Here is a 128,653-nt window from a genome sequence, read left to right as displayed (position 1 = left end):
AAAACCTTATGCAATCTATTATGCTAGTAGAACCTTAAATAGTGCCCAAATAAATTATTCAACTACTGAAAAAGAATTACTTTCAGTAGTATTTGCATTAGATAAGTTTCGATCTAATTTAATTGGTTCTACTACTATTGTTTACACCGATCATTCTGCCATAAAATATTTATCAAATAAACAAGATGTTAAGCCAATATTAATACGGTGGATTTTATTGTTACAAGAATTTGATATTATAATTAAAGATAAAAAAGGAAAAGAAAATGTTGTAGCCGATCATTTATCTAGAATAATGACTGAATCATCTCATAATGAAATACCAATAAATGAAAATTTTCCAGATGATCAGTTATTTTATGCTACTATTATGCACTGGTTTGCTAACATTGTAAATTTTCTTGTGACAAATAAAATGCCTTCTCATTGGAATTCACAGGATAAGAATAAATTCTTGATAGAAGTTAAAAAATTTTATTGGGATGATCCTTACTTATTTAAGTATTGTCCTGACCAAATTTTTCGACGATGCATACCCGACAATGAAGTAAGTAATGTTATTAAATTTTGTCATTCTGAAGCATGTGGAGGTCATTTTTCATCCAATAAAACAGCTACAAAAAGCTTACAATGTGGATTTTATTGGCCGTCTTTATTCAAAGATACGCATTTATTTTGCAAATCTTGTGAAAACTGTCAGAAGATGAGATCAATTTCAAAACGAAACATGATGCCTTTAAATCCAATCATAATTATTGAAATATTTGATAGTTGGGGGGATAGATTTTATGGGTCCATTTCCATTATCTTTTGGATATACGTACATTTTAGTCGCTGTTGATTATGTTTCAAAATGGATTGAAGCAATTGCATGTAGAACTAATGATCATAAAGTTGTTATAAAATTTTTAAAAGAAAATATTTTTAGCCGATTTGGAATACATAGAGCAATAATTAGTGATGGGGGAAGTCATTTTATAAATAAATCATTTTCTTCTTTGTTAAGAAAATATGGCATTACACATAAAGTTTCTACCCCATATCATCCTCAAAGTAATGGTCAAGTTGAACTTGCAAATAGAGAAATAAAACAAATTTTAGAAAAAACAGTTAATCCAAATCGAAAAGATTGGTCTTTAAGATTAACTGATGCATTATGGGCATATAGAACTGCATTTAAAACATCATTAGGGATGTCACCATACATGTTAGTTTTTGGTAAGCATTGTCATTTACCGGTTGAACTTGAACATAAAGCTTATTGGGCAATTAAAGCATTTAATATTAATTTAGATGATGCATCTAAATTAAGAAAATTGCAAATAAATGAACTTGAAGAATTAAGAAATGATGCATATGAAAATTCAAAGATTTATATAGATAAAACTAAAGCCTTTCATGATAAAAATATTATGAGAAAGTCATTTGAAATTGGACAAAAAGTTTTGCTTTATAATTCTCGTTTGCATTTATTTTCAGGTAAACTAAGATCGAGGTGGTCAGGACCATTTATAGTCAAATTTGTTTATCCTCATGGTGCTGTTGATATTGAAAATCCAAAAAATAATGACGTGTTTAAAGTTAATGGGCAAAGACTTAAGCCTTTTATAGAAAATGAAATTCTTTATAATGAATTTATGCCTTTATATGATCCAAAATAGTTGTTTGATATTTTCATTTTGTTTTGCAGATTCTAGTTCATTTCCCGGTTAAGTGGCGGATAACGGTACTCCGTGGCTGTTTAAGTCGGTTTCTTCAGTTTTCTCAAAATAATTGAAATATATATAATAATAATAATATGGATGCGTGTATTATGAGTCTTCGTAAATATTTTGCTTGTTTACCTGATAATGCGTTGAAAAAAGGTTATAAAGCTAGATGTGAGCGGCTAAGGTTGATGATGTCATATGACATATCGAATGATGTCCGTTTGATAATTGAAGCAAAAGTCCGATTGGTTGGGGAAGCAAGTGAATTAATAATAAGACATATGCCAGGATTTGGTAAAAGCACATATGCCAAAAAGCGAAGAGCTAAACGTATAGGTGGATGTCATAAATGTGCAAGGTGGACTTGTAAGGGAAAATGCAAAAATGTTGGAATGACATCAATGAATAGAGAAGATAAAATTTTATTCATTAAAAATGGTCTGAGTAAAGAACCTTTGGATAATTTTCTAGAGGTTTTTTATACGCATTCTAGTGGGTACGTGCAAAATGAACTTCTTAAACTATGGTGGCAATTTCAACAGGAGGAATATCAATATGGACGGTGGAATCAGCCTTACAAAGATCCTACTGTAGTAACGCATATCTATTTAGATAAGTAAATATATATACACAATTTCGTCTTGGGAATCTAACGTTAAAAGACCATGTTTGCCAATTTATAAGAAAATTGGATGGGAAGCATATCCTCGACTCATAGAAGGCGTTGAAGCCGTTACTGAACGTAAAATCAGAGAAAGATGTGAGCCACAATCACAACTACGCTGTATATATTTGTTTTAATTTTGTCATTTTTATTTTCTTTTAATAATAATAATTTCCTGTTCAAATATTGACTTTTGTCATGTTACGCTTATCAATTCATATGCTGTGATCTAAAAAATTACAAAAAACATATTTCTCAACATGTCAACGTCCACGGTAAGTAAAATCAAAAATATTTGTGTATTTTGTGGATCTAGTGCAGGAAAAGATTCAATTTATGAAGAAGTAGCAGAAAATCTTGGAATAACACTTGCTAAAAAAAGATTCATTTGGTATATGGTGGTGGTGAAGTTGGCCTCATGGGAAAAGTTGCAAAAGCTGCGCATGCAGGTGGAAGTGAAGTTTTAGACATTATTCTGATTACCTTATCCAATCTTACAGGACCAACAATAGGAGAAGAAATGAAAGTGGACAACATGTATGAACGAATTACTCAAATGATTGAACATTCAGATGCTTTCATTGCTTTGCCAGGAGGTTTCGGTACTTTGGAAGAAATATTTCATACTGTTTATTGGGCACAATTAAATATCCACAATAAGCCAATTGGTTTGTTAAATGTTAACAATTATTATGATAAACTGTTATCGATTCTTGATGATGTTGTGGAACATGGATTTATTTCATTAGCTTCGCGAAGGATGTTAGTTTCTGCTACAAGTGAAGGTGAACTTATTGATTTACTGCAAGGATTTAGTCATGAACCAGATCCATCCTTATCTCAACTTAATTGGCCAACATCCAAAAGTAAGAAAAGAAAATTCATGTGATGCTAAACTTGTGATTCAACGGTATGTTTTAATGTTTTTCTTTAAGGTATGAATAATTTCTTCTTCTTCTCCTCTTAGTTTTTTTATGTAAAAATTAAAATATATACTTATATATAGTAATAATAATAATTATTTTTAGTTCAATGTCGAGTAAGGTGTCAGTAAAATGCACCTGAGACGCATTAGTTAATAATTATTGGAAAATCACAATACACTAGATTTTAATATTCATTATATTCAAAATACAGACTAAAAGAAAAATTAGTTTTTCATATGTACCAATTTATATATATATTTTGATCAATTAATATAAAATATATAATAGATGTGTTCATATATATATATATATATATATATATATATATATATATAATTGTATGTGTTTTCAAATAAAATAATTTCTAAAATTTTTATGAGAATATAGTTAAAAGATATGGTTTGTATGGTTGTTAACATGTATAATTGAAAGAATTCTTTTGTAAAAATATAATATATAATCACACATCTTTTGTGAGTGAGTGGTGAGAAATGAGAAAACAATTAATAAACTTTTATTGATTATTAAAAAATGGTTAATTACAAGAATATAACTTCCCTAAAAAAAAGTATTTATTGAAAAAAGAAAAAAAAGAAGTAAATATATAACGGACTGCAAAATACTTTATTCATTGTAATTTTTTTAGATTTGATTGATGTACTATCAATGTGTTCTAAAAACATCAATATTGTGTTAAAAAAAAGATTTGTTTGTGCTAGATAAGTTTCAAAGGTAGTCGGATGTATCCGTTATATAAATGTTTATATATATACATATATATATATATATTTATGGTAGAGTGTTTGGATAAAAAAATTTATGTTATTGTAAAATTTTGCAGTCACGTTATTTAAAAAAAAACCAATAAAAAAAAAAGAAAAAAATGGAGATTTTATTCTTTGTAAATTTTTCTATTTTGTTTTCAATATTAGTTTAATTAATTGTCTACTTTAATACTTAGCCTTTTTCAATTAGAGTTAATATTCATTCCAACTCCATGAGTGAAAACTAGCTATTCTTTAAACATTTTGACCTGAAAGAATATATGGAGTTGAGACTTTTACAATAATATTCTTGATATTATACATGTTATGGTGGGTGATGTGAATTATCTTTTTGAATATATTATTATAAAAAATTTAGAAATTTTAAAAAAATTATATATATATATTGTTACTTTATATATTATGTGAAAATAAGAATAATAATAAAAACACATCTAATTATATATTATTATATTAAACGAAAAAAAAATATATATATATAAATCGGTATATGATTTTGTTTTTAATGAATATGTTCGTATTTGAATATATAAAAGGAATAAAGAATCTAGGTTGTGATTTTCCGATAAATTTTATTACTAAGGGACTAGTAATAAGATAGTGTGGGGTGTGATGAAACTTAAAATTAATAATTTATTATATGTTAAAACATGTATTTTAAAATTTAAGTTTCATTAAAATTATAAAATTATGTTATTTTAGTATTGTTTGTTTATATTTAATTGTCTTACTAAATATGTTTTATTTTCAGATTTTCTACGTGTTGGTAAAATAATGATAACTCAAGCTAGAAAATTTAAATGGAGGTGACTCAAACATGTTTGGAATCCTTGAGAAATTATCTACAACTTTGCAGAAGATATGATTGCCTAAAAAGTTCATTAAGATGATCAAATTGTGCAAATATCAAAAGGAGGACAAATTTACTTTTACTATGACCAGCATATAGTAAAAAAATCATAACTATTTCAATATTTAACCAAATGAGGTGAATCAAGTGGCCAAATTCATCTACAGACAATTCCCCACATGTTTGCCGTTTTGAGCAGAGTCAAATTCGGTGATTAAAGTTATGGAACAAAGCATTGAAAGAAGGGACATGGAATTGAACTTGGAGGAGACAAAGAATACTATTGCAACTACATGACATTAATAAAAATTTTGACCCTTTCTCTCATTTGGCCTATAAATAGAGGCATTGTGATAGCTTGAGAATCATTCTATCTCATTGTAAAATATAGTGTGAGTGTGTATCAAAGTTCTAAGTTCCAATATATTTTCTTTCATGTTCTCAACTATGAGTGATATTTTAGTGTTAATCAAAAGTAAGCTTATGGCAAGCTAAATCTATTATGTCAAGTTGAAAAGGATGCATTCTTGGTGAAGTAAGATTGTTTATATTTTGTATATTATTTCTTTATTTCTTTTCATTTAGATAACTTATTTTTATTGTAGGTATAAAAATGAATTATTTGTTGTTATCAATTTACATCAAAAGCTTGATACCATTAAAGTGGTTATCTTGATTTGTTGTTTAATTTTGATACAATAAATATTTCATCACTTATTATTATTATTATTATTATTATTATATATATATTTATATAATAATATCATAATATTTCATTTAGACGATAGCGTGACTCTGCCGGTTGTTCTAAATGAAATATTATGATTTAATACTAACATCTAACAATCTAACATTTACTTTATCGCAACTAACTTTTACTTTATTGCAACTAACTTATTAAATCAATATATTTCATTTAAGCAATAACGTGGCTCTGCCGGTTGTTCTAAATGAAATATAATGATTTAATTTAACATTTACTTTATGCAATTATTTATTTATATAGTTATAATTATAATCATAAGTACCATATATAAAATATCGGTTAATTCGGTATTTTCTATAGTGGGAACTATATTATATTATGTGTGTGTTTAATTTTCTTGGAACCATTATTTATGATGGTTTCTTTTGTTTTACTTTTAGTTAAACAATATTACATAAACCAAGAATAAATCCTCAAGCCTTGACAAAATTTATAATTTGTAAACTTCATTCTTGCATTTGGTAATCTATAAATTAATAAATTTAAACTCAAAATAACATCTCTGAGGATCGATCTCGTACTTACGAAATATATTACTTGCAGACAACATACACTTGGGTGAATTATTATTTAAGTAGTAGCCGGGATCTTGCGCAAACTCAAGGATTCGAGGTAGGGGAGATCTCCGAAAAGCTCGGTGATGTGGCCGGTGATGTCGGAGGAGTACGAGAGGTCGATACCATCGATCCGGTCGGTCCTTTCACCGCACGAGACGCTGTTCCAGCCGCAGCAACCGGTGCTGGGATCCCACGAGATCATGTCGTAAGCGTTGTTGTAGTATTTCTTGATTTCAAGGAGAACTTTCTTGTCTTCGGGGTGGCATTTTGCCGAGTGAGAGAGATGGAATTCGGACAAGAAAATGAGAAGGGGAAGAATGTAAAGAACTTGGATGTTCATGTTTGGTTGTATATATTATTTTTCCCGATTGTGTTACCTCATTTTATATGAAAGTTGATACCGTAAAGTGAATAGAATATCATTATGATATTTTTGAAAAAATGGAAAATTACATGATCAATTATTTTTTTCCGGTCGGTGGTAATTTTAGCACATTTTTCATCGAATTATTGATTTTGGTAATATAACTATTTGTTTAATAATTTGATTTTACAGTATAATCTTTAAATTAATTTTGTAATAAAATTATGATGTTTATAACAATATAATTTGTCGTGGACATAAGAATAGATTCACAGTTGTCAAAAAAATAATATTATTTTTAAAATTATAAAATTTTTATACATGACACCATGCTTTGTTGATCATTATTAATTTGTTCTTTATTTTGATGTTTTGCATTAAAATATAATTAAGGGTCGATAAATTTAATTTTCGAATATCGTAGCAATGGTTTCTTTTATTAATTTGTTTATCGAGCAATTTCTGCATTGGCAACAGGAAATTCAGAAAACGAATGGACGAAGGGTCCCCTTTCCTAAAAAAATTTAATTTGCATGAGTTTTTCAACTGACAAACGGATCGTATTTTATGAGACAGATCTCTTTGTTTGGGTCATCCATGAAAATGTATTACTTTTTATGCTAAGAGTATTACTTTTTATTGTGAATATCGGTAGAATTGACCCGTCTCACAGATAAGTATTCGTGAGATCGGCTCACAAAAGACCTATTCTTTTCAACTGATGAACAAATCATCTTTTGCCACCACCTCACCCACTGATTTAATTGAAAATATTGGTTCCATCATCGAATGTCACCCCACTAAGGTTGGCCACTAAGGTTGATCTTGTCACGCCCCGAAATCGAGACGTGTCATCGGCGTTGTTTAACAATTTAAAATCGTATAACAACAAGCCATGTAGTACATCAAATAACCAAAAGACAGTCTATTACATAACTCAATAATTTTCTTTACAATGTGATTGAATCGAAATGCGGAAGCGTAAAATACAATAATCTAACTAAAAGATAGAATAATGAGACTGGTCTTGAATCGAATCACCATCCCCAAAAGTGTTCTTGTTCTTTATCTTCGATTTGTTCCTCGTTCTTATCTGGGGTGTGAATGTAAGGGGTGAGTATTTGGGAAATATTCGGTAAATGGGGGCCGATCGGACATAACAAATATCAAGGTGATAATTATACAAATATATTATCATAATTTCAATGGAATCATAATTTCAATAATAAGTATGTTGAGTCGAATATAAACAAAGTACAAACGTAGCACTGAGAATCATCTCATTTTCATGGTTTATTGATCAGTTTCCTATATGTTACTCCTCTAAGGGGCGAGGCCAAAAGAACGGTTATTATATCCCACCGCATCAGGGCCTTAAACAAAACATATCAAATATCAAAATTTTCTTGCAATTTCTAATTCGAATCATTACGGTGCATTTCAAATATTTCAAACATGCTTTCAAATATTATAACTAATATCCAATAACAAATTGTTCAAGAATGTTCATAACGAATAGGAACGAATATATCATGTCGATCGAATTTCAAGAAATATACATAACGTATTTTTAAGCAAATGTGGACATATTTACAAAAAACAAGCACGTCGATATATATATCAAGTAGTACACTTATGAAATGCAAGTTTACATAAGAGTATAGCAAAAACCCACTTACTTGATTATTATCTTCGAAATAAAACGTGAAGAACTTGTGGGAGGAATTCCACTCGAACTCTTCCGAAAAGTGGCAGCACTTGAGCAACAACCTTAGCTCAAAACTTGGGACAAAATGTGGGTAGGACGGAGGTAAACCAAGGCTTGAGAATAACCGCTATGGAGCTCGAAAATATGGACATCTTAAAAATGAACCACATAAAAACTAGATGCATAAAATAAAAACGTATTGCTTAAAACCAAAGAAACCACTCTTCGATCAACACTCTGCGTCAGTGTTGTTCTTGAGTGTTGGCAACACCAATCAGCAACACGGTATATGTGAATCAATCACGCAAAATCTTCAACACGAAAATCTTCAGTATCTGAACTCTGTGTGTGTTCAGAAATATCCAGCAGCTTTCCTACGCTGTAAAGTAATCACCCGATCACACAAAAACGTCTCATCAAAATATAGGTTCGGCTTTTGTATTTTTCGTTTATGTATGCGCTCTTCTGCCGATCCTCTCAAGAGCTCACACCAAAAGACTCATACGAAAAGCTCCTGCAAAAGTGATCACCGATCACAGAGAAACTACAGAGCAAATATATGTTGGACTTCTTGTAATTTTATTCTCAATAAAAAACTCTCTTATCCAACTCTCTCTCTAAAAGCCCTCTCCCATCAACTCTATGAAAAGTATCTGAAAGCACGAAAATATTCTCTCTCTCTACACCACACTTGTACGCTTGTGAAGCTCACTTATTTATATTTCATGCTTGACCTAGAAAAAGAGTCCTAGAAAATATGAAAACAATATTTTCATTAGTTATAAAACACTTTCAAACAAGGATAAAATATCTTGGAGATAAAAATCATATTAAAAACAAATCCTATAATATCTAGATATAAATCAATCAAGATCTTATAATCTAGAAATAAATCAACCAAGATTTCATAATCTAGAAAGGTAAAATCATAAATTGATAAATAATAAAAAAATAAAATATTCATTTCAAAACTTATGTTCCAAATGACATTACTCATGATTCCCAAATGTGTGTGAAGTCAATAAAATATCCATCTATCTTTTTATTATACAACAAAACTAAAGAGATGTGGTATTATAATTATAATAAAAAAACTTATTTTTAATTTATAATTACTTCAATTTATTTTATTTTAGATAATTGATTTTAATTAGTTGGATGATTTGAAGAGTCGATTTTTTTTTTCCATTTTTTTAATCGTTTATCGATGTTTCGGTATAAGTCGATCAATCAAATCTCCTGAAAAAACTATAAATTCTAGAATATATTTGGTGCAGGAGAAATCAAATTTGAATTCAAATGTCATTATCGGCACGGACAATATAATCCACGAGTCATGTTCTACGCTTCTGATATGACACAAAAAAATGTGTTTTATCGTATTGTTTTGTGTTACAATTTTGTGAATCAGATTTTTCATTCGATTGGATCCATAAAAAATATTAATTTTTATGTAACAAGTTTTATTTTTTTATAAGTAAAGATCAACTATGTTTGAAATTATATATTTTTCGATCCGATCTCTCCATAAAATGTACGGTTTTTAGAAAAGGAAAAAAAATTAACATATATAAGCTCACTTACCGTAATCAGGTAAAAAACCATGCAAAAGTGTTGCTTGCGAGTACCGAACCAGAATTGCTTCTAGTGATCCGAACGCAGCTTGATCGAGACTAGACCTTCTTGGACCAACTTGGACAATGTTTTGCTCGAGGTTATGTATAAAATTGGTAGAATAACCACTTAAAATTGGTCTTGTTGCTGCTAAAAAATGGGCTTGGTATGCACGAGTTTTGGCACCCCGAACAACTTTACTTTTAGGAGAGGCTTTTGAAAGATTTTGAGTATCATTTTTGTTCCATATTTGAGAATATTTATAGCCACAAATGGAATATCAAAGGTCAGCCTTACACGATTCCTCGAAGTCCAACTCTTATTTTTTATTTTTAGGACAATAATTCAGTGAGTTTCTTTAGCTGAAATCTTGAGTTCATGAGCATCAAGGTTTCATGTTCATGAGTCGCCATCATACGAGTCACGTTCGTGAAAATTCGGGCTTAGAGTTGAGCTTATCGTTTGATGTTCCATAAGAAATAAGGTTTGAGTTTTATTTTTTTACACGATCAGTGCTTTAAAAATTGGGATCATCACAAAAAGATTGTTCTTGAAAAAGAAATCAAATAGTGATATATATAGGAAAATACTTTTGCTGGGAAGATTGAATTTGATTTAGTTATTTTTTAGTTGAGTGAGTGAAATGTTAAAATTTGGGTTTCAGACCAGAGAAGTAATTAATCCCAAGCTCGAGATATGAAATGGCATATGAAGTACAAGTCCTCGTGAATTGAACATTATTTAGTATTATTGTACAAGTGTGATCCAAAAAAAGAAACCATTAGCACATTAAACTCGTGCTCCAAATGCCATCCATCCCAAAATTTTGCTTATTTAAACTAAAAGTTGAATTAAACCATGAGAAAAATTTGTGTGAGATGGTCTTACGGGTCGTTTTCTGTGAGACAGATATCTTATTTGAGTCCTCCATAAAAAAATATTACTTTTTATGGTAAGAGTATTACTTTTTATTGTGAATATCGGAAGGTTTGACCCTTCTCATAGATAAAGATTCGTGAGATCATTTCACAAGAGACCTACTTTTAAACCATGTTCCACGTTGGACACAAAGGACAAAGCAAATGTCGTACTCATGTTTGTTTTATTGTTTCACATTAACTATTCTTCACGTATATGTGTGTTCATAAATTTATGAAAATATAATTTTTTTTGTTATATAATATTAATTATTAGAATTTATTTAGTATTAAATTGAAAAAACATATCATGGCGATATTAAATTTAATTAGTATAAGTTGTGTACAATTGTTTTTTAATAGATAGTAATATTTAAAATATATATTTTATTTTCACTTAAATCATAACAACACAACTTTTTATTCATCACATAAGTTCCAAAGGCGAATAATATTTCAAGAAAATGCAGTTATTGTTTTTCTTGAACCATCAAGAAAATACAATTTTGAAACCATAATTTCCGACTACTAATGCTTGCAGTCGGGCAACGGATCACCACACAAGCATTTGTTATGGAAAAATGCCGAGTACCCCATTTCTTGGAGCCTCCCGCCCACCGGAATCTTGCCACAAAGCCTGTTGTATCTCACATTCAGATAAGCATTATCCAGTTTCACCAAACTCTGAGGCAGACTCCCGTAAATCTTGTTATGGTTGAAATCCAAGTTAAACAAGCTCTCGGGGAAATCGGCATTCGACATATCGAACTCCAACTGGTTCCTCGAAAAATCGACACGCTGTTTATCTTTGTTCTTCTTGAATAAGAATTTCACATCTCCTTCGAGTTTGTTTCGTTGGAGCTCCACAATCAAGAAAGGCAGGTCGCCCCATCCTTTCGGAAGGGTCCCGGAGAGCTGGTTGTGTGAGAGATACAAATACTGCAGACTCGGGGTTAAATTCCCGAAGGATTCAGGTATGCTTTGGCTTAGTTTGTTCCTGTCTAATCGAAGCCCGCCAAGGTTTCTGAGCTCGGCCAGCGACGGAGGGATCGAACCACTGAAATTGTTGAACGACAGGTCAAGAAACGTCAGGCTCTTGAGTTCTCCGAGGAATGACGGGATTGGGCCTGAGAGGTTCGTCCAACTGATTCTGAGGCTCTTGAGCTTAGTCAGCTTGGTGATGGAATGTGGGATTGTTCCAATTAGACCCGGGATCTTGCGCAAACTCAAGGATTCGAGGTAGGGGAGATCTCCGAAAAGCTCGGTGATGTGGCCGGTGATGTCGGAGGAGTACGAGAGGTCGATACCATCGATCCGGTCGGTCCTTTCACCGCACGAGACGCTGTTCCAGCCGCAGCAACCGGTGCTGGGATCCCACGAGATCATGTCGTAAGCGTTGTTGTAGTATTTCTTGATTTCAAGGAGAACTTTCTTGTCTTCGGGGTGGCATTTTGCCGAGTGAGAGAGATGGAATTCGGACAAGAAAATGAGAAGGGGAAGAATGTAAAGAACTTGGATGTTCATGTTTGGTTGTATATATTATTTTTCCCGATTGTGTTACCTCATTTTATATGAAAGTTGATACCGTAAAGTGAATAGAATATCATTATGATATTTTTGAAAAAATGGAAAATTACATGATCAATTATTTTTTTCCGGTCGGTGGTAATTTTAGCACATTTTTCATCGAATTATTGATTTTGGTAATATATATCTATTTGTTTAATAATTTGATTTTACAGTATAATCTTTAAATTAATTTTGTAATAAACCATCTTTTGCCCCCAACTCGCCCACTGATTTAATTGAAAATATTGGTTCCATCATCGAATGTCACCCCACTAAGGTTGGTCTCGTCTGGGATATATACGCGTTAGTTATCTCGTATTGATTGGATAAAATTCTTGAGAGTTGTATATATAGACTAAAACAATCATCTCTAATTGACTTAGCTTTTGGGATTGGACTAAACCACAGTCTCAATATTAACAATATATATATTTTGCTGACTATATATGTTCATGTAGAAAAATGGTTAAAATTATATATATATAAAAAGATATAAGTAGACTACAACAGAATTTTGACAACATAAAAGACTAAAATCATAACGATCATCGTAGAAAATATGATTTGCGAAGCTATCATTTTGTTCATTCTTTTACATATTATATTTGAATTGTAGGAGCTATCAAACGTATTGTGTAGGATACTAAAATTTTTGAACTCGTCTCTTTTTAATGATATATAGTAATAGATATGATGTATGTGACGTAGGATTGAACATTGATATTTGTAATCGAAGTTATATGTAATGTGATTCAAGAATGACAAATGGCGAGAGTACACACTAGTTCGAATAACAACGGTGAATTGAAGAAAACAAAATTTTATAATTATTTACCGTGTGTTTGGCAACCAAGATTTGAGATGATATCATGGGATTTGGATTTCAAAATCCTATTTTTACTGTTTGGCAAGGTGATTCAAAAAAAAATTTCGGATTTGTTTAGAATTTTATGGGATTTAATGGGATTTCAATGAGTATATTCAGATCCCATCAAATTTGATAAGATTTGGTGGGGTTTGGATTTTAAAAACATACAATTAATTATTTTATCCAACACATCATTCTTATCAACAAATCATTCTCATCAATCAACTTTCTCCACCAAAAATTTCTAAATGGTTAGACTTTCTACATAGTTTTTGCAGTAAGTGATTATCTTATGCAAAATCCAACTGCAACTGATTTTTTCTTGGGGATTCCACGTCATGTTCGTCTTCGCTGGTTGAATTTGATTATGCATTAGTAAAATTTTAAAATTACAAATTCCCTTTTTTGTCCAAACAAGAAATGGATTTGTAAATATCATTTTTAAATTTTAAACCAAACATCAAATAAAATTTCAAATACTTGAATTTTCAAATCCAATTCCAAATCCAAATTCAAATCCAAATCCATATTTTGATTGATTCAAACACAATGTTACTCTCAAAATAAAACTTTATAATTATTTGGTGGACTGAACACTTAGGCCATTGGTAGTGTCAAGTTGACTTCTCAATCCAAAAACGCGTTCCCAAATATGCCAACCGTGTCAATTTTTGTGTCTATTAATAAAGTGAAATGATACATAGACGAGTGTCACATAATTGATAGACATATATTAGGGAGATTTTGTTAACATGTGTTTAAATTAAAATATATTTTTTTTTGAATTTTATATAATTTTCTTTAAAAAAAATTAAAAAAAATTCAAAATCGGGTTGATTGGGTTGATTTAGGTTCGGGTTTAGAATTTTCAAATTGGCTTAGGTTTGGATTGAACAATTTTTGAATAGTACTATTGTTCAACCCGACCCAACCCACCCAATCAACCCACCCAAATTGACACCCAACACATTTTTTTTATTAAAAAAAGTAATTTATAAATACCAGCAAATAAATTAAGAGATAAATAGTTCGCAATTATGATTTATTAATGACATCAACATATTTAGAGTTAAAAACAAAACAAACTTCCATGAATCTTATTTATTTCCATGAGTTCCGTCACGCATTTGAGCAGTCGACAACATTCCACCCTCATTTGCAATCCGGCAGCGGTGCGCCGCACAAACATCTGTTGTGAAAATAAGAAGTGTAATCCAATTCCTGCAGCTGCCCGCCAACCGGAATCTTGCCGCAAAGCCGGTTGTAGCTGACGTTCAGAAACAGCCGATCCAGGTTCACCAAATCCTCCGGAAGACTCCCGTAAATCTTGTTGTGGTTCAAATCCAGCGTACCCAAGTCGTCGGGGAACTGCAAGTTAGAGAAATCAAACTGCAGCAGATTCCTCGAGAAATCAGCGACTTGTATAGACTTGTTCTTCCCGAACAAGAACGAAATATCACCTTCAAGCCTATTTCGTTGCAGATCGATAGATACGAAAGGCAACTCGCCCCAACCTCTGGGAATTGTCCCCGAGAGCTGATTGTGCGAGAGCAACAGATAAGTCAGACTCGGTGTCAAGTTCCCGAACGAGTCTGGTATGCTGCCGCTGAGCTTGTTCCTGTCTAACCGAAGCCCGCCAAGGTTTCTGAGCTCGGCCAGCGACGGAGGGATCGAACCACTGAAATTGTTGAACGACAGGTCAAGAAACGTCAGGTTCTTGAGTTCACCGAGGAATGGCGGGATTGGGCCCGACACGTTCGTCCAACTGATTGTTAGGCTCGTGAGCTTAGTCAGCTTGGTGATGGAACGTGGTATTGTGCCGGTGAGATTCGCAATCTTGTGAAAGGTCACGGATTCGAGGTACGGTAGATCACCGATGATATCGGGGATTTTGCCGGAGATGTCGGCGGTGAAGAGGTTGAACTGGGAGATCCGATTGGTCTTCCGGTCGCATTTGACAATGTACCAGTAACAGCAGTCAGTGTCGGGATCCCACGAGGCGAAGTGGTAGGCGTTGCCGAAGGATTCTTTGATCTGGAGGAGCACTTTCTTGTCTTGGGGATTGCATCTTATCGAGTGGCACACATGAGATTCGGACAAGAAAATTAGGAGACAAATTATGTAAAAATATGTTATCTTCTTCATGCTCGGAGATTTGCACCCTTTTTGGGGAATTGCAAGAAAGCTGATTGTTATATACATACATACATGTGTATATATATATATAGCGAAGGTCTAACGTGAGACCGTCTCACGGATACTGGTCAATCCTACCCATATTCACAATAAAAAGTAATAATCTTAGCATAAAAAATAATACTTTTTTCATGGATAACCCAAATAGGAGATTCATTTCACAAATACGACCCGTGAGATCGTTTCACACAAGTTTTTGCTATATATATATATATATATATGTATAGTCAAAAGTAAGGTGCGCCAAAATTGGGTTTTTCTATCTCCATCAACCCCCACGATATTTGATCTATTTTACAAAAATGGTGCTATGAAGTAAGATATTTCTGGTTATCTCAAAAATCATATGAGAATATATATAAATTTAAATGATTACATTTCGACGACATGTTAAGTTCATATTTATGATAAAAAATAATATTTTTTTATGAATAGCTCAAATAGAATATTCGTTTAATACAACTGACCCGTGAGACTGTGTGATATTATTTTTGTGAATTTAAGCATGTTTTAACAAGATGTACTCGAAGAGAAATTGGTTAGCATGCCGGTTACATAAGATCACATGTATTTCTTTTTTCTTTTTTTCCCTCTCTAAAAAAAAATATTTCTTTTTTTAATTAAAAGTTATAATAAATAACAAAAATACGATGTCATTTTGACGATCATTTGATACTCTACACGAAGGAGATAATTCATCCATGGGAGGAAGTTAATTGTTCTTGTCAAATGAGAAATTTTAAATATTTATTAGTTTTTTTTATACATCAATCAAATCCTAAATCAAAATATTATAATAGACAAAAACTTATGTGAGAAGATCTCACGAGTCGTATTTTATGAGACATATATCTTATCTGGGTCATTTACTTTTTATGCTGAGAATATTACTTTTTATTGTGAATATCGGTATGATTGACATGTCTCACAGATAAATATTCGTGAGATCGTCTCCACTCATTATAATATAATTATATATTGAACTAAGGAAGAAGGTGGGATGTGTGTGACTAGGAATATAGACAACTGGATTTCTGAATTCAAATGCGTGGCTCTAAATTATCGGCTGTCTTTTTTGAAAAGCAAAATCGTTTGACATGTGAATTTCGATAATTACATCCAATTATTGCTTCTAGAATAAAAGTTTTTGGTTGCTTCTATATCACAAAATTAAAGCCGTAAATATTAAATTTATAATATTTTTTCTTTATGCTCTACTCACCTAAATCATTCCGTTGTACAGAAATGAAAAATAAATAAGTATGCATAATGTATATATGTGTTGATTGTATATAGGAAATAATGCGCATTTGTAAATTATTGTGCTAATTTTGTATGGAAATAAATATTCTATTTTTACATACAGATTATGTTAAGTTAGTGCAATACACATTGTAGCAATTATTCTTTTTTACATTTATAATTTTAATATTATGCTTGCATTTATTATCAAGCTTTTTAAAAGCAAATGGCGTTGAAAAATATTTGGCATCTCAGTATTCACATTATAGTGTTAGTCTATACTATATTGTGAGTGTTTATCTCCCTATTCAAACACAATTATATAATATAAAAACTTGTGTGAGATGATCTTACAGGTCGTATTTGTGAAATGAATATCTTATTTGGGTCATCCATGAAAAAATATTACTTTTTATGCTAAGAGTATTACTTTTATTGTGAATATCGGTAGGGTTGACCCGTCTCACAGATTAGGATCAGTGAGACGGTCTCACATGAGACTCACTCGTTAGATGATGTGTATCTCACTTTTTTTTATGGAAGTTGGCATAGAGGAAGACATAGAGTGTATTTCTGTCATGATTTGGTGATAACTATTTTCTAATATAATTTAGACGTACCCATATATCATATATATGTAAAATTGTATAATAACGTAAAATTTTACAAATAGATCCACCCTCTATACTTCAATTTTAAATAATGGCTTTCATTTTAAAAAATGTTTTTTATATTAGAATAAATTTTTGGCTTGATTATCAAAATGAATGGTATTACTTGCACTTTTTTTTTATAAAAAAAATGAAATTCATTATATGAATAATGTTGTTATTTTCGAGGAATGTGAATATGATAAAATGGAATATAAATGTTATCACTAGGTGTAACAAAAAAAGATAGGCGGCTTTACAAGTAAAAATATCCATATTTGAGTATCATATTTCTGTATGTCTTAAGAAATCGTTTTGACGTACTCAAGTTTGGTTTTGAAAAGAAAAAAATGTTATTTTTAACTTTAAGTATTGTCTGGCTCGTGAAATAAGATGATGAAAAATATATAATATACAGATGAAAAAATCAATATATATGTAGAACTTAGGACAAATGTTAGATTATACCTCTAAATTTTTCGTAGAAATCGAGACAAACGTTGCATGAAATAAATCAGTATAATCAACTAACGTCTCGTAATTCACAACAACAATACCTTACAGATGATTTTTGGAGCACTTGATGAATTCGTATTTAATTATCTCAGTGTTATCATTATTATGTAGTGTTGCATGACATTACTTTTTACCCCGGCTTCCTAATATTTTTTAAAAAATTTACAATGTGGCTTCGCCCTTGCATGCAACACTACTTATAATTTTGAATAAATTTGATATTAATCCGAGTAGATCAATTTAAAATATTAAAAGATTTTAGAGTTTAAAATTCTAACCCGGATAGAATCAGATTCCTGGCTCCGCCACTGGACTTGCATGCTAATATATTAATATGTTACAGTAATTATCATATTTAAATAAATAAATTTTATAAACTCTGTAATAATTAAATAGCTCATCCATACTTTTTTTTAATGTTTAAGAAATATTTTAAAAGGTTGCTTAATTTTAGTAACACATGTTTAAACCACTATTCAATATATTAAAAAAAAGAAGATACATCATTAAATTAACATTCAACTTCAATATATATCATTTGTCTATCAATAGTTGCGACACAACTTCCCGACCGTGCGCGAGCCATCGGTGAGATATCATTTTGGAAGAACTAGAATTCTAACCTTGTGTCAAAGGGAGCAACAGGTCAAGAGACAGTCTCAGGTAGACAGTTCTGTTTCTAAATCTTATTTAGATTGGATATTGCCACTTCGTTTCTTTTTGTCCAAGTCCCTTTTTTTTTGTCCAAATAAGATTACAAAATCAATTTTTTTGAAGCTAAATTAATAAAATAGAATGCCGGTAATCAAAGTTAATCTTACTCCTTCAGGCATCTAGCAAGCCATCATCTTTTATTTCCGGTTCCACAAACCACTTGTTAACTCGTGTTTTAGCTATCGCTACCTACGAAAAAAGACGAGCAATTAACATGGAGGTCATAATCGTTAACAAGTTGAGCCTCTGATTGTTTTCCAGAGCTTTGTAAAACAACTCAACTCATCATACACTCTGTATGAATCCGACATAAAAAAAAGAACAGAAATCGCGTGATAAGTGACCGGTACCTGTTTATCCCAATCTGTTTTACAAGTTATTATGACGAGTATAATAGTTTGGACGAGTGTGCCAGTTAGCATTCCAATCCAAACTCCCTGTAAACAAATTAGAGATTGTCGTGAATCTTGCATGAAATTTTTATGGTTTACCGAAAAAAATTCGATGAAAGAAGTGAATGCGAACCTGGACTTGTAATTTGATCACATAACCAAGAATGGCTCCGAAAGGAATTCCAATGAGGTAATAGGATCCTAAGTTAACATATACTACAGTGCTCTGCCATCCAGCACCAATGGCAACACCTGTGATGGCAGGAAAAACATGTAATTATTCGCATTTATTTACTTAGTTTGATCTGAGGATGTTTCTGGCCTTCAGTTCCTAAAATATCGGAGCGTAAAACCTGGCGAGGCGTTTTTTTTATTGTAGAACATGAAATTCAAACCGAGATAGAAATTGTTACCTGAAAGTAGACATGCTTAACGGGTCGGTAGATCCGGAACCGACACGGCAAACCCGGAACCGGTTCGTCCATACCGGTCCAAAACCATATTTAAATGGAGTGGACCGATTCTATATAAAAAAACCGTCCAAAAACGGTTCCGGATCCTCAACCGAATTTTTTTTAATTTTAAAAAATAATAATAAATAATTAAAAAACGAAAAAAAAAGGACATCCGTTGGACAATCATTGCCCAACGGATATTTTTGAAATAATTGCAATTTGGCCCTAATTTGGGGCTAAATATTTTTCCCCCTTATAAATATGTGCTTGTTTTCATAACGTTCACCCAACAATCTCATTCTATATTTCTTTACACTCAATCTCGAATTGTTAATATTTTCTACACAATTTTTATCGTTAAATTTGTTACGAAATGTTGTCAACTTTTTATAATAGCTGAACAAGAAGGTTTTGTTGAATTTTCTACTATTATTCAACCTGGTTTTTACAATATTTATAGACACACACTTAAGAAATATTTTTTTGATATGTGCAAGGAATACAAAGAAACACTCTAATTTGAAAATATATTTACTAAATATGTATAATTAATAATAACAAATAACAATTGTGTTGAAAATTTTGACAATTTGAGATTGAGTGCAGAGAAATATAGAATGAGATTGTTGAGTGAATATTATAAAAAACAAGCACATATTTATAGGGGTGGAAAAAAATATTTACAATTTTACCCCAAAAATATTTGCAATTTGGCCCTTTATTTAAAAAATATTGCCCAACGGATATGTCCATTTTTTTTCATGTTTTAATTATTTTATTATTATTTTTTAAAATTCAAAAAAAAATTGGTTCCGGATCCGATTCTGTAACCTTTTTTGGACAGTTTTGTTTATATAGAACCGGTCCACACCGTTTAAATATGGTTTTGGACCGGTTCCGGAACTGGTATGGACGAACCGGTTCCGGGTTTTCCGTGTCGGTTCCGGATCTAACCGACCCATTACGCATGTATAGCAGGAGCGCTCGACGAATTTCGAAGCTCAAGCTCCGACGAAGATCCAGTATATTGTGATAATTTTTAGATGTTCAATTGTAAAAATAAATGTAAGTTATTTTGTTATTGTTCTTTTTTTCATGAATAATCACAATTATTTCCAATAAAAATACTAAATAAAAAATGGTCAATTTATGTTATTAGTTTTAATGATATTATAATAAATTAAGGTTGGGAATGGGTCCGACCCGAACCGAAATCGATTTATTAAAGACCGAACCGGTCTTGGGTTTGGATTGGTTCCAAGGATTTCAAATTGGAACCGGAACCGGAACCGGTTCCGAACTCAGCAGACCCAGAACCAGTAGCAACCGGTTTGGTGGAACCAATAAGCATGCCTTACCTGAAAGAACGGGTTGAACGCTGTTCATAAGAATGGAAAATGCAAGAAGAGGAGACAAGTTGGCCACTTTCACCGCAACTTCAGGACTATTTGTGAATATATAAGCCAGACGCTCCCGCAAGAAGAGGAAAACTATGAAAAGAACGAGTCCAATGGAGAATGACGTTATGACTATCACCGCAATCGAGAACCTTGCAGCTTTAGGATCTCCTTTTCCGAGCTCATTCGAGATACGAACACTAGGATTGAGGAACACAAGACGTGTGTTGTAATAAATTGTTACTGAGTTCTTGTAGAGTTTATAAAATGAATTTTGCGTCATTAAGAAAAACAATAGTACCTTGCTGCAGCCAAGAAACCCAGAGATATCATCATTTCCCACCCATTGATGTTGAGGCTGCAAGAAAGAACACAGTTGTAGTTTTTCCCACCAAACGGACGAAATCGAGAAGAATAGAGGAAAAGAGCTACCATATGGAGAGTGCATCAATTTCAACCTCAGCATTCTTCAAGTTCCCTGTCAAGAGAATCAATATGGAATTGTACCAGACTTCAAGGCTGACATGAATAAAATCAAACAAATAGTTAAACTCCGTGTATTAAGGGCATATAGAAAGTTGAATATATAAAATTGTATAGATGACAAGATGAAGATGCCACAACTGAGTTGGCTTCTGAAAGCGTTTACAATACAAACGAACAAAGAATAAGGAGTATATTCATGAACATTGAAAGAAAAAGCCTAACCAGAGCATGGCACCAGCCGACAAAGAAAGCTTGCATACAGGCCAAAGATCTTTGAAAGCTAACATCGAGAAACCTTTCCACGTTTCTTTACACCCTCCGGAGATTATAAATATAAGTTGACCTATATTGGGGATCCAGTACGCCAAGATAGTGGATATGGCCGCACCAGCAATTCCAAACTTGTATTTGACTGTCAAAAGCCACGAGAGAAAAATGTGGATGCTTAGTGATAATGCTGCCAAATAAGAGATGATCCTGTTCTTGCTCTGTGCTTGTAGGAACATTTGACAGCTGAAGGAAGTGATAAAGGAATATATCACGGGAATGAACCAAAGAGAAATAGTTCCCGCCATGTCCGCAATACTTTCATCCTGTCCTAAAGCTTTGAAAATGGGGCCAGCAAAAACAAAGAAAGGCAACAATAAAGTCGATGTTAAAACCAAAACCACCCATGATCTTTGAAGATATATCCCAAGCATGTGATATTGTCTTGCACCATATGCTTGACCACATAGAGTTTCCAGTCCACTAGCAACACCCAGCTGTAAATTACGAATTTTTATAAATAAGACAAAGCAGAAAGATAATCATCAAAGAAGTTGAGGTATATATGGATTTCTCAGCCCTCATAGACGGCCTGATAGCCCGATTTCTAACACTTTTTATCACGAGTCTCGAGCATTGAATTTGAAATGCAAGCATTTTCAATTCCCAAGGTCTCATCATGTTTTTCATCTTATGAACAATATCACAATTTATCAATAGCTCACTAGGTGCATATCTAGTCATACTGGAACAAGCATTTTTGACAGGTCCAAACGCTTGACGGATTGTGATCGTGAATGCAACTTGTTTGTACACAATGAATATTTATGTATTGAGGTTTATTAGTTTAAAAATTACACAGGGAAGGCGGTGTGCATTTTAAAGTGAAGCGCACATTTGATTGGTGTGATCCGGATCACATATAAAGATGCTCAATCACATAAATTGGCCATATTTTTCTTAAGTTTAGAGCTGTTTGCTATCTCATATGGAAACTCATAGAGGATTATTTACCAACAATCCATTAGCAAATTTGATAAGGACAGTAATAATCAGAGCAAAGGCAGCAAGCTCAGTGGCACCGATGTGTCCAACAAACGCCTGGCTGATGACATTCACCCCAAATGTCGAGAACCGAGTGAATATGGCAGGGCCAGCCACAACCCACATTTTTTTGCTTTCATTCCAGATCTTATGTTTAAGATTCTCATCCTCATTCCCATGATTTTCACCTTCTACCTTCTTTAACAACAGTTCGCTACTACTGCTTTCCATCAACTGTCCTTCGTGCTTCTCTTCTGCAACAAATGGCAGAAATGGAAATATCATCATATTACACGATCACTCAATTCTTATACAAATGGCAAAATTCACATAAGATGCAATCCAAGTTCTTGGCACAACAGATTTTCATAATGAAAAAACCCAGAATATAAAATATATCCGATTTTCATCTTTATCGAGTAATGTTATTTGCTCCTTGAGGATTATGGTTTCCATTCAAGATCATATTAGAATATATAAAATTGCGGTTTTCTAGAGGATAATGGTTTTCAATGACAAGCAGTTTATTGGCATCGAGAATAATCGTTTTCTGGTAAGAAGCAGATCAAATTAGACTTTATAAAATCACAATCTTCTTGACTACTATTATTGTTTTCCATGAATAGTAGCTTCTTTGGCGTTGACGGTGTTTATCCGACAGACATGACGCCGGTCCCTAGAGTACTATAGTTTTCCGGTTAGAATTCATAAAATTGTTAAGCAGTCACACTATGAATGTTCATAGTTTGTTTAGATTCTGCACATGCCTGGATATAAATATCTCAGGATCTTGGGGTAACACATCTTACATCATCTTAGGAACCTAGTGTCTCGTACTGCTGTATCATGTATTACGCTCATATTGGTTAATATATAATTGTGTAGCGGTTTGTTATATCTCAACTGAATAATTACTATAAATATTCGATGTTCCAAGAACCTACAGATGAACTTCAAACAAAGACGAAAGTGTATACATTACCGTGTTTTCAAATCTTGAGCTCGTATATATATACTATGTTCAAGATTTGAAATCGTGAAAAGTTAACAGATACTTATTTTCATGGAAGATTTTCACCAATCTCATAATTTCAGGTAGGTGACACGTGCAATTAACCCTCAAACAAACAAAACTAGCAATCGTTATTCAAAAATCTAGAATACAATAATAGTTTTAATAAAGTAGAAAAGTATCGATGACATGAAACTTGACTCTACAAACAACATCACCACATGTACATAAAAGAATTACGGAACAGTTCCAAAATCCTAGCCAGAAGAAACCAAGAAATAGAAAAAGACGACAAAAACAGGAAAAAAAACAATAAAATAAAAAGACTTACAAACCCATGATTTACTCAAAAGAAAAAACTTCTCTTTAACAAGAAACATACATACACAAGCACAAGAACACAGAAATGGAAACAGAGTACAAAGATGTAAGCAAGCGCACACTTATAATTGAAGAAACCAATGGCTAACAAAACTCAAAATATAAACCAAGAAAACACAAAACTTACCTGTCTAATGCACGAAAGGTCGATTTTTAAATGGATTTGAGGGATGATTAGATGGATTTCTGGGCTCTACGAGGGAGCAGAAAATAGCAGTACAAGAATAAAACCAGAGAAATAATGAAAGCGGGCTGCAACATAAAAAAACAACCGAGAACAATATTTACGTGGGGACAAAAACTTATGTGAGACGGTCTCACGGGTCGTATTTGTGAAACGTATCTTTTATTTGAGTCATCCATGAAAAATTATTATTTTTTATGCTAAAAGTATTACTTTTTATACTGAATATGGGTAGGGTTGACCCGTCTCATAGATTAAGATCCGTGTGACGGTCTCACTGGTCTTATTTTGTGAAACGAATCTCTTATTTGAATCATCCATGAAAAAATATTACTTTTTATGCTAAGAACGTTAATTTTTTATTATGAATATCAGTAGAGTTGACCCATTTCACAGCTAAAGATTCGTGAGACCGTCCACAAGAGACCTACTCAATAATATTTCGGACAATTAATTTTATTTAAGTGAGGAATTGTGGTAGGGTACTAGGAATTATAATTATATTTTTAAAAAATCGGTAAACAATTTTTTTTTTAAATTTGCACATTAAAAAAAAATACGATCTTCTTGACATGATCAACCACATGAATCATTAAATCTCGAATATTTGGGTGACGATGACGAATATTTAGGACTTAAAATATATTGTTTATATTATATAATAAATATATGTATAAAGTAAACATATTTTAAAAATAATTTTTTGATATAAAAAATAGTAATAAATACATTTTCACTTGCAAAATATAAACATCCAAAATTACAAAATAAATATACTGATCACTTTAATAAAATAAATATATTTTTTAAGTTTTTAAGATCAAATGAATAATACTTAAATTAATTTTATTTTTAAATATTATAACATTAATATCTTACTTTTATATTTATTTAAATCGAAATTTACAATGTTGAAAATATTTTATTAATTTATATATATATATATATATATATATATATATATATTCTGTTTTATTAGGGTGATGACATGATAGTAACCATATAGGGGACACCAACTTTTTCTTCCAAACTTTACCCTTACATGATACTAAGATTACGCTTTTATTTTTTGTTTTTAATTTCAACACACATTTTTATTTTTATTATTTCAACAATTAAAATATCAATTTAATCTCTTCATAATTTGTCAAATTTCACTTTAGTCCATCAATAATGATAAAAAATACTGTACATACACATTGCGTGTGCAGAATAACTAATTAAAATATTTACATATATACATATATATATATATATATGTGTTCTAGTCATTTGAGGAATGAAACTAAATGAATTATAAGCGCAGGACAGAGAGGCAGTTGTGTGGCATTCAATGAGGAAGGAGACATCTGAGTTTGGTTTAAAATAAACAAAAACGATATTATATTCTATTTCCCTTCGGCAAGTTGCAAAAAAATATTATATTTTAATATTCTATCTTATTTCTAATATATATTTTTCCGTAAATCAATTTTCATCCGGATATTTCTATAACCCACAAAAATATTTAATAAATATACTTTTTTTATCATTTTAGTGTAACTAATTAAAATATTTTTGCATGTTAAGTCATGTTTATTATATAGCTTCGCAAGGAAATAATGAGTATTACATATGGTGAGAAAAAGTCATCAAATTCTTTTAATTTTATAACATTTTATTATAATAAATCCACGGCTTAAATTTTTAATTTTAATTGAGAAACTTTATCAGTATAATATAAATAGTAGTTTTTTTGTTCGTGAGACGAGTCAACTATATTTATATTTACAATAAAAAATAATTTTTTGATATAAAAAGTAATACTTTTATGAGTGACTCAAATAGAATATTTATCTCACAAAATTGACTCGTGAAACCGTCTCACAAAAATTTTCGTCTAATATAATTTTTTTTTAAATACTTATAGGAATGATGATTGCTAATGAGAAACTGCAGTATGTTATAGTAAATTAAAGGAAAATTTAGCAATATAAATATCAGAGTTCAGTTCAACATATCTTGAGGTAGGGACTGTAATGAATCAAACTGTTTGCGAGTAATTCGGAACTCGACTCGATAAAAAACTAGACTTTGCGAGCTATTCGGAACACGACTCGATATAAAGCTCGTTTGAGTTCGTTTGTTAATCATATCAAGCCAAGCTCAATCTCGATTTTGAGCTCGAAAATTTAACCAAACCAAGCTCAAGCCTAAAAATATTAGGCTCGTGAGCTCGCAAACATGTTTGATAATAGACTCGCGAGCTTGAGCTCGGCTTTGTTTAGGTTGCTCGTAAGCTCGAGCTCGACTCGTTTAGATGGCTCGTAAGCTCGAATTTTGGGATGATCAATAATATATTGAATTTAAGTTTTTTTTATTATTTTTGTCGTTTTGGTTATTTATAAATAAATTTACATTTTTATTTCTAATTTAAAAATAGTTCATAGATATATTTAATTTTTAACAAGCTCAAACTCGAGCTCAATTATGTGCTTTACGAACTCGAAAACAAGGCGAGCTCAAGTCAAGCTTGTTAAACATGATAAATGAGCTAAGCTCGAGCCCGGCTTGATTAACATGATAAACGATCTTTTAACGAGCTGAGCTAGAACTTTTCCGGAACTTAGTAATTCCAAGACAAACCGAGCACGAGTCTGATAATAGAAGCTAGAATCGAGCTCGAGCCTCAAACAATCCTAAACGAACCAAGCTCATACCTGATACTGTTTGGTTTGGTTTGAATCGTTTACATCCCCATCTTGAGGACACCGATAAAATATGTCAAATATTGAACCTACATATTTTAATCAACTATAGTCGATTGACATGTATTGATGACAGTATCAATTATATCACACAATCGCGAATAGACAAAACAAAAATTTCAACTTTCTCGTATTATAACTCAAATCTATTTTCACGGTCTTCTAAATTTTGAAAAACATGTGGGAAATAGTTTTTGGAAAAGGAAGGAGTAGCCAAACAAGTTTTGAATATTAATTATTGACTAAAAGTAGGAAAATATGACTTGAGCCAATCAACCAAACGATGAGATGGTTCAATAAATAATAAATTTCTATATATTATTTTCATTTAATATCATTTGGATAAAAACAAACAATCAAGGCATAAACAAACAAAAAATTTGAGGGTAAGAACAAAGAAAATGATGATAATTTGGGCATTATCAGATAAATATCAACGGAATAAAATTTAAGCAAAAACCTGTGTAAGACGATCTCACGAATCGTATTTTGTAAGATGAATATCTTATTTTGATCATCCATGAAAAAATATTACTTTTTATTGTGAATATCGATAGGATTGACACGTCTCAAAGATAAAGCTTTGTGAAACCGTCTCACAAGAGATCTACTCTAAAATTTATATGATCATAGAAAAAAATAAAGAAATTATAAATGGAATTCCGAATATACATTAATGTCATTTTGATTTACTTCAAATAAAATTTATATAATCCGAAATAATTAATTCACATAATGATCCAATTATTCAATATACATACTACATCTTAACATATCAACCAATCAAAAAAATCACTTTCTCCATTTATTCAAATTAAAGCTAAACATTTTTCCATCGTGTATGTTATCTATTTATAATATCCTTTAATTTTAGAAATAAAAGGTGAACAAATCTCTTTACTCGCACATGTAAAATGCAGGCTGTTTTTTTTTTTTAATTTTTTCCATTTAATAACCACAAAAATACAACTTGAAGTGCTGGAAATATAATAACATGGAACCAACATGAACATGGCACCAACCTTCATATATGGACGACACTTCTTGCATCATCACGTGGTTGTTGTCGTCATCATGCTCAGGGATGACTGAAAATATAAGATTGCTCGGATATTGAATGTGGACTGAAAATTAGTCGAGCTGCTTTGTCCAGTCAAAAGGTTTCCAGTCACTGGCAAAACTAGCAACAGCTTGTTTTTGCCTGTCCAAAGACTCGTGCCTCCAGCGTCGATGCATGTCTTCTGCTGGCAATTGTAACATACCTCTTATAATGTCGAGGCCGAAGCTACTTTTGAAACCCTTTTCATCATCGATAACATGAACAAATCCCTTGTCGAGGCCGAATTCGACATGAAAATAAGGGAAATTCTTGGGAATTGAATTTCGTAGACCTTTGACGCTCGTGTCGATGAGCTTTTTGGCGTTGTGTTGGCTCCATTCATCTTCAGCTTCATCAATTGCCTGCAAAAAACAAGAATCTACAAGATTATACTCTCTGATAGGCGTATAAATCTCAAGAATTATACAGTGCGAAAAACGGGAAAACAAAAATCTTAAGAAATGATCCTTTTATTCCTTTCAAGATTAACTTTCAGATTATTATTGCAAGGAAAATCAGCGTTCACGAAAGTTCATGCCAGACGAGCTGACCTTCTTGAAGTAAACAGGTGCCTGCTTTACGATTTCCCGAGGCAAAGGAACACACTCTACCAAACAGTGGCGCCTTTGACGCGCCAAACCCAATACTGTCTCAAGAAAAACAACATCCCTTTCCTGCTTTGAGAACATCATTATTAAGCATTTCTTGAAGTTTCGAATTTCATCCCACACATTATCGTCAACAGTTCTTGTGGAAGATTCATGCTGCACAGGTGAAAAGGCCGGAAAACAACAATTTAAGTCGTCTCCATTTATCACATTTTATCACAAAACAATAGAACATGTAACCATCTCCTTTCTCAGGTAAAAGAGCGGTTAACTACTTACAATAGCGGAAATTTATAGAATTATGCAAAAGGGAAAGCAACTGGACACTTGATATTGTATTCTCATTAACACGACACTAAACACATTCTTCAACATTAGTTGAAAGTGTATTTGGAGTCCTCTGACTATATGAATGCAGAAACAATAGTTAAGAATGAAGCCAACAGATCCAGAACACGAAAGAAAAAGAAGAGACGCGGCTTAACACACAGAAAAATTGCACTAAAACGACAATATCTCAGGATAGATCAGAACCCAATTAGTACAAGTATAATAAGTTGAACACTTCTGATTGGAAAGAGTAAAAAAAAACACATATTTTCTACACAAACATACGAGTATACCTGCAAGGTCACGATGTAACAATGACCTGCGACAATAGGTTGCATTTGAGGCAGTGACAAGTAGGTAAAGTTTGCAATGGCAATGGCCAGATGCTTGGGTCTTGTTGGATTGTCAAAACAGAACTGGCAGCGGTCCTGTTGAGTCATGAAGCGCTTTGCAGAATTAGTTATCTCCGAGGATTTACCGTTATCACCCCCTCCTTTCTTCCGAGTCTTTGTCCTAGGACCATCATCATAATCATATTCGTCATCTGCCTGACTGGATATGCTGAACCGGTGATTATACATTATTTTTTTAGCTAGATTCAAATCGGCATCCTCCTCTTTTTTCTTTTGACTTGAAGAGACATCGTGCAGGATGCACCTAAACATAATACCCAGGTGGAGAGAGGAATATAAGATTTTGAATTACAAGATATAAAACCGCAATATTAGACATTATTTTTAGGGTACATTACCGGCTTGTGGTTCCATCAATTGGCATTTTATAAGACGAATTTTCAGTATCGTGCTTCACTTTCATCTTCTCAGCTTCTTTCTGATTAAGAATGAAATAGAAACAAATCAGATTGCTTAACACACGGGTTCTAGAAATCACATTCAAGTTTCTTAAAAAAGGGAGGATGCAAACACTAAAAAGCTGCATTACTTACTCACCGACATTTTTGTATTACTACTGCAAGGGCGTATGCAAGATAAGCACCCTTCAAATCATTCCCAAAAAAATGAAAACGGAGAATTGATATATCTCACAATATGGGGAAGATAAGCTAAGGCAACATATCTTACTGCCCACAATGGAGTATGTAAACCAACTTAATAAGAGTAACATCAATGACACACGGACACGGTGACATAACAAGACACAGATGCAGATAAGGCCAAACCAACAAATTTTCACGATTAGGGAAACATATGGCAATGACATGCTGAATATTTTATTTTATTTATATATTATTAATAACAAAATTGAATCAACATTTTAATATTATTAGCTAAGAACGAAAATAATTAAAAAATACAGGCATCACTAAATAAAAGCCTACATATTGAAATAGACCACTAATACTAATTTTAGAATTGCTTATTGGTCCATTAACCTACAAATACCACCTATAATTACTCAGACCCCTAGTGTTTTCTCATTCATCAGTGTAACACTTCTTCCTTCCTCCTCCACCACAAAAGCTGGACCTATGTAAACTATAGTCACCGACCAAAAGACGGATCTTTGAGAAAATCCATTCTCTATTTTGCTTCTATTATGATGGCAAACATTCGAGAAATCTTTTATATGGAAACATAGTTATCACAAGTTAAAATTGATGCACTGATAAGTGAATTAGTTTCCTTCTTCACTCCAGTTCAGTTTTCTTTCTTCGAAATTTACTTGAAAATGTCTCAAACGAGGGTACAGCCCTGTCCTACCTCTCAACTTTGAATACTCATTTCTTCTTATAAAACAGTTGCAACCATGTTGGACACATGCTGATGTTGTATCCGACTTGTGTCAAACAACGCACAGAACAGAAAACAGCTGCCTGATGATTCTAGAGCAACATCCAGCTTTAATGCAGAATATAGATACTAGACTACTAGAGTCCATAAGAATAAGAAATACTGTACAATTATCTAACAACTCTTTCTAAATCAATCAAACGGATATAAAATATACTTCCAATCACAACTGCAATATATCTTTCTCCTTGTTCATCCTAACCAATAGCACATGTAAATAAGAGGGGGGTCCTTCATGATTAGCATTTTAACTTATTCCCACAGTTTGAGTTTGTTCATTTCAAAAGAATGAAATATGTAAATCTTCCAAAGACGCCAGTGTTCTTCTCATACTCCTAATCAAACAATGCATGTAGATCTGCACAACACACCACCTTTAGAAATGTCGGAAGATCTATATTCATGACCATGAGAATTCAATGAGCACCGGAATCATAGATAATAAAACCAACTATATAAGGAAGCAAGTTGAAAAAATTTCTTAATGTGAGCCATATCTGAGTCAAACATTGACTGCAGCAGAGGAAAACATCAACAACACTTGAAGACACATGTTTGTCTCCATGTACAAATTTGAGAAATATCATATGTGAATAACCTTCAGGAAATTTTTCAGGGGAATGCCAGGGAATTTGTAAAGCATTCAATGTAGACAAGAAAATACAATAGTAAAAGCATCAATTTATACCAGCAGCTCTTCTGCTTCCTCATGTTTTCCTTTCATTCGAAGCTGCAAGGCTTTGGCAGCCAACTGATTAGCACTAATTGATGGCTTCACTGATACATCTTCTGTTGTTATCTCGTCTTCAAATTTAACAGATTTATGTTCTACTCTGTGTTCAAAAGTTTGAGATGAAGAATTACCACGACCACCAGAATTAGCATCTTTCTGGGGCACAAATTTATCCATGAAACTTCCATCATTGGAGAATTTATTTAATTCCGACATAGCAGCAGAGACAAGAGCAGTATCCTCAGTTGATAGATTTTTATGTCCCCGCTTCCCCCAAGATAAAGAATCGTGAACTTTGGGAACTCTCATTTTATGTCGAGGGAGAATATCTTCCCCATTTCTCCTATCAGAATCCTGATAGCAATGCAAAGACAGAGTCAGTGTTAAGAAATCATCTTTCTTCAGGACCTTGGCTAATGATGAAAACAATATTTGAATGTAGTTTCAACTTTCAAAAGGCGAAAAGACTATTTTTATTTGACTTATAGTGGTAAGAGAATGTAACAAGTTATTTTGCCGATTCATGCAACATAGTTGAGAGTGAACAGCCATTTTAGATTGGACAAAAAGAAGGAAACAAAATCATAATAACTTGGTTCCAAATACCATAACTTTGCTATGATGAAAATATTAAATGTGATTTGAATGATTATACAACATCTACAAACTAGCTTTAATAATATCTTGAGATCTGGTGGATCATTACCTTCTGGGTGGATCTACCAATTTCTTCAGCTATATTACCTCGTTCCTCCTTTACCAACCCTTTCCTTTTCTTTATGGCATGCAGATGAGCAAGAGTCGGTGCAACATTACGAGAAGCCACTGATGCGGCCAATTGACCCATAGAACCCCAACGATCTTCAACAACCTGTTGACGAACTAATAGATTAAGAAGAAACGATAATAGTCAATAAATTGTTATGTAATCAGGTCATACTACAATACCTCCTGGAGTTTCTTTCCTTCACGAGCTGCTTGCTCTTGGGCTCTTTTCAAAGCTTTAAGCCTCCAGCTGGCACCTCCATCGCCAACAATTGAAGAAGATAAAAGTTGTTTGCCTTCAGTCTTTATCCTTTCCATTTCTTCTGGATAACCACTCTCATTATCTTTCAGATAAGGATTTAGTTCCCTGGGATTGTCCTTCTTTATCTTAAGAGAGTGAAAACTTTAGTTAGAAGCCAAAAAATTAAAAAGGTGAACACTATCATCAAGACATAAACTAGAAAATTTCTCTACAAAAATACAAAAATCTTGGCATCCTTCACACAAAAAACTACAATGTTGATGATACAAGTGACAAAATTGCACCCGCGAAAGAAACACAAATGAGCAGTTATTTATATGGACAAAGTAAAAGGTCAAGGCATTAGTTTAAAAAATATTAAAAATGTCAAAAACTATTCTATTCTTTCCAGCACATAAAACATGGTACGTAAAAAGGAAATAAACAAACAAATCCTTAGAAGAGGTAGGGCCAAAAGCAAACATAACAGAACTAGGACCGACCACTGCGAAATTTTATGGAAATAGAAGAGGAAGCTTCTTGTTTTGGTAAATTTACATAATTATAACCCAGAACAATATTTTTCAACCGTGAACACCTCCAATTCAATCAAACAATTATAACCCGGAGATCCACATGAGATGTAAGCATTTTATATTTTGATTCCTTTGTTGTAGGGGTGGGGGTTTTTTGGGGGGGTTAGATTACATATTTTAGAAAACAAACATGTAACATGATAGGGATTGGACTAGGCATGTTGCCATAAAGAGAAGGCGAGTGCTTACAAGTTAGGCTATTTCTGGGTTTTACAAACAACAATATATACAAAGGTTTCCAACGCAATGTAACACCTTATTTTGTGGTGGAGTCACAACAGAGACCTGCAAAATTTTATAAGCTCACCACTTTAGCCGGAGCTTCCTCTGCCTCAATTCGAGTTGCTTTATTACAAGTCTTCTCTATACCGTCTTTTGGCTGGAGTAGCATCCATTCCAATCCCATTTCTTTTCTCACATTATCATTGCCTAATTGAGAACTTCTGTTGCCATCTGATTTAACATATCAAAGCAGACTCATGTTTAAAATCATAAATATTAGACATTATGACAGTATTAAATAATGGAGTAAAACTTACCATTCAAGTCATGGTCCACGGGATTATCATCACTTCCGCAATTCTCAACCTCCTGCAGCCTACTGTTACTCCACTTTTTATGTTTCTCTTTGTTACTTAACTTACCCAAAGATTCATCATCAGATGAATATTCTTTCCTTACAATTATTGACTTTTTCCTCAACCGACATTTGTGCTCACTCTCTGATCTGTCATTGTGCCTCTTCTTTTCTCTTTTCCTAATCCTATATTTCTTCTGATCACATTCTGATTCACTCTGACTACCACTGTACTCGGACTTAGAAGACAAGTCCTCATCTGAATCATACCATTTCTTTTTCTTTCTAGATCCACTTTTTATTATTTCTAGGTCTTCGTCAGAACTACTGCAGGAGTATTGCTTATTTTTCCTCTTTTTTTCATGCCTATGGGTAGATTTTCCTCTCTTCTTCATAGAATCAACCAAGGCTCCATCTTTTGACTAAATGTCAACACAGTTGTTAACAATTAAAGTTCTGGTAAACTCGGTGAATGACATAAGTAGTAGGAAACATCATGACACACTCTCGAAACCACATTAACACAACAGAAAATTAGCAGCATTTCCACTATGTTAAGCTTGCAACAAACATCATGACACACTCTCGAAACCACATTAACACAACAAAAAATTAGCAGTATTTCCACTATGTTAAGCTTGCAACAAGGATTACAGTAAATACGACTCGATTTAGATACTAGGCATATGCGTAAACTGTCACCACAAATATACAATCAATCAAAACAATTACTTTAACTTGACACAACAAATGAAAAGTTTAACTTACTTCGTCGATCTGATCCCGAGGTATGAACTTAAGTCCAGAAAACATTTCCGCCCAAAATTGAAATCTCAAAAAGGCTTCCCAATATTAAGGATCCCGTAAAAACTTCTTTCGAGGAATGTGTGGAGTAAATTTCCTAATTCAAAAAGCCCAGAAAGCGTAATTTAAGTCAGGTCAATATAGTTATGAAAAAGAGATGGGGGAAGTTAGTAGTAGCCACCGTGTGGGCAGAGATAGCTTGCTTCTTCACAAGATTATCAACGGTAACAACCTCACAATCCTATGATCGAATATGCCATTCCAAATACATATACAAGATAAACACAAACATCCAAGTCATATAATGCGACAAAATTAAACTCAAAATAGTTCATGTATAATCACACACTGATTAAGCGCCAATATAAACTTAAAGATAACGATAGCAAGCAATTACATTACACCGGCACCATACATGACCTAAACAGAAAAAGTAGCAGAAATCATATTGTACTTAGCAATTAATAACAAAAGAAGTTTGATCTGGCAGATCAATAGCGATTTTGAAATCCAAAATCTAAACTTTATCAACAAAAACACAAGCGGAATCAAACAATTGTTCATGACCTACAAAATTTACAATCGATTAAGAAAGAAAACAGAACGGCAACTACAAAATGAGGAATCAGAAACTACATACAATCGATTTCGAAGGAGAAATCGCGTTTCCGTTCAATGAAATTTGATATTTTTTTTAGCCTAGGATTTTTCCCCCTTTTTCTTGGTTTTATTTATTTATTTATTTATAGTTCAATTTTAATTCGGTCGGATTGATATAATCCAACCGGTTCACGATTGGTCACGATTGGTTCGAACTAGGCCGTATCCAAGTTGCCCTAATTCATTTTTATTATAGTTTTATTTTTAAAATAACAATGAAATTTTAATAAATTAATAAAAATGTGGTAAAAATTGAGAATTATATATGACTAAGTATTTTTTTCATTTTCCAGTACAGAAATTTATCGGAAAATAGGTTGGGAATATAACAAATAATATTTTTAATATGATATCGAAGAAAAATATTTTTGAAGTTTCGGACTAACATTCGAAAATTATAATTATTTTTTTAGTGGAGACAAAATAATGACTAAAAATTGAAGAATTTTAAATAATAATAAAAAAAAAGAATGGCTTTTGAAGATTGCATGAAATATACGGATAATCACAACTATTCAAATTTTATTTCTTCCTACTCGTTCAACGTAAATTCTAAAACTCATGAGAGTAGGTCTTTTGTGAGACGGTCTCACAAATCTTTATCTGTGAGACGGGTCAATCCTACCGATATTCAAAATAAAAGTAATACTTTTAGCATAAAAAGTAATACTCTTAGAATAAAAAGTAATATTTTTCATCGCTAACCCAAATAAGAGATTTGTCTCACAAAATATGACTCGTGAGACCGTCTCACACAAGTTTTTGCCAACTCATAATATTTTATTGAATCCGAATCTGAATCGGATCACGAAATTCTCAAACTCAAATTTGACCCATCAACATCATTCAAATGTTTTTGGCTTGTTATCTAAACCAATGATATCACAATATCTTTCCTGAGACTGTCTCACAGGTCAACTTTATGAAATAGATTTCTAACATGAAAATTATTTTTTATGTTTAAACTATAATTTTTCGCTACAAAAGTATTTTTTTACTAGTTATATTATTAAAGAATGATGTATAATAAATGATGTTTTGAGTTAAAAGTCTATCAAAAGTGTATTGTGTTATATAAGCTTATTTGAATTACAATTTTATTTTTATGTCAAAAAATTATTTCCATTGCATGTATGGAACGGCGCAAATTCAATCTTCAAGACCGGCTCTATTCGTACAGAGAAGAAGAATAAGTGAAGAATCTAGAGTTGAAGAAAGTTTGTCTTTTGGTTGATCGATAGTAGATCCCCAGGCTTATCGTCTGGATGATCGATAGTCAGTTCGGGCTTGTCGTGCTGACTTACTAAGCATGCTATGAGTTTTAACCTGATGTTGTGGCTTAGTTGAAGTGAGTTTGTACAACATAGTCTTTAAAACCAAAGTCTTATAGTGTAGTCTTCTCTCACTTTCTTAATATATTTTTATGCATTGTTATCAATTTGAACAAAATATTTATTGTATCAGCTCGAGTTATTTTCACATTTTATACAAAATTAATTGACTGGTCAATTTATTAACTCAACCTTGAAACGATGGTCTACACACCCAACATAGAATAAATATTCAAATTTTGTTTATCCAACATTATTCCTAGTCAGAATTTATTATTAGCTTGGACTTTGCCTCCAATCAATTAATGTCTCATTAATTTGTTTCCCTCTTCAAATATTAAATGTAATGTCAAAAGCAAAACATTGGCAATTAGTTTAACTAATATATCAATTATATTTAATGACATTTATTTACAATAAAGTTTTCAAACCTCAGTACATATTATTTAATATCATTTATCTTTAAGATTAACTCGATTTTCAAAATTTATTCTTTAGAAATAATCAAATTGACTTAATGATTGTAATGTTTTGATATTTGAAAATAAATTTTTAAAAGTTTAATGTCAACTAGTATATTTTGAATTATTCCAAAATTTATTATTTTGACTAGAGTCAGAGTAGCGATTTCAAAATATGTAATATATTTCAAAGGTAAATTTTAAAACATTTTAAAAATTATATACATAATTCAAAGATTTTATCTAGACGATCAATCAACTATTATATGCCCTTGGTTTTTCGACACTAGTATTAGGTCATGCATTGGAACGTCAGCCTAATTTTTGGAAATAATTGCAAATGGATTCAATTATTATTATTATTATTATTATTATTATTATATTTATATTTTGAGGTGCAATAATGGTCTTATTACGAAATAGATCGATATGTGATGCAAATGGATTCGATTATTATATGTTCGGTTAAACGTGCATGAGTGAGAATAGTACCTGAGATGAATGATCTCCTGGAAGTTCTCATGCGTCAAGCTGCTGACGTTGCGCCACTTGATTTGGTTGACTAAGTGGGCCGTAAAATAGTGAAACAAGATCTTAGCAACAGGGCCCACGGTAAGGAAAGGGTAAGACTACTCTCTAAGTGATATGTGACAAAATCAACAGATAGACACGCACCTTCTCAGACTCACATGCCTAACAGCCTGACCCATTAGCAGCCACAAGTTTAAAGAAACACAGTTTCGCCTTGACTAACAGCCATAGTTTTTGACCTAATAATAAACGCTTCTATATATTATGTGTTGACACTTACAAAAAAAAGGGGGCTAGCAACGGTTTAAACCGTCGATAAAACCGTCGCTAAAACGGTGAGACGACGGTTGTAGCGACAGTTTGGTGGTCCGTAACCGGAGGTCGCGTCGTCTTCATATAGCGACGGTTTCTCAATAACCGTTACAAATAGCGACTGTGTTGAGCGACGGTTTAGATAAACAGGCCGTCGCTATTTAGCGACGGTTTAGATACGCCGTCGCTTCTATTCGCGACGGTTACATAGAGACCGTTGCTCATTTAAGCGACGTTTATACAATAACCGTAGCTAAATTATAGCGATGGTTAACGTTAACCGTCGCTATATTTAGCGACATTTATTTACAAAACCGTCGCTTTATTAACCGACGGTCTTTCAGAAAACCGTTACTTAATGGAAGCGACGGTTTAGATAAACCTAGTAAAAAACAATGATTTACAAAATTAATAATCTACTACGCTAAATTTCATAAATGCTAAATTTCATAAATAAAATAATACGCTAAAATTCATAAATAAACTACTATACAAAAATTAAATATTAAATTTTCTTTAAAGAAAACACTTTAAAAAACTTACGTGCACGAATACATGTAGATCCACGTAACACTGAAAGATCGCACCGACGAGCAAATCTACGAAATTATTACGAAAAAATGTTAGTACAAAATAAAAAAACCGAAACTGTGAAAAAATTGATAGATTTTCGTTACTACCAGAGAAGAAAGGCGAAAATCGCGTAAAGAAAATGTTCGCGAAACTCGGTATATATAGAATCATAGCGACGCTTTTTGCTAAAACCATCGCTAATAGCGACGGTTCTGAGTTAAACCGTCGTCAATAGCGACCATTTTTTGATAACCCGTCGCAGATCTAGATCGGCGACGGGTTTTACAGAACCATCGCTTTGGGCGACAGTAATAAAAAGGTTTAATTAAACCGTCGCTACTAGCAACGATTTTTAAAACTGTCGCTCAATTTAATAGGCGACGGATAAAACCGTCGCTAATATAGCAATAAGATAATCATCTTTCTTGAAAAGACATCCACATTTGTAACACTTGAATCACGTATATTTCGATTTTTTTAATAAATTCTATAAAAAAATAATAGGATGGTTATATGGATAAGAGCAAAATTGCATTCAAAGTTCAAACAGAAGCATCTCTTGAATATCAACCAAAACCAGTTTTTTGGTTTCAAAGAAATAACTATAATCGAAATCATAACCAAAGACTTTATGAGTAGGTTGTTAGAGTACGTGTCTTGCAAGCCAACTTGTGGCTCGGGTTTTATTGACTCTAATGTAAAACAATCTTTATTTTAATAATATTTTACGATTTCGTTCGATTATGGCATTATACTTTATCTGTATACTCATGCAAGCTGCATAAATAAAGTTCTTGAATATACAATAGGTAGCATGAGGTCTGCGTCGCAACGTAAGATCATGGAACTCATTAGGAAGTGTACCGTATATTCTAAACAGGTTCTGAGTCGATTCAGCAGCCTAAAACAAGGATAAAGGTAGCTCGAGCTTGAAAGAAGCATCTGTGATGTAAACGTCATGTTTCATTGGCAATGGCATGGAGATGTCCATTCACACAGATGAGTGATCATATGATTATGCACTGAACAACCCTGGCTCGGACTATCCATGTGGTTTCCACTTATCGAGTGGAATAGTCTGCAATTATAGTTGTACATCATTAAGTCATTTGACCCGAGACAATGTAAGGGCTATGCGTACTAGCATGCACTTTGATCCGTTTACCGACTCCATCGAGAGTCACCAGGTGGCGAGGTTGAGTGTAGTTTCGAAATACTGGGAGAATGAAGATATCATATGTGATCTGATGAGTTAACAGTGCAAGGAGTCTCTGGCCAGAGCAAGAAATGTGCTTTAGAGAAAGGTGTTTTCCTAGTTGCACATATCATGACACTATTAGTACTCAAAGATAAATCGCATTGTTGTCTAATTCATATGCAACTCTCGATATGCCAATGGTTGCATATTTGACCGGTATATATGTCATGAAGGGACTGTACTGTACGCTAACCATGATTAAAGGTTCTTGCATGCACTATCAGTGATACCTAGGTTATCATGGGGTGATGCTACTAGACGCTCTTACTATGATATGATATGTACAATCATAAATGAGTTCTGACATTCTTGATCAAGGAGTTGATGAAAAAAATGAGGTTAACTATGGTAAACCCGAATAAGAATAAATGTTATTCTGAATCACATGGATATGTGAACCCACGGCTAGCTGTATTCTTGAACCATTAAGAGTCACACAAGTATCGAATTCTGTGTTCTCGTTGAGATAGTCAAATTTCAAGGAGTTTGAATTTGGCGACTATAGTTTGATGGAGATCAAACATGAAGATTATAAAGGAGTTTATGAGCTGATTTCATAGGCTAGAAGAAATGGAAGTTAACATGATTGCTAAATAAAGAAGGAGAGTGAAACTCTCTGTTTTGTGAAGTTTTATGAAGGAGTTTACTAAAACTGGCAGCTTCCCAATATGTTGAATGAAAATTATGATCTTCGAAATTTTGGATTTTCATTATATGAACAAGATATGTATCCTTGGTACATCGGCGTTATCGGATCGTCGATCGGGGTTATAATGAGTTCGGAATCATTTTTTTGTGAATTTGAAATTTACTAATTAAATGATTGTGCTAGAAGTTGTGACTACTAACATACAAAATTCTCGTATATGTTCTAGAAGAGTCTAAAATTAAATTAACCAAAGAGTTAATTTATAAATTAAATAATGGTTATTTAATTTAATATACATATACATGTATATATTTTATATGTTGATATAAAATATGATTATATGATATTATTATATCATGTATTATTAAAGGTTAATAAATATATTATATATTAATTATATGAGATTTTAAATATAATGTAATTATTAGAGTCTTTGTGGGAGAGGAACTCCTAATTAGATTAGGAGTCTTACTCTATATGTACACCACTAGAACTCATAATTAAAAAAATTAATTTTTTCACATAAAAGTCAAAAATTCCTTTCCTTTCCCCCTTAAAAGTCACGGCCATCACCTTAAGGAAAGAATGGAAGAAAATTTTGGAAAAATAGCAAATTAGATTTACTTAATTATGAATTAAGAATCCATAATATTGATTAAGAATCAATAAGCACGAAATTAAAAAAATCTTCCCATTTTAAAAGACAAAGTCACGGCCACCTTGTAGGATTTTGTGTGAAAATTTCGGCCACTTTTTATCTTCCACCGCTGCGTCGCTTCGTCTCCGGATTTTGGAAATTCGGAGGCTACAGTCTCAACGCATAAATCATTTGTATTTTCTAGTTTAAACCAAAAGAGGAAAACAGTTTTCGATTGTAGACCTAATTAGACAATCAAAGTTGAAGATCCGTTCGTAGGAAATTACAAGAAAAGTTATATCCGCCTAAACACCGGAATAGCTTGGAGTCCAGCGTTGAGAACACAATATAATTCTAAACGCCCTATGAATGAATTTTCTAAACATACAACGCCCAAGAACAATATTTTTAAACTTCTGCTGCGTCTTGGGTGAGAATACGATGTCCCGACATAGGTCTCTTGTGAGACGATCTCACGAATCTTTATTTGTGAGACGAGTCAACCCTACCGATATTCACAATAAAAAGTAATATTTTTTCATGCATGACCCAAATAAGAAATATGTCTCACAAAATACGACCTGTGAGACCGTCTCACACAAGTTTTTGCCAATTATTATTAAGTTTTAAAAACTTCGTTACACATAGATAACTTAATTCATATAGTTTAAACTACTTGGTTTGTACGAATTAAAAATTTCCCCTATTTTTATTTTTTATATAAAAAAATTTCATAATATTTTATATTTAGTTTTCAGACAATTAAAATTAATTAGTTGGACATATCATTAATTTTTTTCATCATACTGTAACAGAATCGGAATCATCATCGATCAAAATGATTTGATCTTAGTTCGGTTTTTTTTTTTTTTTATTGAAATCAAAAATTTCAATTCCAAAATCGAAGGCTAATTACCTATCTTCCTATTAAATAGGATGTCCACTTCTTAATTTGATCGACGAGTAGGTCTCTTGTGAGACAGGTCTCACGAATCTTTATTTGTAAGACGGGTCAACCATACTGATATTCACAATGAAAAGTAATGCTCTTAGCATAAAGAGTAATACTTTTTCATGGATGACCCAAATAAGATATCCGTCTTACAAAATACGATCTATATGACTATTTCACACAAGTTTTTGCCTTAGATCGACAATATGGGATGTATGGATTCAAATTTGTACGTAATAGAGGTCTAAGGTCAGAATACCAATTACTAATTAATAATGAATAAAACAAATAGGTCAAGTCAAATCCTCATAATATAAATTTACTATTCATATAAATTAAAAAAAAACAATATATAAAATAAAACTTACGTATACTATAGAAAATAATTTTATAAATACATATATATAAATTTATCCCCATGCCTATAAATAACATGCACCCACTCATTCTCTTTTCATTGGCATCCTCCTCCACTTCCAACTTAGGGTTTTCATGTAACCCCAAGAAAGATGATTTTGTCTGAGAAGACCAAATCTTCATTTTTCATTTTTTATCTTTGTTTCTTTATGATGATCACTACTTTGCACCAAGCAAATGGTACGAAGCCTTTGGGGGGCATGCATCAATGGCTATCTCTTTTCTTTTCTCTCGACTTTCTTCTTTTAGTCAGCCTAAATCCTAGCTTAGCTTCAGAGCTTACTTTCTTTAATGCATAATGTGAATAAAAGCTTTCAAGATTAGCACCTAGTATTTAGCTTTGCGGGAGAACTCAAAATTCCGGCCTGCAGGAGAAAGAAGCTCGACTGGAGGGTCTCTTCCGCGAGGTCCCGTGCCACCATCCGGAGCTTCTCCATGCACATATATAGGTGGCAGTGGCTTCGGTAAGTGCACGTAGAAACACTTTTCCGGTGGTGGTGGTGCCCGTCTGCAGTCGTCGTATCCTACATGTATCATGGAGTTTGTGGTGGCTTCTTCATCGTCCTCATGACTTTATATTAAAATCATATCAATTGTAATAGTAGGTAAAAGAAATTATTGGGCAATATTTATGAAAAGCACTTTGAGTTGGTGTTCATATAGTTGTTTATTTGGTATTTCAAATTATTGAACTCAAATCATGCTTATATTTACCGGATTTGGCGAAATTTAATATATTTATTAATGTTTTCTGACTAGTTTCAAAACTAGCTCGAAGAGCTCAAGAGGTTGATTCCTTGGTTCCGGTTGAATTGTGATTCGAGTTGAATTCGAGTCTAAAATAATTAGTTTTTTTTTTCGAAACTCGAGTTTTGAATATTTAAATATGAAATAAAATTATCTTTTTAACTTGAAACAATAAAATTCTGACATAAAGACTAAATATTTTCGAAAGAAAATTGAAAAATTATATGTAGCATCAAAAAAGTCGATGGAGTCGGACTCTACTTGAGCATGTACATATGATTTATTGCGTACAAGGATTCGAAGAAGCAAACTGTGCAAGCTAGAAATGTACAGTTTACTCCATTTTGTATTGCTTTCTGCATGTACTATCAGTTGGAAGTAACACAAAATATTATAAAAGAAGCTCAAATATTCCGATACAGCTAAAATTGCAAGTTAATATGTCAAGATCGAAGGCCACTAAGCCCAACATTTTAGAAAACTAAAAAAATGGAACAAAGAAAGCAGAATCATTCTTTACAAAGTGTTTTATCTCTCACCAAAAGTAAGTAGCAACCCTCGACCCAAATCTAAGACCGACTCGCTTTGTAAATAACTTCAAAGTCCATTTGATGGCCGGAATACTGTGTACCCGTTGACACCAACATTGTGGTTAGGATAATCGAGTATATGATAAGGATAGCTACTGTTATCTGCATTCCTGATGCTCGAATAGGGGGGATCAGAACCAGCCATCGGCCACTGGTTAGGTGTCAAACCATCAATCTGACCATTTATGTATGGCTGTGGACCTGCCTGGGGAATCATATCCCTAACTGAATCATACTGGTTTCCAGAAAATGAACAGTATCCCCGTTGAAATCCAGTGTCAAGATAATTATGGGTTCTTTCAGACTGACTCGAGCCGGATGTTTGGCTCAGGCCACCGGACATGCTGGGGTAACCCGGGAAGCTGAATTGTCTGTTTAGATTGTGGGGACCGTTGTTGAAAGCTGAATGGCCAGAGTTCGATTGGGTTGCCATCCCGATTCCCTGTTCATCTTCAAGCAAGTCATTGATAATGTCTATGTGCGGAAATTCATCCACCAATCCACGGCTTTGACGGCCAGATGTGCTGGCTGGAAGTTCGGATGAGGGATGATCTTGTGATCTGCTGAGCATCGGGTTGTACAAATCATACCTTTGCATGTCATTAAGTAGCAAAGGACGATCAGTACTTAGGTTCCTGTTATCCCTTTGAGAAGTTTCCATCCACACGGGTCTATTTGGGATCATATCAAGATGATTCGGTATTCCATATGGAAAGCTTGGCCTGATTGAATTTGAATCGATCCTCTCAGAGTTGTGTGGTAAAAAGAATGGTGCTGACACCAGGGCCGGTGCCTGTGAGTATGAATGTGATGCATTTACCAGTGAACTTGCTGAATGACTTTGACTATAAGCAGTTGAATTTGCAGGAACATGGCTCCCCATAATTGCATTTCGATAGGACTGAGGAACATAACTCTGGCTTGAAGATGCAGTAGCTTCCGGACCAAGCCGACCAGTTGCGCTAACTGAACGTGCCAATACAGGAGCCGTCTGGACGACAGAAACCTTGGAAACGGCAGGCCTAGGGGCAGGAAATATGGGAGTGCTCAAAGGCCTTGATACGACAGGCATTTGAGGTATAGAGGGCCTTTCAGCTGTGACTCGTATGGGTTGTTGTGTAGGAGGTTTTTCACTCAAAACGGGTACTTGATGTGCAGATGGATTTTCTACATGCTTTGAAGTTGCAACTTTCTGAGATTCACGTTTTGAAGTGGCAGCAATTTCAGCGGAATTTGCCATGCCAGTTGATCTGTCAGATTGTTTACGACTGTCCAAAGACAGTTTCTTGACAACAATTGGATCACTCGCGGCTTTGATCTTAGACTCCAACTTCAAAGGAGCAATAGATCGAGTGCTTCTAGACGGGCTCCGGGGTGGTGACATCACAGAAGCTGTCTGATCCCCAGACACTTCCATATCAACCACGTTTTTGACTCTGAGGTTTCCATGCACTTCCTGCTATAATAAACACCAAGATTAGTGAGGACGGAAGAGTCGAAAATGGAGAAGCCATAGAAAAACTTTAGGTTGGGTGCTCATAAACCAGTAAAAATCTGGAAAAAATACTTTTTTTTATTTTTTCTGAAATAAAATAACATGGATGAAGCATTGAAGAAAAACCTTCCCAATATGTCGCTCGGTCAAGCTAGCACTGTCCTGCAAAGCATTTACAGCAGCTCTAGGAGTAGATTCAATGGTCTTGGAATTTCGTGAAGCACTGTTCACATCTCGTACTGTTTCAGTTAGTTTTCCTAGTTCTACATTAACACACACACTCGACTCAGAAGTCACTTTGCGTTGTTGGTTCCTGCCACTGCAAAGTTGAAGCAACAAACCATGATATTAACCATAATACCAGGTGAAAAATCCTGTCAATAGTAACATAGAAATGCTTACCTGCTTGAAAATTTTTTGGTTTTGTGGTTGCTAGAATTGCCATTGCGAGGAAAACTTGTCATAACAGAAGGAACCGAGTCAGTGGAACACGTTGATGAGCTATCATCCACCATAGATAGACTTGTCGCTTCAGTTCCATTCTGTCCACTTGAAAGCCCGGAAATGCTAATGCTTGTTACTGTGGGAGGATGCACTTCAGAAATGTCAGCACCGCAATTAACAAGACTCGAATCTCGGTCTTCTGAATATGGTGTAAGTAATTCAGGAACACAATCGGCAGAGTCAGACACGTCAGACACATCTTCCACTGCATCAACTTTTTCAAGTGCCGCTTCTGATTCAATATTTAATAATCCTTTTCTTGAAATGTTAGTAATATCTTGCTCAGTCTTGTCTAGCACGTTCACATCAGGCTTTTCATCCTTTCCCTTGTCTTTTACTCTGCGATTATTCCTTTTCTGCTTGGCCTGAATATAAAATTTCTCAAGATTTCCTTCTGTTTCACCAAAAACTTAATAACACTTTCCCCCTTTCTCGAGGTAATCAAGACACAAAACAAAACGGGAGGACCTTTACTTTTCTTTCCCCAATTCACCAAAAGTAACAAATTGTAAGAAACCAGTAAATATGGGGGTATTATGACAAAATTTCAATCTAAAATTCTGCACAAGGGGCACAACATCTTGGCGGTGAAAAAAGAATATTCAATCTCATTTAAGTATCATAAACTTGACTTTCAAAAAAAGAATTGGTTGTGGCTAATGCCGCTGGGTGTGAAGCACTTTCAACAAACCTGCTTTTTTTTAGACTTCTTCTCCTTATCCCCTGTTCTGCGTTTCATTTTCTGCTTGACATCAGCAAGCCAAGCTGCCTCCTCTTCACGAATGAGTTCCTCTTGCCTCTTTAAAGAAACAGCCTCCTGATACGCAACTTCAATTTTACTGCAGCAACAACAAAAATAGTTAGAAAACTGGCTGACCCGACCATTACTGATTCAAAAAAACTATTGCAGTGACAATCAGAGCTTGGGTTAACCTACTCCATCAAATCACTCTAACAAGCATAAGTAAAGATGAATGCTAATTGAGCTCCTCAATTGCTTCTTCTTGATCTTTTTAAAGTTACTTAAATGACAGGTGTCTGGCATCTTTAACTATTGGTATTAACTTATAAACTTGAAAATTCCGATCATTTCCAACTTTTCAAAAATTCCAGGTCCTTTTTTATCTGAACTTGTATGCATGGGAGTTGAAAATATATTATAGCAATTAATTATTTACAGGCGTTAAGAATCCATAGGTATAATTTTCTGCTCCAAAACATAGAGAGAATAAAATATTCCAAGTCAATACGTTCGGAAACATCAATCAATGTCCAGAACATTCATGGATCTAAAGACAATTATTTACAAATAAATAGATCAATCAAAACCACAAAGATTGAAACAATCAAATAACATCTCTTAAATCAGAGGAGTGCTTAAAAAATCAGAAAATTAGCATTATTATGTCATAATTTCTTTCGGAACCATCCTACATCTAGTGTGGGGAACTTTAGGCTGTTAATTGCATTACAGAAAAAAGACAAATATAAATATCCTAAAGTATCATTAATAATACACAGTTGAAAGCTGAAATATCGGCAATACCAAAGTGGTCTAAAATGGACATCGGTCTATCAGAAAGGAAATACCTGAAAATGTGAGCAAGGACAAATATCTCAATGGTCCGACGACCCAATTCAGTAAGCCGCCTCTCATCACGTTCAATAGAATCCTTGTTGAATTCCTCTCCAGCAGCCCCATCCTAAAACAAGAGACCTAGAATCAGATTCAGAATATGCTCATTTAACAAGAAAGTACAGCCAAAGTAAGTATGATTTGATGCAAATATTTTGTGGAAGTATAAAAATAAAGATATAACCATCAAATAAATGCTTAAATATAACAGACAACCATGGCTAAGAAATTATTTCTAAGTCATGCCTACCACAGTAAATAACATTCTATCAAAGGTCACTGGCCACAGATCTTGTTTTGATTACAGTCACTAGGCTTTATTAAAAAATCCCGTGAGTATATTTAGTTGTCTACTGATGGGGATGGTCCATTGCCACACTAAGTAGAATTTTACCCATCTCAGTTTGTAAATAGCATTTCACGTACTAAGAAAAATCAAATGTGATCCATACAATCACATAAGAAACAAGAGTAAAATTTGTGATTAATTCGTATACCCTGCTGAAAAGGAAAATCGATGGGTGCATGATAGGCAAACCATAGATACTTGTGCATCATGGTACTACTCACCTTCGTACGATTTTGAGGACCCTTGTCATCCTTTGGAGGTAAAGGTTCCACAGCAGCCCTCTCAATCAGCCGCAACACATCATCGACCAACCCAAGTGTTTCTTTCTCGATGCAAATAACACGAACTGGTAATTCTTCTGTTTCTGAAATGTTTCCCTTGCTTTTCTTGCCCTTAGTTTGGCCTTCGAGAGCTTTCAATCCACTGTACAATGAATCCATGACTAGGGTAGATGTGACTTCTTTTTCTATGAAGAAATGTTTCACAAGTACTTTTAGTATCGACTCTGTTTTTTCTCGAGACATGCGTCGCCTGGAACTTTGGTCCATAGCCAACCAGAAACCATTAAAGCTGAAATTATCAAAAGTTCAAAATACTTTACTGTGCCATAAGGTCAATCAACTTGCAGCTAAACTTCCAAAAGTTTAGCTGGGCCGAAACTCATTGGAATAAGACAAGAAGAGCATCACATACATGACATAATTTTCGCCTAAAATTAACTCTACTTATCTAAACAGTAAGTAGAGTCAGAACAAAGTAGTCGAAACTAGCTTGATTGGCTTCCAAGCATGTCTCAATGTGAAGCTATAAAATGACTGACCGAAGAAAAGATGCAAAAAGCAGTCAACCATTGTATAAGCAGGAAAGAGCCCATGCAAAAAAAAGGCACAAATTACCTTGCCCATCTATTTTTATCCTCTATTAGCTTTTCCAGTTTGCCGCGACGTTCTTCTACAAAACGACGACAAATTTGTTCCACATTTGTTAAATATACTCGGACAAGTTCCCTCCTATATTGACAATCGAGGCATCGGAATGGACGATCAGCTCTTTCCCTGCACATCAACAGTTCAGCTTTAAATTCTGAAAATATTTACCATCTGAAGCACAAAAAAGAGAGAAGTCTGGCGCCCCAAAAGGTAAAAAAAACACATTTCCAGTAAATATTACAAATAAGTGTGTCCAATTTGACCATGATGGATGAAAAACTGATAAGTATTTTTGTTTTATATCTTCATTGCTCTTCTTGAATATTTGAAAAGATATCTCTTAAACGCAGGCAGCAGAAAGCATTTATTGAGTTCTCTAACATGCTAAATCAGATGCAAGTATATGTGAAATGAAAAAGACTTTACGAATAGTAACATAATAACCACAGGAAGAATATGAGCCGAGACTGAGAGCAAATGACATCAGTTTCTAGGTTCTCTTCAGTGGTTAACTGACAGTTAAATATTCAAATTCATAATTTAAATCCCCATCCATTGTTGTACTTAACCTGTACACTTGGATTTGATTGTCAAAGCTCGGGTAAATATATTCCACTAAATTACAAGTGAACCTAATTTAAAAGGTAGATGAAAAATAGCATATATGCAAATCTAATCATACTTCTTTAATGATCCATCAGCCACTTGCCATCCTCAATCAACCACAATAAATAATGAAAGTAAAACTATCATAGGGGTACCTTATTACTTGGACTTGAGCTTTAATTATCAAAGTGTCAGCGTCAACAAATCCATCCATCACCTTTGATAGCTCCATAAATTTTTTCCATCCCCAGTCATGCTCCTTCTTCCAGAAACGATGTAATGTATCTACAAGTATTCAAAACACCTCAAGGTTGGTCCGACAAGAATGAGAATATTAATTACACAAAAAAAAGGAAAGAATAATAAAGATCCAACAATTACCTGAATATTTGGATTTTTTAGGATCTTTATTTACCACAGCAATAGTGAATTGAGCAAAATGACTCCATCCTGTTCGTATGGAAGCGACGCATGATACAAACTTCAAACCACATATTAATTTAGTGGACAAAATGATCACAAACATCACCATACCGGGAAGAAGCTTGTCATGATTGGCCACACAAAGAAACAAAGAGAGATGGTTGCAAACATCACAGCCTTGAGGGTAAATCAAAATATACCTGTCAATCAAGGTTAAAGTATATTATTGTCATAGAAACCTTCACTTTCACTGTTTCACTGAAAAGATATATTAAAACACATATAGAAAATCGAAACTAAACGAAACTATGACAATAGAACATACCATTTGTATCCGCCAACCTCAAATGCATTGCTCCGGAGTTCTCTTTTGGTTATTTGTGAAAACTTATCAATCTTCCATGTATACTTTCCATACAACTCCGAAGGTTTTGGTCCTGCAGCATAAGAAGAGATACAAATTAACAATGATGATGACAGAGTTGTTGTATTCACCGAGAATATGATGACCATCTATTACTACTTCCATAAAATGCGACAAAAATCTTTCCGACATTTGTTGTCACTTTTAATGTTCTTTCCTTTTCATTTATCTATTTCCTTTAAATGGAGAACTAGTGTTTAAAAGGCATCTCACTCGGTCATCGATTGATAGCATGTCGATAAGAAACATAACTGCCAAGAACAAGAGATAAGAAATCACATTTAGATAAGAAATCACATTCCCCTGCCAAGAAATTTAAGAGTAAAAAACAGTACACCTCCATCATCATCATCACTATCCCAATAAGGGGGCGAGGTAGACGGAGTCCCGTTTTCAATATGCTCTGAAGACCTCCAATCAACCAATGCTTCCCCTGATTGACATAGCTGCTGACCATTTGGAACTTCATCCACTGATCTTCCCACTACCGGTTCCTCGGATGCAACCCCAGCCATTTCTCCCACTCCTTCTCCACCTTGAATCAACATAAAAGAAAACATCATAAAAATGTAAACCTAAATATAAGAAAGTGAAGAAATTCGACGCCCAACAAACAGTATCATAATAGATGGTAAAGAATAGAATAGGCTCTAAATCAAATTAATTTGATAAAACTTGAAATTTTTGCAAGGTGGATTGTATCTAATGTAAAAAGATGCACATTTTGCTGCCAAAAAACATAAAGAACCCTTCAATTGCTATGTAGATTGCACGGCTTAACCAAGCCAAAGCAAAAAAAAATTGCAATCGCAGTTGACAAAACGAACCAAACTCCATTCTTACTTCTTAACCTCGAGAAACCCACATCAGAAAAAAGAGAATTTTACAACATCCTGGTTCAGAATCCCCAAATCGATAAAAAAAAATTAAAAAAAATTAAAAAGGCAACAAAAAATAAACTCAACTCCCATTAGACATAATCAATAGCCACCAAGAAAACACCTAAACTTTCTCGACGTGATCAATAAATTCCAGTAATCCCTCAACTCCAAACTGTAAGCCCAATCAATAACAAACCCCCATCAGAACATCAATTAGGTATAATCCCAAAACAGTCCCATTGAAACACCCAATCCCTACCACAATAAACAAGAACATGAATTTAAAACCGAATCAATAAACCCATGAAAATTAATGGAATAAAAACAGAAAACGGCCAATCTCCTCAGATCGATAAACAGAGAACAAACACACCCCTAGCAAAAAGAATGAGGCTTTGTGCGTCAGTTTTACCAATTAGAAATATCAGATAGAGAAAGATTTGAGGAGTTAAACAGGAAGAGCAGCAAAAGAGAGGCGGAGGAAATATAATTGGAAAAATATAATTGGGTATTTATATGATTCCGGTATGACCATATACATCTGCTCAATAAATATTGTGGGAAGCGTTTGCCTAATTTGGGGTTAGGGTTTTTTAGTTTTTTGGTAGAATTTTGACAATGAACTCTCTTCTTTCTCTAGCAAAGGAATTTTTAAATTTGATTCAGAAATATTTAAAAAATATATATATAATTTGTTATCCATTCCCAATTATTTCTTCCAAATTAAATTTAAAAATAATTTCATATATAATAATAATAATAATAATTTTAAAAATCGACTATTACGTTTAATAACAAGTATAATAATATATATTAGTCTATTTATTGGTTCGAGATAATCAAAATTTTAATAAATATTAAAATGTTTTTTTTAAGTTTACAACCGTACTGAACACGTTTAAATTTGTAAAATTTGAACCTTGGTCTTGACGTCTTGTCACGTTTCTCGTTTTTTAGAATCTTGATCGTACCATTAACCGAAGAAAAATAAATTTAAAATAAAAAACAACAAAAAACAAAATATATGTTTTAGATAGTAATTAGTGTTTCTCGGCATTCAATGTGCATATGTTACAACATTTTAATATTAATTAATTTTATGCAAAAAAAAAAGTATATTAATATAGGAAATTTTGATTAGAAATTTTAAAGATCAGTTAAATTTTCAATTACTTTTACGTTTATGATGTTTTATAATAATTTCTTGTACTCGGAGTTATATTTTCTTTCGATTTTAGACAATACTAAAACAAATATTACATTTATATTAAGATTATATATATATATATCTATATATATATATATATATATAAAATTTAAATTTTAGTTGAAAAAACAATAAATCTTCACCCGGGATAACAACTAAATCAATTCTCAATCAAGCTGAGGGCAACAGACAAATAATAAAAGTATTTTAGAAGTGTGGAAAGAGTTGAATATATGTTGAAATAGTAAAAACTTTGAGCAGCTTGATGTTGCTTGTAAATGTGCTCGAGGACTTGAATATTTTCACAAAATGATGCAGAGATTCAATAGTACCAGTAGTCTCCGATGTCGAATAAATGATTTCTTAAATACACGACATTTACCAGTGTTAACATTTTTCGGAAAACGCGATCATCTTGTGTACTATCAGCTGGCATGCATGTAGAGAATGTCATGTGTCATTATTGTCTTGCTTCCAAATATACCATAAAAACAATGAATACTCTTAGACACTATAACGATTATTAAGTCATGTTTGAGGATAGAGAATATTGCAATAGACTTTGTCTTTATCTAAGAACATTCTCGATTAACTTTTGAGTAGGCTGACTGATGTACAATAAGTCTTTGTCTGTTGATGGCGGGTGCAGAGATAAGTTGATAATGCAGCTTGATAATGAAGTCTTTTGACAACCTCGAAACAAACTAACACTATTGACTTGAGATGATCCAATTTCTCTTATAGCAGCAGTTGGTAACTGAAGAATAATATCCAGTAAAATCTTGCAGCAATATTGATCAATACTCCGACAAGGCTTCCAGCAGCCTTCTAACGATCCAACGAGTTTATCTTGAAGTCATTAGATATCTGGCAAAAACTTGTGTGAGACGGTTCGCAGGTCGTATTTTGTGAGACATATATCTTATTTAGGTCATCATCCATGAAAAAGTGTTACTTTTTATGCTAAGAGTATTCCTTTTTATTGTGAATAGCGGTAGAGTTGATCTCTCACAGATAAAGAATCGTGAGACCGTCTCACAAAAGACTTACTCTTTTAATAAATACAAGTACTCCATTGCAGACGTGCTTATACCGTTGTAAACATTATCTAATACTTGATAATCTTATAAATTTAAAAAAAATTTAAAGTGGATAAAATATATAAGATAGAGATTCATTACAAATTTACTAAAATAGGTTTTTTTAATATAAATTTCTTATTAAATAAAATTTGACAAAAACTTGTGTGAGACGATCTCACGGGTCATATTTTATGAGACAGATCTTTTATTTGGATCATCCATGAAAAAATATTATTTTTTATGCTAAAAATATTACTTTTTATTGTGAATATCAGTGGAGTTGACCCGTCTCACAGATAAAGATTCATGAAACCGTCTCACAAGAGACATACTCGAAAAAATTTGGTATTTGGCATTTATGGTATTTAAAAAAGGCCCTCGTACATTATATAGATATATAAATTTAATTTTGCATAAATATTAATTTTTTCAAATTTATTAAAATTATGAAATGATGTTAGAATATTATTATTTTTAAATAAAGTAAGCAAGCTTAATCTTGAAATAAAAGATGAGTTATTTTTCCATGTTTTATGATTTTCTTATATAAAATAAACAAATGAAAGTTTCAAGATTAAATTTTTTTTACGTAAGCATTATTTTATTTTTTGTAATTTATTATCAATATTTTATATTTACACACATAATTATATATAATACATATTTATATTTGATTTCTTGAAAAAATAAAATCGTATCTATTTCTTGAAATATTACTTTTCAAAAAAAAAAATCAATTATATATATGACAAAAACGTGAGACGGTCTCACGGGTCGTATTTTGTGAGACAGATCTCTTATTTGGGTCATCCATGAAAAAGTATTATATTTTATTCTAAGAGTATTATTTTTTATTGTGAATATCGTTAGAGTTGATCTGTCTCACATATAAAGATTTGTGAGCCCGTCTCACAAGAGACCTACTCATATATATTTGATATCAGATTCGGTTAGTTAGTGTCATAGACATTGAATATATATATATATATATATATATATACATATATAATATTAATTTTATATAGGAAATTATTGGAAAACCCATTAAAAATGGGCTTATTAAGAAATTTCTATAATATCTTGATCTTGAAAAGATATTCCATTGTTTTTTCATGTAAAAATCAAAAGTATATATTTTTTGTTTTTATAAAAAATTAATAATTTTTTTGTTTTTATAAAAAAATTATTATTAATTTTATTTATATATAGTAAAAACAAAAGAAAATAATTATATTTATATAGTATATATGTGATAATATAAAATTTTAAATATTTTTATTTATTAATTTTTGAATTCGTGGTCCTTATAATTTAATAAATATCGTAAACTAGTCTTTGCCATAACATTTAACCATAAGGGGGTGTATTCAATATAGAAAATTTATTGACTTTTAATTATTTTTGTATATTTTAAAAGTCTAGATGTATTCAATTAAGACTTTTACATACTGTATAGAAGTCTAGTGGTGTTCAAAATAGACTTTTATAGAGTTTTAAAAAGTCAAGTGATATTCAACATTGACTTTTAAAAACTCTATAAAAGTCTATAGATATTCAAATTTTCCATAAACTTTTAATAAATTCATGTAATTCATTAACATACAAACATTAAAGCCTAATATACAACTATAAATTGTAAAAAATTGTATTTGGTTCAACTTAAAGATTTGGATAGATTTTTAAAACTTCTAACTCATACACAAGCTCTTTATTTTTCTCTATGTCGCTTCACATCACATCTCTTCTTATTTTCTCTCCTCTCCTCTCATCTATTTCTATCACTCTCTCAAATTTTCGAAGTGTATCTATATATATTTTAATCTTTCTTTTTCAAAAATTTTATTTTTTGGCTGATTGTTCATTTAATAATTTTTTATTTTAATATCATATGAAATTTTGAATTCTAGAATTGATTTTGTGATTTTTAATTTATGATTTATACAAATTAACATAATATTCAATAATAATAAAAGAAGATCTAAAAAAATGTTGCTTAATTCTTAATAATTGAATAGTCTCGTAACAACTATGATTTTTTAAATTTATTTTAGCATTTTTAATTAATATGTAAGATATGATATTTTTATACAAAATTATATTCACACAATACTAAATAATATTTTTTTCACATGTATATTATCAATTTAAAAACAAGGTTACATGTTAATCAATTGATGTATTTTAAAAAATTTACAAATATGCATACAAACCCACATATATAAACATGTAAAGATTAAATGATTTAAATTTTAAATAAGTAAATTTATTTATTAATATAAATATTGAAAATAATTTCAAACTGAATATATTATATATCTCAATTAATTATTGGTTCAAAGAAATTAATAAAAAAAAATAATATGTCAAAATTTATAAAATTCTATTAAAAAAAAATCCACAAAAGTCTAAAAGAATCTTGCAAAAAAGTCTACATTAATCCATATAATTCTATTTATAAATATGTGAGATTCTGTAAAAGTCAATAAAAATCTATCAAATCCATAAAAATCAATAAAAATCTATCAAATCCATAAAAGTATATCATTTGAAAAGTCATTAAAAGTCATCAAAACTCTGAATTGCATACACCCCACTAAATTAATGGTGATGACTGCCATAACTAAGAGACTTAGGGAGAATTTTTAAGAAGCACTTTTTATATTCTAGCTAAATGGAAGTTCTTTGAAATGTATGTGGATATCAGATCTTTAAAAAATTCGTCATATTTTACAATTGCTCTCAATCATTTTATATTTTGATAATCATTTTTTTATAATTTACATTTCCATATTTATTTATGACAAAAACTTGTGTAGGACGGTCTCACGGATCGTATTTTGTGAGAGATACATCTTATTTTGGGCATCCATGAATTTTTTTTACTTTTTATGCTAAGTGTATTATTTTTTATTGTGAATATCGATAGGTTTGACATATCTCACAGATAAAAATTCTCGAGATCGTCTCACAAGAGACTTACTATTTATTTTTTAATTAAATATTTTGTTCATTTATACAAGTTTTTTCATTTATTTTTTTTAAACCTTATATAAATTTTCAAACCTTGCAAAATATTCAAAATTTAATAATAATTATATAAATACATTGTTATGAGATGAATACTTAAGTAAAGATAATTTAAAAAGATAATGTTATATATGTTAAGGATATTGTTGTAATTTTAAACATTTAAATTTTAAATTATATTAATTTTATTATTTTATTTTCAAATACTCTCTGCTTTTGTTTCTCGTCTGTTTTCAAAAAATCTCTAAAAAATTACACTTTAAAATAAACAAATTTCAAAAAGTTTAATTTTTTTAGACTAAAAATATTTATTTGAAATGTTTAGAGAGAATTTTAAGATCACTAAAAGTAGGGGTGTCAAGATCAGATACGACACATCAACTCGATACGGTGTAACCCGAAAAAATCAGGTTTAGGTTTGGGGTTTCGGGTTCAGGTCTGATCAGGTTGGACCCGATAGCTGACCTGAAAAAAATGATCGAGTTGGGTTGGGTTCGGGTCAACCAAGAATTTTAAATTTTTTTTAAAAAAATATAATTAATAAATATTGCTTACATTTATATGTATTGTATGTTTGAAAAAATATTTATTGTATATTTATATCATAAATTTTCATAATTTAATATTTATTTTGAACATTTTTATTTTTTACACAATTGTTTATTTGATTTAGTAAATTTATTTTATTTTTCTATCATTAGACTTTTAAATTTAAATCATATATATGAGGGAGATTTTGTTATTGTATGTTTAAATTAAAATATTTATTTTTGAATTTTATTTAAGTTTTTTTAAAAAAATTAAAAATCGGGTTAATCAGGTTGATCGGGTTGATTCATGTTCAGGTTCGGGTTAAGAGTTTTCAAGTTGGCTCAGGTTCAAGTTGGGTTGGGTTGAACAATTTTTGAATAATATCATTGTTCAATTCTATCCAATTCACCTGATATTTTTAGTTAAAAGTATATTTTTCACAATTATTTGAATTATGCTGGATTTTTATTTTAATTTTAATGAAAAACAAAAAATCCAAGATCCAAGATCAGTTCAAATTCTCCAGAAAGCCATCCTCCCTCTCGAACGCGATTCCTCCATCCTCCGCTGCATTCGAAAACCTTGATCCAAATGGCTCCGCGGAGACCAACAGCCGCTCAACAGGAAGATCGGTGCTCAATTCTGAAACTGATAATGGAGAAGGGCCCGTTGTCGGGCCAAACGATCACCTTCAAGCCCGAAATCAGTGTCCGAATCGGCCGGATTGTTCGAGGCAACAATGTGTCCATCAAAGACCCGGGGATTTCCTCGAAGCACCTGGTGATTCAGCTCGAAACGAGCTCGGATTCGGGCTGTCGCCGTTGGACTGTGGCGGACCTCGGGTCTTCAAACGGCACCGTGTTGAACGACACTCAGGTACAACCTTCTGAACCGGCTGTTCTTTCTGATGGTGACGTGGTGAAGATTGGGGAAACGACGATGATTAAGGTAAAATTTGAGAATAATGGGGGTGAGAGTGAGGGTGATCGTGGGAATGGGAGGAGGAATGTGAGGCGGGGCCGGAAGAATCAAGGTGTGGAATTGGAGGTGATTGACGAGGTTTCGGAATTGGGGTTAGAGGGTAATGTTTCGGGAAGTAGATATAATTTGAGGGGTCAACGTGCTAAGGGAAAAGTTGGGATTTTGGGAAGTGAGAGTTTAAATTTGGGAGATGACTGTGTAGCGAAAATTGGCGGAAGGAGGACCCGAGGATCAAAAGCTAAGGTGTTGGTGAATGGTGATTATGAAATTGAAGAAGAAATGGAGAATATGGGTAAATTGAGTTCAAAAAATAATAAAAATTCAAGCAAGAAAGAGAATTTGGAGGATTTGGGAACTGATACCCATATGTCTGATTGCGAAGTGGTTGAACTTGAAGGGAAAGGAGGGAGGATTACGAACGTGAGGACTAGAAATTCGAAGAAGACTGATTATGTTTTGAATGATTTGAAAGGGATTGAGAGTGTTGGGCTGAGAGTGAGCACGAGGAGGACTAGGAGTTCAAGGATGGAAGAAAGTTTGGGTGAAATTGTAGCGGATTCTGTTGTCAATGATGGTAAAAGGACACAAAAAGGTACTAAGGGAAAGCGCAATTTAACCGTAAAAGCAACAGCTCTAGAGGTAGAAACAACGGAAGAACCAAAGTTGGAGCATGAAATTTGTGAAGAAAATAAGGGTGGCTTAGAAACCCGAGTTGATGAGTTGGTAGAGGAGAGTATAAAGTCTGGTGCTGGATTTGCGAGCATGTCTGGGGTGAAAGAGTGTGATGTTAGCAGTGAGAAGACAGTTGTGGATTTGGAGAAGATGACACTCGGGGAATGGTTTGATTTCTTGGAAGTTCATCTTCCGAAACAGATTATTGACGCTACAGAAGAGATGATTTCTGCTATGGAACAAAATGTCCGGAAATTAAACGAGTTTATGTTGCAGAAGAAGAATGATAAGCAGAGAGATTAATTGTGACAGAGGATTGAGCTAAAAAATTCAAGGTTTTTGCAAACTTTGAACCGTGTTACTGATTTAATGCTTTATGATACTGGAGGGTCGAAATTTTTTTAGATATTAGCAGCTCAATGTCATGCTTATGATATTGAATTAGTGTACCATTTTGCAGCTGTTAGCAATGGTGGACCACGATTTTAGGATAATGGGGTGAGTTTTTGTATAATTTAGGGGATAAAACTCGTGCTAGAACAATTACTTGTTGCCATCATATATGCCCCCTTATGGTTAACATTAAGTTTCTTGCATGCAATTTTTGCCTGGAAATGTTCATTATCCAGTTCCACCTTGGATGTGGGATATCTGTCTGAGTAAGGATTTATTTTTTCCTTTGGCGAGAAGGGATTTAATTTCATGGCTACTACCTGGATTCCAGCTTCATTAAAGGGTTGATCTATTAGCTGAATCATGGATTTTTGGATCCTACATCACAACTTTGTGAGAAAACTAGTAAAATAGCAGATATTGCAGCATGTACTGAGATTTTTAGTGGTATCAAGACCATAAAGGGTGTCATTTTATTTGCTTTAGATTAAAGAAGGTGAAGTTTTTCAAAACTAAATTTATGGTGTATAGACTCAAATTACAAAAACAAATAATACTTTATTGAGTATATTTTTTGTGAGACGGTCTCACGAATTTTTATCTGTGATATGGGTCAACCCTATCGATATTCACAATAAAAGTAATATTCTTAGCATATAAAATATTATTTTTTCATGGATGACTCAAATAAGATATCTGTCTCATAAAATATGATCTATGAGATTGTCTCACACAAGTTTTTTCCTACTTTATTTTCATTGTTTACCGAATACCTAACAAAATGTTATATACAGTATTTCACGAAAATCATCATGAACTCAGGAAAATGTTAAAAATATATTTCATTCAAAAATTATGTTGTACAGATATATGCCTGAAATCTATACATTTACAACAAACTTAAAATTAATATAACGTTTAAAAATAAAAAATTAATCTGTCTTCAAGGAAATTCCATATATTATGAAAAATTTATCAATCAAATAACACACGTCCTTGTTTAAAGGAAATTGAATGACCATAAAAAATATTTCTTTAGATATCACACTTGAATACATTTTTTATTTAATTCTCAAAGAAAAAATTAAAGGCCAGAGACGAGATTTGAGAGTTTGGGATGAGAGAGTGCGAACACGGAGTATAACTATTTTTTGGGCTTTTCTTAAACTGGGGCTTGAGACGATAAACTCACTCGAGAAGTTATGATATTATTATAAAAATAATAAATTCGAAAATATTAAATAATACATTATATTTGAAAAATCAATAAATACATGAAAATCGAAATTCATGGTAAGATACACGATAAATTAAGACTGAATATCCACCTAATTGGAAGGAAATATTACATACAAGACAGTTTTTCTCAATAAGGAAGCATCTCAATATTTATAGAAGGATTATCTCGAAATTATGGAAGGAGCATCTCCAAATTAGAGAAGAATATCAATCTAATTATGGTAAAATTTTTGTCACCCCTCTATAAATAAGAGAAGTTTTCATTCAAAATTTACACCTCAATTATCGAGTTTTCTCTCTATATTTTCGAAATCTCTTCTCAAAAATTATGCTGCAGTCATCAAAGTTTTGTCCAAGTTCAGAAAATGATTTCTCTCGCTCATGTGCTCAGAATCCAATATACACCATTCAAAATATGCTTTCATATGTTTTGAATAACATATCCAAATTTCAGCCAAATCCAACCGTTAGTTTTTTGTTTATAGCCTACGTAAGAAAACTGCTCAGATTTTAGGTGGGAACAACATACCTATGATTTTTTTCTATAAGCAGGTTAAAACGACTTCCAAACTCGATCTCCATCGTTCATAATTTATTTGATGTACTTGTGAAGGTACTATAAATGTTTAATCCCGACCCAACGGTTCAATAATGCGCAAGTAATTTTATAAAGCGGCTGATTTTTAGGCAAATGTGCTGCTGCGTTTTCGAAGTGTCGATTGCATGATTATTCTATGGTTTTCGAGTTCTTCATGTTTTCTTGCGGTCTAAGGTAAGCAGGCTTATTTTAAAATATTTTGTATATGAATTATTTCGTTTTTGAAATTTTCGATCGAGCACCGTTAATCTATTTCTACCCTTTCTTGATAAGATTGTCACACGTTTTATGTTTTGGTACTGTAAGAATTCAACTGGATATGAGTGAGAATTCCAATGTGCATGATATGTTTATGGCCCTTACACGGTGGGATTGTAACCGTTATATGGCCTCGTCCCCTTAGAGGAGTAAAAATTAGGGACTGATATCAGTAAACCATGAATAAGAGTCAAGAAATGAAATTATTACCATGATTTGTTTCAATCAACCGCAAGACCCTATAAAAAGATTATTTTGATAAAATTGAGATTTCAAAATAACAACTCACAAATATGGTGTATTGTGGTTACAATCGAGTATAAAACATGAGAAGTCGATCATAAATTTACACGAGAACCACAATTGTTTTATTATTAACTTAAATGTGTTGGGAATTAAACTATCAAAGATCAAACTAATTTGAGAGAAAAATCAATCTATTCAATTCATAAATTTAATTTACAGAAAGAAATAAAAACTCTCAGATCTCACAGAACTCTCAAGGCTCTCTTCTACTTGGGATTATGATTCCTCAACTGGGAATGAGATGATTTAAACAACGAGCTGAAGCCTCTATTTATAGAGGATATTCTGCACATGTTAATTGGTGTGAATGGACGATGGCAGCCATTGGAGAATCAACAATACCTGCACCTACCGTGGACCTTCTAGATGGTGGCTGGAGTTTTCCAATTTGAGTTCTTCAATTCTCCCCCTCCAGCCATATCCAAAACAAGCATTCCAGCTATGTCTCTGCATAGCTCTAACTTTTCTCGCGTTACCACTTTTGTCAACATATCTGCTGGATTCTCCTTCGTATGAATCTTAACTAGTCTCAACAGTTGTCGATCCATAACTTCACGTATCCAATGATATCGAATATCAATATGCTTTGTACGGGAATGGTACATGGAGTTCTTGCTTAAGTCGAGAGCACTTTGACTGTCACAATGTACCTTGTACTCTTTCTGCTTGATTCCAAGTTCTTGAAGATATCGCTTTAGCCACAACGTTTCTTTCCCAGCTTCAGCGACATCAATATACTCTGCTTCTGTTGTAGATAAAGCAACACACTTCTGCAGTCGTGACTGCCATGAGACAGCCCCCCCCCCCGCAAAAGTGTAGATATATCCTCTAGTAGATTTGCTACTATCAATATCTCCGGCCATATCTGCATCCGTATAGCCCTCCAATATTGGATCAGATCCCCCGTAACAAAGACATAATTTAGTAGTACCCTTTAGATACCTGAGAATCCACTTTACTGCCTCCCAATGCTGCTTCCCAGGGTTGGAGAGAAAACGACTCACCTTTCCCACTGCATGAGCAATATCTGGCCTTGTGCATACCATTGCATATATCAAACTTCCAACAGCTGAAGAATATGGTATTGATTACATTTCCCCGATCTCTTTCTTGGATAAAGGACATGCACTCTTGCTCATCTTGAAATGATTGGCAAGTGGAATGCTGACTGGTTTGGCGTTGTTCATGTTGAACCTCTCGAGCACACGTTCAATGTACTTCTCCTGAGATAACCATAACCGTTGGTTGTTTCTGTCTTGAACAATCTGCATTCCCAAAATCTGTTGAGCTGGTCCTAAGTCCTTCTTTTTAAAAAACTTAGAGAGTTCATTCTTCAACTGACTAATCTTCGTTGCATCCTTTCCCACGATCATAATATCGTCTACATAAAGTAGAAGAGCAACGAAACTCCCGTCTGAAAATTTCTGAATGTAAACGCACTCATCTGCAGCAGTTTTCTTATAGCCTTGACTTGCCATGCATGAGTCAAACTTCTTGTACCACTGCCTTGGTGCCTGCTTTAGACCGTACAAGCTTTTCTTAAGCTTGCAAACGAGGTTATCACCTGAAACCTCAAAACCTTCTGGCTGCTCCATATAGATTTCTTCTTTTAAATCTCCGTGAAGAAAAGCTGTCTTCACGTCCATCTGTTTAAGCTCCAAGTTCATACTTGCTACCAAGCCAAGTATAACTCGGATTGACGTCATCTTGACTACTGGTGAAAATATCTCATCAAAGTCAATTCCTTTCTTCTGTTGGAATCCTTTGACTACCAATCGTGCTTTGTATTTCACCACTTGTCCGCTGCCATCTTTCTTCATCTTGAACACCCATTTGTTTCTTAGTGCCTTCTTCCCTTTTGGAAGTTCTAGGATCTCATAAGTGTGATTCTTCTGCAGAGATTCCATCTCATCTTGCATTGCTGACAACCATGTTTCTTTGTCCTTATGAGATAGTGCTTCTTGGAAACTCTCTGGTTCTCCATCTTCAGTAAGCAGAAGGTACTCGGATTCCGTATATCTTCGAGATGGAATCCGTCCTCGTTCAGACCTACGAACTTCTGGAATAGTCTGAGAAGATTCACCATCATCTGGGCCTTGTGATGATCCTGGAACATCTGGTGGAGTGGGTTGTGGCTCCCCCTGCTCAACACCCCTTTCTTCCTCAGCTTCTGCTTCTGGCATGTATTCTGTCACTATATCAAACGGGTTTAGTGCTGCATCTGAATTTAGAGCACCAACATTTGACTTCTGAGACATTGTAGGTTTTTCAATGTCTTTTATTGTGTGGCTTTCATGGAACACAATGTCACTGCTTCTGATCACCTTTTTCTCCTTTGGATCCCATAGTCTGTATCCAAATTCTTCATCTCCATAGCCAATGAAAATGCATGGAGTGGTCCTTGCATCAAGCTTTTGTCTGAGCTCCTTGGATACATGTGCGTACGCCAAACATCCAAATACTCTTAAGTGTGAGTATGATGGATCCTTTCCAGACCACAGTTTCTCCGGAACTTCAAAATTCAGTGGTACTGATGGTGATCTGTTGATCAGGTAATAGGCGGTTCTGACTGCTTCTCCCCAGAATGACTTTGGCAGTTTAGCCATACCGAGCATACTCCGAACATGTTCCATGATTGTCCGGTTCATTCTTTCGGCTACACCGTTGTGTTGAGGGGTGCGAGGGACCGTCTTTTCATGTCGAATGCCGTATGTTTTGCAATACGCATCGAACACCTTGGAAGTGTATTCGCCTCCATTATCTGACCGGAGACACTTCAATTTCTTCCCAGTCTCACGTTCTACTATGACATGAAACATTTTGAAGTATTCGAATACCTGGTCCTTCGTTTTCAGGAAATAGACCCACACCTTTTGAGAAGCATCATCAATGAAAGTCAGAAAATATTTATTTCCGCCTAGTGATTCATCCTCCAGGGGACCGCAAACGTCAGAGTGTACCAGACTGAGCAACTCTGATCTTCTCGTTGAATAGGAACTGAATGAGACTCTGTGCTGCTTACCAAATAGACAATGAATGCAAGGATCTGGCGTAGCATCTTTGTCAACGATGATAAGCTCTTTCTTTATTAAGGTAGACAACCCTTTCTCACTCATATGGCCGAGTCTCTGGTGCCACAAATTTTGAGAACCCTCCTTCTCAGCTACGTTGAGGGTGTCTGTACATATCTTCATGTTAGTCTTGTACAGTGTGCCACAAATGTGTCCTCGATCGACTATCAAAGCACCCTTTGATATCTTCCATGTGCCATTGCTGAAATGATTATCATAGCCCTGGTTGTCAAGGGCTATTCCAGAAAGAAGATTGAGCCGAAGATCTGGCACATGTCTGACATCCTTCAAAGTGATTGTAATTCCAACACTTGTCTTTATTTGGATATCTCCAATTCCTACAATCCAGAGGAACTGGAATTTCCCATCTTCACTGCTCCAAAGTCACCGGCTTTGTATGTCATGAAGTATTCCTTGTGCGAAGTCACGTGGTAGGAAGCTGCAGTATCTACCACCCATTCTGTGTCTTCTTTTGAAACGTGAAGGCATGTCTCATTATGGGTCGAACAGAACGCTACATCTCCAGGAATGATGACTAGCATTTCTCCACCCTTGTTCTTCGACTGGGAACTGGTCTGGCCTTGCTCCTCTAGCCATTTGTAGCAATTCTTCTTCATATGACCCTCTATTCCACAGTGATGACATTTATACGAAGGTTTTCTGCCATTGGTGGATCTGCCTCTGCTTTTGCTTCTGCCTCTCCATTTGCCTTTACCCCTTTGTTGTTTCTCTTGTTGTCTTCCTCGGGGCTCTGTGACAAGGGCATGAGTCTGGTCTGTGCTCATATCCTTTCTCATGGCCTCCTCGTTGAACAGGGCATCCTTAACCATGGACATGGTAAGTTTGCCATCTGGAGCCGAGTTGCTGAGAGAAACTACAAGTGTTTCCCAGCTATCAGGAAGCGAACTGAGAAGTAGGAGTGCCTGCATCTCATCTCCAAGCGGCATCTCTACAGACGATAATTGATTTACCAGACTCTGGTACTCATTGGTATGCTCAGCAACAGAAGTTCCACTTTTGAACTTCATATTGACTAACCGTCTCATCAACAGGGCTTTATTTCGAGCGGTCTTGGCCTGGTACATGTCCTCCAGCTTCTTTCAGAGAGCATATGCGTCTGTCTCCTGTGCAACATGGTGGAAGACACTATGATCAATCCATTGTCGGATTTGACCAATAGATTTTCGGTTTAATTTCCTCCACTCTGACGCTTTGGTTGGATCAGGATTTTCACCTTTCAATTCTACGGGATCGAACAAATCTTTACAGCTGAGGAGATCTTCCATCCGAGGTTTCCACAGCGTGTAGTTGGTTGTCGTGAGCATAATCATAGCTCCAGAATATGATGTTGACTCTTCTGTGGTCATCTTCAATATTTATCTATCAAAATAGGAGCTGAATCTCGTAAAACGGAGTACACCGTTGTGTCCGGAACGGCCGAAAATGGTGGAATAGGCACTTCGGGGTCAGAAATTCTATTGCTGAAAATTTTGGGATCACTATATAACTTTCTGATAGTTCAGGGGTCTCTAAGTCATTACCAAAAGTTCAGGGGCCATTCTGTACTTTAGGAAAGATAAATGACCATTTTGAAACGAGCAGAAAATATAAGGACCAAAATGTAATTTTCAGAAAATTGAATAGTGCTGATGACGTGGCACTGACTGGACGCTTACGTGGCAATGACGTGGCGCTGACTGGACGCTTACGTGGCAATGACGTGGTGGGCACTGTTCATCTTCTTCGTAAAGAACTTTTGAAAAATCACAGAAAATTCGTTTGATGTCCGATTTTCGATCTGAAAATACCGGTAGACTCTTGGGAACGAGAGCTACGTCGTGGTATAATCAAAACAAGATTTCAGACACTTTCACGAAATCGAATTTTTCACAGAGAGCTCTCCTTTGATGGCTAATACCTCTAACCAGGCTCTGATACCACTTGTTGAGAATTAAACTATCAAAGATCAAACTAATTTGAGAGAAAAATCAATATATTCAATTCATAAATTTAATTTACAGAAAGAAATAAAAACTCTCAAATCTCACAGCACTTTCAAGGCTCTCCTCTACTTGGGATTAGGATTCTTTAACTGGAAATGAGATGATTTAAACAACGTGCTGAAGCCTCTATTTATAGAGGATATTCTGCACATGTTAATTGGTGTGAATGGACGATGGCAGCCATTGGAGAATCAACAATAGCTGCACCTACCGTGGACCTTCTAGATGGTGGCTGGAGTTTACCAATTTGAGTTCTTCAAAATGAATATTTAATGAATAAGAATCGAGAAATATAACTTATTATAATGATGTTGATCTACCAAACACGAAATCTTATCAACAATATATAATAGTCGCCTAAAATATGATATTCATCCGTGCATATTACCTCGAAAATATGATATAACATGGCTATAATTAAGCATAAAACATGATAATTTGAACACAAGTATATGTAAGAGTTGATAAATAAACTTAATACCATGAGTTTTGTCTATCAAACATAAGACTATATCAACATTAATGTTGGTATAAAATATGATGATTTGAGCATATCAATTCACAAATATTGTATGATAAGGCTACACTTAAGCATAAAATATGAGAATTTAAGCATGGATTTGTAGGGAAATCGCCTTTGTTTTATTACTAACTCATATGCATATTTAATGAATAAGAGTGGGGGAAATGAATTTATTATCACGAATATAAGTTACAGACAAATTTATAAGGGAATCGCCTTTATATATCTTATTACTAACTCAAAGCAATAAACAACAGAAAACAATATGATCAAAGCAAATACAGTTACTTTAGCAAAATTTTCGATTTTAAGAACTATGAAAAATAAGCAAAAAACAACATAAACAATAAGATCAAAGCAAATATTTATCCTAGCAAAAACTTTCACTACCTCTCTTTCCCTCCCAAGCATACATGTAGGATTTGCGTGTTTTTTCCCCAAAATCAAAATTCTTAGGACTGATTTCACCATCCGCGAGTTTGGTCGATCGGTGTCGATGTCAGTTGGTTTTGGTGGGTAGGGATTGAGTTTTTCCGACTTCAGCTTGAATGAAGGGGGACAAAAATAAAAGGGAAAAATATGGAAATTAGTTTATCGGGAAGTTTAAAACAAGTTTTGGTGTGTCTCAAGGATTGAAGTATAAAATTTTCATGATCTGGGGAATGGACACTAATTTGTGTTATTGATCATAGTTTTGTCAACAATTTCCCCTTACTTTAACTCTGAGAATTATAGATATACATTATATAAATTAAATTGATATGTTCGAGGGGTGTCCGAGTTGATGAAGTAGGTAAACGTATGACCAATGATAATGAGTTTAATTTCCCTTACCAACAACTTCTTAAGCGAGCTTTTCCCACAGAGTTTGTCAACTGTAATTTACCTGGTTAATGTAGGGGGTGTATTCAATCTTGAAAATTTAATTACTTTTATTGATTTTTGTAGAGTTTAAAAGTCTAGAGGTATTGAACATAAATTTTTATTAACTCTATAAAAGTTTAGTGGTATTCAAATTAGATTTTTTTAGAATCTTAAAAAGTCTAGTGGTATTTAAACTTGACTTTTTAAAAATTTATAAAATCTATAGATATCCAATATTTCTATCGATTTACAATGATTCTAATATAACTCTTTATGTACAAACCTTAAAACTCTAGGTACATTTATAAAAACTCAAAAATTATCTTATACCCATCCTAGAGATTTTGGTAGACTTTTAATTGAATAAAATATCTTTCTCACCCATATATCTCTCTTCCTCATTCAAAAACGACGCTTTTTCTCCTCTCTAAAGAGAAGACGAGGGTTCCTCGAATTTCAGAAGTATGAAACCTTTCTTGAATCATTATTGATTTGATAAAAAAAAACATATTATGATTTTTATGTATCTCTTTCTGTGTTCCGTTCGTTGTTTGTTTCTATCTGTTTATGTGTGTGATCCAAATTTTGCATATAATGTGATATGAGGAAGTCAGTACATCTGGCATTCAGATGTTTATGTGTGTGCTCATTGTTGTTCTTCAGTGTCAAATATTTGATCAAAGTTGTTATCCTCGTAAACTTGTACTGATGAATTTCCAGTTGAACCAAAGAATGAAGTTCCACAACCTTCATCAGAACAAGTTTACGATGATAACAACTTTGATCAAATATTTGACACTGAAGAACAATAACGAGCAAATGCAAATGCACGGAGGGATGCTATAGCAAATCGAATGTGGAGTGACATTGATCATATTGACAATAACGAACTTAAGATTTTTTTCATAAAAAAACTGCTTAAAATTTATCAAATTTCATAATTTTGATTAGTTATTTATCTATATTGATCAATTATTTATGCATGTTGAATAAACATGGGGATTGAAATTTTAATTTTGTTAAATTGAATTGTGATTTTTTTTAATATATTAAACATATTTACTTTTTAAATAAGTAAATTTATTGCAAAGTGAAGATGTTATTTATGTTAAATAATAATTAGTTCAAAGGTATATATATATATATATATATATAAAAGTCAATAAAAATCTACCAAATCCATGGAAACCTATCATTTAAAAAAAAGCCATTGATAGTTTGGATGTTATTGCATTATTTCAAATGTATATCCGGTGTGCTCCGGAAAAAAAAAACTGATATATTACTTTTGAATCGGTATCTGTATCCCAATTCTTAGAAAAAGAAAAGGAAAGATTGATGGAACATATTATATTAAAGAAATGAAACCTTAGTTGTGTGGAGAAAGACAAGACAACAAAACACCAGTGAAAGTTCTAAAGGAATAATTTCAGAGGAAGTAAAAAGTAAATTCACCTTACGTTTGATCAGATTCGAAGTGAAGTTACAAATAAATGAAGAATAATTAGCAAAATTAACAACTTCATGTGAGAAGTTGCCAATTTGGTATAAGACAAAAAAGAAGCATAAGAAGGCCATATTCATCTGTCACATTGCAAATTGTTAGCTAGGTATGATTGCAGATTTTTTAAAAAAATCTGTCCCGTTTCTTGATGGTTTTGATACGATTTGATTATGGTTCGAGCCGATTTCGACTGTAATTTATTCTTTTAAATTTTAAAAATAAGGAAAAAATAACATTATAATTTCTGAGGTCAAAACTAATTCATTAAAGTCAGTTATTCAATAATTATGTTACAAAACATGATGAATATTTATTTCTTTTTACTGAAAAAATAAATAAAAAAATAAGGATCGAACTTAATTTGAATATATTATATTGTTTGATTAAGGTGTATGAATTTGTATACTACAAAACTTAAAAAGTGGGTCTCCTATGAGATGACCTCACATATTTTTATCCATGAGACATGCATATTTAGATTTAAAAGTATACTTTTTCAAGGATCGAGTTGGATAGGATATCTGACTCACAAAACTGATCCGTGAAATAGTCTCACATGAGTTTTTGTAAAAACTTAAAATATATAGGAATAACTTACGGTTCCAGTTTCTTATTTTTAGATACCGGATAATAAATCCACGATTCCCATTTTAATTTTTGATAGCCTGTTTTGATTTCGATTTACAATGTCACATCAAATACTTTCGATGATAAACGATTAAAATTTCAAAAAACATTGAAAGATAAAGGACTAAAATCAATTTTGACAACACGGAAGAAAAAAAACACAAAAAAGAGACAAATACAAATGACAGAAAATTGCAATTTTCCCTAAAATTCATACACAGAAAAAATCACACATCACATTTGAAAAAATTTCGTCCTGACGACTTCACCGCTTAACCTGTTAATTACTCATCAAATTTCCCAACTCAATCCTCGAGTACTAACGTTTTCAGATGAAATGATAACCAAGATGTCATATTTTTTAGCAGGCAAAGAATTTCTGGATTCCTATACGAACATGCATCAACCAAGAAATCATGATTATTTCAAATGGACCAATTAATCGACTCAAGAAATTAATGTATAGCCAGAGTCCAAGCTAGCTTCCCCAACCTACCCGATCATAATAAATATTTCTTGGCAATTTAAAACCATGGAATGCATTCATAAAAAGCAGAAACAGAATAAAGATTTTTGTGCAATTTGACATAAAGTTTGACGTGAAAATGTCAAGAGGAATAAGGAACATCTACTATACCACTTTCCCTATATTGCATAGCTTGGTTCTCCATTTAGCAAGTGGCCCAAACATAGGGAACGCCAGCCACTAGTTAATTCTCATCCAATGAGATGCTCGATTTCTAGCTTCACAGTATTGATGTCTGAGTTATCTTCAATTTAGCTTTGTGTTTAATAAATATTTTAAAAATTTATCAGATTTGTTACCTGATAAAGATGTATATAGTTTGCATGTAGAGCTAAATTTTGGTCTACAATTATTTGGTACCATCTTCAAATCTTAGTATTTATTCGGGTGCTAGATCGTCGATGATGTTAACTCTACATACTATTCAGTACAAATGGTGAGAGGTTTGTTACAATCGAATCTTAAACTCAGACTTTATCGCAAACTTAGAATGCAACAATTCTTGTGTCTATATATATCTACAGGGATGAAAGCAAGGTTGTCTTATAATGTAGTCTATCTAGAATTTTTGGTCATTTGATCGATCAAAATTCGGCAGTTGGAAACGCTCAATTCCGTATTAATATTCTGGTGAAAATCGAACTAAATGGGCAAAAAGTTCAATTTATTATACCAAGACTAATGTGATCAATCAGAGAATCAAAATCTATAAAACCAACTTAATTATATATATATATATATCTCTGTGTGTGTGTGTGTGTGTGTAACACAAACTTGGCTTTTTCTCGTCTACTTATATAATGCAACGTAACAGTCAAATTTTTCTCACTATGCTAGCACTCACACTAAAATCATTTATTGTCCCAAGTCCCATCTCTACATCGTCGTCAACATATTCAACTCAATTCCTAGTCACTTACCAACTCACTTTTCTTTGAAACTAGCTAGCTCCACTCCCCCTCTCTCCATAAGCACTTGATCTTGGTTATACTAACTTACAAACAAGAAAAAAACCATGGAGAAAACCTGTCTCTGCAGCAAAATGACGCGCCAAAGCATCGCCACGAGTAGCAAAACGAGAGAAATAAATGGCCACAAATTCAAGAACCCGTTGAATTTTTGCAATGAGTGCATAGGAGATCGTCAAACACAAGATTTAGGTGGTGCCAACTTAATTTCATGGACTCCAAGATTTTATCCTTGTAGCTTTTGCAAAAGGGAATTCAGATCAGCTCAAGCTCTAGGAGGCCACATGAATGTTCACAGAAGAGAGAGAGCAAGGATGAGGCAGTCTCCAACGAGAATATACAGTCATGGCCCTAATGGTTGTCATTTTTGCTTGCAAAACCCTAATCTTGAACCAAACCCTAGTTGTAGCATTGGGTACCTGTCATCCTCAACGTCGTATTTATCACCACGTTTCACCTCCCACTTGGTTGCTCCCACGGTTTCTCCTGCTATCCCAGTTCGGGATCTTCGGCTCGTCGCCAAAGATACGTTACGAGGAGAGAACTTCGATCCATTTGTGCATGAAGATGGATGGGTAGTTGTCAAGAAAGCAGAATATGTACGGCTGGACTTACAGATGGGCTCGATGAGTAGTCATCCCAAGGAAGATTTGGATTTGGAACTAAGGCTTGGATATGCTTAAATTTTCCCATACATGCAACTTCACTCTCCAAAATTTATCGAGCGTATTTATCTAAATTCTCGGATCCATCTCTTATTACATCAATGGCGGAGCTAGGATATTAATTTTCTCTAGATATGATTTTAAACTCCCTTTAACATTTTTAATTGAGCCACTCGCGATAATATCAAATTAATTCAAAAATATCCGTAATTATTTAAAAAAATGAGTAGTCTAGATGGTCATATATGTGGCTCCGCCACCAGTTACAATGCATTGGGAGAAAAAAACGGGTTCGCGAGAGAAAGTTTCGATTATTGCCTTCGGAGAATGGAACAATCAATGGGTTGGTTTCGTACAATTTTTTTATAGAAATTTTAGCTAAATTATGATGGTGCTATTTAGTGCATAGTCTTGATGTATATGCTTGCTAGTGTTGTTTAAATTTTATGTACTTGGAAGTACTTATGAATTTATCAATTTTAAATTGATGTTCTTATATAGTGTTAGCATATCACTATCTAGTGTTAGCTCTCTCTTTTATATATATTATATATAAATATATATATATGTAAATTCCTATAATTCATGTCTAATATCTTTATCCACCCATGTCCACCTTAAACACACTTGCATTTTGTTTTTTCATTTCTATAATTATCTCAGAGTATTTGTGTTAGACATGCATCTTTTTATCTATATGTGTGAGTGTGTGTTTTGGAATTATTTTTTAAATTAGTATAGTGAATAATTAAATATTCTATAAGGCCAAGGGTAAATTTTCTTTAAATCCCCACACTAAAACTTAAATTTACATTTAGTCCTTATCAGAAAAATTATGTTTTTGCACTCTCTGATTCACAAAAAAAATGTGTTTGCACTCCCTGAGCCCATATGTATTTTCCCAAATGAATATCAGTACAAAAAATAAAAAATATGGTACTTATATATGATATTTGAGTGACAGCTATTTCGGATCCAGTACTAATTTATGATTTTTGAGTACTCAAACATGTACAACAAATATTGATATTAATTGCACTTATATTTTTCAAATGAAAATTGGTATGAAACATTGAAAATATTGGAACTAATATATGATATTTAAGTGTCAACTGTTTCAGATATGATTTTATATTGATATCAGATATGAAACAATTAATACTCAAGTATCATTTATCAGTACCATATTTTCAATTTTTGTCCCACTTTTCATTCAAGTAAAAAAGGCCCAGAGAATTCAAAAACATTTTTTCTGTCACAGAAACTGAAAGCAAATCTTAAATTTTTTTTGGGTATTTTTAGCAATGTACCGGAAGAATATTCAATTTTTTTCAAGAGAGTCATGAAATAATCGATTTTAAGTGATGTTTGATCGATTAATTGGTGGGATTTCCCAAAATTTGATGGTTTGCATGTTCCCAACAACTTCCCGGTTGTGAAATGGAATGATGACCTTTCCTTAAATGGAATTAGTTGTTATGACTGAATTAGAAACGCAATCCAATGAATACACATTGGCTAGAGTGGTAAGATATTAGCTTCATCATAATTAATTAGGTTTCGGGTTCAAATTTTATTTTAATGTACTTCAGAGTTCAGACTTGGCTAACTCCAAATTTTAATGCGTGTGTAATACGATTTTGTCTTTTAGTTCTATTTCATCGGAGTATTTTGTTTTTTTTCTTCTAGATTTTAGTTATATTTCATCGAAGTTCTTACGTAGCATCAACAATTATATTGCATCATTTGAACACAATTAATACCAAATTTTGCAAAATTTGACTAGTTAGAAAATTGCAAATTTTGACAAGTTTGAAAATCATAGAACGAAATAGGCCAACTTGCTTGCCCGTTAACAATGTATTTTTTAATGCAAAATTTATGAAGGATTACTTCTGCAATCAATTTGTTATTTTCGTTAATGAAAAGAATATTAAATATATGTAAAACGTACATATCTGAATAAATATTAATTTACAAATGCATTTCAAATTTATAAGTTATATAATAATCTATAGCTATAATAGATAGATTTTTATTATTATATATAGTCAATAATCAATTATACAAAGACATTTTTTTGGGTGGAAAGAATGAGAAAATAAACTAGGAGAAGTATGATTAACTCAGAACTAGACTGGAGATATTGATAAATATTTTAACGACAACAGTAAAATGATAAATAAAATTTAATTCGTAATTTGACGGATGTGTAATGAGAAAATCAAAACAACAATAATGTTAAAAAAAATTAATTCATCTATGAATGAGTATGATAATAAAAAGTGACTCGAGCTCTCAATATGAACGAACTGAATGAAAAAAATAATATTAATAGTATCGAAGATGTTTAACATGAAATTATGAATTCAGAGAGTTACTTTGCTTTTAAATGTCCATGACCGCATATTTAAGAAAAAATTGATAAAAATATTAGGGAATTCCTATTCGAAAATGATTCCAATGGAGTTGGGCTCATTATGGTTAATTTGAAAAACCCTTTAATTAAAAAATTGATGACTAATTAAATATTTGAAAGCTCAAGTTTTTAAGTTCGACTTATAACATATGATCGAAATCTTAGGTGTGACTCTGTATGTAATGTCACATCATTAGCATTCATGATCGATGAAAAATGACTAAAATTTTTAAAAAATTGAAAAATATAAGACTAAAACTCAATTTTAATAACACATAACTAAAATTGTAATTAGACAAACATACTCAATGAAAATTATATAATTTCCTTTAATTTATTGAATATAATATCACCAAAGTTCAACTAGACATCTCATCAGAAAAGTCACTATAAATTCTACCAATTTAATAACTCCTAAAGACATGCATTGATACAAACGATATGGCTTAGTCAAATCAAATAATATGAACAAATCTTGCTCGCACATGCACAATATTTTCTAATATATAATTTAAAATTTACATTTCAAAATGAATTAAGTAGGCAAAGAATTCAATTTCAAAGTAGCTATAGCTAAAGGGAACCAGTCGAGTTGTTTTCACAGATGTTTTGTGAATCTGTCCCATCACTTTTTTTTAACATATTATATAATATTTAGACTTTATTAATTATTATTTTATTAATTAATCTCATGATAATTAGCTGTAATTTAATACTACAATTTCTGCTAACTTTGTTTCATAAGAAATAGTCAAAAGTATTCTTAAGTTTCATCAACGCGTGATTTAGCCGTCTCTTTGTCTGTCGTGAAAACAGCTTAACATGTTCACAATATAAGACATATGCTACGTTTTGGACTTAAAGCTGGGGAATCCTATGTGGTACATGTAATTAAATTCTTTTGAATTTTTTAATAACTAGAATAAATTATTTTTTATAAAGCTTAATTTTTTTGTACATGTAATTAAATTCTTTTGAATTTTTTAATAACTAGAATAAATTATTTTTTATAAAGCTTAATTTTTTTAAAAAAATTTCTTAGGCTTTAAAAAGTATATTTAGAACTGTTGAAACTCCCTGGAATGCATAGAGAAAATGGCGATTTCTTTCCTCTTTTTTTGTGAAAAAATATTTTTTCATAAATTTATTTTTCTATCTATATAGTTCTTGAAAATTTGAAAATCATGAGGTGCGAATATTTGGTAAATATGTTTTTAGGGAAAATTAAAATTTTGATTTTATATAATTACCTCTTTGCTATTTTGGTACTTTACGTTATCAAATTTTAGTTTTAATTCTTTTTTTTTTTGGTTATTTTTCTAACATGGTGTTAATTTGATTCTAACTTTGACATTGACATGGTGCCAACATGATGCTCATATGTGCATTGTCACATCAACACTCTCGATTAAAATTGATAAATTTCTAAAAAGTGAAAGATTAATTATTAAAATAATTTTTAAAACATAAATTATCAAAATTCCAAAGAGACACATGCAATAATGAAAATTGAAATTCCTCTTTTTTTACCGAGCTTATAAGATGTAAAAATAAGAAGTTTGACAATTTATATATTGTGTTTGGTAAAAAAAATTAAAATTGAAATAGTTTACAAGATGCCTAAATTCACTCTTTAAAAAGAGTTGGGCCACTTTAATTTATTTTTTAAAATCTTATTGTAATATTTTAGAACACCAAAAAATCCATATAAATATTATTATAAATATTTAGCCTCCCAAAAATATAACCATCGCATCATTGTCGTGGTATTGTGTAATTTTTATAATTTTGTTAATAATATGTTGATATGTTTTACTTCTTTACATTTATATTTTTTTTCAAAAATATTAAAAGCTTATTTTCAAAATAAGACCATATGACTTATAATTTATAACATCCAAAAACAACTTATAAGACACATGAGATTGATTATAAGCTTGAAGAGAAGGATAGTTGGTCTAGCTAGCTGGGTATGGATGGCATGCAATTGTAAACTTGTCAAAGCTAGAGAACATGAAATATTTGGATGGGAATTTTTTGAAATAAGATATATATTTCAAAATAAAAATATAAAAAATAATTATGTTTGATTGGACTTTAATAGTTTTCATGGAAAATTACATTTTCGATTAATAAAACTTGTTAGATTGATAATATTCTAAATTTTAGTGATAATAGACAGTTTCAGGATGTTTCGGGATCTAGCTGCTGTTTACATGTATTCTCAGGTTTTTAGCTGGTTGCCGTGAAGTCAAATCGGATTGCGCTCTCACTGAAATGATTATATTAAGTTGTTCTAGTTCAAGCCATTATTCAACCTGGCCGCTTTAATACGATCAAGTCGCAAACTGGTTTATCAACTAAATTACATTGACAAATCATGGAAAATATCCTACCAGCTCCCAATATCAGAAATGTTTCATGATATTTCAATAATCACAGAATCCAAATTAATCAAATACGTAAAAAAAACAATAAATGAACATTAAATACATTGTACTATAAAGAGAAGTTGACAATATCATCTTGTCGGGTATTAGTGCATATGAATATTGAAAGTTTCCGCCTGTTGGTGTGAGGCCCGTGGCCGAAGAGGGGGGGTGATTGTCGATGCCATGAGGTTGCACGGACAATGAGCGGCTCCTGACAGGCTTTTAGGCGGAGGGAACATGAATGAACCGATCTTACACCGGAAGGAGAGAGATTCTGAAACTGTTCAGGTATGAGACTGTGTAGTTGAGGAGGGCTTAAAAGATTTGATATGTACTACACATATCAAGAAGGTGCATCTTTTTTTCGATAACACATCACATAAGAACTCCAAAGTTAAGCGTGCTTGACTTGGGGCAATTATGGGATGAGTGACCCCTTGGGAAGTTTCCTATGGTGCATGTGAGTGAGGATATAAGCACGCTGGAAAGACCCGTCTTGATACAGTGAGGACAGTCGTCGAATCTGGGGCGTTACAGTTAGAGTACTTATTCGTGTATAAATATGCAGATTCAAAATTGAAGAAGATACGAGACTGAAACTTTTACAATCAGCAACATACAAGATTTCGAGCACTCATATTCTTTCAAATATCAAGTTGTTCACTAGCATATAATTACTTTTCATATATCAGATCATCTGATTATAAAATTATGTCACTTCACCAACTCTAGCCATTAAAAGTTATCAGTCGAAGAGTTGTTATATCTATTTGAACGAAGGGTTTCAAAGACAGACATACTTATTTATTGTGTTGTTTGAGTTGTTACTAAGAGCTTCAATTTAGGCAGTGATCAATCCTAATCGAAGTAAGTTTGTAAAAGGATTGTATAAGTCAAAGTATTTTAGTGGATTTTTCCTAAGTGAGAGAAAGGGTGATGTAAGAGTTTTTAACATCCATAAATATTGTGTATTATTTATTTACACCTTACATCTATGTCTGCTTTGTTGTTCCTATCGAACCGTATTGTTAAATGTTTGCTTATATTGAATCTATATTATATCACTAGTCTTACCTGACCGTTTTCAGAATCAAAATCTTTTAAGTAGTCCAGTTACTTCTAGACGTTTAAGAAAATGCTTTAACAACCAATAATTGTTAAGGTCGGCTCGAATTATTTAAAAAAAAAATTAAAGACTAGTTCATTTATTCTCCTCTAGACTATTTTTCAATCCCAACATAACTAGCATATTTTTTATTTTTGATCATGTTTTAGGTAATTTAGGGTATTAGTCTACTAATTAGTACTTTTTTCTTATTAATTTTTTATATGAGTATTGACATGACATTGAAAAATGATGATATTTCTGATGTTACATCAACGTTCTGGTGAAAAATGCAAGATTGGATTAAAATCGTGAATTGTTTGACGACTAGACAAAAAAGTGTTAACTACATTACCAAAAATGTAAATTTCTCCTACTTTTAAAAGCGCTAAAAAACCCCCAATTAACGAGAAGTGCAAATGATGTTATATATATTCTTTAGCTTTAATTTTAAAACAAAAATATTATTTTTCAATTATCATACCCAAACATAAATTGTTTCTGCTTTAAAAATCCACTTAAAAAGTCTTTCTTGGCAAAATATTTTCTTAACTTGGGTCAATACTTCCTTAATAATAACTGAAAAGATGAGATAATTGATTTGATATGTGTCTAAAAAGAGGTAATCTCTAGGAGAAAGGAAGAAACAAACCAGAATAGATTCATTTTCAATCTTGTTTGTATTGCACATGAAAAGGGAACAAACTTCCCAACTATATATGATTGATGAACATTATCATGCATCCTAAGATAGCTTGACAAAATAGGAATGGATTTAATTATTTTTGTTGATATGGTATTGGACGTGTAAAACACTTGTTGATATAATATCGGACACGTATAAAACTTCGGTGAAAACGAAAAATTTCTTGAATCAATACTATATTTTAACGATTTACATTGTATGTTGTTTTGACCAAGAGAAATAGGCAATTTAGGAGACATGGACACATTAAAAATTAACAAAAGGGAGAAGTTTCTAAGCCGGCAAGAATAACAAACCAATAAATTAAATAAAATCTCATAAAAAAATATGTCCCCATCAAAATATAAATAACATGGGACAAGACAATAGCTAGTCTTGAGTTTTCTGTTCCTTTCCCCGTCTCAAATCCGAACCCTAGCTATCAAACTTTCTTCCTTCTGACTTCTCAATAATTCTTAGCTCTAGTAGTTTTCAACCCAAGAAATCTTTCTTGTGTTCTTGTAAAAAAAAAAAATTAGAACCATCAAAATGGAGCCCGGAGAACAGACAAATTCTGATACCGGAAGTGCTGAAAACGACCCACAGCCGGAGAAAAGCAACGATGAAAATACCGGTGTCGGAAGATCCTACGGCTGCACTTTCTGCAAACGCGGCTTCACGAACGCGCAGGCTTTAGGTGGGCACATGAACATACATAGGAAAGACAAGGCCAAGGCTAAGCAGAAGAATCAAGAGGAGCCCTCGTCCAAGAACACGAAAACGAGCGAAGATCACGCGAGTTCAAGGTCTAGTTTTGGCCAAGTACTACCTGTTGATCGGCCACAGCAACGAGAGCATCGTAGGCCTGTGGATAACTATCAAGATTACTTTTTATCATCAAACCCTAGTTTCCTATCTGCAAATTATCGGAGTGGCGTGCCGTTTTGGAGGCTAGAAAATAAGGAAGATGGTAAAAAAGATGAGAACCTGAGTTTGAGGATTGGATTCCCTCCTGCTGCTGAAGAGGGAAGAAAGGAAAATGAGGAGAAAGACGATCAAATCGATTTAGAGCTCCGGTTGGGACACAATCCGTGATCGAACCGAGCTCCCCTACATTCTAAATCTTCTCCTGTATACATATATTTCTGCTTCACTAAAGCATGTTTCTTACATGCTTTATATACACTGATCGGATATTCATCGTCTCCTATGATTTTACGAGACAAATTTCTAATAAATGTTTCAGAAGATGCAGACAAGGCTAAGCAGAGGATGCAAACGAACAGTAAGTTTCTAATATTTCTTGATCGTTTCTTTGTTCTTATTTGTGTATTTTGCAATTTATATGTTGAATTTGTCACATAATTTATTGATATTATAATGTTAAATCATAGAGGGAAATCTAGGCATAAATGGGAGGATTAAATATTACACTATTCTCCTCAAATATCCTTGTATTGTAATTTCGGGCATTTTGTTCCTTAATTTATTGTTGTATTACTTTACATTGTTTTATAAAGATTTGTTCACATCTATTGTTTCTTTTTTTCCATTTATTTGTTCATTTGTTCATCTTATTCCTTGTTTATTAAACATATATTACTGAGAAATATAGCTAATTAAGCTGCTCTGTTAGTAACCGAATTCTGAAGTCAAATCGATTGTAAAAATAAGCTTAAAAATGAAGATTAATTGAATGCTATAATCTCAGAACACATTAACATTTAATAAAATTTCAGTTTTGATACGGTATGTTTGCTTCTTTACGATTTTGGTTGAGTTATCAAATTTTAGTATATTTCAATTTTTGGTAATTTTATCCTCTTTTTAATCGAGAATACTGATTTGTTACTGCACATGTCAACATCATGTCGACAATACATTAGTGTTGCATCGATGCCAAATAAGCATCACGCTGGAAAAAGGAATAAACTATCATGCTCCGTGAGTCCGTGACTAGAGCGCCCGATACCGACATTGTTTAACAATGAATCATAAAAAAAAAAAACAACAAACCTCGTAATATATAAAATAGCTGAAACCAATTTATTTCATGAAATCATTGTCTTTATTGTGAGAACCGGATTTTTTTTCTTTTTTCAAACCTTGTAATTGATATTTGCAAGGAAATTAGGATCTTGGATTCTTGTGTTAAATGAGAGAAATATTTTAAATCCTTATGTGTTGGAAATTTTTATATAATGAAAATCTTTAATATCAAGTTAATAATATCTACACTAAGGCAAACACATTTTCGAGTTTGATAGAAAATAAGTGCAGATTGAGAGACACCACACAAGGAATTAAGGCATGATATTGCATAAAATTTGAATTCCACTATAATTTTGCCTAAATATGGTGAGCTTGAATATTGGATGATATGCAATTTGAGCTAGAAGAATGGAAGAAAATCCTCCCCTCACTTGCACCATATTTTAGAACCAATTTAAAGGGCAGCCATGGAAGGGTATGGTTGGAGTCAATATTTGTGAGATTTGGCATGATTTTGGGCATGATTTGGGTACCAAATTTAGCCCCTTCATCTCACCTATAAATATCCCATCACTCCTAGCATTCTTCACATCCTAAATTCGAGATCCCTAGCTGCAATTTTCAAAATTTTCAGCAGCATGTCCTAGCCGAAACTTTGCTCAAAAATTGTCCAAAGTTAGCCTAGATCATGAGCCGAAGTTCTGCCCAAACAAGGAGCAATAAGCAATCCAATCCACAAAACCGTGCACCACGTTTTTAGGATTCATGAATTCAGTAAGTGGGCTTGTTTTAAAGATTAAATTTTGGTTATGCATTTTTTTTTTGTTTTTTGGGAAATATGGTCGAATACACATTCTTCTTCTACTCCGCTCTTTTGTTGGTTGTCATATGGTTTGGGCACTGTGAGGATTCGACTGTATATGGATGGGAATCTCAATATGATATGTTTATTGCCCTTACACCGTGGGATTATAACCGTTATATAGCATCGCCCCTTTAGAGGAGTAAAAATTAGGGACTAATATCAGTAAACCATAGAAGGTGAGGAATCTTAGTGCCTAGTCAATGTTATGCATGTGAAACGAGTCTTGTTATATATGAATTGTGTTTCGAAATTTTATGTATGTTGTTATATTGTGCTCGATTCGCCCCCCACTTGCTGAGTATTTCCCAAAATACTCACCCCTTACTCTCTCCTCCCATATAAAACCGAAGAACAGGTTGAGGAAGAAGAGTCAGAACAATTTTAGGGCTGGTGATTTGCAAGATCAAGTATTAGATAGATAGTTCGAATTTTGCGTTTGTTTATTTGTAAAACGCTTCAGCATTACAATTTCATTTGATTGTAAAAACTATGGGTTTTTTTGGGATTTATGAAATAAACCGGCTTTCGGTCTATGATGTAATACGAGGCTAGTTGTTTTTCGATTGTATGATTGTTGAACAACGTCGGTGTCGACTGTCAAGCCCCAAAACTCAGGGTTGACACCGGCGTTGTTTAACAATCACACAACCGAAAAACAACCAGTCTCGTAGCACATTATAAACCAAAGCCAGTTTATATCATAATTTCAAACGAAATAACAATTGTCTTTACAACCCCAAAATCGAAAAACGACAGAATCAAGGCGGAAATGTTAAAACTGAATAATAATAAACTTAAACTTACATATAAAATCTTGATAATTCACCAGCCCCAAAACTGGTTCGACTTCTCTTCCTCGAGTTCTTCTTCGGGTATATCTGGGAAAGAGTTGTAAGGAAGGTGAGTATTTTGAGAAATACTCAGCAAGCGGGGGCCGTATCGAGCACAATATAACAACATGCATAATTTCGAAATCACGTGACTTGCATAACATCATTCATATCACATACATAACATTTACCAGGTACTGAGATTCCTCTACTTTCTATGGTTTACTGATATCAGTCCTTAGTTTTTACTCCTCTAAGGGGGCGAGGCCATATAGCGGTTATATTCTCACCGCGTAAAGGTCATATCATGGTTGAGATTCCCACCCATATACAGTCGACTCCTCACAGTGCCCAAAACCGTATGATAACCAACATAAGAAAAGGAGTAGGAGAAGAAGGTGTACTCGACCGTATTTTCAAAAAACGAAGAAACATGCATAACGAATTTTAATCTTTAAAATAAGCTCACTTACAATATATTTGAGTGCTAAAAACTTGGAGCGCACGGCTTTGGATTGGATTGCTTCTTGCTCCTTGTTCGGGCAACACTTCGGCTCGATTTTTAGGCTAACTTTGGGACGATTTTTGAGCAGAGTTTTGGCTAGGGAGAAGCTGCTGGAAATTCGAAACTTGCAGCAAGGGATTTCAAAATTTGGTGTGAGGAATGGCTAGGAGTGATGGCTTATTTATAGGTGAAGGGAATGGAGCTAAATAGGGTAGTTCAATTATGTCCAAAATCATGCCAAATCTCACGTTTTTTGCTTTAAAATCCCATCCCATAATTGAGTTATTTAGCTACCAAAGTAGGGGATTTATTCCTTAATCCATTGCTCTTAGTTGGTTCGAAAATATAGTGGCTCGGTATAACCATTTTGTGCCAAAGTTTGATGGATTATTTCCAATTGGCCTTTTATCTATCCATCACAATAATTAGGCATAGGATATAGTAGGATTTTCGAATTTTTTACTTGCAATATTCATGCCTTAATTCCTCTAAACTTGTATGATATCTCAATCTTGTAAATCTCCTTCCCAAATTTTCGAAATTTGCATGCTCAAGCATAGACTAATACCATTTAATTAAAGATTATATTCTCAAAAGAAATACAAAATAGTCTCATATAAAATATGTACACCAAAATTTAATGGTCCTCCTAAATTTAGAGTTACATATATAGGTTCTCACATCGACCCTAAGTTTCGGGGCGTGACATTTACAGTGTAAAAATCCAAGAGCGAAATTGTGGAAGCGTTTATAGCTGAAATAAGTTAAATCTAACAGAACTAAATATGTACGAACTTGAAATCATCTTCTTGATCACCAGCTTAAAACATAGTTTGTTTCTCCTCATCTAACTGATCTTCTTCTTATTCGGAGAGAGTGTTTGGGGAAACATTAAGCAAGTGAGGGTTGGTAGAACATAAAAAAAAAATAAGAAATACATATACATATACATGAAAATTTTGAAAGTGTCATGTCGGTAGCTTGTCGCAACAAAGATCAAAAGGTAATTTTGGCTATAATTATGAGTGTTTTAGGTGTGCTTTGCTCAAGCACAGAAGGGTTTTTTTAGGTCTGCAGCTAAATGATCAGCGTTACAGACCTTTCTTAATGACCATTAACTTGGTTTTAAGACCTTAATCATCTCTTAAGAAACATGGGTTAAAAGGCTTGGTCAAAGGTTCCATTACTTGGCCTTTTAAATTTTAGAAAATTGGGGTTAATGGTGGCTGAATGAATTTCGAAAATGTTGTACAAAATATGGTGCAATTGATATAATAATTTTTTTTGTATATTTATTATCTGGTTTTTTCCAAAGTTTTCTATTCATTCGAAGATATCAACAATAAATGGTGTTATTTATGTCTATATATCTATCTCATATTATTTTTATTATGTAAATGATAAAGATTAAATGTCAAATAATATTAAAATTGAGAAATGGGGGAGGCGATAAACAGTTGCTTATCATCTAACGTCTAGACTCTTAGTCGGCCGCTTAGGTGAGGCTCAAGCGGTTTTTTATTTTTAGCCTAAAAATCTAATTTTTTTTGTTGATCTTAATATTCTCCATAATTCTTCTTTGTCCAATTCAAACTCAAAATTCATCTTATATAAATTGATAGACAAATATGTCAAATAATATTTTTTACAAAATTTTAAAAAAAATTTAAAATATATTATATATTAGTTTAGGTGGATTTTTAGCCGCTTAATAGCGATTAAAGAGCTTAGACAGCCGATTAATATAATAACACCCAGAGATATTAACTGTCTAAGCCTAGACGTCCTCTAGGCGATCTTAAGTGACTTTTTTTTAAGAACATTGCTAACAATATAGATTTTCTTCTAATATTTTCTATGTAAAACAAATTGTTGGAGCAAAATATGGGCTCAGCCCAAAGAATTAAGGCCATTTAAAACCTCCTCACTGTACTGCACTGGCCCATACAATTTTACGAATATTACATCCACCGTAAGACAGTATCATGAATATAAATCATTTAAACGAGTTAAACCAGTCCATACTTACAATGAAAAATAATATTTTTGATATAAAAATTAATATTTTTCATGAACCGGGTCGAGTTAGAGAACCTTCTCACAAAATTGATCCATGAGATGGTCTCGTTTTTGTGATTTTCAAAATATTTAAAATCAACTTAAATGTTTGTTCCAAAAACGAAAATGACCTTAAATGAAAAGTATGGTGATGCATAAGTTTGGCATGAAAAGCCTAAAAGAATCACACTCGACGTCTATTCTCTTTTTGTGTGTGGCTAAAAATAGTTTTTTTTTCCTACAACTTTAATTGGCTAATTTTAGTCTTTCGATTAATAAAAAATTTGCATCTACTGAAAGAAAAACTCATCTCCATAAAAGAATACAACATTGACAAAAACTTGTGTGATACGGATCTCTTAGTTGGATCATCCATGAAAAGGTATTATTTTTTATGCTAAGGGTATTAATTTTTATTGTGAATATCGGTAGGTTGACCCGTCTCACAACTAAAGATTCGTGAAACCGTCTCACAAGAGACATACTCATACACATTTAAACCTAAATAAATAGCAAGTGAACATGACAATAACTATCGCTTAAATTATACTCCTATATTTTCGTCAAAGTTTATTTCCTTCAACTAATAATAAAAATAAGAGTTCAATTTTTTTATAAATGAATTATTGTAAATGGAAGAACTTCTCGAGGTTACACATCACATTATCTCTCTTATCCCAAGCACGCTTAACTCGGTACTACTATATGCTATCATAATATAATAATAAAAATCACGTCCTACATCATAATAATTTATTTGTTAGCATTAATTGCCTTCTTTATACGAGTAATGAAGTTTCCCTGTGCTACTTTAGGATCTTGACTTGATCCGTGACCAAGTAGAACAGATCACAAACACAACGACAGGGGCAAGAATCAATCAGAGAACTCACGCTTCTTGTGTGTGCACTAGATCACACACACACTCCCACACACAAATCCACAACAAGGTTACGTGGTTCGGTCCCGTTAAAGACCTACATCCACGGAGAAGCACCACCCTTTATTGATTTCCAGAAATACTTGTTAATACACAGAGTTTACAATTTAGCAACTGAAAGCAAAACTTTACAAGACTTGATCAAGCTTTATTCCCTTGAATCTTCTTGTGCTCTCCTCTTGCCAACCTCGGTGTATCTCGTCGGACTTCTGCTGTTGGATCGTATCACCAGGTTTCTGCTTGGTTTTCTTCCTTGGAAGGTTTCTTGGAGTTTTTTAAGTCGAAGCAGAGAATTTTTTTTCTTTTTAACTTCCCCCCCTCTATGACCGCTATATCTGTTTTTCCGGTTATGGGCTTCTATTTTACCAATGTTAATTGGCCCAGCTGCTTCCTCCATTAAACTTGTTGGACTTCACCTTTGAGGCCCAATACCTACCAACCCAATGATTAGAGAAACCCGTTCAACAATCTCCACCTTTTCTCTAAAGATTGGTTGCTTCTCTTCTTGCGGACTTTACTTGATCTCCACTACATTCACTAAGCTCAAGCAATGTCTGAACTTAGTACTAGGTAGTGCTTTAGTTAGCATATCTGCAGGATTGTCTTCTGTTGGTATTTTTTCCAAGAACACTTCTCCTTTATTTAAGACATCCCTCACAAAATGCATCTTCACGTCAATATGCTTGGACCGCTCATGATATAATTGATGTTTTGATAAGTGAATTGCACTTTGGTTGTCGCAGTGTACCACCACTTTGGCTTGCTTTATACCCAATTCACTTATGAATCCCTTCAGCCATAAAGCTTCTTTGATAGCTTCTGTGACAGCAATAAACTCTGCCTCAGTGGTTGACAACGCCACAACTGACTGGAGTGTTGCTTTCCATGTGACTGCCGTTCCAAACACTGTGAAGACATATCCCTTTATGGATTTTCGTGTGTCTAAGTTTCCAGCGAAATCTGAATCCACATATCCCACCACTGGTCCTTCTTCCTCATTTCTGTGTTTGAATTTCAGTCCCACGTCTACTGCTCCCTTCACATATCTCAGTATCCACTTAAGCCCTTCCCAATGAGCCTGTCCAGGATTAGCCATGAACCGAGACACCACGCTTATGGCAAATGCTAAGTCCGGTCTGCTACACACCATTCCATACATTAGGCTCCCAACACCACTTGCATATGGAATGTTTTCCATCCTGTCAGTTTCTTCATTACCATGAGGGGCTTGATCCTTTGAGAGTTTTATGTGTTGGCCAAGTGGAGAGGTGACTGCCTTAGCCTTGTGCATGTTGTATCTGATTAGCACTTTCCTTAAATAGTGTCCTTGGCTCAGAAACAAGCTATTTTCTGCTCTATGTCTTTGAATATCCATACCCAGAATCTTCCTTGCTTCTCCCAAGTCTGTCATTTCAAATTTGACGTTCAGTTGTTGTTTCAACATACCGATCTCCTCCATGCTGTTACTTGCAATGAGAATGTCATCTACATATATAAGAAGATACAGTATGACCTTCTCCTTGTCCCTTTTTAAGTAGACGCAACTATCAAACTCACTTATGTGCATTCCAATTTCTTTCATGTAGTCATCGAACTTTTTATTCCACTGTCTAGGGCTTTGCTTTAGGCCATAGAGCGATTTCTGCAGCAGGCATGCTTTTTCTTGATTATCTTTAGTGACATACCCTTTTGGTTGTTCCATGAAGATTGTTTCCTCAAGCTCTCCATGCAAGAATGCTGTTTTTACATCTAATTGATGTAATTCTAGATTCAGTTGAGTAACCAGGGCAAGGATCAGCCTGATTGAACTATGTTTTACTACAGGTGAATAAATTTCATTGAAATCTATTCCTTCACGTTGTGAGTAACCCTTAGCAACTAGTCTTGCCTTGTTGAATCAGTATCGCCCTCATTTTTATTCTCCATAATGCGAAGTCATTCTTCCCTGTAAACTTTTCAATGTCACATTTCATCGTTCCCATCGATCTTGTCGTTTCCCACAGACGGCGCCACTTGTTAGCATTAATTGCCTTCTTTATACGAGTAATGAAGTTTCCTTGTGCTACTCTAGGATCTTGACTTGATCCGTGACCAAGTAGAACAGATCACAAACACAACGACAGGGGCAAGAATCAATCAGAGAACTCACGCTTCTTGTGTGTGCACTAGATCACACACACACTCCCACACACAAATCCACAACAAGATTACGTGGTTCGGTCCCGTTAAAGACCTACATCCACGGAGAAGCACCACCCTTTATTGATTTCCAGAAATACTTGTTAATACACAGAGTTTACAATTTAGCAACTGAAAGCAAAACTTTACAAGACTTGATCAAGCTTTATTCTCTTGACTCTTCTTGTGCTCTCCTCTTGCCAACCTCGGTGTATCTCGCCGGACTTCTGCTGTTGGATCGTATCACCAGGTTTCTGCTTGGTTTTCTTCCTTGGAAGGTTTCTTGGAGTTTTTTAAGTCGAAGCAGAGAATTTTTTTTCTTTTTAACTTCCCCCCCTCTATGACCGCTATATCTGTTTTTCCGGTTATGGGCTTCTATTTTACCAATGTTAATTGGCCCAGCTGCTTCCTCCATTAAACTTGTTGGACTTCACCTTTGAGGTCCAATACCTACCAACCCAATGATTAGAGAAACACGTTCAACATTATTAATTGAGATGTAATTGTATATTAATATAGAATTATAATACTATAAATATAAATAGTATAATTTTATTTATAATAATATTAAATTTTTTTAAAATTTGTTGGTAATGCAAAACCCAAAGAAATTATATATTTATTGACATAATTTCCATACTAAAAATGACTTTATCCTTTATGAATTTAATGAGCCATGTGGTTGACAAGGACATGCACCCTATTATTTAATTTTATAATACCTTCCCTAAGTCAAGTTCATTGATTACATGAAATGCACGACGTACAACCTCTCAATGCACAAATCCATGAAATCATGTGTCCAATTTCATATTACTTTTGGTGGACATGTGAATCACATTTTGTCGCCCTAATTACTTTTTCTGAAGTGGGATTTTGTATTATAAATTATTTAAAAAAGAAGATCGCACAATCTTGATACATTCTTATAAAATTGATGACTTGATATATGAATCGGCTCGATGAGTATGATGCTTAGAGAAAATTATATTTTATCATATAATTTGTATTTTTTTTGTCATATTGTCGATCAGTTTACGTTTTTAGTAAAATAATATAATTTTTTTCGACCTAAGTCATTTTTAAATGAAATGTTGATATGAAAGCGGATAATGATAATGTGACACCGTAGAATGAGAACATGACACCAGAAATATCTGATGTAGTGTTGGATAATACTGACATTTCTAATGCGTGTTATGTCAATATCTAGATGAAAAATAACTAAAATTTGGAGAAAAAACTTTCAAATTAGTGAGGTAATAGCGTAATTTATTTGGTCGATAACATGGAAAAAATTGAAAATATACAAATTATATATACAAAAAAAATGGAATTTCCCCATGTTGTTAGAATTTTTGTTTTAGAATAAACATGGCCGACATACAAATGTGATTAATATTTGTGATCTGCTAATGCATGTTAATTAGTTTTTATAAGATATTGCAATAATTAATGAGATATTTATTTAAATATGTTTTTTATATTAAAATGGTTTATTGTTTTTTCTTTAAATTTTTTGTTAGGTTGAGCGTGCATAATGAGAGTAGTATTGAGATGAGTGATTTTTAAAAAAATTATCACGTGTCAAGCTGGTGACATTACGCAATTTGATTTGGTTGGTTACGTGAGCTGTAAAATACTAACGAAATATCTCAACGAGTAATACTATCTCTTTTGAGATAGAACCGACGGTAGAAAAATGATAAGAATGATCTCTTAGAAATCTAAGACAATAATAGCATATACTTTAAATAATATGGATATTACATAATTTTATGTCTTGAGAATATATATTTATATATATATATATATATATATATATGGTGCTTTATTACATAAATTCCGGACCTATAGTTGAAGAGTAAAAACTCGAAACACGAAAATAGTTGAAGGGTAAAAATTTCACCTCACCAAATTATCATTAAAAGAAATTTTAAAATAATCTTTTTGCTAAAACTGCGTTTTAAGGTGATGTTCTTTGGATTCTCCTGTCGTACTAACTAGGCAACAAAAATAAAATAAAATAAAAAATTTTGATTTTAAGGTGTTGAGAATACGTGGCGCTTATTTAGCTGTTAGATGTTTCAAAAAACTTTAGTATCATTATTATCATTAGCTATAATTTTTTATAGATAATCATCGTGTTTTATAATCATCTCGAAAACACTCAAACATAAATTTATTAATTAAGATAAAATTTTTGACAAAGTAAAAACATATATAACTAATTGAATAAAAAGTTTTGCAGAAATGTCTCAAATCTTTACAACCAACAATTAATTTGTTGAGTCTAAAACCATGCGAGTATTGAGGGTTGAAACCTTAATACACAATCCAATCTTACATAAAAAAAATGGAAATTATAGAAAGTAAATCAAGCTTAAAATAATGATCAAAGGGTAATCCAAATTAAATTAATTTCTTCACGAGTTTTCAAGTAGTTTTTATATTTGGTTTAATATTTTTTATAAAATAAAATATTCTTATCGGTTGTCAAGTTGCATTTGTTGAATAGATCAATTCACATGTTTTCTAATACGTCCAAATTAGTCCTTAATTAGTGGGGAAAAAAACAATTCTAATGCTGTCACTAATGATGCATTAGGACATAATTATACTTAAAAAAATCCATTCAACTTCAATTCCAAGATTTAAAAAGTATGTAGGCCAAGTAAGGACTCCACCCATAATTAAAAAAATCGATAACTTAAAATTCAAGCGCAATTAATCCCTTTTGAATTTGAGTATGTCTTTTGTGAGACGGTCTCACGAATTTTTATATATGATATTCACAATAAAAAGTAATATTCTTAGCATAAAAAGTAATATTTTTTCATGGATGATCCAAATAAGATATCCGTATTATTATTATTGTTGTTGTTATTATCATTTACTTTTTTTTATTCCGATCTGAATAATGACATGAACCTCGACAAAAAAAAAAAACAAAAACAAATTTATTGCGTTACAATCAAATTTTTATGAGTAAATTAGATGACCCAAACAGTTGGATTAAATGTGCTTGGATGACCTTCTTAGTGGGTAATGCTGGTCTATGTTGTGAAGATAAAACGACAAAAAGAAAAGGTAAGACCGATCTTAATTCTAGCAGGAAATGTTGGGTGTAATAATTATTTTTGTTTGGTAGAGCGGTCGAATCATGGTGTTTGAGCTGCTGTGCGATTTAAAATATTTGAGACAATTTCCACCAAGTATAATTTTTGGTAAAGCGGCAGACGCTGAGTCCTACAATTGGTATCAGAGCCAATGTCACATGTTCGATTCTCATTGATTGCAAGGAATTCAATTATTGCATTATTACTATCCGCTACAGCTTTTGATAAAACGACAAGTGCTCAATCCTACAGAAAATCATGCTCTTTTTCCGGACTCATGAGTTTGATAATCCAACCCGTTGACATCCAAACAGGTGGAGCTCTCATGTTTGTCATTCGTTTAGTATTTTTCTGGAATCCACGGGACTGAAATAAAATAAATTCAGCATAAAACATGGGAAAATAGAAGAGTATCTATCTTGTGAGATGGTCTCACGAATCTTTATCTGTGAGACGGGTCAACCCTACCGATATACACAATAAAAAATAATACTCTTAGCATAAAAATAATATTTTTCATAGATGACCCAAATAAGATATGTGTCTCACAAAATACGACCCGTAAGACCGTCTCACACAAGTTTTTGCCAAAATAGAATCGACCAGGGTTCGGATATTTATTTTGTTTGAATATTCCGTTGGCTTTTTTGAGAAAATAACCGAACCAAAGAACAATAAAAACTATTTTAAAATTTTCAAAAGTGTGTGAGGATAAATTTATCCTTTTGTTCATAATAATATATAATATTATCTATATTATCTATACTTCTATATTATATTATTAAGTGTGAGGACATGATATTAATTACCTAGAGAGGACATCAACTTTTTCTTTCAATTTTACCATTATATGATACTAATATTACACTTTTGTTTTTGTTTTTTTCAATTTCAACACACACTTTTATTTTTATTTTTTTTATTTCAACAATTCAAATATCAATTTAGTCCCTCCATAATTTGTCAAATTTCACTTTAGTCCATCGATAATGATAAAAAAAATTGTACACACACGCATCACGTGTGCAGAGTAACTAGTAATATATTAAGAACTGTGCCTTTAAATAAAATTACATGAAATGCGACAGATCTTTTGGAAAGTGTGACCGGTAGTATTATTTTTTGAGTAGTTCTCTTGTGAGACGGTATCACGAATCTTTATTTGTGAGACGGATCAACCCTATCGATATTCACAATAAAAAGTAATATTCTTAGCATAAAAAATAATATTTTTTCATGGATGACTCAAATAAGATATTCGTATCACAAAATAGACCCGTGAGACCGTCTCACACAAATTTTTATCTTATTTTTTTGGGTTTTTTGTTATTTAAATCCAACCAATAATTATGTATTGTGCGATTTTATCTATTAATATCCATATTAATTTTTTTTGAAGGAATCCATCTGAAATTTTTATATTGTTAAATAATCTTTTTTTTTCTCTTCCATTTATTATTAATTATTTCATTATATAAATCAACTGAATTAAAGAAATATTTAAATTTATATTCAATTCTATTTTGTGGTCAAATATATGTATTAATTTTTTTAATAAATTATTATACTAATTAAAAATAATCTGAAAATATCTAAAAGCTAGCTCATAAGTTTTTTTTTTGTTTTTTTTTAAATAAAATTTTTATTTTTATACAACAAAAGAGCAGTACAAATAAAACCTAATCGGAGAGAGACTGTGTCAAGACCTCCGCAAAATGCTATACAATCACAACATCAAAACATAAATAACGACATGCTACAACAGGGCAATCCGAAATACAACAGAACAAAAAGACAACAAACCAGAGGTTGCCCCGGAATACATCAAGCAAAATAAGACAAAAGGGTGGGCAAGGAGAACTCTGCAGTGAACGCACACCACCTAACACCCAAGAAGAGCGGATAAACAATATCAACCGGAGTCAGGAGGACGCCCGTGGGCGAACTCGACTAAAGAGCCTTGTTGCGGTAATATCTTCGCTGCTGAGAGCACGTACGTCCAGGGAGAGGTAAAGATAAACACTCAGCGGTAGAAGAAGACACCACACCATCCTCACTGCCCACACTCTCTGAACCCAACTCAAATGCAGGCAAAGCAATAGGAACAGGAAGATTATCCACAGGATCCTGAACAGTAGGAGCTAGCTCGACCACTGGAACCGGAACAACTACAGGTGCAAAAACAAGTGCGGTGAGTTGTTTGTCTACAGAGGAGTTGGATCTGGTTATCTCGTCTCTGGTTACGGATATGGTTGACGTGGTGTCTACTTCTTTAGATGATTAATTTTATAAAATAGGTTATGATTTTATTTACGAAATCCTACCGCTAGTTAATATTATTTAAATTCGTGTATGCCAAGTTTTATATCTGATTTTTTTTTAATTTTAAATAAAGTTAATTGTGCAAATGATGAAATATTAATTGTCTATATTTTTTTCTAATATATTTGTTTCAAATTTTATAAATGATCAAATTTATAAATATATATTGATTTATAATTCTTATATAATAAATTATTAATAATCAAGTCTCGCGATTTATAAATGATTTAAGTTATAAATCATTATATAAATCCGTTGTACAAATTTGATTCAACTTAAGTCAAATTCTCGGTTAAAACTTCTAGCATATTTAATCAGAGACGACAAGTCAAACCTACCTACTACCGATCAACCATACGAGAAGTCTGATGATCGACTCATATTCTAACACCGTCCTTTTTCAGAGTATAACCAATGCGGAGATTGAGTAGGGATGTATGATATAATGAGCACATTGATCCTCGATTATTTGATATAGTAGTTAAATTGTTATTTGACGCACTAAGGTGCTCTTTAATTCTCTGCTCGAGAGATCAGACATTCACGTTCGAGAGCCTTTGTGCACTGCTCATAATGCTGACATAGATTCTTTGTGTTTTCGATTGTTCTATTCTTCTTCGAGATTTCTCTTTTTTAAAACAGTCTCTTCCAAAGATCATATTTGGCATTCTCTATATCCGTACCGTTGTTGTTAAAATCCGATGTCTTTGATTGTAGCCGTATTAAATGTTTTTGTCATTCGTGCTCAACAACTATATTGATATTGCATCAGTTCATCGGTTCCGACTTGTTTGAACTTTGAGATTGAAACCGATAACTTGTTAATGACTGTTCTTTATTGAGCTCAAAACTTAATTATCTAGCAACTAATAGTTAATTTACAAATCCATGGCGAATAATCCGAAATATGATCCAAACTATTGGATCTATGGTAAGATGGTTTACAAATCCGAACTTCCCAATTCAATTTTTCCTCAGAATTGATCTAAATGGCAATTATTTAACACTTTATTATTAAGATATTAATATTTTCTAAAAAAAATTGAGTAGGTGTCTTGTGAGACGGTCTCACGAATCTTTATCTGTGAGACGGGTTAACTCTACCGATATTTGCAATAAAAAATAATACTCTTAGCATAAAAAGTAATATTTTTTTATAAATTACTCAAATTAGATATCCGTATCACAAAATACGACCTGTGATATCATATCACACAAGTTTTTACGAAAAAAATTCCCATTCAAAAAATGAAAAATAAAATATGAATATAATAGCATTATTATAATAAGAATTTTGGTGGGGGCAGAAGTTTGATTATATTTTTGACGAAAGCATAATTAGAATTGCGTCTAAGTTCTCTTCATGTAAACCCACCTATAGATTTCCTCCACCCTACCCACTTTCTCTCTCTAAAGCATTTCCGTTTCTCTCTCTTCTTCCCTACTTCGATTTCATCTTCTTTCCTTTAGTGTTGAACACAACGGCGATTCCGAATCTCTACGCGTGAATAGAATATATAGTAGATATATGTATAGCCTCACTGTTTCTTTGTCTGGACTTTACATCGGAGAAATTCTGCTTCCAACTTTTTTCCTGTACGAATAGGTGAAAGTTAGGCGGGGGAATAAAGAAGGGAAAGGTAAGAGTACCGCGAGAAACGGAGGAGATTTGTGTGTTATGAGATCCAGTAGCAGGGAAAAAATGCTTATCTTGCGGATTATGAGTGATCTCTAATGTTGATGTGCCGTAGAAGGGAGTAAAGACTCGATTTTTTTTTTTGGCTGTTGTATCCATGGTTTGGTGGAGGATACGATGAAGCCTGGGTCTGATTATTTGTCGGATTGTATCATTTTTGGGGATTTTATTTCATGGGTTTTTGGTTGGGTTCTGGGTTTCTGATCGGATGTTAATAGAAATTTGAATCTTTGTTAATTTTTGACTAGTTGGTGCGTGAGATCTCGTGGTGATACTGGTTAGTGTCTATACGAGTGTTACTTTACATTCCCAATGGGTTGCAATTTCAATGATTCTAATTGTTTTCTGGGCTTTGATTTGATTGAATATCATCCAAACTGGAGGTTGTGATAGAAAATATTGATTTTTCATCTGTATATTATGCTGCATTGGAAAGTGATCGAGTTTATTGACAACCGAAACTGATGGATTGATGAATCGGTGCGATGGATGCAATGTTAAAGACATTAGCATCTGTGATGTTGATTTTATCATTCTTTGTTTCGGTATCCGCATCTGATAATGAGTTTCCCCGTTGTAGTTGTGATGATGAGGGATTTTGGAGCATTGAGAGTATACTTGAATGCCAAAGAGTTAGCGACTTCTTGATTGCAGTGGCCTACTTTTCGATCCCCATTGAGCTTCTTTACTTTGTCAGCTGTTCCAACGTTCCATTTAAATGGGTGCTTTTTCAATTCATCTTGTTTATAGTTCTCTGTGGTATGACTCATTTGCTGAATGGCTGGACTTATGGTCCTCACACTTTTCAGCTAATGCTTGCTCTCACCATTTTCAAATTTTTAACGGCATTAGTTTCGTTCGCCACAGCAATAACCCTTATCACCCTTCTTCCCTTGTTGCTCAAAGTGAAGGTGAGAGAGTTTATGCTGTGGAAGAAGACTTGGGATCTTGATCGTGAGGTTGGCATTATAAAGAAACAGAAAGAAGCTGGTTGGCATGTTCGGATGCTGACTCAAGAGATTCGGAAGTCTCTTGATCGGCATACTATATTGTACTCAACTTTGGTTGAGTTATCTAAGACACTGGATTTGCAGAATTGTGCTGTTTGGATGCCAAATACAGGGCGGACTGAAATGAATCTAACTCATGAACTTGAAGGCCGGAACTCATCTAACACATACTCACCTATTCCGACCAGTAATCCTGACGTCAGGGAGATTAAGGGAAGCGATAGGGTTAAGATTCTTGATTCTGAGTCTGCTCTTGCTGTTGCAAGCAGAGGACGGACCGGTGAGCCTGGAGCTGTGGCTGCAATTCGGATGCCAATGCTAAGGGTTTCAAATTTCAAAGGTGGTACGCCAGAGATGGTTCCAGCCTGCTATGCGATTCTTGTTTTGGTTCTTCCAGATGAACCTGGTAGATCTTGGAGCAACCAGGAACTTGAGATAGTGGAGGTGGTTGCTGATCAGGTTGCCGTGGCTCTCTCACATGCTGCAATTCTGGAAGAATCTCAACTTATGCGAGAAAAATTAGTGGAACAAAATCGAGCACTGCAACAAGCAAAACAGGATGCACTAATGGCGAGCCAAGCTCGAAATGCATTTCAAATGGTAATGAGTAACGGTTTGAGAAGACCAATGCACTCAATTCTTGGTTTGCTCTCTGTTTTACAGGATGAAAATTTATCAAATGAGCAAAAACTTCTGGTCGATGCTATGGTTAAGACCAGCAATGTTCTTTCAACCTTAATAACCGATGTAATGGAAACTTCAACTAATGATAGTGGAAGGTTCCCTTTAGAAATTAGCCCTTTTCAGCTACATTCTATGATAAAAGAAGCTGCGTGTCTTTGCAAGTGTCTCTGTGTTTATAGAGGATCTGATTTTGTGATAGAGGTCGATAAGTCCTTACCCAATCATTTGATGGGCGATGAAAGACGAGTATTTCAAGTTATTCTACATATGGTTGGGAATTTGTTGAATGGAAACAAAGGAGGAGGGTGTCTTATGATCCGAGTATGCTTGACAAGCGGAAGTCAAGGATGGAATGAACAAAAATGGGGCCTTCGAAGGACAAACTTATCTGATGGGTGCGTGTTTATCAGGCTTGAAGTTGGGATATGCCACATTGTTTCTCCGGCAGAAGACAGATGTCTCACGGACCCGTATGGTGTCCGAAGATACTTTGGAGGGGTTGAGGAAAGTTTGAGCTTTAGTGCTTGCCGAAAATTAGTGCAGGTATACAACCATTAGAATTTGACTCATCACTGATGCCATAACTCTAGCTTCTTGATAAAACTCCTTGAACGCGTGACTTTTGGTTCTTAATATCGAACTTCTTTCAATTCATCTGTATGATTACCAACTGCATTATTCATGGTCAGGTGTGGGGGGTGTTCTTGTTTTGCTAGAAGTTGATATTTGGCTCATGCTGGCATTTGAATGCATTCTAGGTTTAAGTTGACAAAGTATAAATTTTCCTGGCTCTTCTATTTGTCATATTGCTAGAACGATCAATTGTTTGTCTCGCGGAAGCATTTGAATGCATTCCTGGTTTCATTAGGTAAAGTTTGATCTTGATTGTTTCTCACACAAGTTCATCGACAAGTCACAGTATTTTTAAAGATATATTGCATTGTCTTTATGCAACGTGATTTGCTCAACAAAACTTCGACTTTTTTCTTATGTGCAGCTAATGCAAGGAGACATATGGACAATAACAAATCCAGAGGGGTTCGATCAAAGCATGGCTCTTGTTCTGCGTTTTCAAACCCGGCCACCGCTGTTATCAGAACATGGGGAATCGTCAGAACCCTTGCATTCGAACTCACTCTTTAAAGGGCTCAAAATCCTTTTAGCAGATGCCGATGATGTCAACCGTGCTGTGACAAAGAAGTTACTCGAGAAATTGGGATGCAACGTCTCTGCTGTCTCATCCGGATACGAGTGCCTTACCTCCCTTAGTCCTACCTTGTCTTCATTCCGAATTATCGTTCTTGATCTTCACATGCCGGATTTGGATGGCTTTGAAGTCGCCACAAGGATACGGAAATTTCGGAGCAGTAGCTGCCCGTTGATTGTTGCATTAACGGCAAGCGATGACGACGATTCGAGGGACAGATGCATGCAAATCGGGATGAATGGAGTGATCCAAAAACCAGGTTCTTTACAAGGGATAGCTAGAGAAATTAGGCATATACTCCTGCAGTCAAATAGATTGATGTAATCTTGGGGAGCAAATTATTTGATCTGGAGAGTAGCGAAAACGCCTCAAATGAAAAAAATTTCAAATTTCTTATAATTTTTCCAAAAAGGGTTGTTTCGGCCCTGAAAATATGTCAATGTATCTCCTACTAACTGAATTCTTGGGTTCGCTTTTTGCCGGGAGAACTCCTAATTCGAATAGATGTTACATATATGATTACCATAACCAAATCCATCACCTTTCATTTCACATCCTATGAGGAATTTTACATTCTTGGTTATCAGTTATTTCTTATGAAAAATAAGATAATGTGGAACTTGCTAATTAGTAGGTGTTTTGGAGGAATGAAGGTACACATCTGGTGTTCTAAAGCTCACTCTGACTCATATTTTATTCGGTAGTAGATCATCAAATTTGAGTCAAATCTGTCTTCGTTCCAAATATTTTTGTTTCGAATTCAAGTCGACGTAACGTTGTTTGATTGTTCTTGAATTTGACTCCATTTTTTCACATCCAGAGCGCCGGAAATTCGATTCAGCTCAAGTTCGTTCTTGTTTATGTAAATGGAGTGAGCTACATAACCAATTTTCAAGCAACTAGGTGTTTGTTTATGGCAAAAAAGCTGTCATATTGTTGACATTTTAGGAGTGTATTTTTGTTTATTTATTTGCATGTGAGAGGCATGTGGTTCATGTCGGAAGAATGTGCTCTTTCTTCTTTGTGGGAAGTCAATTGGGCATGCAAACAATAAGGTTGGCATGGTTCTAGAGCTGTAAACAAATCGATCGAGTCTAACCTGAAAACAATTTTAAGGTTCAAATTTGGCTCGAATATATATACACGTTCGAAATCATTAATTGGAGCTACAATGATCTTAAATGTGCGATTTGAACATGTTGATTAGACATTTCAATTATTGTTGGAAAATAAATACTCGAAAAATTCAAAATATATAATTATATTGATAAAATATTAAAGTTTTTGAACTACTCGTGAAATATCGAATAAAATAATTTTGGTTTGAGTTCAGCTCGAAAAAACGTTCAAACGTATTCGAGTTCAGTTCGAATTTGATATTTTCATATACAAATTTATTATTTTTCGAGCTACTCAATTTATTTATATCTCTAATAAAACGTCTCAAAATGTTTTTTCTTGTAATATTATGCTCGTAAAAAAAACAATTAAGATTAAATAAATATATTTTTACCACATCTACCACGTCTCTTCCTACGCTATTCTTTTTTTTTTTTTTTTGAAGAATTATTATTTTATGAGTCAGTGATTACATGCTTTGAATTTAGTTTATTATATTCTATGGCATATTTATCGTATTTAAAAATGCCCTCTTTTTTTTGTTTTCGCTAAAAAATACAATCTTTTAAATCGAGGTATTTTATCGTATCAGCTTACTAAATTCTCAGTTCTCGAACTCACAATAGACTCGTATAAGAAATTTTATGTCATTTATTCCACATCAAATCTGGTTCTTGGCACATGATTAATTCATATTGTATGTAGAATAAATCTCTTACGAGACAATTTCACGAATTTTTATCTGTGAAATGGGTCAACCCCACCGATATTCATAATAAAAAGTAATATTTTTTCATGGATGATCCAAATAAGATATTTGTCTCACAAAATACGACCCATGAGACCGTCACACACGAGTTTTTGTCTTATAATAAAAAAAAAATTTAGAAAAAGAATTGATATGAAAAGAGATACATATTGATTTCGAGATATCGAATTCGACAGTCAATTACAACAAACTCTCCCGATCTCAAAAAAAAAAAAAAATAAGGAAGGTAGATGTACAATTTTTTGTTAAGAATTCAAAAATATGGCTGAAATTACGCCACGCTATCATCAATACAATATATATTATTTGGCAAAGAATAAGGTATTTCAGCTAATGGTCAAAATATAAATCATCTAAGGCGACATTATTCTTTTCACTGAATTTAATATATTTTTTTAAAAAAAAATCTTAAATATTTCGAATTACTGACCAAAAATTAGCCACGATATCACAAAATGACATTATTCTTTCCGTACTATTTCGAGATTCTTAGGTGTTTATTTTTAAGGAAAAAGAAAAGTAATAAAGGGATCCATATTTGACCATATGATAATTAAATTACAGACTTGAAAAGGGTTATTCTATTGTGAAAATTGGGAAGATTTGGAATCCAAGTTTGTAAAAAATAATAATAATAATATTTATTATACTTTATTTTTTTAAAAAAAATAAAAATAAAGGCATGTGTGCCTTGAATCAGGAGGGCAACGTGGTACCTCAAGTAGTGGAGTAATTTTAAAGCAAAGGTACAAATTTACCATAATTTATATTGAATAAAATTAGAAAAGTTGCACTTTTATCAAAGTATAGAATAAGCTTTTTAAAAGAAAATTATGCTAAATTGGATAATATTTTGCAATTTATTATACATAGAATTGTTACCATTAAATGATTATATATATCATTGGCACATTTTATGTTCGCAATCTTGTTTGATTTTGATATTAATAAAACTTGTTATTTTGTTACTAATGAACTTACCTAAGTATGCAATTAGCTGAAGGTAACTGAAGCTATCGAAGAATGCAAACTGAAAGTACCAACTGATTAATCGAACTGAACCAGTTCAGCTGATTGTCCAACTGATATGTGGTTCAGCAGAATACCTTCAGAAGCATGGCCAGCTGATGAAGAGTTCAATTAATGAAGAGTCTAGCTGACCAGATCAACTGGAAGAGTGAAATCAGTTCAACTGATGAGTCAACTGATTTCACCATCCCAACTGAATATCAGTTCAGATGACCAGTTCAGAGCATATCAGTTAGAACCAATCAGTTGCAGAACTATGACAAGCTTATTCAATGAAATTCAGCTGTGCACAAAGGTACAAAATTAATTGTCCAGTCAAAGGACAATAATAGACGTCACATCAATGTTTAAAGCCAAAATGTTACAGAGTGGTTGTCAGAAAGTACAAGACAAATATCAAGGAACAGATTCAAAATGCAACAAATACAATAATTGAGTCTCACTGTACGATCAATCTTCATGCCTATAAATAGAAGATGAAAATCAGTGAAGGCAACAAGAGAGAACAATAAGAGTGTGTGAAGAAGAAGGGCACGCTAAAAGCCTTATCAGCTTTCAAGAAGTAATCAGCACAGTTGCGAGGGAACACTTCATCGTGTTATCAACTCAGTTTAGAAGTCATTTTCCCTCAGTGTATGAGAACATCTTCCCGATGTATTAATTGTTCAGTTCTCACACACACTTACACACTATCACTCACATATATCAGAGAGTAGAGCTTATAAGATCAGTTGAGTGAGTATTGCACAAAGACATAAAACTTGTGTATATAGCCTTTAACACATAGACGTTAAACAAATGTTGGCTGGAAGGTGCTGCCTTCACAGTCTAATCTAGAAGTTCAGTTAGGCGGTAGGGTAAGTCTTAAGCTGAGTGAGTTTATATAAGGTGTTGTATAAATCAAAGTCTTCTAGTGGAACTTACCCGAGGTGGTAGAAGGGATGACGTAGGAGCAGTTGAAGTCTCCGATCATCCATAAACATATCTTGTGTTATTAACTGTTTAACTATTGTTTTCAAACTGATTTGATCAGTTCGAGCTATTATCAGTTCAGTTTTCACCATACTGAACTGATATATGCAAGAACTGATCCCCTTATATCAGTTAATCAGTTTACACAAGTTAAAAGCTTTAAACTGATTAGCTTTCTTAACGAAAGATTATTTCTAGTATTTTTCGCTTTTTTTATAAACAAACTCGATTTAATTCATCGGTGTTTACATTCTTAGAACACTAGCTATAGTAGCTCATTGAGAATATTGTGTTTGAAGCACCCGCAAGGGTGCCCGAACCGATCCACCATATAAGAACAACCGTTTGTCGTTTTACCAAAATTATAATTGATGATAATCAAGTAACTCAAAACTTTAAATTATACAGCAATCTAAACATTTGATCGTTATTGTATTTTTGTTAACCTAGTGGCAAGACTCCCCAAAGTTGGAAGGGATCTTAAGTTCGAGACCTTATATCTCGCATTAGATTAGATAATTACTGTACCACAACAATTTTTCTCCTGACAATCCATGAAAAAAGAAAATGTAACATTAACTATAATACCGATTATAAGATCAAATGTTTACTGTTTTAACAAAAGTTATAGTTGATGACAATACAATCAACACGTTATTATAGCTTTGTTAACCAAGTGGCAAGTCTTCCCTAAGTTGGGAGGGATCTTAAGTTCGAGACCTAAAATCTCGCCTTAGTTTAGACGACTACTATACCGTAACAATCTCCCTCCTAACAATCTATGAAAATCGAAAAATGTAACATTAATTCTGATAGCAGTTGTAGTTTCGAACGTTTATTTTTTTAATAAAAGTTATAATTAATGACAGTACAATCTAACTACAATGTTTTGATCGATACATTATCTATTTCGACAAATACACACAATAACAACGACAATATTTTCCATACAATTGGTCTTGCAAACTTATTCAAACCAAACAAATGACTTTGATATAATAATATTCATTAAAAAAAATTGAGCATCTTTCATTGTATCAAATTATCAAAAGATACAAAAGGATAGATGCAACAAAAATCTTTTAATTATTTAAACATCAAATTTGGATCGTCCTCGACTATAAGGACAAATACCACTCGTATAAATCCGATAATTTTTTTTTTTTAAAAAGAAGAAGTAAAGAATGTATATATTTCCTAGTTATTTCTTTCATATAAGACAACTTTGTCTTGGTTTATTATTAAGTAAGACCAAGTGCTAAGTCCGAGGTCAAAATAATAATAGATTAAGTTAAATAAACCAAGAGGGGTATATAATAATTATCTTGTTAATCTAATGGAGACCCAAATTAGGACAATTAATTTAGTTCTTATAGAATATGATTTATGGTTGAGCCTAGTGCAAAGACCTTCAATTTATATAATAAGGTTAACTATTTGGTTTCATAAATTTATAAAAAAAGATATTTTGTTAATTATTATATATTTTTTTAATTAGATTTTTGGCTAAACATTTTATTTGTAGAGATCTTTCATTGTTGGTACTACAATAGCCAATAAAGTTTTGGTTGTGGGTTTAGGTTTTTAAAAATAAATTTAAAGAGCTAATTTAAGAAAATATTTCAAACTATATTATCATAAATTTGCTAGAGCATTAAAATTATCAAGTTTTTACACAAAAATAATTGAATATAAGTAATATTTAATATATATTCACACATCATAAAGTTTTATAGAAAATCTTATAAAATAATTATCTATATTGTTGTATGTAATAATTGTCATTGCTTGGTAGAGCGATCAAACCGTGGTGCTTGAGCTGTTGTGCGGTTTAAAATATTTGAGTTGCACCATTACCACCAGCTATAACTTTTGGTAAAGCGACAAACGCTAAGTCCTACATATATAGTTTCAATTTTAATACATTTCCTATTTTTGTAGAAAAAAATCACTGAATAAAAATAAAATTTAGCATATATCCACGCATCACGTGCCAAAAAAACTAAGTATATAATATGGGAGCAAGAATACGTAGGATTATGGATACTGGAAAACATTATGAATTTCGATAATTAGAATTAATTAAAATTTTACAAAGATATAGTTCCTCACCAGTTTTTATCCATGCTTTAAATTTTTTTTATTCATTTTATTTGCTTAGGTGACTTTAAATTCGATTAATTTCAAATCTGTCTCTGATAAATTAAAGCTATTGTATAAAAATACACAATATAAATATCATTTGCAATCTCTCTCCCAAAATGAATATAAAATCCTTCAATCCAAATTGAACGTTATATGTTTTATCACACATAAATTTATTGCAAAGACTCAGTTTTAGTTTAATTATATTTTAAAAGTTACTTTTCTCCAATCTTGAATTCAAACACAGCATAGATACATACACAGCACATGGACTTTGGCAGTAAACTTTCGACTTCTTAAGATGAATGCAGCAACCTAATTGTATGTTTACAAACAATAAAGTGTGACAAAATCATGAATATTAAATGTTACCATATGAATAAATGGTTGAATTTTAACTATCCAGGAACTAAAAATGACAATGATATGCCATACTCCTGCTCTAAGCATAAACTTTCTCAACACTGCAACTGTATACGACTCGGGATTCCTGCTTCGTATATGATGGTAGGACGGAAGAACAAATGGGATTGAACAATATGCTAAACTGCATGAATGTATCTCCGGACAAGATTCACGATCCATCTTCAACCATACATGAAATAAAAGAGCGCCCTGAGAATGGTAGAATAATTAGCAGAGTGTGAAATCATATCTACAACATTACAACAATACACCAAATTTAACCACCCCAAACACCAAAAGATGCATCAATGTAAAAATAAAACATAAAAACAGCATGTGTTCTATTCAACAATAAGTTTTTAAAATGCTTCAATCGATCTACAAATTCCTAAGATTTCTTGTATGGATATTCACATAGGCTTATTGCCCTGTGCAGGGTCCCAGAACTCGGTCAGAAACTGGTTGGCCTATCTCTCACTGCAATGTTTTCTATAAAGTCATTACCAAGATTTTACCAACTAGAATTGTGGGTATTCTGGATTCAATTATTGATCTAGTGCAGGCAGCCACTGTGAAGTGAGTAAGGAACGATCAATTTGGGAGAATATTTGGTCCAAGATTTCGACCTATTTTGTTTATTGGGTCATGGAATGTGTCAACATTGTTTCTTTTTTCAATTTTCATTAATAGTGGGATTCAAGGTTTCTCTTTGCTGAAGAAAGGGCTTCATCAAGGCTATCCTTTATCTCCATTTCCTTCGCACAATGTTTTAATTATTCTCCAGAGTTATTAAGTGTAAGACAGCTTGAACTCAGTGGATTCTCTGAGTGTCAAGGCATTCATATGGTATCTATCTTCATGATACTCTAATGGGTGATTGCAACGGTTAGGCTACTAGGGTTCTTCTCCTGGATACATACCTGTGTGTATTCTCATTTGGGTTCTGAAATATATTATGCTTACTGATCAAAATAAAATAGAGCAGAGATTAAAATATTTGCAATTTGTTTGGTCAATAAGGATGAGACTATGACACCCCGTCCCACAGGTATAAAAAATGAGATTTTAAAATGTTTATAATGGACTATTACAGCAACTTGGATTAACCATGTTAGTAAATTGAGGACGGATACAAAGTTGTGGCTACGGGAGTTCATTGTGCAGTTGCGCTTTCGCGAGTCTGGGCTCAGGGTGTTACAGAAACAGTTCATCATATGGGATGAAACTGTAGGACAGACCATTACATTGTAAAGAACTGATTCACCAACTTAACAGCGTGAATTTTTTTCCCTGATAAAAGTAAAACTAAAGTGTCACTGCCATCCAGTACTTCATCAAAAAGCGAAGTCTTCTAGGCACAAATTGTTTTAAGCAAAAGAAATAATTACATGCAGAAGCTATTTGATGAAACGCCTGGTTTGAGGCTGAGAGCAATGAAAGAAAAGGCAGACACAAGAAACGGATGCTCACCTTATGATATAGTACAGAGCAAAGAACGATACGACAAAATACATGGAAAGTTTGCAGGCTCTCCTATTTGATTTCTTATCGAACACCTAAAATATCATAAGATCAGCCTTGGAAATTTTTTTAAAAAACAGAGGATCGTGTCAGAAGTTAAAACCATCATTTTACCATCTTGAAACGATCCATTGTTCCTGACATAATTCCTCTTGATGCATCCATCTCATTTCCCTAATTTGGAAAAAAATTCAACAGATAAGCAGAAAAGAGTTTTCAAACAAAACTTCATATATTCTTCTTTTGATTAACTTTTAACCAGCATACCATTCGATCTAACACGCGGTTATGACTCTCCACCTCCTCGTGTATGTCACCTGTTAACTGCCAAACTCAATGTTTTAGTATGCTTCCATGTATTTAAGTGCCAGTAAATATGCTATAAACTTAATTTCCAAGTGGCAGTAAATTGCATTGGCTAAAGGAAACTGAAATTAATAAAAAAGCTTTACACAAATCATAAGGAAAAGGTAGATACTTCAAGAAAAGCTAACCCTTTTCAAAAAGCTGACTCTATCATGCAAACTGTCCATAGCTTGTTCATTATGATCATCGATACCATTTGAATATGAAGAAGACGCTCTAAGACCACCTTCTTCAAGGCTATCCAATTTATCGAGAAGTGCGCTTCTTGAAGCCCGATGGTCCCTGTGACAAACATGCTTCACAATAAATTAAGAATATTAAAAAGCAAAGTATAGATCAGTTTGGAAACAGCGAGAAAAGCATGAAAATGTACCAAAACCAATTCACTAAACAATAACTAGAAACACATGAATATATACATCTCAGTCCAGATCTCATGAAGTTAACGCTATGCAGTTGCTTCAAATGATTGGACTAAACAAAAGCCACCTTCCAAGGCTTTGCTCAGTTGTAGCTAACTAGTATTTTCACAGTTTCTGAACAAGAACATAAGAAATCCAATTCCTATTTCACAAGTACAAAGCTATAATAGGAGCAAACTTTGAACTTAAAATATAAAAAAATAACAAAAACTCATTTCTCCTGTTTTGCCACGATCAGAGCATGGTGAGCCAGTCCCAAAAAAAATCAAGAAACTCAAATTTTACGCTTAATTTAGATCACCTCAACCCCTGTTCTCTGTAGCCTCCCACCATATGAGATCAATTTACACAACACTGTAACTGATCCTTTCTTCTACCAATACACTTTCCCCTCAATCCCACAACAACCAATTATATACAAGGTACAAAACCCACCGACAATGTAATCAAACAACAAGCAAAAAGCCATTTAACCTCAAAATTTCGGACGTAAATCTCGAAATGCATACAAAATTGGAAAAAAAAACACGAACCTCCGGTAGCTCATTGATTGCGACGGATTGCCTTCGAGACAATGACCAGGGCTTTGATAAGTGAATACGCACTCGCGCGCCAGCAAGAAATTGCAAAAATTTCACGAAAATCGCGGATCTACAAAATCTTGATTTCAAAATAACGTGGAATTGGATGTATACAGATTCCGGAAGAGCATGAGAATTCTTGTCCCCACGGAACGGAAGAAAAAGGAAAAAAAATTATATCTTTTCAAATATTTGATTTGATGGCATTTCCAATTTTATAGTCATTGTCAACCCATAATTAGCCCTTAGATTGCAAAATTGAATTGGAAAAAATGGTAAAATTGATACCGTTAATTAGTTGCATTTCAATATTTACCCAATACTTATCGGGCAGATTATCAACTTTCTCCTTACTTCACGTTCTTTTGTATCTTTGTTTTAACTTCTCAATTTTCTAAAATTTTCAAAAACATCATATTTTTTGGATTTTAGTACATGACATTGTTATATCTATCGAGCCTATTCTTGAAGGCATATAACATCAAGATAAGCAGCTACGCAAGATTTTCAACCTATATATCATTATTAAATGATCGAAATTTTTATTTTTTTTATAAACGACACATCATGCTTCCGTATAATAAATTGAACTATTTAACTCTTTGACCTGAATGTCGTCGCGATACCATTTTCGCCCAGAAAATCAATCATTAAAATATATAAGGGTATTTTTGTCAACTTTAGACTATTTAGGGAGTTTGGGCAAAGTTTTTTAGGTATAGAGAATTACGATAAAGATAAGTTTGAGTTTGGGTGTGACCCCATGAGAGTCGGTAAACAAGTCAAAGTGTAATTCTAACACATAGAGTCTCAATGTTGTCCCATGTCATAAGGACTAATGGTGTACAAACATAAACTAGGACGTTTCCACTCGATAAGTGAGAACCACTTGGAAAGTCCTTCATGGAGGGTTGTTCAGTGCACTCTACAAGGAGCACCTATCTGCATGCTCGGACATCACAATGTCCCCTACCAATGAAACATGGTACTCACATCGCAGATACTAGTCTCGCAGATACTATTCTCGGACTCGAGCGGTCTATATCCTTCTTAGCGGCAGCTGAATCGACTAGGAACTGTTTAGAATATACAGTATTCCAAATATGAGTTTCATGATACTCATCATATGAGCATCTCATATTCTTTCTACTATTTGTATATTCAAGGACTTTATCTATGCAACTAGCATGAGTATACAGATAAAGAAGTGCCAAAACAATAAATTCAAATATTATTAAAATAAAGACTGTTCATACATAGAGTTTAAACATGAACCTCTCGGCCAACACTTGGCTCGACGGGCACCTACTCTAACAATCTCCCACTTGCACTAGAGCCAACTACCCATATGCTTCAAACCCATCGATTCGCGATGCTTCTCGAATAATGGTCCAGGTAAAGGCTTAGTCAGCGGATCAGCAACATTATCTGCGGAGCCGACTTTGTCAATCGTGACGTCTCCTCTTTCCACGATCTCTCGGAGGATGTGGTACTTTCTCAATACGTGTTTGGACTTGTGATGAGACCTCGGCTCCTTTGCTTGAGCAATGGCTCCCGTGTTGTCAACAAACACCGGGACAAGAGCTACTCCATTAGGAATGACGCCCAACTCTTGGACGAAATTCCTTATCCAAATAGCCTCCTTTGGTGCAGTTGATGCAGCAATATATTCTGCCTTAGTAGTGGAATCCGCTGTACTGTCTTGCTTGTAACTCTTCCAAGAGACAGCAGCACCATTGAGTATAAATATGAATCCAGAGGTTGACTTCGAGTCATCGATATCGCTTTGGAAGCTAGAGTCGGTATAGCCTTCCAATTTCAGTTCCCCACCCCCATAGACCAAGAACAACTTATTGGTCCTTCTCAAATAATTGAGGAATGTCTTTCACAGCTTTACAATGTGGAAGACCGGGGTTCGATTGATATCTACTCACTACACTTAGTACGAAAGCCACGTCTGGACGTGTAGATATCATCCCATACATGATGGTTTTGTCATCCTATTTTTTCTCTCCGAAATGTTGGCGATTGTCATAGAAGATTTTTTGATATAAAATGGATACAAAAATATCGATTATTTAATTATATGTATATTTTCTTTAAAAATATATATAAAAAATAACAAAAATTCTTATCAGAACGTGTATCAGATTAATTTATTAAAACAAATATATGATCCTACCCAACTCATTAAAAATATTATTTTTTATGTCAAAAATAATATTTTGAAACCAAAATCAAACCGATTTCTATGCTAGATCGTGGGTATTATCCCCACTACACGTCCGATTAAAAATACAATTTAAATCGAAATAAAATTTTAATTTTTTTATGATAGTTATACATACCTTCATTTCGTTTAGATATATAAAACATATAAAAATCAAAATCATCAAATTGTGAATTTTTACAATACCAAAACCAAGCCACCATACATTCGATAAATAACTTCATGGAATCAAATGAACTTTGCTCACCAATGGTACACAATTATATAATTACTACTAGTGTTCATGATAATCTTTAAGTCATCTAAAAAGCATTTTGAGTTCCTCAATTCGGGCTGATCGACTTCGTCGTCTGTTAAAGCTCCGGCGATCATCCGTTGCTTCCTTGCTTGCACTTGATGAAGTCTTTCTTCCACAGTATCCTGGAAAATTTTGATAAATAGAAACAACTCAACTTGAGAAATCATTAATATATTTAAACTTTACTGAATACTCACAAACTTTGGAAAAGAATAGTTTTAAACAAAATTTGTTTTGATCTCTAGTTTTACTTTAAAATTGAGCTTACAAAATGGGAATTTCACCTTGACAATGAATCTTCTAACGTGAACAGTCCTCTTTTGACCAATTCTATGGATCCTCATAACTGCTTGCTCTTCTACTGCAGGATTCCACCATGGATCCTGCACCAAAAAAAACATTAAAATCCATTCATTAAGCAAGAAAAAAGAATGGGAAATTTCAAGATTCTGTATTGTACTATATTGTACCATTAGAAAAACATTGGAAGCTGCTGTCAAATTCAAGCCCACCCCACCTGCTTTAAGGGACATTAGCAACACCTATAACAAAGAACATGGTTGAATGTTATCATCCATGAGTGTAGAAAGTCTGATTTACTCTTCAGCATTGTGATGCTCACCATTTTTTCCCGAGTTTCCGCGAACTCATGCAAGACTCTCTCCCTCTGTTTCTGCACGAGCTTTCCATCAAACCTCAAGAATCCAATCCTCCTCTCCTTGAGTGGGATCTCCAAAAGATCCAAAAATGAAGTCCACTGGCTAAAAACTATGCTTTTCTCTCCAGAACCTGAACGGAAGATTTGCTCTAAGAAGTCCAAAAGTTTGGAGACTTTGGATGATTCTTTCCAGTTCTTGTTGACATCAATTCTGAAATGGCTGCTGGATGGACATGTAATAAGGTCGCTTTTCTTGAACGTTTGCCGGCAAATGGGGCAGAGTCCAGCAACCTGTGTTCGCCAGCTCGATATAAGGCATTCCCGGCACATTCTATGTGCACATGGTGTTAACACAGGGTCATCTGCTGATTCTAGGCAAATGGGGCACTCTGCATTTTCACCGTTTTGAAGGTCCCTGACTACTTCCTCAACATATGCTCGAGAAGGGGCTTGATGAGTGCCTGAGTCTGGATTTGTCTGGAGGAATCTTCTTGCTAGTTTGTTCAAGTCTGCATATTCTTGTGTATCACCACGGCTGTGGATGATTCATGTGAACATTGTTATGTGGGAGATAATAAATGTAAAGCCTAAATTTTTGCTTTAGTTGAATTAGAAGTTTTTGAAGATGTCATTGTTCTGACCTCATTACAAGAAATGGGTGGTTGCAACATTGCCTCAGTCTAAGTAATAGCTCGAGAATATTCGCGAAGTTATGAAGAACTTTGCCTTGAGCCACAAATTGATCAAATTGAACCTGTTTGTTTGGCAAATTATGGTCAAATTTTAAATTATGTAATTCAAGATGATCTTGCAAATTCAAAAAAAAAAAAAAAAACAAAGAAAAACTTACTTTAGATTTCTTGAAGAGGGCTTCATAAAAATCACGCTCAGCTTCTGATTGTTCACATTCAATCACTTTGACATCGGTTGGTGGGAGAACGAGAATCGGCCTATATCACGAGCACAGCATCCAAATGGTAATAAATAATCAAATTTCTCAACGACAAAACTAGAGATATGAAAACAAGAAAATAGACCATAGGTAATATGTTTTTACCTTCCGTCTTTATCCTTTGACTCCTTTGTTCTTCTCAGCATAAGTGGCCTCAAAATGGCCTTGATCAATTTCATACCTCTTGGATCACCATTATCATATGGCCTCTGAACCAGTTTGTTCCACCTGTCAAGAATAAAAAATGAATAGTAAGACTTTTGCCAAAACAGGCAAAAAGTTTTATGTCGAGGTGCACTAGCACAAAGCAGTTATTGGCCATAAATGTAATCCATATGCAACTTTATATAGCATTTGCTACAGAGTTCGTACCATGCCCAGTTGCACCATGGCTCTACGTGCAAGAAGCACAGTAGGCTGTACAAATCGTCCAATTTATTCTGCATAGGTAATGGTAAATCATCAAGTATCAAATAATAATAATGTGCAAGGTTTTTGGACAAAAACTCGTTTAGAAGGGAATTTTGAGGCTAACAGAGTTGGACAACTAGAGCAAGTCTGCTAGATTTTTTAGTCATGAAAAATTGAGGTTTTTTTTTTTATCGATACCTGAGCCAAAAAACATGCCTCTAAATATTGAAGAAAAATAAAATGATATGCTACAGAGTAGAGATAGTTTTAGAAGATTCATCGAGCTGACATTTATAAAAGCAACAACAAGCATTTTTTATGAGTGACACACCTGAAGAGGAGTGCCAGTAAGGCACCAACGACAATACGAGGACAATGCAAAAGCAGCCTGAGCAGCCAGAGTTTTTGATGATTTGATGATGTGAGCTTCATCTAACACTACCCTATGCCATTCAACTCTATGAAATATGCTGTTATCTGAGTCCTATAACATATATAAACAATAGAGATAAGTACTTAAAAGGGAGGTTTATTCAAGAAAATTATATTGGAAATAATGTTTTTCACAACACTAAACCAAAGAAGAAAAAGAAAGCGTTACTTTTTTATATGCTTCAGTTAAGACACCATATGTAGTCAATACCACATCAAGATCTGCAATCACCCTTGGGTTATCTGTCCTTCCCCCACCGTAGTAAACAAAGATTGATATACTATCTAGCGCTGAATGGGTTTCAAGTTCATCCTGAGTTACACAAGAAAATATCAAGGATATTCATATTCATGTACTTATTCAACTTTAAGTGAGAAGACAGTACATTTAACTAAAGGCAAACTGGCATACAAAATAATCAAGCTTTTTGGAGGCTGACCTTCCATTGGCCTAGTAAAGCCATCGGACAAATAATAAGAGTGCCGCCTTTTATTTTCTTAAAAGACTCAGCAATAGAGTCCCTTTTCTTGTTCTTAGTATATTCAGTCTCTGCTACTTCTTCCAGAACAACTTGTTGATCCTCTGGGCTACCCCTGCCATTTCTTGAATGTATCAATGCAATTGTCATCACAGTCTTCCCAAGTCCCATTGCATCTGCGAGAATCTGCATTTATTTCCATCCACGTAAAATAAGAACAAAATCTTTCCCTTCGTTGAACAATTTTAAAAACTCGATTATATTTAGAGAGGAAACGTAGAAAGAAATAAGAAAAACAAAGGCTTCCAAAAATTGATGGTTGACATACTTCCATGATAAAAAAATGCAACCTATTCTAGACTATAAAACTCTCGATGCCAAAGTAAGTAAATTTCAATGTTCTATAGGTGTAACTGACGTACTCCTCCTCTTGCCATCTGGCTTGCAGTTGGATATTTTGTACTTGCTTACCCCGGAGAAAATATTCACATAAATTGCTGGAGCTCTCCTGTCAAAGACTTTCAATTACTATGAAATTGGAATATGATAATGCAGTTTATAACTTGTGCTCCATTCCACAAACTCAGAACATGTGTGTATGGTACATACTCGTCACACATGCGATATGCTGCCCAACATGGATGAAGACTCCTTGCTGCTTCTTCTACACTTTCTCCCTTCTCCAACTCAAACATCCAGTAAAGTGCCTGCTTCTGGTACGCCCTTAATTTACAAGTAAGAGTCTCTGGAGGCTCCATTTCCTATGAAGTTAAAAGAGTACTTGGTGAGAAGAAATGGCAAAATAACATTTTCTAGTTCTCGTTTCCAGCGATCAAAAATAGGTAAAAGGCTATTTCTGTTATGGACTTCACCTCTAAGTTATACATGTCCACAGCACCAACCAGCTTATTCAAGGATGATTCTGAAATAACTTGCTCATCTTTGCTTTGCTGCTGGATTTGTTGGCAGCCATTTCTTCTCTTCGCTCCGGGAATAAAAGAGGCATTTTCATTATACTCAACCTGAAAGTTTTATTACCGGACATAAATAAGATTTCCGTGTTCCACCTTGCATGAGAAATACAATTAAGTTTCTTTTTTTTCAAAAAAATACAAGCAAAGAATCAAGCTATATTTTAAAGAATTCTGCTACTCTAAAATCAAAGATTAGATTATTAAAGTACACATACATCTAAGTTGAGGGAGCGCTTTCGAGAGTCAAGTTCTTCTGGTGTAAATTCAGCCTGTTGAGAATTTGCATAAAAGAAGTATGGAAGTCAAAATAGAAAATAAAAATTGCTGTGAAACCAACAAGATGTGCAAATTATTTGGAGGCAGCTGTTACCTTTTGAAAAGGATTCACTTTCAGAAGCTTAAACAATGTCAAAAGAGGATAAGTTGTGGCGTTGTGTGACGGCTCAAGCTTCCAAGACGATAAATCAGCCGCAGTGAAAACCGAATGGTGAATATAGAAACTACAGATCAAACCAATGAGACCACAGACATAAGTATATTTAAAGGAAGAACTATACAGGGAGCAAACTAAGTGGATGAAAAGCACAAATGTAGGATTGCATTAGACTTTTTACCTCACATACAACATAATCTCTTGCATCAACACAAGATTTACTGGTGCAGCAATGCATCGACCAAGAATTTTCACCTTGGAGGAATTAACTAGAGGAACAAGGCATTTTGCCCATTCCATCGGAAGCCGTCCAATCTGAACACCAAAAAATTACCATTCACTCATCGAAAAAGCTTCAAGGAAGAAGAGCCAGTGGTGCACCCATGATTTCTAACAAGATAAGGGCTTAAGACAAGCGAGGGCAGTGATTCAACAAAGTTGAGAGGCAAAACTTGCAACTCTAAAGTTCTACACAGATACATAAAAATTTATATTTTTTTGGGGTATGCCCCTAGTAAGGACCCAGTTTCAACTAACAAGATATAAGTGAGAGTACAGGAAAAACATAGATTAAGCAAAAAAAAAAAGGTCAACATTAAAATATATTCAAAAACCATTATTCCAACATTATTTGATTAATCTTGTTCCCCAATATATGTCATGATTCCTAACAAGGAAATTTAAATATGTTATGTTCATCAACTTGAAGTAAAATTGAACAAAATACATGCATCAGATAGGTAATATTAACAGATATAATACCTCTCCAGATCTTTTTGTTGAGAATCGTACTATACTTGAAGCTGCATTAGAAGCCTTAGCACTAACAAAGGGTGAATTGCACCTATTCCCTTTAACTGCACTAGGGAAAGCAAAATGTACAATCTCATTATTCTCCAATTTCCTTCCTTTCGTTGTGGAAAGCCCGTTAATGACTGTCCTCCCAACCATCAACCAATCTGGCTCCTCAACAAAATCCCCATCTTCGACCAATACGGTACTCAGCCTCATTTCTCGACTTCTTTCCGTTTTAGTCTTCGAATAATCGCTACAGGCTCGGATTTTTTTATATTCATCATCAGATAATTTTCTTGCACTCAATGGCTGTGCACTGATTACCTCTTTCATTTCATCTTTTACAAAGATTAGACTTTTACTCTCACTCTCTATATAAGGCTCCTCTTTCACCACCTTGTTTTCGGCTCCAGGTCCACGAAAATTTAGCGGTTCTTCGGAATTCAAACCATTTTGCTCCTCTTTGAGCAAAGTTGCACAATTTACATCGCTGCCTATCTCCGGTTTTCCCCATCCATCCCTTCTAAACAGCCATTTCCACGCAACTTAGCCAACCGCGCTTCGAAACTAAATCGACTACTTGCCACCAATGCCAGACACTTTTCGTCACCCGATAAATCCTTCCCCTCTGAATAACCATCTCCTCCCCCAAAACCCACATCACATTCTTCTTTCGCTTTCAAGATTTCCTTGCTTTCACCGTTTTCTACACTTAAAAACTCGCCTTGGGTGGCATCTGCTTCAGTAGATTCCTGCTTAACTAATCCCCACCCATTAGAAAAATCACAATCAGAATCTCGTACCTCCTCCCCACATTTATTTTGCGAAGGTATGTGAACACTGGATATTCTTGCCCCACCGGTTGATGTGATGGTTTTGTGCACCGCCGAAAATCTTGAAAGCGAATCAAGAATGTAGTTGATAGCTGCATCTGAGTTGTTGTTGCATTCATATATAGCTTTGACGATGGCGGGCTCGGGTATTTCAGGCCCGACAACTGATTTCACCATCTTGATTATTCTCTGCATTTCTTCATGCTGCATGGCCACGGTATCCATAGCTCCTCCGATCAAAGTAGTAAAATGCAAATTTTTTTCCCTGATCTGCACTGGATTTTGTGGAGACCCGGAAAGATTTCGGAATGATTTGAGGAAAAGATTGAGTTTTTATAACGGAGTGTGAATTAATTTTGGCTCCAAGGATTTTGATATTGATGAAGATTCGCGGTTTATTTGGAACTTTGGGAGGGAATTGAGGGTAGAAAAAAATTATTTAGTGCCTAAATTTTTACGTGAATTTTTTTAATTAATTAACTAATAAAAATAAATTTAATAAAATTAATATATTTTTTTAAAAGAAAACGATTGTAATAAAATCAAAACCCCGGAACCGTTTAGATTTATTATAAAATTTAATTTTTTTATGAAAATATACTACCAAATATTTATTATTTAAAAGTTTAATTTTAAAAAAAATAAAATAAATGGGACACTTTTTCTTTTTATACAATAACTCAATAAACATTCGCAGTAATCATAATTTTTCTCACTTTAAAATAAATTATAAATATATTTCATCTGATGGCCAAGTGTACAAATTAATGATAAAAACTTGTGTGAACGGGTCGTATTTTTGTGAAACGGATCTTTTATTTGGATCGTCCATAAAAAAATATTAATTTTTATATTAAGAATATTACTTTTTATTATAAATATCGGTAAGATTGACCCGTAAAGATTTGTGAGACCATCTCATGAGAAACCAACTCTAAATTAATTGGGAACTTCCTCATCAACATAACAAAAAGATCTGGTTTTTTGGTTATCACACACGTCAAACTACCAAATCCACATGATAAATAAACGAGAAAACCCACGAGTACAACAATAGTCTACCCAAAAAATCCCATTGCTGAAAGGAAACAGGATGCAGATCAAGAGAAACGACACACGAATTCAAACAAGAACACGGAAAAGATATGACCCTACGAGAAAAAACCATAAAACAATCAACAATAGCAGGCTAATAGGCCTCAGCATCTGGAGTCTCGAGTATTGCCTGTTCGGCTTCTTGAACCTCTTTCTCAGTCTTCCTACCTTTCTTACACTTGTAATAGACACTCATGAATGTACCGATAGCTCCGTACTTCCTCCTGCAATGCTCGTAAAGATCAGCATCAAACATTCTCCAGAAATTCTTCTCGCTGAGCTCAGATACAGCATATTGTGGCTGGAATCCATGGTTTTCAATCAGCCAGTCTTCCATTTTATGAACTGCCTCAGCTCCATCGAATTGCTCACCTCTTAGGACAGGTCCAGGAGCGTAGTAGACTCCAACATCAGTATACATCTGCGCATAATGTGTGTCGCCTTGCCTCTGATGTAGCTCAAATCCAGGTTCTGGATACACCATAGTTTTAACAGGGAGTTTGTACAGTCTGTGTGGACAGAGCCAGAGAGGATACAACTGACCAACTGAAGTGTTAGTACACTAAGAAGTCAAAGCTTACTTGTGATAATGTGATGCAAAAAAATGGCTACAACAAACGCCCTTATCTACCCTCCTGTATAACTAATTTAAAGAAAATTTGGGACAGAGGCAATGATTTTTAATGCTCCGCTTTTTCTTTTGGGGATGGGAGGTGTGCATTTTTCGATTGAATGGTACATGATTAATTCTATTTGCAACTCTTATCAAGAAAATAAATATTGCTTATGTATCATGATAGCATAGAAAAGAGTAACATACCTCCATCTCGCGATGTACCCACTCCAAAGCATCTCCAACCTTATATAGGGGAACAAGCATATCTTGGATGACATGCATTTCATGGTAATAGGTCCTAATAGCTTCTCCTTGAGTAGCCTTCAGAAGAGAAACCTTGGGTGGCATCATCCAACCAAGCAGATATCTAAACCAACACTGATCAGCGAATGGGAGGATGAGTTTCCCCTCCCAGTATAAGCACCTTGTGTGCCTGTGGTAATACTCTCTTGTAGGGATATATTCCACAAACTCTCCCTTCTTCAATGCCGTCTCAGCATGCTGGTAAAACCATGGTTTGAACCACCAACCAACACTATTGATTTTATTGCCCTTCTTCTTCGCTTCTTCTTTGGAAGCATATATCCCCGTCATGCACACAGCTTCTGTAGGAGAGTAAATCATGGTCTCGACAAAGTCAGGAACCTTGTCAGGGTTGTCTTGGTCCCCATCGCCTGGTGCAAAGGAATCCATATAAGCTTGTGCAAGCTCCTTCAGATTACCAACTACAGGCTTGTATGTTAGCTTCATGTACTCTTTGATAGGTATAAGCTTAATTTCAGCAGCAACAAGGAGGCCGAGTGTCCCCTGAGACCAGGGAATAGCATAGAAAAGATCAGAGTATTCATTGTCCCTCGTAGCTCTAACCAACCTCCCATCGGCCAAAACAATTTCATAAGCCACAACAGTGTCCGAGAATAGGCCATAAAGATGGGAGCTTCCTTCTATTCCATATCCATTGATCAGACCACCAACAGTCAGATCATCAAGCTCGGCAACAACAGCGAGAGAAAGATTCAATGGGACAGTAACCCGAGAAATCTGACCCATGTTAACCAAAGGCTCCACTCTTGCGACCATTCTTTCCTTGTCAACGTCAAGAACGTTTCTGAAACAAGAAAGGTCCACCTCAAAGTGTCGAGCACGCTTATAGTCCACGTTACGCATTCCAACAGCAATCCAAGGTTTCCGGGCTGTGCAGACAAGACCGTCTTTTTTTGGGTTCCTCTCCTTGAGGCGTTTCACAACTTTCTTGACATTTTCATCGTGCTCCTGCTGACGCTTCTTGAAGGATTTGCATTCTGACCTCACATCCCCAAGATATGTGAGGAAGTATAAAGTGAAGGAGATGGGAAGAACAACGAAGATGACAATTATCCATCGGAATTTGACAAAATAGTCCACCCAAACCTTCTTTCTCTTGGGGCGCAATGGGGCCTCGAGATCCGACATCGCGAAAAATAAAGAGGTCTACACCAAAAAATAGAAACAAATACTGATGTGAGAAACGAGACCAAACATCACATCCGCAAAGATCCACAAACTTTCCATGTCACTTAAACATGGTTCCATGGACCATGATAAGGATCCCCTGCCAAAGAACAAAAGCATGCATACAAGTTACATAAATTTTCAAACAACTAGCAGAATATTCAACTATCACACTCGGTAGGAACTACATTCTCAAACTGAACACAGAGAAACACACAAACCTCAACAGTATTTCAACTGAAGCACAAACAACCAGATCTAAAACACAAACTGTAATCATATAAAGTAAAACAAACTTCAACAAATCAATTCAACACGACCAGATCTGCAAAATGGAGGTAAAATCAAATCTTGCATTGGACATTCAATGGATTGAAAGCCGAAAATCACCCACAAACTTTAATAAACGTCAAAAAAAAAACCCCCCATTACAGAAACTATTCGCACAAGATAAATCTCAACATCATTGCGGCAAAAAATTTATGCAGAATCAATAAATTTTGTGAAAAAAGGAAGAGCAAGAGAAGGAGTACCTGTGGTAGTGAGTGGACTGTACAGTTCCTGAGGAACAAATTCTAGCTCCTTTGCGAAAGAGAGTCCAATTTATTATTTAAAAATAATAATAATAAAAAAATAATAAATAAAGAAATTGTTTAAATGGATAACCACGAAAAACTAAAAAAGTAATTGTTTAAATGGATAATTACAAGAAATTTGATAAATCCCAAGAGAATCAATCCCTATGTATTTATGTATTATACTATTGGGAACACAATATATTCCACAGAAATTGAAATTAAAATCGAAATCTAAATCGAAATCGAAATCGAAATCGAAATTGAAATTTCTTGAATATATTATATTTATTTACAAATCATATATTAATCATTCGACGCAAATTCTAATTAACTTGTTTACGTCATAATAAGTTTAAGATTCAATTGTAATAAACATTCATCAGTATTCGTATTCAGTTGAAAAGAAAAAGATATTATTAAACATTTATATGATAAAAACAGAGTTCAAAGCTTTTCAAAATTATTTTACAATACAAAGTAAATAAAACACAATTCAAAAGTTGGATTTATTGTCACACGCCTATTCATATTTCAGAATCAGGTATATGAGCAAATCGAACTAAACCAAACAGCAGCGACTATGTTCGAAACTCGAAAGCTATTTTTCGCTTGAGCTAGAAATCACGAGCAAAATCGAGTTTAAGTTAAAATTTTGTGCATTTCAAACTTTTAATGTCAACTCCTATATAACAATCAATCTATTTCTCCTCCCACCATCAAAATGTTTTATGTTAAATAATTTTTGTGTAACGAGTATGTCTATTGTGAGACGATTTCATGAATATTTATCTGTGAGACGGGTCAATCCTACCGATATTCACAATAAAAAATAATACTCTTAGCATAAAAGAGTAATACTTTTTCATGGATGACCCAAATAGGAGATCTGTCTCACAAAATACGACCTCTGAGACCGTCTCACACAAGTTTTTACTTTGTGTAACAATAAAGATTGTTTTTAAATCAACTTTTTTTTAACTTTTTATAATAACTGTTGTGAATGACACGATGATTTAAAATTTTAAACGTATAGATAAAAGATAAAATGAATATCTTATTTATATAATCAAAAGATGATAATTTATAATCTGTATTTTCTCCTAAAAATAGGAGAGGGAGATTAATAAAATGATATTTTGGAAAATCAAATAAAAATGAATATTTTATTTATATAATCAAAAGATGATGATTTATAATCTGTATTTTCTCCTAAAAATAGGGGGGAGAGATTAATAAAAATGATATTTTGGAAAATGAAATAACATTTTACAAATAAATTTATATGATAAAAATAACGTGACATTTCGTTTCTTTAATAATATAGTAAGTATATAGAGATTCGAATTATATATATAGTTCAACTAAAAAAGCACGAGCTTCTTAAATTTTGGTCACGTTAATTTTAAAAAATTAAGAAATGCAAAATTATTAATAAAAATAAAATAATTTAAAATCGAATTCATCTATATATGATAATTAAATAAATAAATAAATAAATAAAATAGATATTTTATTTAAAATATTCGACAGAATTTGGTAAGAGAGAGCGACATTTAAGGAAAATGGAGTGGATGGGGTAGATCTATATTTGAAAATTCATCGGGGGCGAGGTTGGTCGGTCGGATTAGATTCTCGCAATCTTGGCCGTCGGATTGAGTTGAAACGATTATATAGTGATCTTGGGACGGAATGACATAAGGTCCAAACCAAATAAAGCCAAACCACATCACGAGGCCCAAATTTTCGCCTATTCACAAGTTTGGGAGATGAAATGGTTACTCGTTCACGAGGTCGGGTCAACTTGTCTCATATTAAATTTTCACCAAACATGGCGGTGTATCGGAATAGGAAAGAAAAATCATTTGGAATCTATTGTAATTGAACGTGGGTGAGGGCGACCATAAGAACATCCCTGTTTGACACGAGTAATGAGTGGTTCTCGATGAGGATTGGCAAAACACCCGAGGTCAGTCCGATGCGTCGGTTTGACTGAGGCTGACTGGCTTCTCAAGGTCTGGCTTATGTCCCCATCTCCCATTTGATATAATCTCGTAGGTTGATTGATTTGTCGGAATCGGGAGAGAGTCAATTCCAGATATACGATGTTGATCTCATTAATTATTGGAATAACCACCCTCCAATCGTCAAAAAAACAAATTGATATACTTTAATTTAAATATATTATTATTTTTCAGCTCATATCCATAGTTATAGTACATCAATAAGTTATACTTTTTGGTAAAAAAATCTAGAATTTAAACTTATAATGAAAACGATTTAGCTCGGATTAAACTAATTATATCCGTGTAAGAGTTTTAGTTTTGATGATTTTCTATAACTCCACTTATCATAATTTAGTATTATAGATACATAATTTTTTAAAAATAATATATTATGAGATCATTTAAATAAACCACAATTCTATTTATTATGTACAGTCTGCATAATATATTATTACAATTAAGCTTGTAATATAAAAAATAACTAATTTTTAAAAATTAAATTAAATTTCATAGATACAACGATTATAACAATTATTTTAAAATAATATTTCCATAATTTATAGATTTAATTGGTTTGATTCCAAATAAAACTATAAAATAAATTGGAGTATGATTCTTGTTAGACGATCTCACGAATCTTTATATGTGAGACGAGTCAGCCTTACCGATATTCACAATAAAAAGTAATACTCTTAGTATTAAAAGTAATATTTTTTCATGAATGATTTAAATAAGAAATCCGTCTCACAAAATACGACACTTGTAATAGACACTCATGAATGTACCGATAGCTCCGTACTTCCTCCTGCAATGCTCGTAAAGATCAGCATCAAACATTCTCCAGAAATTCTTCTCGCTGAGCTCAGATACAGCATATTGTGGCTGGAATCCATGGTTTTCAATCAGCCAGTCTTCCATTTTATGAACTGCCTCAGCTCCATCGAATTGCTCACCTCTTAGGACAGGTCCAGGAGCGTAGTAGACTCCAACATCAGTATACATCTGCGCATAATGTGTGTCGCCTTGCCTCTGATGTAGCTCAAATCCAGGTTCTGGATACACCATAGTTTTAACAGGGAGTTTGTACAGTCTGTGTGGACAGAGCCAGAGAGGATACAACTGACCAACTGAAGTGTTAGTACACTAAGAAGTCAAAGCTTACTTGTGATAATGTGATGCAAAAAAATGGCTACAACAAACGCCCTTATCTACCCTCCTGTATAACTAATTTAAAGAAAATTTGGGACAGAGGCAATGATTTTTAATGCTCCGCTTTTTCTTTTGGGGATGGGAGGTGTGCATTTTTCGATTGAATGGTACATGATTAATTCTATTTGCAACTCTTATCAAGAAAATAAATATTGCTTATGTATCATGATAGCATAGAAAAGAGTAACGTACCTCCATCTCGCGATGTACCCACTCCAAAGCATCTCCAACCTTATATAGGGGAACAAGCATATCTTGGATGACATGCATTTCATGGTAATAGGTCCTAATAGCTTCTCCTTGAGTAGCCTTCAGAAGAGAAACCTTGGGTGGCATCATCCAACCAAGCAGATATCTAAACCAACACTGATCAGCGAATGGGAGGATGAGTTTCCCCTCCCAGTATAAGCACCTTGTGTGCCTGTGGTAATACTCTCTTGTAGGGATATATTCCACAAACTCTCCCTTCTTCAATGCCGTCTCAGCATGCTGGTAAAACCATGGTTTGAACCACCAACCAACACTATTGATTTTATTGCCCTTCTTCTTCGCTTCTTCTTTGGAAGCATATATCCCCGTCATGCACACAGCTTCTGTAGGAGAGTAAATCATGGTCTCGACAAAGTCAGGAACCTTGTCAGGGTTGTCTTGGTCCCCATCGCCTGGTGCAAAGGAATCCATATAAGCTTGTGCAAGCTCCTTCAGATTACCAACTACAGGCTTGTATGTTAGCTTCATGTACTCTTTGATAGGTATAAGCTTAATTTCAGCAGCAACAAGGAGGCCGAGTGTCCCCTGAGACCAGGGAATAGCATAGAAAAGATCAGAGTATTCATTGTCCCTCGTAGCTCTAACCAACCTCCCATCGGCCAAAACAATTTCATAAGCCACAACAGTGTCCGAGAATAGGCCATAAAGATGGGAGCTTCCTTCTATTCCATATCCATTGATCAGACCACCAACAGTCAGATCATCAAGCTCGGCAACAACAGCGAGAGAAAGATTCAATGGGACAGTAACCCGAGAAATCTGACCCATGTTAACCAAAGGCTCCACTCTTGCGACCATTCTTTCCTTGTCAACGTCAAGAACGTTTCTGAAACAAGAAAGGTCCACCTCAAAGTGTCGAGCACGCTTATAGTCCACGTTACGCATTCCAACAGCAATCCAAGGTTTCCGGGCTGTGCAGACAAGACCGTCTTTTTTTGGGTTCCTCTCCTTGAGGCGTTTCACAACTTTCTTGACATTTTCATCGTGCTCCTGCTGACGCTTCTTGAAGGATTTGCATTCTGACCTCACATCCCCAAGATATGTGAGGAAGTATAAAGTGAAGGAGATGGGAAGAACAACGAAGATGACAATTATCCATCGGAATTTGACAAAATAGTCCACCCAAACCTTCTTTCTCTTGGGGCGCAATGGGGCCTCGAGATCCGACATCGCGAAAAATAAAGAGGTCTACACCAAAAAATAGAAACAAATACTGATGTGAGAAACGAGACCAAACATCACATCCGCAAAGATCCACAAACTTTCCATGTCACTTAAACATGGTTCCATGGACCATGATAAGGATCCCCTGCCAAAGAACAAAAGCATGCATACAAGTTACATAAATTTTCAAACAACTAGCAGAATATTCAACTATCACACTCGGTAGGAACTACATTCTCAAACTGAACACAGAGAAACACACAAACCTCAACAGTATTTCAACTGAAGCACAAACAACCAGATCTAAAACACAAACTGTAATCATATAAAGTAAAACAAACTTCAACAAATCAATTCAACACGACCAGATCTGCAAAATGGAGGTAAAATCAAATCTTGCATTGGACATTCAATGGATTGAAAGCCGAAAATCACCCACAAACTTTAATAAACGTCAAAAAAAAAAACCCCCCATTACAGAAACTATTCGCACAAGATAAATCTCAACATCATTGCGGCAAAAAATTTATGCAGAATCAATAAATTTTGTGAAAAAAGGAAGAGCAAGAGAAGGAGTACCTGTGGTAGTGAGTGGACTGTACAGTTCCTGAGGAACAAATTCTAGCTCCTTTGCGAAAGAGAGTCCAATTTATTATTTAAAAATAATAATAATAAAAAAATAATAAATAAAGAAATTGTTTAAATGGATAACCACGAAAAACTAAAAAAGTAATTGTTTAAATGGATAATTACAAGAAATTTGATAAATCCCAAGAGAATCAATCCCTATGTATTTATGTATTATACTATTGGGAACACAATATATTCCACAGAAATTGAAATTAAAATCGAAATCTAAATCGAAATCGAAATCGAAATCGAAATTGAAATTTCTTGAATATATTATATTTATTTACAAATCATATATTAATCATTCGACGCAAATTCTAATTAACTTGTTTACGTCATAATAAGTTTAAGATTCAATTGTAATAAACATTCATCAGTATTCGTATTCAGTTGAAAAGAAAAAGATATTATTAAACATTTATATGATAAAAACAGAGTTCAAAGCTTTTCAAAATTATTTTACAATACAAAGTAAATAAAACACAATTCAAAAGTTGGATTTATTGTCACACGCCTATTCATATTTCAGAATCAGGTATATGAGCAAATCGAACTAAACCAAACAGCAGCGACTATGTTCGAAACTCGAAAGCTATTTTTCGCTTGAGCTAGAAATCACGAGCAAAATCGAGTTTAAGTTAAAATTTTGTGCATTTCAAACTTTTAATGTCAACTCCTATATAACAATCAATCTATTTCTCCTCCCACCATCAAAATGTTTTATGTTAAATAATTTTTGTGTAACGAGTATGTCTATTGTGAGACGATTTCATGAATATTTATCTGTGAGACGGGTCAATCCTACCGATATTCACAATAAAAAATAATACTCTTAGCATAAAAGAGTAATACTTTTTCATGGATGACCCAAATAGGAGATCTGTCTCACAAAATACGACCTCTGAGACCGTCTCACACAAATTTTTACTTTGTGTAACAATAAAGATTGTTTTTAAATCAATTTTTTTTTTAACTTTTTATAATAACTGTTGTGAATGACACGATGATTTAAAATTTTAAACGTATAGATAAAAGATAAAATGAATATCTTATTTATATAATCAAAAAATGATAATTTATAATCTGTATTTTCTCCTAAAAATAGGAGAGGGAGATTAATAAAATGATATTTTGGAAAATCAAATAAAAATGAATATTTTATTTATATAATCAAAAGATGATGATTTATAATCTGTATTTTCTCCTAAAAATAGGGGGGAGAGATTAATAAAAATGATATTTTGGAAAATGAAATAACATTTTACAAATAAATTTATATGATAAAAATAACGTGACATTTCGTTTCTTTAATAATATAGTAAGTATATAGAGATTCGAATTATATATATAGTTCAACTAAAAAAGTCACGAGCTTCTTAAATTTTGGTCACGTTAATTTTAAAAAAATTAAGAAATGCAAAATTATTACTAAAAATAAAATAATTTAAAATCGAATTCATCTATATATGATAATTAAATAAATAAATAAATAAAATAGATATTTTATTTAAAATATTCGACAGAATTTGGTAAGAGAGAGCGACATTTAAGGAAAATGGAGTGGATGGGGTAGATCTATATTTGAAAATTCATCGGGGGCGAGGTTGGTCGGTCGGATTAGATTCTCGCAATCTTGGCCGTCGGATTGAGTTGAAACGATTATATAGTGATCTTGGGACGGAATGACATAAGGTCCAAACCAAATAAAGCCAAACCACATCACGAGGCCCAAATTTTCGCCTATTCACAAGTTTGGGAGATGAAATGGTTACTCGTTCACGAGGTCGGGTCAACTTGTCTCATATTAAATTTTCACCAAACATGGCGGTGTATCGGAATAGGAAAGAAAAATCATTTGGAATCTATTGTAATTGAACGTGGGTGAGGGCGACCATAAGAACATCCCTGTTTGACACGAGTAATGAGTGGTTCTCGATGAGGATTGGCAAAACACCCGAGGTCAGTCCGATGCGTCGGTTTGACTGAGGCTGACTGGCTTCTCAAGGTCTGGCTTATGTCCCCATCTCCCATTTGATATAATCTCGTAGGTTGATTGATTTGTCGGAATCGGGAGAGAGTCAATTCCAGATATACGATGTTGATCTCATTAATTATTGGAATAACCACCCTCCAATCGTCAAAAAAACAAATTGATATACTTTAATTTAAATATATTATTATTTTTCAGCTCATATCCATAGTTATAGTACATCAATAAGTTATACTTTTTGGTAAAAAAATCTAGAATTTAAACTTATAATGAAAACGATTTAGCTCGGATTAAACTAATTATATCCGTGTAAGAGTTTTAGTTTTGATGATTTTCTATAACTCCACTTATCATAATTTAGTATTATAGATACATAATTTTTTAAAAATAATATATTATGAGATCATTTAAATAAACCACAATTCTATTTATTATGTACAGTCTGCATAATATATTATTACAATTAAGCTTGTAATATAAAAAATAACTAATTTTTAAAAATTAAATTAAATTTCATAGATACAACGATTATAACAATTATTTTAAAATAATATTTCCATAATTTATAGATTTAATTGGTTTGTTCCAAATAAAACTATAAAATAAATTGGAGTATGATTCTTGTTAGACGGTCTCACGAATCTTTATCTGTGAGACGAGTCAGCCTTACCGATATTCACAATAAAAAGTAATACTCTTAGTATTAAAAGTAATATTTTTTCATGAATGATTTAAATAAGAAATCCGTCTCACAAAATACGACCCGTGAGATCGTCTCATACAAATTTTTGAAAATAATTTGACGATATTTAGGAAAAATAAATATACTGACCCACAATATTTTCTATATAACATAACTAGAAACCCAAACGCTGCTTTCGATAATGGCCACCAATCCCACCGAAGGCGAACCAAGCTACGACCGACATCAAGAACTCAAAGCTTTCGACGAAACGAAAACCGGCGTCAAAGGTTTAGCCGACGGTGGCATCACCAAAATCCCAAGAATCTTCATCCAACCTCCGAGTTATAGTCCAAACCCGAATAATCAAAACCCCACTTTCCCGCTGATAAATCTTGAATCCATCCACGAAAATCCCATCAAGCGCAAGAACGTGATCGACGAAGTCCGAGCCGCATCGGAGACGTGGGGTTTCTTCCAGGTGATCAACCATGGGATCTGCGATGGTATTTTGCAGGAAATGCACGATGGGGTGCGCAGATTTTACGAGCAGGACGATGAAGTGAAGAAGGAGTGGTACACGAGGGATTTGAGCAGAAGGGTTATTTACAACAGTAATTTCGATCTGTTTAGTGCTCCTTCTGCTAATTGGAGGGATACTGCTTACTGTCAAATGGCGCCCGATGCTCCCAAACCTGAGGAATTGCCGGAGGTTTGCAGGTAATTTTCTAATTTCTTGTCGATTATATTTAACGTGGGATAATTAATAAGGGAAATGATTTTTTTCCCCACAAATTTTAATTTTTTTTATTTTTATTTTGGTCCCTTTAATTTTTTATTTGATTATTTTGTTCTAATTACTAAACGTAACATACTTTCTTTTCTCCCCGTGATATGAATCTAGGTGCGGCCGATTACCTTTAGAGTAGTGGATTGGTATCGTAGCCTAAACCCAAATTACTGAATTAATGTCTTAACTTTCGACGAAAACTAGGTTTTAGTTTGAATTCATTTCTGTCCTTGATCACTTCACATGTAGACAACTATATATAATCTTTAATTTTTTTTTTTAAAAAAAAAGATAATTGGATAATGGGATT

At 33.5% G+C, this 128,653-nt stretch overlaps 14 protein-coding genes across 24 annotated transcripts in view; 5 read left to right on the top strand and 9 right to left on the bottom strand.

The window, feature by feature from the left end:
• Positions 1–11,262: 11,262 nt before the first annotated feature.
• LOC142547703 (polygalacturonase inhibitor-like) lies at positions 11,263–12,422 on the bottom strand. Its single transcript, XM_075656107.1, has one exon. The coding sequence runs from the start codon at positions 12,382–12,384 to the stop codon at positions 11,389–11,391; it is 996 nt and encodes a 331-aa protein (XP_075512222.1). The 5' UTR covers positions 12,385–12,422; the 3' UTR covers positions 11,263–11,388.
• A 1,900-nt stretch (positions 12,423–14,322) lies between these two features.
• On the bottom strand, positions 14,323–15,494 carry LOC142547702 (polygalacturonase inhibitor-like). Its single transcript, XM_075656106.1, has one exon. It carries the CDS (start codon positions 15,440–15,442, stop codon positions 14,450–14,452), a length of 993 nt encoding a protein of 330 aa, XP_075512221.1. The 5' UTR covers positions 15,443–15,494; the 3' UTR covers positions 14,323–14,449.
• Positions 15,495–18,404: 2,910 nt separating this feature from the next.
• On the bottom strand, positions 18,405–24,305 carry LOC142547701 (protein DETOXIFICATION 21-like). Its single transcript, XM_075656105.1, has 9 exons — positions 24,177–24,305; positions 22,627–22,910; positions 21,568–22,109; positions 21,292–21,378; positions 21,161–21,217; positions 20,821–21,059; positions 19,141–19,259; positions 18,966–19,052; positions 18,405–18,804 (listed from the first exon to the last, which is right to left on the bottom strand). The coding sequence occupies exons 2-9, from the start codon at positions 22,885–22,887 to the stop codon at positions 18,727–18,729; spliced, it is 1,470 nt and encodes a 489-aa protein (XP_075512220.1). The 5' UTR covers positions 22,888–22,910; positions 24,177–24,305; the 3' UTR covers positions 18,405–18,726.
• A 3,450-nt stretch (positions 24,306–27,755) lies between these two features.
• LOC142547700 (uncharacterized) lies at positions 27,756–38,536 on the bottom strand. Of its 9 annotated transcripts, XM_075656096.1 has the most exons (12): positions 38,520–38,536; positions 38,383–38,438; positions 34,509–34,641; positions 33,703–34,162; positions 33,471–33,616; positions 32,510–32,713; positions 32,268–32,432; positions 31,517–31,915; positions 29,769–29,848; positions 29,311–29,674; positions 28,631–28,843; positions 27,756–28,441 (listed from the first exon to the last, which is right to left on the bottom strand). In XM_075656096.1, exons 3-12 carry the CDS (start codon positions 34,551–34,553, stop codon positions 28,112–28,114), a joined length of 2,406 nt encoding a protein of 801 aa, XP_075512211.1. In that variant the 5' UTR covers positions 34,554–34,641; positions 38,383–38,438; positions 38,520–38,536; the 3' UTR covers positions 27,756–28,111. The 9 variants fall into 9 exon arrangements, with proteins under 9 accessions (XP_075512211.1, XP_075512212.1, XP_075512213.1 ...); XM_075656097.1 differs by lacking the exon at positions 38,520–38,536 and having other exon boundaries at positions 38,383–38,493; XM_075656098.1 differs by lacking the exons at positions 38,383–38,438; positions 38,520–38,536 and adding an exon at positions 35,185–35,416.
• Positions 38,537–43,465: 4,929 nt separating this feature from the next.
• On the bottom strand, positions 43,466–51,550 carry LOC142547698 (TNF receptor-associated factor homolog 1a). Of its 3 annotated transcripts, none has more exons than XM_075656092.1 (13): positions 51,283–51,550; positions 50,366–50,563; positions 49,930–50,041; positions 49,716–49,804; positions 49,563–49,631; positions 49,337–49,466; positions 48,543–48,701; positions 47,868–48,216; positions 47,252–47,364; positions 46,353–46,500; positions 45,560–46,026; positions 45,284–45,476; positions 43,466–45,121 (listed from the first exon to the last, which is right to left on the bottom strand). In XM_075656092.1, the coding sequence occupies exons 2-13, from the start codon at positions 50,541–50,543 to the stop codon at positions 43,670–43,672; spliced, it is 3,459 nt and encodes a 1,152-aa protein (XP_075512207.1). In that variant the 5' UTR covers positions 50,544–50,563; positions 51,283–51,550; the 3' UTR covers positions 43,466–43,669. The 3 variants fall into 3 exon arrangements, with proteins under 3 accessions (XP_075512207.1, XP_075512206.1, XP_075512208.1); XM_075656091.1 differs by having other exon boundaries at positions 51,322–51,550; XM_075656093.1 differs by lacking the exons at positions 50,366–50,563; positions 51,283–51,550 and having other exon boundaries at positions 49,947–50,046.
• Positions 51,551–57,257: 5,707 nt separating this feature from the next.
• LOC142547697 (FHA domain-containing protein At4g14490-like) lies at positions 57,258–58,810 on the top strand. Its single transcript, XM_075656090.1, has one exon. It carries the CDS (start codon positions 57,348–57,350, stop codon positions 58,710–58,712), a length of 1,365 nt encoding a protein of 454 aa, XP_075512205.1. The 5' UTR covers positions 57,258–57,347; the 3' UTR covers positions 58,713–58,810.
• Positions 58,811–71,363: 12,553 nt separating this feature from the next.
• Positions 71,364–71,972, top strand: LOC142544480 (zinc finger protein 11-like). Its single transcript, XM_075651524.1, has one exon. The coding sequence runs from the start codon at positions 71,364–71,366 to the stop codon at positions 71,970–71,972; it is 609 nt and encodes a 202-aa protein (XP_075507639.1).
• Positions 71,973–79,144: 7,172 nt separating this feature from the next.
• LOC142544479 (transcriptional regulator TAC1-like) lies at positions 79,145–79,690 on the top strand. Its single transcript, XM_075651523.1, has one exon. The coding sequence runs from the start codon at positions 79,145–79,147 to the stop codon at positions 79,688–79,690; it is 546 nt and encodes a 181-aa protein (XP_075507638.1).
• Positions 79,691–94,746: 15,056 nt separating this feature from the next.
• Positions 94,747–98,515, top strand: LOC142547696 (ethylene receptor 2-like). The gene is made up of 2 exons (XM_075656089.1): positions 94,747–97,337; positions 97,792–98,515. Exons 1-2 carry the CDS (start codon positions 95,586–95,588, stop codon positions 98,323–98,325), a joined length of 2,286 nt encoding a protein of 761 aa, XP_075512204.1. The 5' UTR covers positions 94,747–95,585; the 3' UTR covers positions 98,326–98,515.
• A 5,793-nt stretch (positions 98,516–104,308) lies between these two features.
• LOC142547695 (bet1-like SNARE 1-2) lies at positions 104,309–107,553 on the bottom strand. Its single transcript, XM_075656088.1, has 6 exons — positions 107,283–107,553; positions 106,456–106,609; positions 106,229–106,285; positions 106,076–106,135; positions 105,911–105,996; positions 104,309–104,650 (listed from the first exon to the last, which is right to left on the bottom strand). The coding sequence occupies exons 1-6, from the start codon at positions 107,294–107,296 to the stop codon at positions 104,623–104,625; spliced, it is 399 nt and encodes a 132-aa protein (XP_075512203.1). The 5' UTR covers positions 107,297–107,553; the 3' UTR covers positions 104,309–104,622.
• Positions 107,554–109,685: 2,132 nt separating this feature from the next.
• Positions 109,686–116,210, bottom strand: LOC142547694 (DNA repair protein RAD5B). Its single transcript, XM_075656087.1, is given in 21 exon segments — positions 109,686–109,902; positions 109,905–109,980; positions 110,143–110,241; positions 110,329–110,400; positions 110,481–111,051; positions 111,158–111,270; positions 111,367–111,466; positions 111,574–111,696; positions 111,841–111,908; positions 112,211–112,363; positions 112,481–112,624; positions 112,752–112,976; positions 113,213–113,257; positions 113,259–113,298; positions 113,400–113,551; positions 113,663–113,812; positions 113,980–114,033; positions 114,135–114,264; positions 114,379–114,512; positions 114,960–115,496; positions 115,499–116,210. Coding segments are annotated over 21 exon segments (3,582 nt in total). The 5' UTR covers positions 116,051–116,210; the 3' UTR covers positions 109,686–109,858.
• A 554-nt stretch (positions 116,211–116,764) lies between these two features.
• On the bottom strand, positions 116,765–119,697 carry LOC142547693 (delta(24)-sterol reductase-like). Its single transcript, XM_075656086.1, has 3 exons — positions 119,561–119,697; positions 117,741–119,006; positions 116,765–117,458 (listed from the first exon to the last, which is right to left on the bottom strand). Exons 2-3 carry the CDS (start codon positions 118,986–118,988, stop codon positions 117,015–117,017), a joined length of 1,692 nt encoding a protein of 563 aa, XP_075512201.1. The 5' UTR covers positions 118,989–119,006; positions 119,561–119,697; the 3' UTR covers positions 116,765–117,014.
• Positions 119,698–122,352: 2,655 nt separating this feature from the next.
• Positions 122,353–124,967, bottom strand: LOC142544477 (delta(24)-sterol reductase). Its single transcript, XM_075651522.1, has 3 exons — positions 124,831–124,967; positions 123,010–124,275; positions 122,353–122,727 (listed from the first exon to the last, which is right to left on the bottom strand). The coding sequence occupies exons 2-3, from the start codon at positions 124,255–124,257 to the stop codon at positions 122,353–122,355; spliced, it is 1,623 nt and encodes a 540-aa protein (XP_075507637.1). The 5' UTR covers positions 124,258–124,275; positions 124,831–124,967.
• A 2,742-nt stretch (positions 124,968–127,709) lies between these two features.
• The window catches only part of LOC142547692 (1-aminocyclopropane-1-carboxylate oxidase homolog 3-like), a 4,686-nt gene continuing 3,742 nt past the window's right edge, over positions 127,710–128,653 (top strand). The window contains exon 1 of the mRNA XM_075656085.1: positions 127,710–128,273. Coding sequence (XP_075512200.1) covers positions 127,756–128,273 — 518 coding nt within the window. The 5' untranslated portion in view covers positions 127,710–127,755. The remainder of the gene's footprint in view (positions 128,274–128,653) is intronic.

This window comes from Primulina tabacum, chromosome 5, assembly GCF_025594145.1.
Source record: "Primulina tabacum isolate GXHZ01 chromosome 5, ASM2559414v2, whole genome shotgun sequence".
NCBI lineage: Eukaryota > Viridiplantae > Streptophyta > Magnoliopsida > Lamiales > Gesneriaceae > Primulina > Primulina tabacum.
Note: the sequence above shows the minus strand (reverse complement) of the source record. Positions and strands in the feature narration are given on the sequence as shown.

Coding starts and splice junctions, on each gene's coding strand:
- LOC142547703 (XM_075656107.1), bottom strand. CDS start 12,384: ATGAACATCCAAGTTCTTTACATTCTTCCCCTTCTCATTTTCTTGTCC.
- LOC142547702 (XM_075656106.1), bottom strand. CDS start 15,442: ATGAAGAAGATAACATATTTTTACATAATTTGTCTCCTAATTTTCTTG.
- LOC142547701 (XM_075656105.1), bottom strand. CDS start 22,887: ATGGAAAGCAGTAGTAGCGAACTGTTGTTAAAGAAGGTAGAAGGTGAA. Junction 21,218..21,291: donor ATTGATGCACTCTCCATATG/GTAGCTCTTTTC, acceptor TCTTTCTTGCAG/CCTCAACATCAATGGGTGGG. Junction 18,805..18,965: donor AAACAGATTGGGATAAACAG/GTACCGGTCACT, acceptor CTTTTTTCGTAG/GTAGCGATAGCTAAAACACG.
- LOC142547700 (XM_075656096.1), bottom strand. CDS start 34,553: ATGTTTTCTGGACTTAAGTTCATACCTCGGGATCAGATCGACGAA. Junction 32,714..33,470: donor AGGAAGCTCCGGCTAAAGTG/GTGAGCTTATAA, acceptor CACTCTCTTAAG/ATAAAGAAGGACAATCCCAG. Junction 28,844..29,310: donor GTTACATCGTGACCTTGCAG/GTATACTCGTAT, acceptor TCACCTGTGCAG/CATGAATCTTCCACAAGAAC.
- LOC142547698 (XM_075656092.1), bottom strand. CDS start 50,543: ATGGCTGGGGTTGCATCCGAGGAACCGGTAGTGGGAAGATCAGTGGAT. Junction 50,042..50,365: donor TAGTGATGATGATGATGGAG/GTGTACTGTTTT, acceptor CTTATGCTGCAG/GACCAAAACCTTCGGAGTTG. Junction 46,027..46,352: donor AGAAGTCTAAAAAAAAGCAG/GTTTGTTGAAAG, acceptor TTTTATATTCAG/GCCAAGCAGAAAAGGAATAA.
- LOC142547697 (XM_075656090.1), top strand. CDS start 57,348: ATGGCTCCGCGGAGACCAACAGCCGCTCAACAGGAAGATCGGTGCTCA.
- LOC142544480 (XM_075651524.1), top strand. CDS start 71,364: ATGACGCGCCAAAGCATCGCCACGAGTAGCAAAACGAGAGAAATAAAT.
- LOC142544479 (XM_075651523.1), top strand. CDS start 79,145: ATGGAGCCCGGAGAACAGACAAATTCTGATACCGGAAGTGCTGAAAAC.
- LOC142547696 (XM_075656089.1), top strand. CDS start 95,586: ATGGATGCAATGTTAAAGACATTAGCATCTGTGATGTTGATTTTATCA. Junction 97,338..97,791: donor CTTGCCGAAAATTAGTGCAG/GTATACAACCAT, acceptor TCTTATGTGCAG/CTAATGCAAGGAGACATATG.
- LOC142547695 (XM_075656088.1), bottom strand. Junction 105,997..106,075: donor CAATGGATCGTTTCAAGATG/GTAAAATGATGG, acceptor ATGATATTTTAG/GTGTTCGATAAGAAATCAAA. Junction 104,651..105,910: donor GCTCTGTACTATATCATAAG/GTGAGCATCCGT, acceptor TACCATTCTCAG/GGCGCTCTTTTATTTCATGT.
- LOC142547693 (XM_075656086.1), bottom strand. CDS start 118,988: ATGTCGGATCTCGAGGCCCCATTGCGCCCCAAGAGAAAGAAGGTTTGG. Junction 117,459..117,740: donor GGGTACATCGCGAGATGGAG/GTATGTTACTCT, acceptor TCAGTTGGTCAG/TTGTATCCTCTCTGGCTCTG.
- LOC142544477 (XM_075651522.1), bottom strand. CDS start 124,257: ATGTCGGATCTCGAGGCCCCATTGCGCCCCAAGAGAAAGAAGGTTTGG. Junction 122,728..123,009: donor GGGTACATCGCGAGATGGAG/GTACGTTACTCT, acceptor TCAGTTGGTCAG/TTGTATCCTCTCTGGCTCTG.